Source organism: Clavelina lepadiformis, chromosome 2 (assembly GCF_947623445.1).
Source record: "Clavelina lepadiformis chromosome 2, kaClaLepa1.1, whole genome shotgun sequence".
Lineage (NCBI taxonomy): Eukaryota > Metazoa > Chordata > Ascidiacea > Aplousobranchia > Clavelinidae > Clavelina > Clavelina lepadiformis.
Genome location: NC_135241.1, coordinates 15,423,083 through 15,544,853, shown reverse-complemented (window position 1 = coordinate 15,544,853; position 121,771 = coordinate 15,423,083). Strand labels below are relative to the sequence as shown.

Genomic DNA, 121,771 nt, shown 5'->3' with positions numbered 1-121,771 from the left:
TCGCTTCCGAAAACGTACCATAAATGATAAACAGAGTACGATTTAGACGCGAATTAAACCTTTAAGTCTGTTTGACGTTTTGCTGAAAAGCATTGACCGTCCACGTAATTGAAATACCTTTTGGCCGAAATTTAACCATGATTCAACTAACGTTATTTACGTCGTAGCGTTTGTAGGCCGGCTGGCGGCTAACGTTTGACAAGTTGTGAACAATGATGGAAGTCATTACAACTACACTATTTTAACAACGTCTTTCACGAAAAAAATATATAATACTATGGGAATTAAACTGATAAGTGGAAAGAATACAAGAACGTTTTGCTTAAAATGCCATGGTTTACTTATGAGTAGGGCAACCAAAAGTCAATATGGTCAATTTTTTTTTACCTGCTCAGAATGCTATGAAACAAGCACAAAACAAGTTTCAGCTTTGTACGACGTGTGGTATAGAAGTTATTAGGTCAGATAAAGTCAAAATGTTACGTTAGGTCAAAATACGGTCAAATTGTTTCGTTAGGTCTTTTTTTTAGGTCAAAATCTATTAAACTTGTAATTTTGTAACCATTTTGTAATATTATTCTTCCGTTTTTCTCTTTTCTTGTACCGCAAACAATTCCAGTCCCGCAAATTTTACTTAGAACCAAAGCCACAAAGAGAGGGAAGGCTTTTCAGCGCGTTTGGTGACGTCACGATGTGACGTCATTGCATTTGAAACTGCAAGTTGTCAATCTTAATACGCAGAAACGAAAAAAAAGTCAACACTAGAAAAGCATTTTGTCATTTTTAAATGCAGCTTTAGATTAGAAAGTTGTTGTAGACAGTGTAGAGACTATCAGTATAGCGTTTTTCAAAATGAGGTCAAAATTTAAACGTTTTAGGTCAAAATAAGGTCAAAATTTAAACTTTTTAGGTCAAAATAAGATCAATATTTAAACTTTTTAGGTCAAAATGAGGTCAAAATTTACAAATTTTAAGGTCAAAATTTAAAATTTTTAGGTCAAAAAACTGGTTGCCCTACTTATGAGTTATGACTCTTTAAAATGTTTCACCTGGTTAATTTTGCAACCTTATCTATTTTTAACAGATCGTTTTAATCTACTGTAAATATCACCTCGTCGGGAATGCAGTCAAATTTTTATCAGTATAGAGCGTCGTTTCGATACGCAACTTTACCAAATTTTCACGTTATTATAGAAGCGAAGTTAATCAGACGAAACAAAACCGGGTGCGATACGAATGAGGAAAGATAATAAAGATGAGTTATTTAAAGCATTGTAATTATTTTGTCTGTTTTTCCACTGCAAGCAAACCGGCTATTAAATAGGTTATCGCGTCGCGAAGCACATGACATTACATGACCTAAAAATGGTTTATTTTTGAACGTTTTGGACACAAAAATATGCAGTTAAGCGAACGAAGGTAGCAAAAGTGGTAAAAAGCGCGAAGATCCGACGTGGCAGCGATTAACCAATGCTCTTTTTTATGGCTATCGCTATACTCTCCCCACAAAAAAAAACGCACAAAGGAAGTTATTTTTCGTAGTTTCTTGTTTATTTAAGATGAATGTTATAACGCTGTAACCTAAAGCTAACCAAAATCTATATTAGGCTATAATCTAAATCAACTTCTATTTAACCCAAAATCGCTAAAATCAGCTTTTTGCATTACATTGTCCTAACTGTAATTCTAACCTAATCGCCTGAAACTAGCTCCATCTTTAACAATGGGCTGCTTAATCTACTTACGATCTAATAGTCACTCGCCTTATTTACTGTCGGATAGGACATCCGATTTTTGTACGATCGAACTGTATCAATTTTGTCTGTAGGCTTGTCTTCCATAACACAACACCAAGCTAATGTCAAGTTATCATTGATGCAATAATTGTTGTAAGCAGTAATTCTTCACATTAGCCAGATTTTGCTTCAGTTGACTCACAGCTAACCGTTAGTGTGTCTGGCTGGTAAGTTGCGCTACCGTTGGATTATTACCCTTGAGCAAAGTATGATCGACGCTTGCTTCTGTTTCATTCTACTGCTAAAGGTATACCAACTTAAGTAGAACAGCGTTTAGAAACACCTTAACCATATTCTTGGCAATAAGGACATTCTATTGCCAGCCCGTACTGCAAATACTGCAACTATTCAATACAATTATATTAAAAATTCTATTTATAGTGTAATGTTAGATACGAGGCATTAAATTATTTAACAGTGCAAAGATATGCTGTGGCACAGTTCAAATCGCAAGGTGATTCATCTGTGATGCATATGCAGCGTTTTTAAAACCAACATCTTCATTCAAACGGTGATTTCTTCGGTTTGTGATAACCAAAGGGAACTGGAGTGTTGTTATTGACAACAGAATTTGATCCATTACTAGTTGGCTCTTTACTGTTAGTGAGTGCTTTATAGGAACTGCTATCATTTCCTTTTCCCGTTAAAGCCATGTTTCGAAGTCGTGGAATCTCAGCAAATGGAATATACGCTTCACCTACTCATGAAAAAAAAGATGATTTCAGGGTAGGGCATATGTTAAAATAAATTATGAGCTTTACACATTTGTTACAATTTTTCACACTAATGATATTGTACTGATGTTTCCTCATTGTATGACTGCGATTGGCAAACAAGTAGCCTTAAATAACACCTCATTAAAACATTTCTTTTTTTCTTCCAAAACACGAAATAATAGACCATGTAGTTAAGCACAATATCAAAAAAGCTCCATAATTAATTCATCTGAGGAAGTTACAAAAGAAACGTTACTTCTGATTAATATTAGAACAACAAAAAAAAACGTGATCAGCCAAAAATATTCAAACAGTTTGCTTGGTTCGTTAGGTTAAAGACCATAAGGTTCAATGTTTACTTTATAAAGCAATATGAATATACCGAGTACACCAAAAAACCTTCTACATGAAGTATATTAGCAGTATGCAAGTTTTGCAGTTCTAAGACGCATAATTATAACATATCATATAAACGTGTATTTGTAGTATTATAAAGTAAAATAAAAAATCAGGATAGAGGATGGCACTCTAGGGTTAACTATTATTTTTTTTCTTTACACAAGCTTTCGCAAGCATCAGCTTGCTTCATCAGGTGTACTAAGAGATGTCGTATGTAGAGAAACAAAAAAATAAAAGTTAACCCTAGAGTACCATCCTATATTCTGATTTTATCATCTTTTATCATTTTTATCATCCTATATTTACAGATTATACTGGGTTAATACGGTTCAGCCACCATCAACTTTGTAGTATTATAAACCTTTACACAGTATAGTGCACAGCTTCTTCATGTACAGTCAGTAACTATGCCTATAACCATACCAAAAGTACTTCATAAATTATTAAAGACGAACTGTATTTAAAATGTGAGTAGCAAGGGTGATGTTACTACACATTGTTTAAAAAGAAAGCAGTGATGATACACATATTATTACGGCTAAGGTTTAAGCTCAATTGTAATCTTTAGAACGATTTAAGCCGTTCTTTAATCTTTACAATATATAGTAATCCTTAAAAATAACAGTTTTAAGTCATTTGTTAAATAAACATACCATGAGGTAAACCTTTCTTTACTCTGCTCCTCTCAGTGTCAAAATAAGTTACATGTTGCTCCCAATGTCGATCGCATGCAGCACATAAAAAGCTTGATACAAACTGACCACATCTGTAAATTGGTAAAAAGAGCATGACTACAAATAAGCGAACAACATACTCTCAAAATAATTAGCAAAACTATGAAAAAGCCATTGTTGAATTGTTGTAGTTTTTGCAATTCAAATGTTGAAATTTCTTAACTTTAGCCAGTCATGTACCTGCAATTTCTGACATTACACTGATGGACTCCAGTTGGTGCATGCTCTATATGTGTGTGCTTACATCTGTTGAGAATATAAAGAATAAGGTTATATGTTAAAATGTATTTTTAAAGAAAGAGCAGTCAACCTTTCAAACTAAACAGCAAGGAGTGCTGACCAAGTAGTCAGTTGACGTGTAGTATGGGGAATGGATTTACCTGCACTTTGCCTTCCATGTGCTTCGGTCATATCCTCTTCTACGCTGTAACCAAAACTCCCCAACATCTTCTGGTCTGGAAGGAACAAATGCAAACACTCTGCATCTACATTCAGAAACTGCACAAGGAACTTGTGATTTGGGACCTAAAATAGAGAAATTGAAAGTTATATGCAGATGAATTAACCTAATTAATTTTTTCGTCATACCACTATACTGCTTATGCTCATTTAGCTTGTGGCCACAAAAACAGAGTGAAGTCTCTGCAACTCTAATACAATCCCATGTGTATTCTGGACATCTCCAGCCAACATATATTCCTAAATAGAAAAAAAACATAAATTTATCATATCGTTTTTCAAGTTGATAAATTTATTGGCATAGGAAATAACAACAACTATGCATTAAAACTTACTTATACAGTAAGCAAATAAATAAATCTAATACAATGCAATCTTATTACCTGATTCCATGGCCTTAATAGCAGCTGCTGTTTCCGGTTCAAACATCTTTTGCAGTCTCTTCCCAAACTTATCTCTATGCATTGATTCTGCCACGGAAATTAATTCTGGTTTTTCTGCAGGTACAATTGGCTGTGCTGTGTAGCCTGAAAATAGATAAATGATGGATGATGCGTTAAATAACTTACTAATATATTATAAAGTACAACGCTCACACTTTGCATACTTCGACGTTGAACTTGCAGTTTGGTTCCACTGAATCCAGCTCGCCCAGGATGGAACTTATCCTTCTCAAGTCCTCCATCACCATTTTCAGATAGTCCTTCGCCAACATTAATAGTCCCTGACGTTACTGGCCGTCTAGCTGGTTTCCCACTGCAAACACAAAAATAAACATATAACATGCAGATATTTTGCAGTTTGAATCATCAAAAATGGCATTTGCTAATAATTACTACTAACTACTTTTACAGAGCAGAGTGCAGAGAATGGGAGCTGATCAGTCGACTAAAGTGAGCATTTTTTAAGAGTTTGCCTCCTGCTTGGATATTATCAAAACATTTTCTGCTTGGTAAATTTAAATTGATTGGTGAAAATTGGGCAAACTTAAACAAAGGCAAGCAGAAAATGGTAAAAAAATTAACTGAGTCTCAACAATTGCCTGTTGGCTGCTACAATATTCACAAGTCATGCAAAAGCTTTTTCAGAGTGAAGATAAGGTTATAAGCAGAAGCATTGCCAGGTTTAAGAGGTGAAAAATTTTCCTCGGTCCAAGGACAAAGATTATTATCGTACAATACGATACCTTACTTGGTTTGAACTATACGGATATCGATTAACCAAGGAAATTTTAGCTATCTGATATCCGGATAAAATTCTGTTGGTTAACCGGATAACCTTTATGCATGATGTTATTAGTGCATTTTTACATTTTTATGCCTTTTAACAAATTTTTAACTCCTCTGTTTTTAGAAATGGGTAGTCTAGCAGAACAAAAGTGGTGTTTGACTCCATGTTGAACTTAATTAAAACCTTAATTCATAGCTCTTAGTCCTCTATTCCCTACAAGACGTTATATGTTGAAAATATTAGCTTTATTGTATTACAAACAATACACAAATCGATTGAAATGCACAAGTAGAATTGTAAGTTATCCTCCAGGCATTTAACAATTTAGTGTAGATGCATTGTAAGGTGAGGACTGAGCAGTTTTCTAAAGAAAGCTGTTTGAGATTGATTGTACGCTTCCGAATTTACTAAATTTAAAAATAAATTAAAAAAAACAAAAATACTAAATTAACATTGAAAATTTGTGAAATTTTGTACACATATGTGGTTTTTTCATGATAAAACTACGTCACACTTCAACATTTTTACAATCGACACATTATATTTTACTATAAATTAGAATAAAAAGGTTGCTTGGTGCTTACTGGTTAGCTAATAAAGAAATGACCGGATAGTGAATATAATTGATATACAAACTAACCCTATGCGATACCAATTACCAATATTACAGCTACAAAACTTTTAAATCACAATAACTTCTTTTAAATGTTGATTTTACGGGAAAATTTCCAATACTAGCACAACAGCACGTGATACTCTGCAACCAACCTTTTCTTTGATTTATCCTCATCAGATGAGCTCTGCATGTTTACAGGTATTTTGGTATAAAATCTAGTTACATTTAATAAGAATTTCTTAAACGTGTTGAAATAACAGTGGCATCAACACAAATCAACAGCAAGAGACAGGTACTTTGTAAAATTAATGCCAGTAGTCAAGTAAAGCCATAAGAACTAGGGATGTATCGAATATTCGGCAAAGGAAAATTGCCAAATTGAATATTGCAATACTTCTAAAAACCAGCCTAAAAATTCTTTCATTGCAAATAAACCATAACAACAACAGATATAATTTTTGTTGCACGTAACAAAAATTTTTAGGATATCATTTACATACCTTTCCATTGCAACTTAACAGTAAAGTAGCCTATACTTTAATTCAACTCTTGTACTTCTGTAATTATAAAAGCTGACATACATTGGCACTGCAATGCAAATACAGTACTTGCAAAGCTAGATTGCAGGATCCGGCCAAAATAATTCATTTACTTTTTCCAAAAATTCAGTTTCACACCGAATCCAAAAAACACAGTTCAGTACACCACTAATGAGAACATGTAGTAAACAATTTTCTTCCAAAGAAAATCCTGACGTTTGAAATGTACAGGAGAGACCTTCTTCTGAAGCCTCATACATAACCTTTTTAGGTGTACTTGATGTTCTGCCTAAGGATCAATGTAGGAACGGACCAAAAATAAGGTTAAAACATGTACTATTGGATGTATCATTTTTTAAAGAAAAGGCCTACGTTTCTAAAAACTTTTGCAATTTTTCAAGTTGCAAAGCAAATGAAACTGTCTAATTCTAAAATGATGTTGCATACGAGGTTGACCTGAAGTAACCCAAATCCGACACTGTAAACAGGTCAGGTCATTATCCTTAATGCAACCAAGTTCATACGCAAATTATTTGTTAAAGTCTGTTTGACACGTTACATGTTGGCCATCGACGTGATTGAAATGTTTTAGGCAGACATTCAACTTCGGTTATTCACATCAATCACATGGAAGGAGCACTTATAATCTATGCATGTTTAAATAGGTTTGTAAAGAGTTTATAAGCGCACTTCTAGAGCGCTATTACAGGCTTTCAGGTGCATGTTTTGAAGTTTTAGCAAGTTCCTGTACAGCCTGCGGATTGCTAGAATACCTTCAAGGAAATGTAAAAAAACAAAATGCTTAAAGCTGTGAGCACAATTGATCAAATGGACACAAAATATATCTAAATACATAATTGTGCGTATTAATAAACATGAAGTGAGCTACCATATTCAATAGAAGCTGCACTTGAGTGAGACCTTGCCAAACTCTGCAGACTGGCACAGGCAGACCAGCCGCAGAACCGCATCTATCTTTTTTAACAAGGGAATGCGTGATCCATGCACTTTCGGTTACGGTGAAATACTATAGGTCTTTCCTGAAATTCTTATATGTGGTGCTGCTAACCACATTCCGCGCAGTTGCTAACGCCTTGCAAAGCCCGGTGATAGTGCCTAATTGTAATGAATGCAGTACTACTGGTATTCGGTAGAAAATTTCAGTGGAAGGACTATTGGCGGAATGCAACTGTTTCGGGGGAATTACCTAATAACTTAACAAATCGGGTACATTGCGAAAACACAATATACTGTTGATGTTGTCTGAACCGTGTTAACCAAATTTTAAATTAAAATAAAAAAAACAGGATATAGTTTGGCACTCTGAAGGTTAACTTTATATTTTTCGACACGAGCTTTCGCAATCATAAGCTTGCTTCTTCAGGTGTACTGTGAAATGATTTTTGATTCTGCGAAAATGATTTCAGGTGTACTACGAAAATCATTTTCGCAGTACACCTGAAGGAGCAAGCTTATGCTTGCGAAAGCTCGTTTCAAAAAATATAAAGTTTACCTTCAGAGTGCCAAACTATATCCTGTTTTTTATTTCAAAATATATTGCATTATATCAATGGTTATATATATCCAGAGGTGGGCAGTTGGTAGGCTTGTAATGGAATGATTGGTTTTGGTTGTTGAACTTGACTGGTTCAGCCACTCCAATACAATGTTTGATTGTCTAATTGTTTATTGCGGTCGATTGTAAATGAGTCTCAAAAGGTCGTTGTATGCTTTTCTTAATCTTGAACTTAATTGTTCAGCTTAGCGCTAATTGTCTTGAGATGATTACAAATTTGTCTATCTTGAAACTGAAGTTCTTCAAGTTGTATGCAACAATTGGTTGCACAAGAATGACAACTGTATATTCTGATTATATTGAAGCTTCTTTGAACGAATACATTTCGTTAAAACATTGGCACAGTAACGGCATAAAGACTTACATGTTGCGACGTTGATCGTAAAAGCAAGAAGAATGATAGCTCATAATGCACGCACAATAACCAGGAAGTTATCGATTACGTCACGCAGTGTTATGCTTCGCTGATTCGATATTTAAAAACGAGAATTCTAAATCTTACTCAATCTGTATATTACTTTTGATTATTATTATAATATTATCACAGGCTCCTTAGAAAGTACATTTGGTAACGGTAACGGTACTTGGCAAAGAATGTATCGACGGTTCCGGTATTCAGTGCTGTTTTAAAAATGTAGTTCGGTACTTTGTCGGTATTCGATATCGGTACTTTTCGTGTAAAAGATGCTGTTGGAAATGCAATATTTGCCACTATTAGGCCCCGGTAAAGGTTACTCCAGGTCAAAAAATATGTGACATTACTCGTTCGCAATTTTACTTGGCATTTCCAGATTAAAGAAGATCAACAGATGCTAAAATTGGTATTAAGGATTAATTATAATTATTTAACATGTGTTTTTGACCACATACTGGTTAAAATTTTGAACTAGTCATGTGAAAAGTACTGAGTACCGCGACTGACTGAAATTTCTTGAAAGAGGTATTTCGGTGCAGAGATGCGATACTTTTTTCCAAAAGTACCGGGTACAGTAATTCGGTACTATAGAACCGCGGCACTGCCCACCTATGTATATATCAGGGGTGGGCAAACTGCGGCTCTCCGGCATGTTTTTTGTGGCTCTTCTAGTCGAATCGTAAAATTTCAAAAAAATTTTAAAGGCTACCAAGAGTACTGTTTATGAACGTTTCTCTCTTCTTCTTTTCCATCTTTAGGCCAGCATTGATGACAAGTTGTTAATTATCCCAATTTAATGATATTTTTCGATTGAGGAATGCAGATATGGAACAATTAAACGACCTAAACTATTTATGACGTCATAAGTTCTTATGACTTGGCTCGTCAGTAAAAATTTAACAACCAAAGCGGCTCTCGGGTTCAAAAAGGTTGCCCACCCCTGGTATATATCATACCGATATCATATCCTATAGCAATGTAATTAAAATAAATATCGTGTAAAGTAAAAACATACCTTACATTTTAGACTTATCCATAATATTTTGAAGTTACCGTATAGTTTAAGACAACTTAAAAAACAATAATTTAACAAGTTATATTTGACCTGGTTTGAAATAGCCAAATTTTTATCTGTTTGAAAGTCATTTGCACAAGATGGTTTAGTTTTGCTAGTGGGTATTCAGAATTTGAGCAATACGGTGATAACCGTATTAAAAAATAGGGCTCGTCCGGGATTTGAACCCGGGACCTCTCGCACCCAAAGCGAGAATCATACCCCTAGACCAACGAGCCGCGCTTTCAAGCTGGTGCTAAATTCTAGCCTTATTTAGATTTATTACTCTTCAACTGAAATCTCAGTGGGAAGCAAACGCATGAAGAAAACATTTGTACTTGTTGTAAAGATTGTAATAAAGCGGACTTTTCTTGATACCAGAATGTAACTACAATAATGTTGCAAATTTAGCTTATATTAAAATGTAGCTAATTTAACAAAAACTAACCCAGCTAATGTTAGCCTTTTCATGTAGTTACATCTATAGTCATCTTACTATGTGTATCGGCTAATTTTGAATGGCGTGTCTCTTACTGCTTTGTTGCGCAAAAAAACTGCAAATATCTTGTTGCAAAGAGTCCATAAAGTCATAATAAATCGTGTAAGTTAACGCCGTGGAGTAATTTTGATCAGAATATACTAATGAACGCGTATAACGGTTTTATAACGTTGTGCGAAGCTATAGGTTTTTTTAGTGTTTTATCACTGCCATAGTCTAGTAAGGAAAACAACGTCAACGTTTAGCTTGCCGAGGTGGGCAGTAGCCTTTTTCAAATTTTTTTTTCAAAAGTTGAGAGGGTATTTCGTTTATTGCATTTTCTTGTATTTGCATTTGTAAATAGTTTTATAAATATAAGAATACGTTTTATTTGAAGGCATTTTAAAAAGGTTTACGTGGCGTAAAAAACAACATTTTGTTTTTCGCGCATTTTGAAGGGAGTGGGCAAACACGGGAATGTTAGACCAAATATTTTAATAAACTTTTGGTTCCCTCTCAACGCAATCCTAAGTACACCTATGACTGATGTGAAGATAAAACCTTAGTTCTTCTACTGTATTTCTTTACGTGGAATTGGAAAGTCGCTAAACCACTTAACAAAACTTTTTCAAAATTTCGAAAATTTTTAGTTTTACCAAAACCGAGATCTGAATGGAAAAGGCTGCAACTATTTCACCGGAAAAAATCGTGTGTTCGAAGCTGTTTTTCATAGTTTTTTGTTAACCTAACTTAATTGTTTTGATATAGTAACCTAGACCTAACCTAAATCTACAGTAACGAACCTACAGTACACGCGGTGAAATAGTCACTTCGAATGAAAAATTATTGTTATTGCCAACGTAAAATCATGCCTTCGTATATAGCCTAATAGCTTAACCCAAGTCTTCTCTCCTTAATCTTGCTTATTACGTTACCAAGTTGGCGTTTGCTATAACTTATATTACACAGGAAAAGTGAATAAAAAACTGTATTAATTATGTAGAAAATTTGAAACCACTTCTAAATTTATTACTTTTTCGTTTTTCCGCCACAGATTTGGCAAATGAAATGGTAGTTGCAAAACAATTTATAACATTAAAATAAATATTTTTTACGAACAATCAGTTTATTAATATCTTAAAAACACAAAAGCTATAATTATTTGCTACAAAGCCTCCTTTCCTTCATTATTGTTGTGTTTGTATGTTCATCAACATTTGGCGGTTCTATGACAGTGCGAGTAGTCAGTTTTTCTTTGCTTTCCAGCGCTCTTCCGTCATACGTACGTTGAATATTAATTATTATCAATGGATGTGGAGCGTTTTGGTTACTTTAGCATTGTAGTGAAAGATTTAACAAATCAACTTACTTGTGAAGTTATTGAATAAGTTTAACAAGAATTAAAAACAAAAACAGTCTCTTGATCTGAGCGATATGGTGGCTCATATATTGTACAAACAAACTTTGTGATAACAATATGGTGTCATTACGTTTACATTTTGCAATAATTGCTTTTGGGCATCGTTTGCAATCGTGAAGTATACACTACCGCACTTTTTGATGGGTACTACGAAACGACCTTCTTACTTTTGACGTATGATTAATGCTATATGTTATTTAAATTGCTGTAATTGAAATTTCCTTTGTTTGTGATCCTAACGTCACATTTACAGTAAAACATTCTGTTCTGAAGGTTATTTCTTTGATTTTCATGAAAGTGTTTTCCCTTTTAGACTAAGTGACTGTAATAGTTGTTGTAACTCTGAAGATTATATAATAGCTTACCATTTGAGTGTGTGTTAACGCTAAACTTGTGCCCCTTTGTAAACTTCTTGTGCCCCCTCTTAAATTAAATGCTAGCTACGGGCCTCATTAAGTCGCGAGAAGTGAGGTCATATATGTTACTAACGGTAGGCTGCTTTCAATATAGACTATACTGAGTCTCCGGCTCTGACCTCCATTAGTTTGTTGATGTTATTATGTTTAAACTTTAAAGTTCATCTTTCGAATTAGTGATTTTGGTAAGTTAATTATTTCGAACTTGATATTTTGCTGAGATATAGGCAATAAGTTAAAAATTAAAACCGTCAGTAGTAAAATTTGTGTTAAAAAAGCATGTAATTGGTTGCGTTGGTTCGAGTTTAGAATAAAGTAACCTATTGACATGTGTTACAGAATTTCACAACTAGACCTATTAGGTCTACGTATTTCAGTTTAGGCTATATAGTGGATTTGGTTGAAATTTTGTAAATGTTGCTATTTTAAAAGTTAACCGAAATACATTAAGAGAGTGATTTACGTCAGATTTTTATCGGTTATATAGTAATAAAACATGAAAATCTTACGAATGAGATCGGCAAAGTCATCAGCACCACAACAGCTTGAGATCTCATATGCGATAACAATCGAATGACATACAAACAAATTAACGTATTATCATGTCATCTGAATATTGTATTTTCAAATAATTTATAGACTATAACTTATAGTTACGGTACTTAGTTTTTGAATACGACGTTGTAGATGTACGAGAGCCGTAGGAAGTTGAATTTCTTTTGGTCAAATTTTTTCTTGTCGGCTCATTCATTGAAAATTTCTTGTTTTTTAAGTCAATGTTATTTGTATTATCCATTGGATTCTGCAAACAAAAGTCTGAGTCACCATTGGTGCTATCAAAAGATTAAGTGAATGTAACCTACGGAATTTGTTTTTTCACTGGTCTGCACACGCTGATTATAATGAAAACTATACAATGACTGAACTGGAAACAAAATACACTTTACGTCAAACAATTTACTCTAGTCCACTATTGATTCATTTGTAAAGTTATTAACATAGCTTCACACCCACCACTTAAAATTTCAATGCTTGTACTTGTTGAGATAAAGCCTTGTTTTTGCGCTTTTATTTCCTTTTAGCTTTGATGATTAATTGCTGATTAAATAATGATCTCCAATCTGTGCTCAACTCCTTGCTAAACTGCTACAACATCTTTCGTCATTAAAGACAAAGATTACTCGGGCGGGATCAAATTACCTTTTGTGACGATAACGTTACACCTAGGCAAAAGAGGTAAACCATGTAAGGTCAAACAAACACACCTAGCATGAGAACATTAACATTTAATACTCCCAATAAACTTTTTAACCTGCAAATGCTTTGAACATGCTAACGAACTATGGTCTCAGGTTAAGCTTTAGGCTTTTAATGGATTCGGCATTTTTCTACACTCTACGTCTACAGTGTGATTAATTTGTCATTAAGGACGATCATGCAGCGAAATTTCGAAGCTTAAACCTACTTGCTCTATAATTCATCTTGTACCATCTAAGAAAGATTTGTGAGTTTAGTTTTTCGAAAAAAACTTTGGTATTGACATATTAACCACATATTTTTTTACGTATAGCAAAATTGTGTCATGTGTCATGTGTCATGTGTCATGTGAATAGGATTCTATAAGCTTACTGATATCATTACTAACTTTTTAGCTCAAAAAAGTGAACGCCCGTTAAAACGAACGTTCTACGCGACTTTTCGTAATGTGTCCACAACGAAGTCCATACCTTTGCCCGGCCGACGAGTAACCGATGACATCGTAACAATGACACAGGTTTACATTTTGCCGTATACTTAAACTAGGCACCGCTCAGTGTGGGCTGAACTTTTTCATTGTGCAATAATTTTTTATAGATGAAACCATTTTACGTAAAATTGGTATCAGTTTCTTCCGAATGTCGTGGAAACTGGAAATAAGTGATAAAAAAACCGTAATGCATGGGCATTTTATATATTCTCCTTGCTAGATTCTAAACGTTGTTGATGACGTCGCTTGACGGCGCTTTCAATTCAAAAATCATTTTGAGCCTGCAACAACTGTTGCAAAAACGTTTGCTTGAGCATTTTTGAGCAATAACATTTTGACAACCCATCAAGCAATATTAATAAAACAATGGAATCTTTCAAATTCGTAACTAGGAACTTCGTGATCAATATACCTTGGTTCGAATGAAAAGTTTCTGTAAATTTAAACAAACTTTGTCGTAATGTTGTGAAGTGTTTCGAAATCGTTATTAAAACATTTAACACTTCATAGCTTTGATTCGTTTTTAAAGGTATTAACTGTATTTTCGGACAAATACATACAGCTCAACAAAAACACAAACATGCTTAGAAAATGTAACACATAAAAGCTATAGCTATCATATTTCCCTGGTTATTTAACTGTGATAAAGTTAAACTTTTAGGACTTGGCAATTGTATCATGAAAATTTTGTCTTAGTGGATGTCCATTAATATTTCAGATTCATGGAGCAAATTATTTTTTATGACTTATAGTCGGGCGCTTATTTTTTTTGTTATCAATGAAATTAAGTCAAAACGAGAACAAATACAAACATTATGAAAAAATTAAAATCGTATATAGTTAATATGGAAAAGATATCAGAACTTGGTGCTTCGATGGAATTTCCCAAGTCACTTTCAACTTACTACGGTGACGTCGATGACGAAATTATTTCTTTCTTGACTTAAAAACGCGTTCCCATATTCCCCTACGCTTAATTTTATACAATGTATTGCAGGCATTACATGGAATATTAGAAAAGCTTACACCCCCTATAGAAGTGTAATGGCCTTTGAATCATAAAGACATAGTTTAGCATAACCATCTATTTTCATCAAATTTTAAAATCATCAAATTAGAAACACGTCGCGGCGCGCGGCCGCGCTTTAGCAGAAAAGAATCGGCAACTTTGACATTCTTGTGTCAAAACATCCTTACACATGCAGTTGTTCTCTGAAGGGTTTCTGTTGTTTCATAGTTTGAAGCTGCACATATAAATCTAGCGGAAAGATAGCCTTCCGCTACAGCACTTGGCAAGCAATTGGAAATGGCAACCAATACTTCTTGTACATTAAAGCATTAATTAATTAATACCACGCTATATGACTTAACTGTATGTTAGCTTAGCTGTGTCGTATATAGTTGTAAAACTGAACTGTATAACGACAGCTTACATCTATAAGCGTAGTTATTCACCGAAGAAAAGTGAACATGCTGAACCGTAACAACAAGGCAAAATTTTATTTGATACATTTACCAATGCTTTTGATGCTAAACGTCTATCAATAGATTAAATTATAGTTATTGAAACAAGAGAAACTAATATTTGTAATACAAGCAAGATAGGTTGTTGTCCAAGAGCTAATTGATATGCGGTTCAGTAATATTCATAACGTTACATTAAATTGTACAAGGTGTAATTTTCAGACTCCAACAGAAAAGCTCTTTTGTAATGCAATGAATGATGTCAGTTTTATTCTTAGTTGTCATTTATTGCTGTTTTCATTGTCTAAATATTAGGTTTGATTCCAGTCGTCTGATTGGTTTCCCGTCTTTACATAATTAAACGGGCAGCTCACAGGATGACAGTTTCCAACTCATAATTCGAAGACAATTCCTTTTGATATCACTTACGTCCACCAGGACCGGCTTTCATTGGAAACTGCGAGTGACGTGTATCCTATTTGTCGTTTACTTTTGGTTTATTTTCCTAATTTGACTACTGTACAACACCGCTGTCATGTCCACCGGGAAAAGAAACTATGGACACATTTGTATTTAATCGTCTGATATATCTTACTAAACGGAGAAATATAAGCATTTTTTTGATGAATCGCTTATTGTTGTCCTCAAACATTTTTAAAGCACTTTTTACCAGTTTATAATTCAAAATAACACAAGTTGTCCAGCAAACGCGAAATTGATCCCACTATTTCCCGTTACGTCCTTGTGACAGCACTGAAAGTTATAAGTTCTGGGAAAACACGCTGAAAAATATATACGGGTATAGTAAAACAAAGTTTCAAATGACACACGTGGCAGTCAAGTTGGAAAATACTCAGTGTCTTCATAAAATTATAGCTCGTTAGTAAAATGTCAGGCACTAACTTGATTACGTTTGGCAGAAAGTGGAAATAAATATACGATTCAATCTTTTAAATATAAGCTAACAAGTTTAAATCAAAGACAAAAGCAGCTTGAGAAAGTCAAGTGATCGCCGGGTTACACACTGCGGTAAAAATGGGTTGGATAGAAGTCGAATCAAGGTAAACAAATGGACTTAAAGTGCCAGCGCAGCTGCACATAGTTAGTCTGAAACATGAGGTGAATCGGATATTTTTTCTGTACTTAACAGACTTCTCCATCCGAGACGATTTGCTGGCTCAGTGAGGGTGGCAATTTGATACTTTTACGCATTGCTTAAGGTTAAGATGTGTTAAAGGTTACGATTATAAAGTTATGGGTTCTGTTATGATATTTTGTGGAAAAGGTTTCTAGGAAATTATAAGTCTGCAGCGATGCTATTTTAATTCTTTTGTTTCAATATGATTTTAAAGAAAAACTTACTTTTTCCTGTTCTTAAAATAACATGAAATGAAATAGAAATTCGACAACAGAACAAATATTTGTACAATTTTCGATGCAGACAAAATTCTTTTAGAAAAGATGCATTGAAAGCGTTCATTGTATCGACGCAAACTGCGTTCATCGATACAATAAATGCCTTGCAAGTATAAGAGATAACCTTTGGAAGTAACGCTTGGAACCTTCGTTTTAAGCAACCGTAGCAGAAACGCTGTCGCCTATCACCGTTTAACGACAAACATTTTGGGAACTACTTCTGCTCTCTTCACTTTATACTATTGTTATCTTCACGGTCGGGGTCTCGGAAGCGTGTGGGGATTGAGGAACGCTTAATTATTTTTTATCTTGATACCATGCACGTGTTCTTCCAGCTTGGGTTCGAGAATATCGGTCCCTCTTGCCCTAATATGGAAATTCCTGTATCACGTTTTACAGCACAGAGATTTACTGGTACTTTGGTTAGAACTTATCTATCTCTGATACCGTAGCTTTCATTATTAATTAGTAATGAACACATTGGTTTTGTCAAATTTAGGTTTAAGTTGAAGTTTTTATTTTCCTATGCTTAAGCTATTTCGGAGCTTTATGACCGATCAATCTTGAATACTTCTTTATCAACTCCTTTGTAGTTTTGCTGCTTGTCATCTATTTCAGCAATTAAGTAACAAAAGCGTTATTTAAAGAATTTAATCACCAGTTGAGCATCTTTTGTTGTTGAAATTACGCCTGGTGGCAAACATGGTATTTAAAAGCGTTTATTGTTTAAACAAAGTATATATAGATTATAGAGTAAGGAAGGATTTCAAGATTATGATGGTTAGTGATGCTTACTTCCAAAATTCCACCATCAACAGCGAAACAACTCACTAAAATCGCCTAGTTGCGGTTTATTGTACAGTATCCTTGTGCTAAGCTGTCATTTGTTGCTCGCATCAAAGGAACTACCTATCATTTTTATAGGTCTCTTTTCCGATTTAGGATTGACGCTCTCGTCATAGATGTTTCCATATAATGTATTTTCGGCTTTAAATTAATGAAGTTGCGGACGTTTTTTCTGTACCAAGTTTAAATATTGTAAGAATGACTACAGCAATCTCTTAGTATGTTTGTTGATAAAACACCCGATTAAGCCAACATACGGAAGACTAGACCTAAGGCTAAACAACCGGCCAAATGGTTCAAAATCTGACAATACATATAGCTTAATACTTCATCCGACATAGATTTAGGGTGCTGTTAAACGTCATTAAATTAATACCAAACTGTAAACCAAATTTTTCTGGAATATTTGAACTTATTCTATTGAGTTTAATTATATGTTGGCAAATTATGTAGCAGTAAATGGAATGATGAGATGTTTATTTTACATCGTTTAAAACATCCAACAAGACTGTCAGCTCGGTAGCCGAGTTGTTCAAGCGGTGGCTATAAATGCTGATCAGGTACCGTGTTCGATACCAAGTGACGCCATACGGATGTAATGCCCTTGGGCGAGGCATTAACGGCACTTGGACCTGATCGACAGTTCAGAATACTGTAAAAGAAATGAAAAACCAAAGTAAAAACAGTGTGAAAATTGGAACTGGCACAAAGGCTAGCTCGGTGTCCAGTGCTGGAGCAATGAGGAATCATCGCCAGGTGCCATACAGAGACTTCCATATCCTACCATTTAAGAAACACGTTAAATTCACGTTGATCGAAAATATTGTTAAGATTCTTTTCACTTTTCTATCGTTTTTCGCCGCCGTTTAATTTGAACTAACAGTTGTTTTAAGAGTCTTCAACCACGATCTTTTACACATTTCTTGATCCATATTCTGAAAGAGGAAAATTTGTTTGTCGACTTTTGATTGAATGGCACTTCCATGTGTGTGACCTTGACGTTGAAACCATGACACATGACACGAATTAGATTAGTGTCACGAAGTAGTTACGTATTGTACGTATTTATAGGCCTTAACTTGTAATTTTTATGAACTAGGGCGAAAAGTCTGAATAAAAAACCGCCGGTGATTTTATACAACAAACATTGCTAGTACGTGTATTTGTGTAAGTATGTGTGAGTGTGTGTGAGTGCGTTTTTTTTGTTTCACATTGAATATAGGAAACATGTGTTTACGGTTTGATTGGGTCAACACTTGGGGTGAAACTTAATCATGCTTCTTAGTTTTTGTACGGTTATATCGTATAGCATCATGAATCAGCTTGGCTACTTTTGTACCTTTATACAATATGTTGTAAACAAGGTCTACAACCTTTGCTTCAAACACAAATTTATTCTGCATAAAACCCTTCACACTTTAGCAGCAAGTGTTCTGCGGAAGGGGATGCTGATGTGTTTGTGTAAATTATCCCGTTTCTGTTGAGGCTGTAAGCAAGACGGTTTTTAATACCAACGACACAAACTGAATTGATACGAAAAATTTAAGGAAGGATATTTTTGGAAATGCTTCTTAGTTTGGAGTTCCATTTCGAAAAGGTATATCTATAGCAGATGATCAAGGTGCGGCTGTGATTGACCTTACTCTCAAGTGTCGTTTTCAGATCGAAGACAACTTTGAGTGTCGTTGTGACCTTTTAGTCGGGTATTGCGCCATCACAAACACAAAATTTGAAGAGAAAACTTTAACAAAATCTGTCTTTTCGTCCTGGAAAGATAAACATAAACACCAAACTTTGACATTATACAAGTTGAGTGATAAAAATAACCCTTGGCTTTAGCATATGTTAGAAAACACCGAAAAAGCAATGGGTTTACAGTCATATTGAAATCTTTATCAGGAACTTTATTTATAGACTGAAACTGAACTTTAAAATTTTGACGCAAGGAATGCTGGTATCACACAAGTCCTCTTGTTCTCATGAACAATCGTCAATAAATCTGCTTGAATATCTATAGATTTAACTTACTTGACCTCTATAATGACATCATTATTGATTTATAAGCTTATACATTATATGCAATGCTATATTAGCATTGTCATGTAGTGACAAGTAGGAATATATTGCGCTTAAGCTAAACGTAAATTGTCCTGTATTACTTTTCTGTTAATTAAAGTGTACAGCTTTATAATACGTTTCTAACACGTTTAGTTATATTTTGAAAACATGGCCAGTTTTGGAATACAAAACAGATCTAGAGTTTCTTGAGGAAAACAAAGCAAAAACTGTTGAAACCAACTACGTATATTATCGTAATGTACTATCGTAATCCATATAATCCATGTTTTTTATTAATAAACTGCACTCTTTTTAGCGATAATAATACACTTTATTAAACACGGATTGTAGAAAATATTCTAATACAAGGTCGGTTAGACATTTTTGTGCAAAAATATATTGTATATACTACTTCAGTTTGCCACAAGAATTTGTACAGATGTATTACATTTTCATTTGCTAGAATTAAAAGACTTACAACTTGGTGTCACATTTTACTGTAATTTAGAATTGTGTAATTAGATAAGGACATCCCGTTACAATGCCTTCGACAAGTTAAACAAAATAGAAATACGCATTTCTTCAAAAAAATGTTTTCGTATGGGTACGCTTCGTACTTTCATTTCTTTGATGCTCTTAGCTTTTGAATCACAACCTCACATACTGAAGTTATTTCAAAACGTTTCCATGTGTATTTTTTATTTATCTTTCATCATTAAGTATTTTAGTTGATATAAATTTGGGAATAGATGTGGTAATTATAATTGTCAGTGACCAATATTTAACACGAAGGCTTAATATACGAAAACGAACGTAAGGTCAAAATGCATTGAATTAGATTGTCATAGATTGTGATATTCGCTTACCCCGGGGGTATATAATTATTTTCACTCGTATACTTTGTGTTTTTACTGTCCATATAAATATAAAACAAAACGGAAGCCTAAATATTTCGGACAATGAAGATACTTTTAAGTACAATTAAATCGGTTGGTGTCAAGTTTTTTTCGAAATAATTTTGTTGAATCCCAGTTGAAAAACAGTAAATATACTTAAATGGTGGAGTATTTCTAATTTATCGAATCGTGTTTATGCAGGAATGTTCAAGCTGAAATATAAAAAGCCCTTTTAGTTAATCAGCTTTTAGAATGTGTGCTAAGTGGCTTGTCTTACACAATATTTCGATCCGATACAATTTTAGTTTTGTCCATGACGTAATTCGTCGTCGCCATCTTGTTATACCACTTTACTTAGCAGTGGTGCAATTCTCCTAAAAGCTCCTTGACGGTTTCGATTTGACGTAAAACTTGTAAAATCTCCTTATTTAGACATTAGTTCTTAGTTCATACCCACTCGCGTACAGTGCTTCTGGTCTGACGTTTGAGAATGTTCAACTTTTCTTCTAAAATGTGACAAATTTTTTAATTTATCAGGTGATGTAATCTGAAATGTTTTGTCATCTTTATTACGGCTTTTATTGTGCTATATCATCTTTCTAAGACCATTACTGAGAAGGGAACAACAGTCACAATTTTGTTGTTACTCCGAGCGTCGGGTTACAAAATTTCACTTAGTTAGTTGCATAATGTTGCAACAATCTCTAATGGGTTGGAAAGAAGAACAGACGTATTCATCGGCAAAAGACTCATATCGATTTACATCCATTGGTAAGGGGCACAGAGTGCTCTTAACTGGTGAATCATTCATGAGGTACAGGGCCTTTTTGCAATGTGTATTGAAGTCACACTTATAGTTTGGTTACCTTTCTACAACAGGCCACATACCGTATGCTCTGATAACGCTCACCTTTGCGACGCCGAGTCATTCAGGCGTGTCGGACGCTTTTTTGTTAAAGGAAAAAGGGAAACGAGAACTTACTGTGGTGTTCTTTTGTCTTTATTACGTTACGAAAGGTGGTGATAGTTGTAGGATTGAGAGGTAAATGCATTAGACGGGGCATTAGTTTGGACGTAGTGTGAGGTTAGCGTGGACTGCAAGTATGATAAATGGTGTCAAACCGTTTGTACTCATTAATGCTATAAATGGACTTCACATCAGTTGAGAATCGCTTAACTGTAATACTGTTTAATATTTCGACAGTCATTGAATTGTAGTTCGCATTCACTAGAGTAGGAGACTAATAGTTGTTAACCTAACGAAACTGCGTGAATCAGTGTTTGTTTGCAATAGGTGTCGTAATAATTCCCAATATATTCGTTCGCTTGTCGCTTTTACAGTACTGTGTTTAGAAGAGCTCTTATATGCAAGATAAAAACATTTCAGTGGCAGTAATACGTTGTGGAAATGGACGTTATATCAACACTGCCTTCTACAGTATAAGCTTTTAGTTTGTTGCATGTGGTCTTCAAAGATATCGCGTAACTTTGACACAAGCTTTAACGTGTTATAGCTTGCAAGAAAAGTTGTTTTACATTAGTGACTAAACCTGCTTCAATATGATTTGACTTATGAAATTCAATTTAGTGATATATTGTTGTACGTACAGCGAACCCTTTTTGTTGGCATTGTAAGCAAGTTCTTAAGCAGTACAATAACGTCGTGCATTAACGATTAGTTGAGCAAGGGAAGGCCTGCGGCAAATACCTGCTGTTGATAACAATCAACGTTTTGTCGCTGGTTGTCGGTTAAGGGACTCAGGCTTTGCCCATAACCGCAAACTTCCCAGTGATCGTTTTTTCTAAGGTTGGTTGATGATCATCCACAAACAGTGATTGTAGCACGTTTTCTTATCTTGATTGGTGAAGGTAAATCCTTTTCAGTCGCGTGCACGGTCTGTTCGTGGGTCAGTATTGATTAGTTTCTCTCGCCGCAAAACTAAGGATTAGTCACGGCGCTTATTTTGTCTTCGCCTTTCTATAAATCTTCTTCATGAACCAAACGCCTTACTTTTCTATTTTACGCCTCCAGGGACCCATAGCACGATTCAGCCATTTGCTCAAATTATATTCATTAAAAACAAATGGTCAATTTCGCTGCACATTCAATGCAGAACAATAAGCGATAAGTAGAAATTACTGCGTACTGTGTTTAAAAGATCGTAACGCACAATTACCGTAAAAACAGCGACATTCTCAAGTCAGTGCTATGATGTAATTCTTAAATCATTTTGTTGCGGCAATAAGTTTGAGTCCGCAGCTGAATTTTAAGTGCAAGCGGAAATTAAATAGACAGTTGTCTGGCCGTTAACGTCACAGGTTTATTACGTGCGTGTTTCCGTACGATCGCTGCATTGAAAATTGTTTCAAAATCCTCCATAGCAGGTGTTCTAACGATGAATGTTTATTATTTCCGTATTGCAGCGCGCCGGGAATAGTATTGGCTTGTTGAGATGTGTAGTGATTGCGATACTTGACACATGAAAGTTTTTCTTCGCAAAGCATGTTATTTATTTACACATAATTATTGTTGTTGATTTGCCATATTTTTTTAAAACGAATGCTTGTTTATTGTGCGTGGCGTGCTAAGATGTGAAAAGCGCCAAATCGCAATAGAAGTTGTAAACTTTATCACAGACCGTCAAACAAATCAAACAATCTTACTACAACTAGTGCTTCCTTCCTTTATAAGCGTGGGAATGTAACGACATTGGAGTCATTCTTGTTACTTTCTTCATCTGACACATGCGGCGGCATCAACCTGAACGGAAAGCACTTACGTTTTCAATCGCTCAAGAACTTACGTCACGCAACATATGTTATTTTGTAGGGGTGGTTCTACTGAAGTTATGAAATTGTTTGTGTCGTTGTGCTTGTCCGGTGATCGCAGTTTCAATCGAAAAACAAATTTTTGTCGCATTAATTTTAGTTTCGCCTTGTCCTGTGTCTGATTTGTCACACTTCGGCGCGAAATTTCACACGACGCGGAAGAAATCAACACTCTTTTTCGCTGTTTTTTGTTCATTTCATTCGGTAATCTGTTGACGATGCTAACATAATGGCAACGTATACATTGACTACGCCATGTTTTAAGCAATAAAAATTTGGTTGCTATAAGTTTATAAATGAAATGTCCGTTAAAAATAAACTCAGAAAACATGGTTTATTTAAGTTAAACCGAAAACATGTTGTTTTATGTTACATATTTTGTTTGGAAAATGATATATATACTCTCAGTTGCGATTGGTAATGCCCCGGTTATTAAAGGTGTCATGCATCACCATGCAAATACGCAAGGAATTCGCACCACTAAATTGACTTAACCCTATCCACGTCGAGTTTTCGCTGCCAGTTTTAACTTATTACTTTGACATATTTGTCATCTATTTAATTGTGACTGGAAGACCTTTGCAAATCAAAACGTTTTGGCCGGAAACCAGATTTCACACCATGCTCGTAAGTCGCTTGCTACACCTGGACAACGTTTGTTATTTACGCGCAAATCCGCAGTCCATTCGTGTCAGGAAGCTACGATGTTTAAGCCTGCGAACATTTGCCAAAGTTGAAGTCGCTTTTTACAAAACGTTTCGAAATCGGGGACTTTATACGAAACGTCGTATTTATGCGTTTGGTTACGGCCGAAAGCTGGACGCCGTGCTTACGAAAGAAATATTGTACTTGCACAAAAGAATCTTAAATTCGTGTATACCCGAATAGAATAGATATATAATAAGCAGAAGACAAATATAGGCAGCATTGACAAAGACTGTAAATTGAGTACTACGCGTTTCCTGATGGCCTCATTTTAGAAAATGTGTGTGATCAAATTAAAAGGAGCTATTGTAAATTACTATGCACGGCAGATATTGGAATTAATAACACAAAAAATTTAGGGAATGGTCATTAAGGCTGCAATTTTCTTTTGTGACATTATAGTTTCGTGACTGATAACTAATCGTGTTAAACCGCAAATAGCGACGGAATCTGTGCTTAGACACCGCACTTAACACTGTTGCCAAGGAATAACGCGCTGGTAATCTCGCTGCACGCAATGAAGTTTATTAACATATTCATTCTGCCGCTGAGTCCAATTATATGAAAATAACATTCGTCGAATTTTTTGTTAATTATTTAACAGCCATGATTTTATTTAGACCCATATTAAGTGTATGATTCTTTTCTCTTCACGGTGATTGTCGTTTATTGAATGAATCCCATTTCTTGGAGAATCAGGTGCACGTAATGCAATTAACCCAGTATTTGTTTAACCTTTAGCAATTGCCTTTACAATCATTTGAAAATTGATCTGAAAATAAATCTTGATTTGAAGCTATGATTGAACCGTTAATTGACATTTGGATTGCATTGCGTATGATATCTTTATCAGGACTAATATAAGAGTTTAATAACCAATGGCGATAGCCGGTGTCCACTCGCCACCTATTCTTGGTCAGGAGAAAATTCTTGAGCCATCCATCCCTAAAAAGTCGTTTAATTTATTCCCACGCGCACATGACCTGTATGTTATACGTCGTCAGATTCTGACGTAATCCTCCCGTTGGTATGTGTTTGTTACATCGGGCATCGGGGCGCATTACAAATCAGTTTTTGCTTTAAATGCTAGCTGCTTCCTCTGCGTGTATATGACTGATTGAGTCATTTCAGAACACTCAAAACTTTTTTCTGCGTTTTGAAGTCGTATATATAAACGCCACGTTTCATTTTCACTGCGTCATTTGGTTCGCCAAAGCTACGAGATTCGACTAGGCGGGCTTCTGACAAATATGCTGTTACAGGGCATCAGTGTTGGGCTTGCGCTTACGGTTTCGTTAACCTTTTTTCAACATCGCACCTGCGAAAGATAAAGTTTGCTATAAACGTGCAGGATCTAAAAAGGGACTAGAATCAAGTGGAATTTATAGCTTCAGTACAACAATGGATGGGTCAGCGGAGTGTTCAGTTGCGTGAGACGGCGCACAGATATAGATTGAAAGGCAAGAAACTTGAATGCGCGACGCAGTGGTTTCGGAAAAAAATCTCCAATTAAACGTTTAATCAAACAAAGTTCAAGTTTAGATCTGACCTATCTCAGATACGCTATCAATCGAGATCACAGGACCACCTTTGTGTTATCTCGTTCTATTTCAAAGGTGTCTAGTACAGTACTTTCTTTAATGAAACCGCTTATTCAAGGCAAAGAAGTTTGTCGGTATGTTTGTGTGAGTGTGTAAAACTATTTTGTTATCCAAATATTTCTTTTTGTAGGCGAGTTTTAAAGATTCTCGGAAATCGTACTATTTGCTGAAATAAATGTTACATCTTTCTTATTCGGAATAAGTTTCACGTTCTTTGCATTTTTGGGAAGCGTTATTCCTGCTGCACCTGAATTACCCAGTGGATTTATTTCTGGACTTTTATTGAAGCCTAGCACTCCCGAGCAGTGGTAATGGAAGCCACTTACAATTCAACGAGTCCGGTGGAAGAAATTGCCGGATTACGCCAGTACCGTGGACTTACGGTTCGTGCCCTTCAGCCTCATGGAAGAAGGTCCAAGTTCACACCTCGTGGTCGATCAAAGCAAATTTGCAGATCTCGAGTAAGCCATCACTCGAAAAATATGACAAGCGCACGACAGGCAAAACAATCAAGTTATCGCGGCGATTGGGTGACTGAAGACCAGCTGCCTTCGAAGCTCATCCAAACAAATTCTTGTGACGATGCGGTGACGAGAAGTGATGATTTACATTATTACAATTGCTTCAAAAAGCAATCGCTTCTAAGCCTTTTGAGCCTACCGAGATTATCGTCAGGTTCTTGTAAATCGAGACCATTGATGTTATCTACCAGTCGTCCTAGGATGACCACACTCACTATACTGATCGTCCTGCTCTTATCTCAGCTATCTTTTTGCCTTGCTGGAATCACATATGATGCTAAACACCCTCTTACAAGAACCGATGGTAAGTAATATTTCCTTTTGAAATAAGTGTTACTGTTAGTTTTTATATGCCTCGCAACAATATTGAACTAAAACTTGAATTTCTAATCTAGTAGCATATACATTCAGTTTGCATTAAATTGTTTTTAACTTTTTTTTCTCAGGGTCATCCAACGTGTATCGTACTTTCACTGGCGATGGCCCCGTGGGCTCGACCCACATTGCACGTTATGGAAATTCGGTTTCTCCTCGATCATTTTTACCTGACACCACTTCTTCAGACTCCGGCCCATTAGATTTTCAGACAATGAGAGTGATTCCAGGCTGGGGACCCCACAACACCGATGTACTGCTGGTCAGTGGAAGGTGGGAAACTTTCTATTTCTTGATTTTTGTGTTCCATGTTTGCCGTGTGAGAATGTTAAGTATTAACACTAATTTGCCAAAGTACTACGCATTTTTGCTCTTCAACCTTAAGAAGAAGGTGTAATAGAGGAAGTGCAGCGTGTGATTAGGCCCGAGAAAGTAAAACTGAAAGAACATATTAGCATACCTTTTATTCTTAATTGTAAGACCATGATATGTGTTATTGGAATTGGACTGTGAGACGTGCCCACACTTTCCAGGCGTTTCGACGTGCTGAAGCTTTTTATAAAATATATATTACAATACGAATAGTCATGCCCGACATTCTCTGCCAATCTGTGAAGAATCGCGTGCGGGCGGAGGTTGTTTTACCTATTCTTTTCATTGTCGTGGCCCTTAAAAGATAAGCCATTATCTGTTAACACGCAACAGTAGCTGTGACCCACACATATCAGTTTTCACGTCGTCTGAAACTTCCACTTTATGTCAGTGTATTAATTCAGCTAGAGCTGGTTCCGTACAAAAATTCGTCTAGGGTGTAATGACTGAATTCTTTTGTGGTTTGGAGTCCCCGCCTTTTGGTTTTCTGGGCTTTTTGATGCTAAATTACGCAGTCAATTGACAATAAGTCATTTTGGCCATACGTTGAGTATCGTTTACCTAGTTTTCTTTACGGTGACATGAATTCATTTACTATAGTATGCTTTTATTGCCATGTGGCATGTTAATGGGAAATTACAAAGACGGTATTCCGATTTGAAAAACTTGTTTTTGTCAAGAAAAACATTTTCCCATGGCCATTCTTTAATCATACAGAGAGTCGGCCCATTTCCCAGTTTTAGAATGACTAAGCGTGCCTGGGATTCTTTTCTGCTGCTATGCGTCTTATCATTGCATGCTTATTTATTGGAACAACAGAATCGTGCGATTCTGCTAAAGCAAACCGTTTTATTCCCGCTTTCCCGCAATGTTGTGACAGATATTTCAATTAGCGCAAATCGGTTAGCGAAATAGCGGCACACGGAATTTTCTTTGGCAGTTTTCTTTAGATCTCTTAAGGATCAAACAATTTCCGGTTAGGAATAGGCTCGTGCGACGATCGGGTTCAAATGAGATTTATTCTGACGCACATTTGAAAAACTTACTTTCATGACGTTAATGTGACATCATAATTCATAAACATATAAGCAGCAATATGGATTCCTTTAGGTGTGGGTTCTACCCGTTGTTTCTTGTGAAACTCAGAATTAAACCAGAATACTTTAGCTGATTATTATTTTGGATCATATTTTGTGTCCTTCTGCAGTTCTAGTGTATCAGCAGATATGTGTTTTTGTTTGTGCAATTTCGCTTAGTGGAACTTGGATTAAATATTAAACCACGCAGGTAACCATTTACACGGACTTTTGAAAGGTCAACTCGCTTGTAACTTTGGAATTTTAGTTTGGTATTCGAGTTGCAGCTTTACTTACTCGCGCGACATAAATAGCAATAGATATCGACTGAATAGGTCGTGTAGTTACGATGGAATTGCCAAGCGTACTGGACGTTTACCTTTCTTTTGTATCTTTTAATTTACGCGAAGGATGGCGCACGTTAGGTTATTTGAACGTGTCCCCTCTGGGATCAACGGTTGTGGCCCTATTTGGCCGACGTGCTTAGATGTGGATTTCTGTTATAACGTAATTTAATATGGTTCGTTAACTTCGGCCTTTAGCTTGATTACTTTGAAGGCGCCATGTTTTCGTTTATTAATTTAGTGTGGTCTGTAAAGGTTGTGCAAAACTTGGTGGGAGCAGCTGTTTATTTATATGGTTATCCTTAGTTTTTTTTAAAGGTGCGTTTTAACTGAAAGAATATACGCATAAAATTATATATCAAACAAATAAGCAAAACAGGGGCTAGCATGTTTGACGAGTGCGATATTTATTGGCTTAAGGTTTGCCTCATTTCCATAACATCCATCTTACTTAAGACAAAAAAACTAATTTTTCCATCAATGTCAGTCGTTATACAGGCTTCATATATCGTCGGCTTACTTAGCTCTCTCATGACCTTTGCTTTTCAACATTTATTTATTACGAAGTTCCCGCAAGCCAACCCGTGTGACGTCAGCAAAGAGTGACAGGTTACAGAAACGTAGGCTGTAGTCTCGTGGTAACTGCTCGGCATACTGCGCCAACACATGATCCTATGCATTGAACACGGCACGGAGGACGCCACCCGTAGCGGTGATCTCAACTGTTTTCTTTTTTCCAAGTCGTACTCATAATTAAAACTCAGCATACGTTGTGGCGTCTAATAATTAACTTCCAAACCTAAAACCTTCTCTAACCTACCACCCACTGAGGCGGTCATAAGGTATCCCTAAACAAAAGTATGATACTTGTTTGACTTACGATGTACTCCTTTAAAGTTCAGTAACTCAATCCGGTAAGCGCTGGAATCCAACGGGTTATGTCCCACTTATCTTCTGCCATCAGCCCGCGAAAAAAGCTGTGGTTTTTCGAATCAAACGGAGCTTGCGAGTAGAGCCAGTGATTGGTTTGTGGATGTGGTTGTATATTGTCCGAAATTCGGTTAGGAATAAAACATTAACGGTATATTTTCAAAAACAATTCACCTTTTAAAACTCTGTGTGTTATATCAGTAACATTTTTAGTAGATTACTTATATTCGCTGCACGTACGTCTTTATCTCTTATTTATGGGAAATCTAGCATCTTTTCGTCGTTGTTATGCAGTATTTGCGCAATCACACTACATTTGTGCGAAATGTTTTGCTTTTTTGTAGCTTTATCGAATTGCTGTGAAGTATCGTTGGTGTATAGTAGGAACAAATCCTGTTTTATTATCACACCATGTTTAAAACTAGAAATGGAGGCCGTTGTTGATGTCGCTATGCTTGGCATCATTGTCCGCCTATGACCTTCATATACCTGTATGCTTACATACCTATGTTAAGCAAATTACCGTGACCTAATAAAACTGGTTTGGGCTGGCGTCGTAAAATTTCAGCTTTTTATGTCTGTGTTACCTTTACCATAATTCTGTTTAACTTATCAAAGCAAATGCTCTTGGTTGACCCACAAGGCAATTGTGTTGCTAAAGTTCATGTTTTTGATGCCTTAGTTGCTGTTTGATTGCTCAAACCTGAAGGAGCCATTTTGTTGCAGTTACAGCTTTCTCCAAATCTTAAAGCGTGTTTCTTGTTTATCTCGCCAATTGTTAATTCTTCTAATTAGACTGCTCTGCTCTAATCGGATCAAGGAGATTATATTACAACAAAACATTCTTTCACAAGTTGTTGCTACGCCAAGTGAAACGCCTTTGATATTTTCTAATCCGCACAGCAAAACAACGTCTTATGGCCGAGCAATTGCTAAAAACAAATTTTTTGTGCCGAAATGTTAACTATAATATCAAAAATACGATGGTCTTGTATTTTGCTGTATAACACTTTACAGTGTGGGCTTTTAGAATTTAAAGCTATTAATAGAAAATAAAATCTTGTAAAATTCCGTTCATTTTAGGAAATTTATTTGTTTACAAATTTCGTGTATCTGATGGTGTTATGTAAACTTGCAGATGGACCAGATTCATTTGCAGGAATTTGTATGCTAATTCGAGTTGCGTAAATGTTGTGTATCATCAGCTCCAAGCACAAATTGGAGGGCAAAACTTTGCTTATCAGCCCCATTGACTACAGCAGTTTCGGGTAGCCCGTTTACTGATCGAGTGCATTAAAATTCCGTCTCCAAACTTGAAGTTGCCTCATACGGCCTCGTTTCGTGATCCGTAAAACATGCCCAGGGCAAAATTGCTAAGAAGAGATATTTTCCTGTTTTTCAGTCGTCGAATTTGTTGCCAAAACAATGCTTCTAATATCCGGTGAATTGCGTCCGCGCCGCACGCAAGCTTTTCAACTTGTGCTAAACATTGTAAAGCCCCCTGCTGTCTGCAATGCATGAAAGGTCGTGCGGGTACTATCGCCAAACAAGGCCTTTATTTCGTTTGCTTCATTTCTTCAAGCCTTTTTCTCATATGTGAACATGGCCGGCAGTGTTTGCAAAATATTACGGTGCGACGCCGGCTCACGATGAGTGAAAAATCGTTCATTTGTGCGTTACAGTGATATTTAAAGAACTCTGCTTACTTATTGACGTCATGGTCTTGAAATGATACAATGCTCGATGAAAAGCATTGTGATCTATTGTGACCTTGTAACAAGTGATGCTACATTCGGGCCCATTTGTGTAACTTATTTTTGAAAATGACGTTTCTAGTTTCCCGTGACGCCACAGTTCGTGAATATCGTCGGATATATTTTTAAATTCTGCGACCATATCTCGCCAAACATGTGTGCTCTTATCATCGCTCTTGAATAGGGATCATTGCGCCTTGTAGTATTCACCTACTATGTGCGTTATTCGTTCAAGCCGTATAGTTGATTCTTGGTTTGCTGATGTAATCGAATTTGGGGCCATCCGGACATGACTGGTCTACCGTGTCGCGATGGAGAACCTAGCAGTTCATCGATTGTAAATCGCAAGGTGCGCGCTCCGAACAGAGTGCACTGTTCAGGTCACCTTCATCTAATTTGCGTTGAAATAAATTTTTGACCCGTCTTATGCAGTGTGTTGATCCTTCATAACGTTCTTAATCCTTCCTGAACTCGCGCATTGCGACCAGCAACGACCGAACAGATTTAGAAGGAAAGGCCCAACGTCTACCTAAGATGGCAATTACTTTTCACCACCTGCACTCAAATCCGTTGTCTCTTCAAAATGAGCGGGTGGTTTATCTAAGCGAAGCCACGATTGCTGTGATAATGAATGCGTTTATTGTTTAAATTTAGGAAATGTTGCCTTGAGGTAGACGTGTAATTGTATCACCTTAGGGCATCAACAAAGCACAAAATGACCACTGCTGTAACAATCTTGCAACCTATTATCCTCATTTTTTGGTGTATTTTCAGTGGTAAAGATCAAAGTCGGTGATATTTCCAGCAATTGGTAATCGCGCCTTAAATTATATCGTCATTTAAGACCATTTCCTGTTTTGTTTATACGTGTTAGTTTTCATTTTGAATGATGCGGTTACATTTTGCATATTTATGGTTTGTGTATTACTTATTAAAAAAGTTTTTTTCTTCACTATACGTTATTCAATTGTTCCTTAATAAAATACTTTCTTTCTGGTTTCGAAAGCGAAATCAGAAAACGTTCTTATTCAAGCAAATTTTTAAAGTTAGCTTGTTTAGTTAGTGCGGCTTGCTACGTTTTAATGCACATATTCCGGCTTTAGCCGATCAATGCCGTTCTCAATGTTGGTTGGTGATAGTACCGCGCAAATGAATGGTGGAGCTAATCCCGTTACTTTACTCTCTTCATTTAGCTGATATATGGCAGTTAGTTGGAGCACATTGACTGCTGTGAGTTATCCCATGATAATTACATACTCTGAATCGGAATAATTAGACAATTGACCGAATATGTAATGTTTTGTGTATGTTTTACGTGGAATTCATGAAATTTTAATTTTAGTTTGTACTTTTACCGTTCCTTATCTACCAGCGGTCTACGATTTCCAATATCAATATGCACATAACTAGTTGACGTTAATACTTCAGACACGCTTTTGCTGAACGATAATTGTCTTTGTCGATTCTGCAGCTATCAAACGTAGGACATCATAAAGGGACACAACTATTATTGAAGTGAAAAGATGTCAGGTGTATTTATCGATGCGTGACTCGGGATCCAAATTGGTATGCTCTTTGGGGACTTTCCTGAAGAATTTAGGTTTCATAAATAACCATTCTGTAGTTAAGCTTTCTGTAAGAAAAGGTCAGAAATAATCCCATGCCTTAAGTGTAAAATTGTTAGTTGGCGAGTTCCGTTGTACCAGCAGCCCAGATATTGATTGTTTGTTTTTGTGAAGCTTTTTTAATAAGACATCAAATAACGAAATCATTATAACATTCACATCTCTAATTAAGCTCCATCGCTTAATAGATACTACGATACTTTTTCCACCGGTCGTTTATATTTTTTATTAATTGTTGATTTGATTTCTAGCCCAAATTGTTCACGATTTTATATCTAATGACACGTTCCGTGACAATTTACCACGTCAGTATACTTGTCTTATACGACCATAATCTCTGGTTAACTTGTCCCCAGCAAGCAAATGTCCAACAGATTTTTATTCAGGAAGTTTATCTTAAAACAATTCATATCTCTCAATTATCTCAATTATTACAATAAAGTGTAATTGCATAACATATTTTATTAAAAAAGCAACGATCCTCTTCTGTCATACGTGTTAGTGACCTAAGAGATGATATCGGCAAACGGAATACGGAACTTATCGCAACGAATTAATACGATGGTTTTTTTAATTTAAAGGTGTATTAGAACTTCGAAAACGTGATGAAGAATAATTTGTCTTACCACTAACGGTAAACCTAAGACGACCACTCCCGTTGTTGATAGATATCACAAGTTTAACCCAACCCCACTTATTCTTTATGTAAGGCACTAACGGAGCACTTGTACTTTATTTGCTCACAAGCTGCACTACCGATTTCAGAGAAAAAACGCACGAGACTCATTTAACTTAACTAATCCTGGTAATCTTTGAACAACGACGATTTTTGAACTTTCCCAGCAAGGACTTCAAAGCAGTCAGTGGAGCGTTCAGAATAAACCCTCATACGTTGCTTTGGTCTACTCCAAGCTTTTTATGGGCAAAGTCTGCTTTTGAAGTAAGTTTTGCATGGCCGCTCCGCTGAGCTTTCAAGCACGAAAGCACTATGCTAGTTTAATCTTTCGTCAATCACGTTGTTCGGTTGTCTATTAATTCCATCATATAGCTAACCTGTTTAACTTATAACACAGATCGAAGTACATTTGTCGATAACCAATATAGGTCAATATCTATGGCCGGTTGTAATGAGCTATAGACCGCGATTCAGGACGCCTGAATGGGTTTGAAGGGACTGATATGGCGCGTACAGGGTCGCACCACGATTAACTCACTGCGATTCGTTGTAAGCAAAATTGTTCCTGCACATCACCTAAAATAGCATACGAAGGTCTAACAGCCCCATTCGTTGATACAGGTATTTGTGGAAATCGCTCAATTGCACTTTTAAGTTTAGAGAAAATGGTTGTCAAAAAGTTCAACCATTGTTCGCTGGGAGACAAAACGTGCATTATGTTGGCCATTAACTAAATCATGTCTTAGACTTACAGTATGCCACGTACATTGTTCTACTCGTGTTGTCTACTATAATTGTAATGGGTTTTGACTTGTGACTATGCAAGATTAGACCGAAAAGAAGAAGACATGTAGTGTAGCTTTCATCTCTACCCAAAATTATCTCCTCTGATTCGCGTGGCATATTTTAGAGGATTGTCGCACCACGTCTTTTAGAGGATTTTCTCATCGCATCTCTTAGCTTACCTTAGATATCCTAAAATGCATCCCATAGTTTTGTCGTCGCAAGATGTGAAGATCAGATTTAACCCTTTTCACAAAAGCGGTTCTGACATATGAACTCAACCTTAATTTTCGTTTTTGCTTCGGCGATTTTATCGGCATAACTTTCACATTATTCTTGCCGTCTTACCCTGGACGAGTTGTAGAACAAAAGCTTTCTTAACAATATCATCGTTATTTTACGAATTAATCATTTCGGATTCATTTCCATGATTAGGTTCAGCAGTTTTTAAATTTTGATATAACGAAGCAATTGCTTGTCTTGTCTTTTGTTAGCGGATTGTTTATAACATCGAGTAATCGCAGAATTGGCGGTTATAAGCAGAAAATTTGTCATCAAAGAAATCATTAATTTATCTACACCGCACGTATAGGTTGCTAAACTAGACCTTTGTGTGTGTCTATGTTAGCAATCATTTCTATTGCCAAGTGTCTTTCATGGCTTATCCTACCCATCACAGTTATGATGTCCGGCTGCAGATTAACTCAAATGTTATATGATTTCATGTTAGGATTTGAAACATACGTCTGGGTTGTATTATGTCTGCTTGCGTATACGCTAATTCCCTGTGAGTTGTTTCTACCTCAAGCTCATGTATTACTCTACGCCGCTCCCTCAATGATTGGAGTTAAAACCTTATTTATTGCAGGCCTGTTTATCGCCAACTGTTATGATGTTTACGAACCAGCCTTAAAGCAAGTTTATTTTGGTCATCACCAATCGTTTTCCGTCAGTTTAATTCCGGGACGTCGTTGGGAGAAAGTTCCCTGCATTTTGCAATCACAACCCACAGCCGCCTTGTGCTTGGTCGATTGACGTCATACGGAACAACATGAATTTTTCAGTAGCACGCAATGCATGGTTTTCTTCATGTTGCTGCGTTATATTGTTAACCCTAAAAATGGCAATATGCTGTAATTGGTTGTTACACTTTTGCCGTAATGTACTCTTAATCTTATATACGCGTAACTTGTAGCAGTGAGTGTTAAAATCTCCTTGCTTGAACTTGTTAGAATGCAGTACTGCTTAATGTCACGAGCCAAAATAAAGTCGATAAGCCGAAGCAAACGGTTAGTGGCAATATTATCCCTCAACACGTGAAGCTATATGAATAGACGGAAAATTATTTCAGCTTTTTGGATGACGTAATGAGTTTATTTGTGGTACATAGCGCAGAAGATCAAACACGTTTTATTCTCGATTGAATGAAGCTTTCGTGAAGTCATGTCTATGTCTACACCTTTTGCTTTGAAAAGAAAGCTCTTAAAAGAGAATGTCAAAGGCGACCGGTGAAAAATGACAAAAGTAAACCCAACCAGGCCACACGGTATGTAACCTACATTTGTAGTCGTGTTGTGCGGTCATTTCGATCTTTCTGAAACTCCAAATGCGGGGTATGGCGGTTGACTCAGGATGTCTGAAAGTTGTTTTTCAACAAGCCATTTAACAGTACTTCTCCCATTTGCCAGTCGCTGGATGATCGATATCGACGTACTTGATTTAGCCCATTACATTACGAAATGCGAACTATTGGGTGTGGACGGTATGGGAGGCGCTGTTTGCCCATTCACAACCTCTTAAGTATTTACTACAGATTTACCTTGCTCATATAGGCCTGTTCTTGTTTTATTCGACCGTCGGAATCAGCTTGGGATCTCCATATTTGTAGTTTTATATTACATCATTGCTAAGGCGGTATGGAGTTCAACCCTTTCAAGGCATTGATGAGTCAGCGGATCAGAAGAACAGTGCTTGCTTTTGTCAAGCACTTACCAACTTTAGAAAAGCGCATTAATACAATTTTTCCGTCATTCTACATGTCTCGGTAAAGCACACGACAAAACTATTATGTCATGTATACATGTATGTATAATGTGCATGTAAGTATACACAGGCTTATATGCTGACGTCACGTAAACAAAAATCTCAGTCATTTAACAAGTGGATAGTTGTACGGTTGATTGAGAGCCTTCCGCACATCAACATAATCCGCAAATTAAAATACCGCAATTACACAGAGTTCAGGGATGTAGATTTAATTAGGCCAATCTATAAGTGGATCATAAAAACAAACATGGTCAAAAAAGATTTAGAGGTTATCGTTTTCTAATCCCTGTAGTTTGTCTTTCTTAGTCGCTGTATATAAAAAAGGGCAAATCACACTTCTTTTTGCATGATTTGTACCAAGGGGTAAAATTCCATTTCAAAATCCCATTTTCAAAGACAGCCGTTTTTGAATTGCTTTCTGGCAAGCTTTTTGCTGTATTGACTTGGTAGTATACATGCAATCTACACAAATGTTTTTGCTTTTAACGTGTTTCTCACACAATGTGCGCGTCACGCCATTTTGCTGGGTTTCGCAATGTTGCAGCCAACTCAGGTATTTTTTTATTTTCTACCACTCAGAATTTGGCAGGCGATATTAGAAACACGCGTCTGCATGTCTGTTAGGTTTTCATACGCATAGACATAGCGAGTCTCTGAACTGTCATCTGTAGGCCAAGAGGATATCTAATGGTACTTGATTTAATATGACTTCAAAATTAACTGGAAGTTGCTTGAAAATTGTTGACATGGCGTAATGCGTCCAGGTATACATTCGTGGAAAATATAACTTACAAGCATGGTGCTTGGATGTAATGTACGACTTCCAAAACGTATCAGTATAAATTATTTTGAAATCCTGGCTCTATTCGAGACCATCAATAACTACGCTAACCTGGTGTCCGTTACAAATGGCTGACTATAGAGGGAAATAGCGTGCGAGTGTAACAACATGTTTTTAGGATGCCAAGCAATTATCTTTTCTTTTGTTTCCCCGCCTTCTTGTTCTGCCGCATTAACACGGGTCTTCATAGTTACCGGTTAAACAGTTAATCATCAAACTCCTACCTTGATCGTGGGAGCGATAGTTAATACGTGCACGCTGAAAATCGCTCAATCGTTGCATTAGGATTAGTTAAACTTCACTTTGTGAGCTTCCGCCGTATTTCCTTTCATACTTGAAGTAGCTAATGTTCTGTTGCCTTAATGTATCCCGTACCATCCAGTTTATAACAAGTTGCATGTGAGTTGTGTTACCTAGTGATCGTTCTAAACAAGTTAAAGCCACGGAAAGGTTTGTGTTAACTTCATACGACCCGTTCAAATAGCTCTTTTGTGACGTATGTGATGTAATATTACCTTGCTCCTGCTTTAACCCACCGAGGCGCCGACCGACCGCCGCTATGCCACATTGCAAAGACAGCTCGTTGCATAAACACAAGGAACTTTATTGTTTTTTCTCAGTCACCTTTGTCGATATTTACGGAATAGATTTAAGGTTCACAGCTTCAGTTTTCAACATATCGCTCATTAAACCTGTCGTTGAAACCAGGATCAATTTTAACAATGCTTTTGAAATTTTATATGTTGAAAAACTTTCTTGTTACTGCAACAGATTTTTGTTCTGTATCTTTGCACGTTTTTGTATCAAACGTTTTCTCACGGTCTTGGATCAGGTGCCGTTGTTTTTAATGAGAGCTGCTAACGCATCTGTACTAGTATGGTTTCTTTATGTTATGGGGTAAAACCAACTATAAACTGACAATAAGGAATGCGTACAGGTGAAACATAGCTTGTCGAACGGTCGGTAGATATTGCCAGAGTTCGATTTGATATGAAAACAATTTCACAAACAAAACTGAAACAAACATTTATGAGTTTTGTGTATGGGATCGATTCGGACTTTTCTCAAATAGCAAGGAGGTCGTCTATTCGTACTTCAACCCTGCCTTCTTTTTGTATTAATTACGGTCGTTTCCTGGAAACTCAGGCTTAGCATTCTAATCCTAAAGCGTTACACAATAAGGCGACCTTTTCCTCGCCAAAATTGTTTGCAGAGTCTATGAGCGTAAAGGTCCATCCAAATTCCATAAAAAAGAGGATTTGTGCCAGGATGTTGACGCGATTATTGCCTACACCATCGATAATAACTGTTTTGTTAAGCATTTAGAAGGGCCTTATTGCCATTCATAACTTGGCGTATTCGGTCCAATTGAACCCCATTGATCGCAAAATGAGATCAATTTTAAATGCCAGTCGGAATTAACCGGAATAGACCTTTTGACGTCATCATTAAATTTGACAAAAGGCTAGTCGGGTACCTGTGTCGACTAGCGGATGTGAAATTGTCGTGAATGTTACACGCTATCTTGTTTTGTGCATTTGTTAGGGACAATGACGGCAAGTGTTTGACCCGATCGACTTTGTTGTGCAAGCTTTGTATGAGCAAAACTGTTCAATGGTTTTGAAGGTCTTTGTCACATGGGAAAATTTGTTTGGTCTGCTTTTGGTGTCGTGACTGAATGGTTTGCCATCGCAGCGTTTGTATTATTTGTGTAAAAAAGCTAAGTAGGTTTGGCCTAGACCTTTTTGCACTCTTGACAAAGACGCCTTTTGGCGCATGTTCTTGGTTTACGTTTACATTATAAACACCTTCCACGCGCGAAGGTTCTTTTACAACACGTTATTATGGAGGGAACAAATTTACTCCATGTTATTTTTAGCGCTGGAAATAACTCCCTTTTGTTCTGCCAATGTGTATAAAGAGTGCATCGGTTCTTCTTGCAAGTCATCCTTTGCAAATAACTTTGAGCTTAGAAAAGTATTTGTTTGTATAACAACTATATGGTATTACACGTTGAGCTAAGGTCAGAATTTTAACGGAATTCCTTTGATGCACCGACCCTCCAAACAATGTTTTAGTACTTGAATAAACTACTTTGCAATTTGTGGGCTACTATTTGAGGTACATTGAATTTTAAGAGCGCTCTGACCTCTGACGTCTATTTTAGCTTATACTTATTTTTTCTAAAGTTTAACGTGACGTCAAGTGTTGGATATTTGCTGAAATTTCAAATTGCGTCAATTTACTTCAGTTTTATGTTGTCTGTATTAAATAATGACATTTTGGTTGCCAAGACTAGATCGCAATTTCTACCTACAAAGCACAAGACTAACATACTTTTTCGCAATCACGTTATAGACATCACGATTGCGTGTTTTATTGAAATGACGTTGTTAGAACTGGTTATTTAATTATTTTATTTCTGCAGGGACTACATATATATGCTTAACGCTACTGGTTCGACTAAAGATGGTGAGATTCGTTACATCCAAAGATTGCAATGGAAGTCGCCAAACGCTACACAAAAAAGTTGTCAGCGCATGGGAAAAGACGAGGTGGGCCTAGTAAAATGGATATATCTAATTTCCTGAGTAACTTATAATTTATGCTGCTAATTAATCATTTGAGGCTATTTAAATGCCGCTTTGTTTCAGAGCGAATGCAACAATTTCATTCGCGTTGTTGAACGTTGGGATGACAACCGGTTGTACGTGTGTGGCACCAACTCCTACGAACCTACCTGTCGATTTTACAGTGTAAGTATTAAACATAATGAAAGCGTTATTTTTGTCTATAAATCGGCTAAAACAAATGTTTTTTTTAATTTTTAGCGTGACGATTTCAACGCGCCAGCCAACAAGAACTCATTAGTGTTCGAAGAAGCGTCCTGCAACCCGCGATGCGTAGTTCCTTATAACCCTAACACAGCGAGCGCCAGTCTATACACCAGAACTTGTAAGTAAGATTATGAAGTGGGACTTATAGGGAATATTGTTACTCATTTCTTTATTTGCTTGCCTATTTAAATGAGAAAAACGAGAGTAGGCTACTAAAACATGGCTGGGTTTATTACCCATTACAACTGCCCCTTCTCATATGTACATGTCTGATAGTTTCATTGTGTCATTTTCAATGGACAACAATGGTTATACAGTCAAAGTATTTTGCCTAACTGTTGATAGCGCGCCCACTATAACCACCACCCAACAATTGTAAAAGATATGCTGAAGATCCTCATGTAGTGTAGGCTACGTCGCTACGACATGGTTCAGTGTTAGGGTGTAAATGGCAGGTTCGGGTTTCACTTGACCCATTACTGTAATCAAGTTATTCGCATCGTCCAACGTTATGACTGAAAATTGCACTGTGTGGCTGTTAAGGCATCTAACCTGTTTTGTTGTTTTGGGTGCAGCAAACGAATTCCAGCTTTTCTCCGCTGTCATTAATGATTTCATGGGCAAGAAGCCAGTCCTTATGAGAAAAAGCGATCCTTATGTTTACAGCATGGACAAGTGGTTTAATGGTAGGTTGAGTTATAAATAAGCGCATAACACTTTGATGAACAAATGCCTTAAATTCGTAATCGCTAGGATTACCTTCAACAATATTGCTCTTGCTTTCTAGACCCGACCTTTATCAAGATGGTTGAGTACAAGGATGGAAAAGTTTATCTTTTCTTCCGAGAAACGGCGACCAGCGTCGAGACGGGGACCGACGAATCGGTAAAAACATGATTGTAATTGCTGTAACAATTGTTTTTTGATACTGTAGGATGTCGAAATTATACATTTTTCCCAGCGTTAATTGAGGGATTTAGAGCAGATCGTTTGAGAAACTGCTTAAGTAATTTTTACCTATAGCATTGTTGCGACCAGACCCACAAAAGATAATTTCATGTTTTAGTTTCTAATTTTGATTTGTTACACCCCAGGTAACATATGCAAGAGTAGCTCAGGTTTGCAAGAATGACATCGGGGGTTTGTCAATATTGCCTGGCCAATGGACAACATTTCTTAAAGCTCGTTTGAAGTGTTCGTCGAACGCAAACAAGGGGTTTGTGTTTAACAACCTAACATCCGTTTCTAACATCACAACGATTACCAACCAATATGGATCGATGGATGTGATATTCGCCACCTTCACAACACCATGGTTAGGCGCTTGTTTTTCTCACTATGCTTGAAACGCGGACTGCAGAGTAGGATATAGGCTTGAACAGTAGTATTCCAATTCCAGTTGTCATTACCACTTTTCCTTTTAGGGAATGGAACACGGTTTCTACGTCAGCTGTTTGCGTGTTCTCTATGGACACAATCCGCACGACATTTGAAGGAAACTTTCTTAAGGACCAAGAATATAGACCGATAAGGTAGGAGCCTGTAAGGTGTAAGCTATCTCGTACATGCCACACCGCACTTCTTATGGCGTAGTGACGCGATCTCGACAAAATGCAACATGAGCCCGTGGACATGTAATCCAATAACTGAGTTTGTTTTGTTTTGTATAGTAACATGGAAGACCATCACCCTTCAGAAAATATCATCAAAGCTGTCCCGATACCAGATATGGAGGTACCCAGACCTCGTCCAGGAAGGTAAGCTTGTTCATTACGTTTGTAAACTAGGGTTATACGACAAATACCTCTTTGCTGATAACTGATTGACATTTAAGAGTAAGGCTGCCTATGTGGCAAAGCAGCGTCGCGTGAGCAACAGACAAGCTGTTATTTCTTCTCCCAGGTGTCTAAACGATAGCTCGTTGATGACGGATGACAGCCTGTCTTTCGCCAAGACCTACTTTCTTATGTATGAACCGGTCAACCCCTTGTATGAAAAGGCGATGTTCGTCAGTGAAACAGAGTAAGATAGACACGAAAATTGGCTAGCTTAATTACCTTGTAACTTTTCAAACAAAATTATTATTGGACCTCTTTCGAGTCCCTGGGTATATATAAGTCATAACGATATCGGTTTGAAGTTATTAGACCTATCTTTTTGCAGCGTGAGAGCTACGCAAATAGCGATTGATACAAATGCGGGCGATAACAACGAACTTTTGGTGTACGTTGGAACGGAAGAGGGGAAAGTACTGCGGCTTCGCCCAAGGCTAAACGAAACAGTAAGTTCTGGGACACTAGGCTACAGGCTAATCTTTGAACAATTTAGCGGATTTTGCTTAAATAGTTTTTATTTGGAGATTAACTAAAAAAATACCGTAAGCTGCTCAATAACCAATAATCTTCTCATATCCTACTTTCAGTTTTTTTTATTAACTTGTTTTTGTAGACTGGTCCCAAGTCAATTCTCCTAGAAGAGATGCAAATTGCTAACAAGAGCAAATGCGACAACGGCGAGATTTCATGCGGAATATTGGCCTTGCATATTTCACGACCAGAACTGGACCAGCGTGTCGAGAACAATTTGTTGCACCCGGACGAAGAACAAATTGTTCCCGCTGTTTTTGTTGCTTTCACTGATCGAATGACGCAAGTGCCTTTGACTTCGTGCAAGCAATATGCAAACGAAAGGTTGGATGAACTGCTTTTTCTTGTTTTGCTTTCGTGTATGTCCGTAAAAACGGTTGCGTTGGCTAATACCATTTCTGTTTTCTTCAGATGCTGTAATGCTGATCCTGAATGTGGCTGGTATCGAGAACAAAGGTGCGTGGTTCGCACACCGTTTGTAAGGTAAGCACACGACTTACTGGAGCCAGTACTACCCCCCGGTACTACTGGAGGTAACCAATACGACACACCATATATTATATGTTAAGAAATTGGTCAAGCATAATGCAAAATTGTTTATTGCAGTCTTTCTGCTGTTTCAAGCTTGTCTGAAATTCCGACCGACTGCCAGCTACCATCTAGCGGTAAGTGTGATCTTGTTATCTAACTACTTTGGAGCTGCTGACATAAATGAAACCCTGTAGCTAAACGATATGATTTTTTGTTAACAAGAATTGCACTTTTGGAGGATTTTAACGGCTTGGTGACTAATGTAGTAGCTGTAGCTAAAAGTACTGTATTTCAACTACAAATACTACCATGTTTTCGGCATGTACCATATGTTTAAAAGTCATAAAAACTATGTTCTGCTAACTGTTACCAAATACTAAGTGAATTTAATTAACGTTATAACGTGTACTTCTGCATGCATTTCTTTGTGTCATTTATGCATGCCGTGACATTATTCACTAATTCATTGAGCAAGTGGTAAGAAACTGACTGCAGTTTGACGTTGGTGTTATAAATGCCAGGACTGCTTAGCTATGTCATTTAGACAAGGAAAGAAAGTTATGCATTTGGGCGTACTAAGCTTTTGCATGCCAGTTTATAAGCTCTGATACTGTGTAATAGTTTGGTATTTAACTCCTTTGTCATTTGCATGTCGCTTGGTACAAGTTGGGTGTTGGGCCGTGACTCAGCTTATGTTCTGCTACTCAAAATTTAAAGCAGACAAGGAAAAAATATTTGCTTGTTTGATGGCCTGTTGAAGTATCTTAAACAGTATTATGCTGCCTTATGTCCCTTTAGCCCTTATTGAAGTGTGTTGTTGATCGTATTTAAGTATGAACATTTCTGTCATCACGTTTGTGTAGATGTTGAAATGACTGAAGAGGTGTTATCTCTGTTGTAACAAAAATATATTGTGTGTTATGTAGATTAACAATTCATAAAAATGTTCCATAGGACGATCACTGTAAAAATCAAATCGTGCAGTTATCGTATTAAGGCAGGATAAAAATCAATTGTATACCGGTACCCTATTCGGAGCGGAATGTAGAACAATCAGGTTTATCGAGCGCTGTGACCCACGTTTTTCTGATTTGAACTGAACATTATAGTTGGGTCTTCACTGCCTGTTCTGCCACAAACCGGTGCCATCTTCTTATAACCAAGCACCAGGTATGCGCTAACAAACTGACTAACTCAACAGTAGGCCTATCATCGTGATGGAGATGAGCAAATTGTACTCTTGCATCGCATGAAATAAAATGTGAAATAATTAGATCGTACATTTGGAAGCATAGCACCTTCAAAAGCATGTGAAATTGAAATCAAGGCACTATTTGCTCATTTTGACGTCTTTCATTGTAAAGTTGGTTATTTGTAAGAAAAAGAAGGGGTGACACATACAGGAATAGTCAGCATGATGCTATTTTTTTATTTATCAGTACATCCCAGGCCAAATTAGAATGGTTTTAGTTTGAAGTGTACAATGTGCAGGGATCATGAAATTTTTAATGCATGTTATTTTTAATACTATATAGATCACTGACATTGTGATACAGATTGGTGCAAAGTGGTGTTATTTAAGCATGTTTCAAGTAATGAGGTGATATGTAAGATGAAAGCATGTGAGAAGTATTGTTTGACAGTGCCAAGGAGTTTGAGTTAATAGAAATTTGAAGTATAAGTGGTGCTGTATAGTGAAAAGCTCTAAATTTTTCAGAAAAATTGAACCATCACATTGTTGAGCTGAGACTGTGACTTCAAACAAAAGATGTTCATTTTTTAGTTTTTTCATGTTTAATATGCATGTTTGAAATGTAGATTAGCTTTCATCTTTTAATACTGATGACATGCATCTAATCTGAACTAATATCCAGTTTTTTGTTGTTAATTTTTTTATATGTAACACTTGACCCATTTTAATCTAGACTCATTAACATTATTTCAATTTTTTTTTTTTTTTTTTAGAAACAACTTGCACGTGTGACTGTGCTGATGAAAGGAATGGTGCAAGGCAACCTACTGGTTGTGGTGGGAGGCCTTTAGGCAAACAGGCACCTCATCAAGAGTCATCAATTACAAATTTAATCGATGAACCACAATATGCAAATCATAACCAAGATTCCTTGCCAAACAAAAAACAACCGGGCAGTTCAGCTAATGGAAAAATAACAGATTTATTTGTGGAAAGAGTGCTTCCATCTATATCTGAAGAATTTCAAAGTTTTGTCAACTCACTTGAAAGTAATGAAGAACAGCAAAGAGCATTTCTGGAACAACTTCAAAAAACACTTCGAGACACTGCAGAGACGGTCATGAAAAATTTTAAAGAAGAATCTTGTCTTCCTGCTAAATCTATCAACAGCATAGTCCATGCTTATCCCTTGTTGCTACGTGAGGTTGAAATTTGGCATGAAACTGCCCTGAAGAAAATGGATCCTGAAATTTTACCTAATGATTGCTGGCGGTCAAATAGGGCTGATCCATGTGTACATAAAATCGCGTTTGGCGTTCCACTTGCTCCTACGTTATGGAAACCGCTCACTCGTTTGCTACAAAGTTTTGGAGCCACATGTGATAACAGTAATGATGATGAATTGGTAGAAACTACTTTATGTGAACCGGCCATTCAACAACCAGAAACATGTGACTTCACTGAGTATCCTGTTGATGTAAAAGCCTTTTTCAGAAGTGCCAATGACACTAGGAAATTTATGCCTGCAAGTAGAGGACCGGAGCCACTTTGGAAGCCATTTAACAAGACTCTATCTGATACTGAAGCTATTCGAGGTCACGTTGGAGTTATGGTAAAGGGCGGTAAGCCTTTCCGCATACAGTATTCAGCAGGAGCAGAAAAAGTCAAAATCAATTTTCACTACGCTGCTGAGTTTGATTGTAGTTTGAATGAACCCAATTGTGCTGGTCACATGCATGGTTGCATTCCTAGTATAGAGAGGACTGTAAAAAGGTGGTTCAGTTCTGCTACAAAGCAACTGACAGCCACAGGAAAAAGATGTCAACAGCAACTGACAAGATTTCACAAAGACATTCGTCCCAGAAGAAATCAGCAGCAAATGCGTCATAGGAGATCTTACAACAATAATCTTCTACGCATGCCACAACGTTGCCGGTATATAAAAAAGAGAGTTGCAAAGATTTCAGAACAGCAATGGAACCATGTAATTAGTCGAGCTGAACAGCGTGGTGGAAGATACTTTGAGAGCCATGACAGAGTTGAATTTTATTCCCGAGGCCACGTGCGAAATTTTTTCAACAATGAATGCTCCATAAGTCAGAGAGATTTAGTATTTCAAAATCTAGGCAGAGTGTTACAAAAACGAAGTCGTCCAACTAAAGTAGCAATTCTTTCAACACCGGAACTGCCCTTTGCTATCGAAAGAAAGCCTCTAAGTGGCAAGGTGTTCCTGAGATACTTCTCACAGATCGTATCTTCCTTTGACACCATGTCGTAATTGTTCTCATCTGTACATACTTCCTAAACTTAGAAATTGGTCTCAGTGTACTACATGGAAAAGCTACATTATGCTATGATAGCTATGAATTTGGCATGTAACGCGCCTGAAAAAAGTAGTGGAGGATAATATAACCATACTCCGACCAGTGCATAAAAATCAAAGAGATGCTGGAATGATACTGAAACGTTTTATGTAAATTGGGTCTCCATTTGCCTGCTCATCTTTACACTTCATTTCTTCTTTGCTTTACCAACTTTGCTCTGTTTGAAGATAATGTTGTATTGAACATGATTTTATATTATTTATTGTACTGTTGTTTATTGAAGTTTCACTTCTGTTAATGAAATAATTGACAAATTTTATTGCTTAAGCATTATGTAACTTGTCGTTTCCTTTTAGTATGTTACTATATCTAGTGTCATTTTCAGTTTTTTGTATCATGGCACTGTGATTGTGTGTATAACATTGGTGCATACATGGCTTGCAGAAGCCTAATCCTGAAATATAAATATTGTCATATAAAGCTCACTGAACTGTCTAATTAATCTGCTTAAAGTAAATGTTATGATCCTTCCCTGTTCATCATCTTATTTATTCTTTAATATTTTGTTTATTCCAGTTGGTCAACCAATAGCATGGTGTTGCACACAATAAAACGCTACAATGAAAATGTTGTGCGCTACCGCCTGATAATGTTCTTATGTATAATTCTACCTCAATATTAACTAAATTAGCTAACTGATTCAATGCTTTCGCATTATTGCATGTGGATCTACTGCAGTCACCAGCTATATTGTTACACCACTGAACTAAATTTTTTCTAAGTAAATACATTATTTCAAATTATCATTTAATGTTAAATAGCAGGAACTTCCTTGGTAAAGGGTTAAATATTGCGTCCTTGTTATGTTGATGTATTGCATTTTAGTGTTTTTAAAGTCCAAGGTTATTTGTGTAAAGCTTGTACTGGTATTGCCGTGTTTCTAGTATTTTGATACTTGCTTGCCAAATAACATATTGTGAATTACCTCTTCTTTTTTTGTTGTTTGTAGATTTTACATTTATTTACGTTGCTTTCCGTCAGTATGGTATTGTCTGCCTCCAGCAATGGTGGTATGAAGCCTTAGCATTATCTTGACGATAGTGTAAAAATGTGTATTGCAACAGCAAGTAAAACGCTTTCAAAGAAAACTCATCCTGCATTATGTCTTCACCACATGTACTTTATTGCCTACAACAATTTATTCTTTGATTCATTTAAATTTAAATGCAGAAATATTTGTTGTCATAACATCATTATTTTAATTGTATCTCAGTACTGTATATTGTACATGTTCGTCCATATTTCTTGCAGTATGATATATGAACCTTCATTTAAATATACAAAGAAATCAAATGCAAGTTATGATGTCACAATACGATAGGTATTTATGTATAATAGGCAGTGAACGAAAAAGTGAAAAGTTTTTAAACTTATTATGGTTTAAGTTGAGAATAATAAGATCTGCATTTAGAATCAACATAGGTATGAAGGTAATAATATTTATACAACTTTTCTATGAAACAAATTAGTACTGGTATGTAGGTTATTATTTTAAATTCCCATGTCGTGTACGTCACATTAGCGTACTTATTAACACATTTTTTGGAATTCTGGAATTGTGCCATATGGATTTGGTTGTTAAGTGCAATGTCTTAAAATAAATTGCATATTGTGTAGTTAAAATATTTCCACATGTTTTACATTAAAACCCATGTAGCAGGCAGAAAAACAAGAAACTTTCCAAACCAATCATACACCATTGTCAACTAGGTATAAAACTTTCACTAGGAATAAAGAATAGCCAATCACGCTTGTGAGTTATGACATCCAAAAAAATTTGGAGTGATTGAAAATGTTTTTGTTCATCGGTTATATGTGTGAATTTTAAGATAAAATATGCATTAATATATTAGGTACATATCAGTATCACATATCTTATTGTGAGATTAACTGGTTTTATTATTGCACTAATACAGGGGTCGGCAACCTTTTGCTAGTCACGGGCCAAATGTCGAGTGTACAACTCTTTGGCGGGCCGGCATTTCCAATAATACTATAATTCACACTCACTTCAGTATATTACGCTACATTGCTGCAATCTCAATCATACCAATCACAAAAAGAGCAAAATATATGTATTCACACTTGAAAAAAGGTCCATTTGAAATTTTTCGGGAATGGTATTGGCGTCCACATCAAAAGGAGTACTGAATAGCCTGAATTTATTTTGTAGAGAACGAATGTCGGAAAAGCGTGAGGAAAATTCAGTAATTCAAGCTCGTGTGCATCTCTCTTTGTATCTATAACGACTAGTCTAGTCTACTAGTTTAGTTTACAGACAATCTCGTACTTAGTACGAGATACTAGTCTACCGCCTTTGCACCAATTTTATGTCTCGGGCCGGACGATTTCGCAGGCCGGATCCGGCCCGCGGGCCGTAGGTTGCCGACCCTTGCACTAATACCGTAATATGAATGTCTGTGGATACCGTTGTAACGCATACCACTGTAAATCTTTAATGTACCAAACTTCTGATTAATGTTATTTAAAAATTTATACAAAATATTAATAAATATTGTCATTTTGATGTGACATGATGCCTACAACAAAACAATAAGTGATTTATTGGCTTCACTAAGGCATATAACTTAAAATACATTTTATGCAGCTACTGATGTTCTTGTTGTTGGAGTAACTGATTCAGTTCCTCGAAGTAAGTTTTAAAATACCATTTGAATGCCTGATGCATGATTGTCTTACGCTTTGTTTCTAAAAGGTATTTTTGTAATTTTTCATGTAAGAGATTTGTGTAAATTTAAGTCAAAATAACAAGGCATCAGGTACCACAAATTAACTGTCACACAGCATAATTTTATCTGGTTTTATAGTTAATTTTGAGAACAACAAATATACATCCGTTTACCCAGCCAATCCAGTTTATGCACTTCCTGGTGAGATATTTTGAAAAGGAATGATCATGTTTGGGTTTTTAGTTTTCTCTTTGATCATTTTCTGTGTGATTTGCTATTTGCTAATACTTGATGACTTCCACTAAGTTATATAGAAATGCTTTATTATCGTTGTATTTAAAAATTGAATTAAAGTGTGAGTCAATTATCATTCAATGTTTAATTAACAACAATCTCATGTTAACCTTTTAACTGAAATTCAAGAGCAATTTTAAATTGCATGTTATTACTGGAATTTAAACCTAATGTTGTTTAAACATGAACACAACAATTTACAGTACACCTTATAATTATTGCTGACTAAGAAATATATATTTTTTAGTTATTAGTTACCCACTCAACTAAACTGGTAGCAAGTATATTTTGACATCTGTTACTAGAGCTTCACAATATATTTAGGATTACTTATGAACAGAAATTTTTAAATTTCAGTAAAATAACATTAAATGCTTAATATAGTTTAGATTATTATTTAATACTGATTTCAGAACAACATATTCCAATGCTAAGTTTATTTGCGCATTAAAATGTTACAAGTTTGTACTTGACAAATTATTTTTGTATCACAGGGCAAGTTGTGTGTACTTGATTTTAATTGGGGTCTAGCTTGTGTAGACGAGTATGTTTTTAAACTTGCGGATAATGTCAGGATCAGTTGTATCACATAATGTTCTAGCTGCTTTTTTTCCTACTTTACTAATTGCCCTTGCAGCATGTTGTTACTAATTAAAAAAGAATTCACTTATGTGCATGTACAGTGTCTTTCTGGAAAAGACGTTTCATTTTTTGGCACTGACATTTTGTTTTAAAGCTGCTACTTGGATTTTGTCAATTGACTTTCATAATTTTATATTAGGTGTTTGCCTAAAAAACCCTTCTAAAGCTTGTTTAGTGAATCTCGTTTATTGCAGATGCTACAGAAGAGCTTGCAACAGCTGGAATAACAGATTATGTGGCTGCTGCATTGGTTGGGTTTGTGGTAGGTGTATTACTGGTTATGTTCGTCATGCTTTTGGTACTACGGCATCGAAGACATCATGCTAAACAGAAGTTAGTACATGTGTAATACCTGCCATAAATTCTTTCTATTATTGTGGTTATGAACGTCTAATCCAATATCTATTTTATTAAAATTGTTTCTTTTTGCGTTCTGCGTAACACATGAAGTGAAAGAACAGGATTAATCAAGATGGTCTAAATGCATGAAGACGTATAAGCTGTGGCAGTTGCTGTTTTTTATATTTCTCTTGCAACATTGAGAAGACATAAAAATAAACCCTGATCAGTTTATCATTTTTGTTGAAAACCGTTATACTTTTAAGGAAAATAATTTGACAGAAGTTTTTTTCCCAAAAGAATTTGTTGTTTAGAAATTGAAAATGTATTTACAGTACTTAAATTCTATAACTTTTATCATGTCGTATAATTTCGTGTTGGTCTTGCTTGCGTTGATTCTTATTTGTATAACTTTTGCTGTATACAGTATTGATATTGCTTCATTGAATGGTGGTCATAGAAAAGTCGTTTATACATTTGCATGAATGATGTTAGGCATGGCAATCGTAATATTTGTCTGATTACAAGAATAATAATTTTGAAATGTGGCAAGTTAAAATGCATATGTTTCTAATGTATGTTTTACTTTATATCTTTATGGATATGCCCTATTTTAAAAGTTTGACTTTGAGGCAAGACACCAGAAATTCTATCTGAACTAGTTACATTAAATACATGTAAATCAGGATAGTCATTTATGTAATCTGCTACATTGTAATGCTAATAGGTTTTTTAAAGCTAACACTAAACATCCAGATATCTTGCATTGAGTTTTTTCGTTACAGCATTACTATCGACAAAGGCCGGTATGCTTCTGAAAGTTACTTAGACAAAGCTCCTGAGGCAGTCGCAGCAAATCAGAAACAAGAAGTCGACTACTTTGACATAAGCAGAGCTTCAGTATGCTTTTATGTAATATTTCCAGCGATGCATTTCCTTGAATTATATTTAAGATTGATGAAAGAGCTGGCATTAAGTGACTTTAAACCATAGTAATTGTTTCTCTTGCAGGCCACTTCCACTGAACGCCCGACAAGCCTCATTCACGAAATCCAAACTGATAGAAACAGGCCCTATTCACCTCTCACGCCCTTGAGCATAGACGGTACTTATGTATACATAACTATACAAGATGCAGAAATATAGGCAGTTACTGGTGGTTTTAAGTTGCCATTAAGTTGACAAAGCATGATACCTTTGTGACGCATGACATAAGTTGAATGCAAAAGGCTGAGTGTTTTGACACTAAATGAACTCCTTATGAAAACTTCTTGTCCTTATCAGCAAACGTATGCAATAAGGAAGCCAAAAATATTGTAATGTCAAACGTTTGGTAAACGTAAAAATATGAAACAAATGTGAACTTTCGTCTGCTTTGACTTATTTAAGCCTTACTTTTGACCTTTGACCTCTATGTTACTTTGATCTTTCAAACTCTTGCTTCATTTTCAGAAGAAGTTTTTCCAACAATGGAGGAAGCGTTACCTGATATATCTCTTCCAGAAAGGTAAGTGTTTAAATCAAGTAAAAAAGTTGTTAATGAGCTTATGGTTGTCTGTTGAATTTTCACTTGTTAGTATTGGTACTTAGTAAGGATTTGTTAACACTTTCTCTTTGTAAATCATAGAAAACTTTTGGAAGTCGAAATGTCCATACCGCTGCTTGACCAAACTCATGAAGCTGTGCTTGATGGTAAGACTTTCAAATTTCGAGAACATTAGTTAATTAAAAAATTTTGATTGGTTTTATGAAATGCTTAATTACTGTAAGTTGTTGTTAATTACATGAATTGTTATTTTTTCTTTATGGTAATTTTGCATGTGTAATAAAAATTTTTTGCAGACGATACGAGTCCGTTGCATCCCTCTTTTCTACAAACTAATTTAGTAGAAAAGAAACACGAATCTGGTATGCTTTGTAACATCTAAACTATCATTTTGTCCATATTCATGATATACCCTGTTTGTTAGTCTTGGTTTGGTCAGTCAGTTTCACATTAACTGACTCTTCTATAACTTCTTATTTCATTTTACTACCAGTTTGATGATTGTATTTGCAAAACTTATTAGTAATTTAGAAACATTGTTTTGGTTTATGTATAAAGTAGCTGATTCCTTGCAGTTCACACTGAGAATGAAGCTCCACCAGAACTTCCTCCAAAACAATCCAGTCTGAGAAAGTTTTCTGCCGAGCTTCCGACAACACTTCCTCTTTCACGCAATTCCAGCAACAATAACAATACACTTAGTGATGCACGAAAACCTGCTCGTCCTCCTCCACCATCCTCACCTCCTCCTCCTTCAACTCCAGATGATGATCTAAATGGGGCGACAGTGATTTCGGAGAAACCAGTTATTTCACGTTCACTACCACCCAGAAAACCTCCTCCTCCAAGGCCAAAAATGGGACTTCGAAAACACGAAACATTTTCAGGGTCTCACGGTCAAAAAGTTAAGCCCCCAGTTCCACCAAAATCAAATCTTGTGATGCGATCTGCCTCGATGAGAGCCCCATCCAATATTTGTATCACATCGGATCTTCATTCTCTTGCCAGAGATGATCTTTCACCCACATGTAGCACGCTTCCCAGGGATGGCCCTCTATTTTCAAGCAGAGTTGCAAGATCCCCTTCGTACAAGCATAACACCGCAGCCACACGGTCAAAATCAAAGGGACTTGTAGCAGTCGCGCCACCCGTCATTCCAGCAAGTGAATGAAACTTTGTCTCAAGTTGAATATGCTAAGTACAGAAATAATATAATTTTGAAGGACTCTCTAAACATTATTTCATAAAGACAGAAACTTGCACCTGTGTATGTTTCTGAATTGCACTTGTATGAGCTTTTCTTTTATTTTTGCATGTTCATACTGCCCATACTGCTTTTTGCGTATTTCTGTTTATAGTAGTTTCATTCGTCATCAATCCCAACCTAAATTTAAAGTTAGACGTAATCAATATTGAACGCAGGTTTCTGCTTTAAAACGCTTCTAACATTCTTGCATGATATGGTAGTATTAGCAGTGGTATATTATTCTGTTAGGTATAACTTATTTTATTGGGAAAGCTTTTGGCCCAGAAACTAAATAATATGCTTTCATTTTTGTTTGCCGCATGCAATAAGTACCGTAGATAGCCCGGGATAATAGATAATAATCTGTACAAATTTCTGTTCTTTGTTTTTATAATGCAGCTACGCTAACGTATATTTTATGCAATGTGCACTAGTTGATGTCTGGTCATAGCATTATACTAATAACTATGCTGTTTTCATATAACCCGGTTGAAAACTTTGACATTCCGGATTCTCAATTTCATTTACGTTTTGGAAGTTCATAACCATTACGGCAAAATTCTATACACTAAACTCTAAGCAATGTAAGAAGCAGAATTGTTCATGTAAATTGTAAATATACATGCTTGATGCGCAGTTGTAGTGGACAATCGCAAGCACTGGACAGGTTTTCAAAAGAGACTTTGACTTGGTGTTGCGGTGTGCTATTTTTCATCAGTTTGTATTATAATTATGCCTTGCCAAAGCTATGTACATTGTACACGCAGTGTAACCTGTTGTATGCTTGCGCTTGCAATGGTGCAAGTTTTCGGCTGGTGTTTGCATTTTTCATTTGTGAGCGGGAATTTGTACTTGTAGCTGGGTAATACCAAATTAATTTTTGTGGATTTTATTAAGATATACTTGCGGATTAATCGCCTTCGCGTGCATTTCTTTTTGCAACGATGTTCTTGTTTTATGATGATATTTCTTATTTCAACATCGTCTATTTCACTAGCCGTTTGTTTGCCAAAACAACCAAGATAGAACTTTTTTTAACTTGATGATGTAGCCCGCCAATCATCCTTCAATGATGTTAAGTGTAACTATTAACACAATTTAAAAAATAAAAAATAACAATCTCAGCTATTTTCGGATATACAATCTCAGAGTAGTAGTAGTAGAGAGAGTACTCAGATAGTTCTGAGAAAACAGGCAGGCCCTGTCCGATTGGAAAGTGTTTGATTGATTATACTGTAATTATTGAAGGTGTTCCAGAGAAATTACCTAACTGCATGAGAGCCCTAACGTTCCATGTCTCGAAGCTTAAAATCAAGTGTGGCCGTGTGGGACCCGCCATGTCGTTGCACCCTATCCACAGTATATAGAGTTGAAAAAACTTGGTTTTCTGTTTTCACCCATATGTAGGGAAAGATGCCAATAGCTGAGCGAGCCTTTTTTCATTAGCCTTTCCTCACATTTGTCTTAATGCTTCATGGTATTCACTCTTGAATTTTATTGAATTATATTATTGCTGAACACTAAAAGCGAGTCCTTTCAAGACGTTTAAAAAAGCACTCGAATGGTTCAACTGTGAAGATTAACTTAATCAAGTTTTAGGAAGACTAACCATATAGTTGACCATAAGGCTCAACTAAAGATCGATGAAGCGAGTCAACTACAGTATCACCAACTTTTGCATGAAAACCAAAATTATCCCTGTCCTTCTAATGTAGCCCATTGCAAACTCTGGCTTTATAAAATCACCGATTCTTAAGCAAAAGAAAGCTGGATAACAAATTTTTGGTTTTGTTTACCGTGATTTTTTGATGTTGCTTTATGGTTTTTGCTGCGTTGAGCCTGAAAATGACTTTAGTTTTTTTGTAATGTCAGACGCTTTCACGTAATTACAGATTGTTTGAAATAACGAAAGTTTTCCTGCAATGCAATATGCATTAGATTAAATGCAATGGTTACAGGTGAAAAAACAAGTTGGCACGTCAGTTTGCTTTAAACTAACTCTAAGAAATTGGCACAGCAACACATGCAGCACACGTTCAATAATACGGAAAACAGAAAACTATGCTAAAAGTGGAGATTTAAACGGCATTTTCTCTTGTTCGGTTATCATCCCTAATCAAGGTCCGCTCTTTTTGATTTGATGAAATGACATATCTGTTACAAATGGCAGTTATGCTGGACTTAAGATGATACATAAAAACGTAAGAAAACACAACTCGTACACAGTAATTACCGAATAAAATGAACGTTTAGCACACGCGATCAAAAATGCGTATGTGATAAGACTCTTTCGTTTATATGTGGTGCTGTCCTCTCGAACCAAATTCCAGATGTAATCTCCCCTCATGGCTTCATCCCACTTCCCTTGGTATTGCTTTTCCATTACTTGAATATCTTGATGGAAACGTTTTCCATGCTCCTCGCTCACATCTCTCAAGTTATCACGAAAATATTCCTAGTCGGAATGCGAAAAATGCAATTTTAGGGACATACGACAACCAAGTTTTTTTAAGTTTCTATCAAATTTGACACAACTTGTGCATAATCTTCCATTCTATGGTTGCCAAGAAAGCTTTCTAGTATCATTCGAAATGCTTACCAAGTGCGTTTTTCTAAATCAAACATCGATTCCTCCATGCAGTTGTTTTGATGCTAATATTTTTCTTATTTGGGGCCCAACAAATATCCCACCCTTAACCATGGTTTCAGAGAGATTTGGAAACATAGAACGAACGTATTGAAATGCACTATTTTCAGCTGCCAATGCTTTCACATACTGCTTTGCAAACCCTGCTTTAATGTGTAGGCCTAAGGGCGGCAGCAAAATTTTACTTCTTTGAGCGAGAGGTGCGTTTTCAACATTGTGTGAGTCCAGGGTAAGTTCTTCACGTGCTGGCCAGTCTTTTCTAAAATAATGTTGTTTATCAGTCCTGCTGTTCCACAAGCATAGGAAGCAAGAATGCTTAGTATAGCCTCCTTGCAAATCCAAAAAGAACGCTATCATTTTCAGATCTCCACATACATCCCAATTGTGATTGTACTAAATGATGCCGTTATACTTAGCTTTATTAAACGTAAAATCGTTCATCTGAAATAATAGAATAAGGATAAGCAAAGCAGCTCAACCTCACAGCTCAAAAGATGTTCGTTTGTCACAATTCAAACCGTGAAGTAGTCGTAGTCTATAACGAAGAAAAACACACTTTCCCGAAGCAGAAACAAAACACAAGAAATAATTAAAATAAAACGAGGCGAATTAACAAAGGAATTTTAATTACATTTTCACCTGGCCTATAATAAATTTGATCTAATGACCGTGGTTTTTATAATGGACTTGGTATTATACATTAACTTGGGCTTGCAATAAGCAACGTACTCAAGATAACACATACTGAACACGTATCGTACGCGTACTGGCAACTTTTGCTTACATGCAGCAGCTACATACAGGAGGCCCACGCAGAAGATTTACCAGCTCGTTAAAGTTCTGTTAATATTGCCACTGTTCGATAATTTTAAACCTAACGCAAGAAATTGGCAATGGATGAATTAAATTATTAATTATGTTATTGATCCCATTATGGTTATTACTTTGCCATTTACCAATGATTTGGCCCCTTAGCCTTATGGGATCTTCGCGTTTTCTTCTGCCATACTACTTCCCTATCCATTTGCGTCGCCACGGCCGGCCCACTTAGAAAACGGCTTATCCGCGAAAGTTGCTTTTGGGGCATCGTTGACTCCACGGGATCTGCTGTTTCCTTAGGAGGCAGTTTATCTTTCTCGATTGCGTTATCCTGAGCTAAATCATCCGACAAATGACGAAGTAAAACTTTATTAAGCGGATAACAAAAGAAATGTAGAAATGAGCCATCGAATGAATGTCAAAGTAATGGTGAATGCAGTTATTAAGCAAAGTAAAAAAACTTATTTATCAAAAAGGAATTCAGCAAAGTAAGGAGATTTAAGGTTAGTTATAATGTCGTGGTTTCCGAAAGTCGTAATGAAATGGTGCAAATCACCACACCAGTAGACATTAATGCATGAAAATAGTTTGAGTTATATAAAAAATATAAGTAATTAATTTATGTACAAAAAAAGTATTTCCTTTTGCCCACCTTTGATATATAATTTAGTGCTCACCTTTTGACTTATTAACTTAATTTCTGGTAAAGTAGAAATTTTTTAAGTCAAATTAAAAATTCAAAGTTTATCTGATTTTGGGTCAGAGTTTTAAGGTAAAAAAATCGGTTGCATTGATGGTGACGGTTTATACAATAGACATACAACCTAGAAGAGATTAATCGTTTACAGGTCTTACGTAACGATAGTGGAAAAATCACAACTGCTGAATGACGCGAAAGTTTAATAAGCACAACAATAATGTAACAAAAGGTATAAACTTAAACTCTTTGTCTTTTATACTTGTTTTTCGATTTAATTTTATTACAATTTACAAAAACGTTTTTCAAATCACATTCAGATAGCTCTCGTATTAAACTTTGCATTGTGGTTTGTCACGTACATCTTCACCGCATATTTTTGTGTTTTCATTCTCTTCAGTGTTACGTACGTTTTTATGAACATCATTGTAAACAGCTTTTTGTAAACAAAGAGCCAGTTGTTTATCACATTCGCATTTTGCCTTTGCCATCTTGTCCCTTTCTTCATCTGCAAGCAATAATTTTTGAAAATTGTATTTTACCTATAACGTGCAGTCGCAGATCTCAATTTTGAAACATACCACAAGCTATTTCCTTGGATATGAATTTGCCTATCAAATGGTATTTGTAGTGCTTGAAATATATTCCTGAGGTGATGGGAAAATGTTCGTCGTAGCATTCATCATGTGCCATACAACAACTGAAATCAAACAAGTGTAAATTACGGATTTAGTCTTTACTGTAACTATCAAATGTTTAGCGATGTTTCCGAGCTCTCAAGTCACAACTTCCAGCATCTAAGAAGTAATCCAAATAATCGTAGTCTGTTATTACGATGTCGTTTGAAATTTTATAAATGGTATATCGTTATATAAACATTGTATAGGTTAACCTGACTTGGCTAATGATGTATATTGAAAGGTATTGGAACTTACTGAGGTTCTATATAATCTATAACAAGGTCATTACTAACTATCATGGTATGTTAATGCGATTTCGTATGATTATCTCACCAGTCAGATTCATCCACGGGATGACCACTTCCACCTAATCCACAAAAACAGCCATAATTCATGTATTTCTCGAGAACTTCATTAGTAGTTAACGATAACTTAAAAGCGAGTACTCCATCAAGGTTAGAATCGTACTCCTGCAAAAAGTAGCCTTCATTGCTTACAAAATCTTGGTAAGAATCTAAATGTAATATGCTATGGTATTAGTGTTTAATCGTTTGCTTTAAACCACCTCATTAGGTTTATCATCGGGTTTCGGTAAAGTAGTTGTCCAACAGGAGTTTGCAATCTGAAAAAGTGTGGTGGATAGGATCACGAGTGTGAATACGTGCTTCATTGCCTTTTTATAAATTTTTCAGTCAATTTTCTCCTAAAGCAAATCGTCTGCAAAGTTTGACTAAGTGCTACACATTTCTGCCAAACAAGTTATTTAAAAAATGGGTTCAGTCAACATGTAGATATGAATACGCAAATGTAACTCCTGCCAATGAGCAACCTCAGCTATAGCAGTGCGTTGTCAGTATTTCATGCCATTTCCTATTAATGTCGTCACAAACATTGAACCGGAAATTTTGAATATGATAACTTCAATAATAACAGTATGGGTGTAGGCTACATTGTACACTGTACGTACAACAAAATAAGGATGTAATATAATTCTAAAACCAGGTGAAACAAAGTAGCTCAAAATTCCAATTCACATTCTGCAGCGATTAAAACAAACAAATGTAGGCTACACAGGATATAGGCCTATGGTGGAATTCTGATAAGTCCCCGAAACAAAACCGGTATAGGTTATGCTACCTTATTATTTTCAGCCGCACAAGGATTCTGTCTTAACTACGAAAGTACGAAACATTAATCAGATTTCGGAATCACATATCAAATTTCAATCCGATTTCGCTTTATTCATTAAACTCATGGATATAGGCTTACAGCTTGCTCCAAAATTTCGTTTCAATTAATCTTCGTCTTGTGATTCTTAACGGCATAGTAGCCTAATTGATTTATCCAGCTGCTGTAGGCCTATTCGGTCTACACCACAGTAAGTCAGATGGAATTTTATTCCCACTGATGGGCAATGACATACATCGGCTAACTAAAATTGCAGTTTTGTATACAAATTACTGTTTAGGGTACATCACTGCCTATTTTCAGTCGCGCTTTGAATAGACAAAACCTAGCCTGGAATTTACTTTTGGTGAAAACTTTATTTTAATCTTGCGATATCAGTCAGTGAGGAGGAACAGTGAGTTACTCAACTACACACCAACTGCTGTTGTTTCTAATATACTCAACTTATGTATGCCTTGGGTATCAAACTAAATATAACAACAGGACCTCTATATTCTAATAAATATATTCTTCTTTCCCAGCATTATTAGAACGTTCAACGTAAAACCATTTATGCTTCAGTGAGTTTCAAAGGTATTTTATAGGCGAAGAACCACAATAGCGGAACGTGCGCAGTGACAAAAGCTCGTTAAGGTGTGTGAGTCCCGTGACCGTAAGCAAAGTTAAGCAAGAATAGTTATCGCCATTTCTAAACAAACCTCATACTCATTGCAGTGGCAACGTTAGATCGAAATACTAATCTCAAGCTTCAACTTTGCTAGCTTGAATTCGAATAATAATCCAGAAAAAGTATTTAAACCCTGCATCAAAGCACATGATGTCAAGCTTCGAATATAAAAATATATTTGGAATTACTACATGACAAAGCCTACAATAAAACTCGTACGTTGCACAAGGATAAAAACAAAAGCCAAATACAAAGGTTAAAAATACCTTACGCAAGTTCAAAACCATTTCCATAAAAAAATTAATACCAAAAAAAACCTACGAAACAGAAGCAAAAACTGTAAGTCAAGTTGTTAAAAAATACAGCGAACTCTTTCGGCGAGTATGAAGTGTCTCCAGAAATAGTTTGAAGCGAGGCAATACTGATAGATTATGCGGGAGCAAGATCGATGCTTGACTTGACATTTGTTCATCCGTTTTGACAAGATATTTAAAACCATTTTCATTATCAAAGCAAATTTCACCATGGCGTAAATTTTACCAGTATTACACACGATAAGTTGTAATTTGTTCGATTGATTCTTGTATAACTGAGGAATGAACGAAGAAAACCCTTTGAATTGTAAAAATTACTTTGAGGTCAGAGTTTAAGTATATGACAGTAAGTTGATTTCGTAGCATCCATCCACATCAAATCTGCCCAAGTCAACATTTGGAACACTCTCATTGGTATTCTGTGTGATCATCCAAAGCTGTTGCATCTTTACAGAGAGGTCATCAAGGTCAGGTAACCCTTCTGACTGAACTTGGTCACGAGGTTTTGTGTCATTTGTTGTCGCCATTTCCTCAAAATCTCTCAGCAACCACCTGCATGAAAAAGTAATAGAATAATAAGAAAAACTTCTTTTCTGCTTCTGAGGCGATTATACTGCTAACTTTGTAATTTCTGTAACTTTATAAGCAGTTTCTATTAAATGTTACATTAAGCAGTTAATTCAGTGATTCCCAACCTGGGGTTCGAGAGTTATACTTTAATTTCTCATAAATAGCATTTTAAATGACAAATTTGAAGTTGGGGTCAACGTGAATGGAATAAGGGTCGGCAAGTAAGAAAAGCTTGGGAACCACTTAGTAAAATGCTTGACATATTACACCTGGGAATTGAAGGAGCCTGGCTATCCTTTGCCACTGCAGGGTAGACATAAATTTCTTCCAAAGAGAATGTCTTCCAACTTGGAGAGGGCTGATACAGTACAAACCGTAAGGAACTAACCAACAGCGGTGGGCGAAAAAAGTCTTTAGGGTAGAGTGTGAAATAACCCTTAAACAGGAAATAGACAACCCATCATGCAGACATAGCTTTGAATAATGAAGTTAATTGGAATGCAATAACATAAGCATTACAATGTAGAATTTGGTGCAATAACAGTAACACCATCGCTATAAAAATGCTTTTTGATTACCGTACACAACAACAGCAACAAAGCCCACAATGTATTTTATGGACAAATGCTAGCATTACAGGAATTTTTAAAATTAAAGTGGAATATAAAAGAGCACTAACCTGACTTCCCTCTTCACAGTGGGCATTCGGCATAAGAACTAACTTGTGAATTCCAGTCTTCCATGAAAGATGGGATTTCCCTACTTTTGTTGTTTCGTGCACCTTAAAATACAAACAAAACAACTTAAGAAATTCTAAGCACAGAGATTTGCTTTCAAATTTTAAAAAGGATCCACTGCATTTGAGTTTAATTAAAAATATTAAGATTCTCTAACAAACTTTACCTTCATTTTTATTGACAGATGGGCTGTGTAGTTGTTGACGAATGTAATTTTACCAATATCAACAGATCCCATGTTGGGCAATGAAAGTTCAATCACTGCACAACCACTGTGAAACTGAGTGTCCCCAATACCTAAAAACTGGGGCGGTTTGATAGAACAAGATAGGGGCTTTTCGGACACAGTTACCACTGATGACATTTTCTTTGGAGAAATTGACTTCAGTTTAAACACCAATATTTTCAATGTCCCACTGATGTAGCAGTTTGCCAGTTAACAATTTAAATTTATGTTAATGCAGCAACAGATTATCTCGTCACACGTTGGCTTTTCACAGTGGATTTCGGGGCACTGGCAAGTGGGACAAGACAAATCCGGACAAGCTATTTCAGGGCAAGGAAGCTACAATAAAACAAAAACATATAAATACCAAAATTACTTTAGAAGCTAGGAAAAAACTTTTAAATTATTGGTAATACACTTACTATAATAAATGGATTATGGTTTACCAAATAGAAATCTTATATTAACTAATGACCATTAAGGTGTTAAGACAAAATTATATTTCAAAATTTTACAATACTCAAAGCTGATACACTAGAACTAAGCAATCTACATGTGTTTGTTGCGCACTAATTTCTAATACACAAGATACATACAACCGTGAAAAAAATGAAATAACAAAGTCACTTGTACTACTTAATTAGAACTATATTGGTACTTTGAAATATTAAACATATGATTTCTGATAGTCAAGCAAACAAAAATGATGATAACCAAGAATATAAAATTCTGGGCTAAATCAATTCTACTTAATCTCAGTAGGGTTGATTTTGGGCTTGTTGATTTCAAAAGATTTTTTTTTCAAAATACAATCAAATGCTGGTTATCATGCACATGTTCTATTAAAGTCTATGAACACCCACAAGTTTTTTAAACATGCATTGTAAGCTCATACAATGAGAAAATTAAAATAAGCTGTTTGTTCATGCTACGACGTTAGTACATGCTACAAGCAAACATCCACTCAGTACAGGACTTCAAATTGTGGCAAGCTGTATATCGAAGTTCTACACACAAACATGTTACAATACTTTTGTTAAGTCTTGATTTCGAAGCAAAGACAATTGATCTGGTCACAGTCAGGTGGCTGACAGGCACATGCACACTGCAATGCGCTACAACCCTGCATAGATAGTTTGCATATATTGACGTTTTAATATTTAGCAGTATTTATGATATATGCAAAATATTTAGTACGTCAATCTGTTAGACGGCATCTTCATTCATTCTGAATAGTAAAGCCAACTGGAATTCAGACTCTTAAAAATCTTATTCACGTTAAGAAAAGTTATGTCAATATTCAAAAAGCAGACAAAATTACGATAAAAGGGCAAGTTTTTTCATTATTATTATATAAACCAAGCACAATTTTACAAAATATGAATACAAAGAAAATGCAAAGCCCCTTTAAAACTGGTTTGTTTATAATATTGGGGTACTAAGATTATATGAATTGATATGGATAAATACTGGATTATAACTTACCTCACAAGAGCCGTCACCGCAATCGCAAGTGGCACAGTCGCCAAAATCACAACGCTGAAAAGTAAGTAAAAGTTTTAAAGTAGCTATTTATATTTAAATTCATTACATAGTAACAACTTGATAGGTAACAATTCCTTTTCTTGTAAAAATGGTAGTAGTCTCTGCTGCAAACAATGATTCAAAGGTCAGCAAGAAAATTTAAATGAAAATGTTGTGATGTGTCTCTAGATGAGGTTTTTCATGCTGATTTTAAAAATGTCTTATTTTTTCCCCTAGTACGTGAGGTTTTTCAGTTATCTTTCCCAAAGTTCCCAGAATCAATATTAACTAAATTTATTTCTGAGTATGATGACACAAAAGTGTTATTGTATTTTAAGTATGATGTAAAATAATAATATTCATTCCAATATGCTGCTTAAAGGTGCATAAACAAAACTGAAATAGTAGATTGGTAATAATACATTGGTGGTAGATACACATTGGTATTTGTAATGATAAGTCTTCCATCCTCATTGCACACTCTATTCACTTAAATAAATCTCTTGACAGTATTCGAACTCTGTTAAATGTAATTCATCACAAAGACTACCAGTGGAGCATTCGTGAAGACCTTGAAGTAATGGGAATATTGATGGGAATGCAGGTAAGATTTACTAAGCTGTTTCTCATATTTATGGAACAATCTTGCCACCGCTGAGTACTATGATGAACAAGTACGGTTTGCACGAGATTCATACGTTCCTGGAGTAAAATATGTTCAACGTACCCCACTGGTAATTCCAGAAAAAGTACTCATGCCACCTTTACATATCAAGCTAGGGTTAATAAAGAATTTGGGGAAAACTATGGTTAAACGCATTTCAAATGGTTTTCCATTTTTCTACGAGAAATTTCCAACTCTAGATAAAACCAAAATAAAAGAAAGAGTGTGTGTTGGTCCACAGGTTCTATAGAAGCTGTGAAGACACGATGACTCTGCTGGAATCAGCTGGGAAAGCATTTAAATAGTTAATACTTTAAATTTTTGAAGCATAATTTTTTCATTTTTGAATTTTTAAATTAAAATCTTAAAGTGAGGCAATGATGAGTGATTACTGTTGGATGCTATACCAGAATTATCTGGCTCATACTTACAGCTAAGGAAATCATAATCCTAGCATTTTAAAGCTATTTCTTCAATACCGGCAGTAGCAGTCTAGTATCAATGCAATGCCTGGTCTGTAATCTACGCAGCAGTATAGGTGTTTGTTTGTTAGTTTACTGATTATTTCTTTTTATTGAATTTGCTGATACTGCTATGATTTGTAAAGTATAAAATAAATTTTAGAGCTGAGATATTTATACTTTAAGGCATGAAGGTGTTTAACGGTTTATGTTTCTCCAAAAATTGACTTCAACCGCCACTCCAAAACTCAATGTGATAAAAAAAATAAAACCAGATCTAGAATCAATATGAAAAACTCGTCTAAAAATTGTAAGCTATATCCGTCGCATTTGTTATCAATGTGATTACCACATATTGCTAACCAAGGCACTAACCATACACATTTGACATTTTCCAAACAAATTACTAATTACTTTTGTGTAAAACAGACACCAAATATCCTGCAAGCAACCAGGAACAAGTCTTCTACTTTATATAGTTGTTAACAGTTCAAAAAAATAATTGCAAAATGTAAAAGCAATATAGCAATATGTTAAGGTTCACTATGAGTTGAAAAATTTGTAAATAATAGCATTAGGGTGAAATTTAAAAAAACTAAAATTACATAAGATCAAACTATTCTGCTTACTCTTCTAGGGCCACAAATAGAATCACAACAAGATCTCAAATCGGGTGTATCGCAATTGCAAAATTGAGCACAAGCAAGAAAGCAGTCAAAGCAGCTGTCCTCCTCGTCAGATTTTCCAAAGCAGTTGCAATCGGCGCAAATACCTCTTGCCTATATACAGAATGCATTGTTTAATACAAATAAAATAAAGGTTATGTTTTGAAATAAAGATTGTTCCCTGCGAGGGTTTTGCAAACAAGAGCTTTCTTTGTGATTTCAGGAGGCATACGATGGGTAAAAAATTAAGATTTTTGTAATTCTGTTAGAGCAGTGTTTCTAAAAAATTTTCTGATCTCACGTATCATCAACGCTCTGTACCACCAGGCCCCACAAAAACTTACTTTTGTTTAATTGTACTTATTATTACAAAATCACAAATTAAGCAAGAAGAAAACACAATTTAATGCAAGCAATGCAACAGTTTATTATCCACAATCTGTTTTATGTGGGGTATAACCTCAATTATTCTGTCACATTGTGGTTTACAAATTTAGAAGGGGGGCTAAGTTTAACACAACACCGGCTTTCACGAAGCATAGAAAATTGCATTTTCCTTATTTATCATGCCTGACGCGATACCAGTCATTTGAATAGAGTGCGGTCTGATCGCAAAGTGCAGCAACAAGCCTATTCTCGCCCAAAGTAACCTAGTTTCAATATATGTTAAAAATTTATTGTCAAATAAATTTATTATTATTTATTATTATTATTATTATTTATTATTTATTTATTATTTATTTGACAATAAATTTTTAGCATACAACTGGTAAGCTGCTAGACTAGAGTACCACTGGAAAAGTTCTTGCATACCACAGTTTGGGAACCACCGTGTTGGATTCTTACGTAGGTAATTAAAAAATTCTGTTTAGACCAATCAGAGGGCAGCACAGTTTGCATTTTTTTAACCTAGAAATTATCCTAGTAGTTGGTGAGTTGAAAAGTTCCAGGTTACCTACGTAGACAATGTAAAGCTTTTTTAAATTTTTGACCAAAAATTGCTCATTTCGCACATTTTCGTGCTTGTGTTAAGCTTTGCTCCTCACTTTATGATATAAGGTAGTATTTTGCATACATTGTTTCAGAGTTCGGCCAATATAAAAACGTCTGACAGGAATAAGCAAATTAAAATTTCATTTTTGATTTGATATTAGAAATATTTGAAACCACAAAGCTCAAACTAGAAGATTAAAAAAATTGTTATTCCAACGCTTTTTTGTGGTTTCTTGCTCTCCACTATACAATCAAAGATAAATTTCACCTTTCCACAAATAAAAGCTAGTATTAACTAGCTAATTTTATTAGTCTTGAAAGTAAACTATTTATGTGTCCGAAACCTAATACTTTATAGGTCTTAACAATGTATATGCAAACTCTAAAATGTACTGCACCTGAGAGTCTGACTTTGAACAGAACTTCCTGACAGGCTCCACTAAATTCTACAAAATAAGATACCTTGAACTATGCATGCAGTCAGTTAGGTGAAAAGCTAACTTGTAGCATGATGCCTACTGCAGACCTTCCAATTAATAAAAAGTTTCACCTTTCAATTAATAAAAATAAGAGATCAATTTAATTTTTGGCAAAAAATACTACTATCAAGTAACTTTGGACAACATGCATACATGATCATTCGTATTCAGTTATCACTATGCTCATTTTGAATCTTCAACTGTTTCTAGGTATTACGTTTTACTGAATAATAAACTATCAAACCTCTTCCAGGCATATAGCAGACGCATTTAAAGCTGGAATACACCAGCAACAGCATGAACTAGCTGATGAGAGAATTTCTTTGTAGTCTTCGGAATAACTTTGCTGCAAATCAGTGAAAAAGTTTGCTGTCATATTTACGCTGCAAATAAGCTGTTCTATATCTAATAAAGCTTGCTTTATCAGGTGTAGTTAGAAGTTTTTAATTTGGGCAACGCTTATGTGTAACACTGGCTTAACATATGCTTAACACTGGCACTGGTGTTTAGATGAAATATGAATGGAATGTTTTGTGTGGGTGGAAAGAAATGTAGGTATTGATTATATAATACATAAAGATATGCATAACAGAAGTATCTTACTCTAATTAAACTTAGCCTAACTTATAGCTGGTACATTGGTAAAAATAAACATTAGGTTACTGCTCCCTGATCTCAGTCTAGGCTGTTGGTGCTAGCCTAATCCGATACCAGTAATTGCCATAAAAATACAAATACTTCAATGGTATATGTATGTTCATCTGTGACACTTCTATGCTGAAAATAAACACCAACTGCAACTAGTCACTAACACAACACGTGGTTGAATTCTTTTTAAAAGCTGTAAGCTAGCCACCACTACTACCATACTTGATAAAAAATTTATGCCCACCATCAAACATGATGATTGTGGCGTTACAATTGTCGCTGCTTCCCTAAGAATTAGTGAAAGATTTGCCATCTACTGTACTATTAGCAAAAATTGCTTAAACATTACATACGATTAAATAAAACTTTCTCTCGTGTACTTACTGACAAGTATTTTTTGATTTAACATCAACTTGTTTTTGCACTTGCCCTCATGTTAAAGGCTAAATGTTAAACTTTAAGCTTCTATTTTTAACTCTTACAGGCCCAACTGTTCTGCTATACACTGTTACCTAATTGAGCCACTAGTGACCCAGTTTATAAAAATATTGATTAAATGCTCTAAAAGCGTTATTCTTCATATTATTTCACATGTATTCAGAAGTGCTTACATACTTCAATACAATGCTGTTTAAGTAAGACACAAATATCCAAATTGACTTGAAGTTATTGGGTTAACCATTGAATCAACACTGAACGAAAACACTAAATTTATGCCTAATAAATTAAGACTAATCCACACAAGAAAAAAACTGACAAAGGGCTGTTTATATAACTGTTATTTTTAAGTTGGAGGTGCTTATTAAAAGAATTAAAGTAACAGAAAAAAAAATAATCGAACTTCATTAGGTTACTAGAGACAAATTTCGTGTCAAAATTAGAAAATTTTGCATGAACAGAACTTTTGTTTGAGAAAGCACAATTTGAAAGAAAAATAAATAACATCATAGGAAAATACTACAAGTTTTAAAAGTAAATTTCCCTCAATATTAATGACATATGAGGGAGCGATAATTAATGGTTCCGAATCAACAGAGGCCCAGTTAGATGTTTAAAGGTTTGAGCTAGCCAGTTGGAGAAAGAAAAAGGTATTATATTATAAGCAAGATCGAGTAACTAATTTTTATCATTAGTATAACCATGAAATCTTTTGAAATAATGTGTGATATGTTTCATAAATTTCGAAATAGCAAACACTGTTTATGAACTAGAACAGAAAAAACGCTCTGAATTGGTTAAAATTTCAGGTTAATAGGATTTTATCATTAGGGTTAACAGCTAAACAGCATTACATTTATGGACACAAATTAGATCTTAGGCCTAGCCTGGGTCCATACTATCATTATTTTTTCACAAATTGTTTGTCCAGATTGCATGTTTATATGGTAATAATGACATTGTATAAAACCATAAAAACAATTGGCCAAATTCACTCTTTTGCCTATATGACATTGGACTTTGGGGAACGTTACAGATTGTTTGTAATAAAAATTAATGTTTAAGTAGTATGATGTAACATCAAGTCGTTGACATCAACAAACTTACAGACACAGTAGTACCTAAAATAAATGATATATACATCATAGGAGAGCCGCTAAAAACACATAATACTACTGTATTCTACTTATTTCTATGGCAAATGCAAAATTGAATAGATAAGTAGTTAAAGAAATAATTTGTTGGGTTAGAAATGTTTATTTGTTGCAACTGACTAAACCTGCATCAAGTAACCAGAAAATGTGAGAGAATTTGTGCTGTGCAACAACTAAGTGTAAAGTTTAAAACATTATTCACAAAACAAAAATTTTTCATTTTATTTATCATTCTATTTCAACAATAACAGTGATGATATGTTAAAACTAATCAGCTTATTGATTTAAACGTACTACCCATTCAGCATACTGCTTAATAACTATTGCTATAGACCACCATTTGACCATTCAATTGTAACAAATAAATTGTGATGAAACAATGCCCATTGCCCAATGTCATATGAGGAGGAAATGAGCTTCCTTAGGTCCTTTTATTTTGTGCTTGCACAGCTTCATATTAAATTTTAAGTTAGCACTGAACTAGTTTAAACAAATTAACATATCAAAATACTAATCTATTAGTATATATCTATAGATGAAAATCTATAGTAATCTATATCTATAGATATAAACTGTATATAAATTAAATAAAATATAAAATAAAAGTTAATAAATAACATTATATATAACAAATTAGCTTTAATTAAAATGAAAACTAGTGAGCGCATTTATCTGTACAAAGCTGCACACGCATCAAATAGAAGAATAGACTATTGCAAAATGTAAAGTTTTGTGCTAAATGTAAATTAGTTTTAAAATATAATTATAACATAAATAACATATATTTAATTATATCTAATAAATTAATTATTTATTATAAGGTTATTAATTAATATTTTAAATAATATAATTTATTTGTTTTAATTATATTTTTACATTGTTACAACTTTTACATACCTTATATAAATATATTCACTACCGGCAAATTAAAATTAACAAATTAATAAAAATTTAAATCAGCACATATCTGCACAGGCATAAAATAGAGGGACCCATCTTCCTTGAGTAATTGTTTTCCTAACTTGATATGTGTACATTACATCAAAAGTAGATCACAGAGTGCCTTGATACAGATAATTAGTTAATTTGGTTAAGCGAAAGAATATTGAAAGCATAAATGGGTTATAAGCATGTTTTGTTCATAAGCAGCTAAAGTTATTATACCATAGTTAGCTAAACAGTAAACTAGGACTTTTTGACTTGCAGTCATAGTGTTAACTGTTTTACATTAACAAACTGTTCAACATTTGGTTGAGAAATGCTGGGATAGAGATAGGCAGATAACATAAGGTAGTGATCTTCATGTTTCAATTAATAAATGCTTTTAATATGCAATCAGTATGTTGTTATAGGAGTGAATGAATTTTTCCAGTCCTCAACAAAAGTTTCCTGAACAAAACAGGTCCATGGTGTACAAAAGGTGGAGAAAAGCTGAGTAATTTTCAAGTCTTTTCTAATTTTGAGTTGATGATAGTTAAGTTTACAATCTTTCACTATATAAGCATACAGAAAACTTACCACAAGGCACTGTCTAATTGATAAAATAAGAATTATAAGCACAATATAAGCTCCAACAGCTATCAAAATCCAGATTGGCACCAAAACATGCGTTGTGTCGGGGCTGCTTGTTGTTGGAAAAACAATAGGCTGGAAAATAGTAATTTATAAAGGTAAGCTTAGATAGCTTAATTTTTACTTGTACGTGATTACTGGTAGTTTTATTTACAACTAAAATAGCACTCAAAGAGTGCAAATCTATGTTAAGACAGTTCGTTACTTTCAGAAGTGCAACATTGTTTTATCTAATTAATACCTTCTAGTTTTGCACAATTATGATATGTGCTAGCAAATAAACCCACCTGGCATATAAGCTCACTGCCTATTTTTTACCCGAAAACGGCAGTTATAATGTATACTCAGTGCATAAACCTACTTATGTTTTACTCCTTCTTCAAAGGATGAGCATCATATATTTAGTGACTGGAGCAACAAACTTTTGCATTGAATCGTTTTGAAAGCAATAGTTTATGTGACATTTTTATGATAGAAACTAATTTTTGCAAGAGATGTAAAAAATTCTTAGCTTTGTTGCAGAGACATAGCCTCGTCACGTTGATCATGCATTCAACACAATATTGCAGAGGCATGATTGATCTGGCATAACCTTGAGTAGGTTTTCGACTGGTTCACTGATCATGTTTCAAATGTATTGGTACTCTCATTCCCAGAGGGGGCCACGAGTGCATTCCTTTTTTTAAGAGTGACCTCAAGAATGACGTTTTTTTTTTCAACGTAGGAACGGAACCACGACTGCGTTCCTTTTTAAAGGTTATTTGCTCGTTGCTCTTTTTTTCACCAACAACAATGTGAACTCAGAAAATGGATACAAACGGTTGGTTTAAAAAACATTTTAGGTTTTTGGGCTGCCATAAGACTATAGTTTTATGTGATTAATAAAGAAATGACTGCTTTAAGACAAATTTCATGCATAACTTTTGTTCTTCAAAGTTAATTGTGATAGATAAACAATACAATACGCAACACGAAGCAAATCAGAAATGTGTTATGGCGGTCCAATATAAACGTTTTTTTAAGCTGACAACAATTAGCCAAGTTGTCAGCATATTGTCGTAATTTGCTTAAGTTTCCATTGTTTTTATAAGTTAACTGATACAAAGTATAAGAATATCAAAATGTTGAACGTCAGCATCTACAATTTTAGAAGGTTCTTAATACTCTACTCGTTTATTAATCTTTTGAGGCAGATGCGACCAAAACAAAACTTTTCAGCATGGGATTCCATGAAATTTCCTATATCATTCATAAAAAATAATAATGATAGGCAATTACAATTGCAGTTAGACACACATTTTAAAGTGCAATTTTGCAACATACGAATGGGATTGGTGGTCCAAAATGCACCAAGTTAAAATAATTTTTATTTGCTAAAAAGAGCGAGAGTGGCATAATGAGCGTGCTTTTTTCATTATAGAAGAGCAAAAGCACGAGCAATGCTCTGTTTTTCATTTTCAAAAATTTCACTGCACTAACATGTAAATAGCTACCGCTAGCAGCTACTTACAAATTTCATTAACACTGAGTTATTGAGATTTTATACCAAACATAATTTTATTTATCATACTTACAGCCATAGGCAGTCAATCCAACAAAGACTTTCCAATTTAATTCCAATCACACATATTTAATTTCAATTAAATTTGTACAATTTCAGCAGAAATCTAAATATAAAAATACTTCAATTATCATGAGTTTCTTTCACTTTGCAATAAGCTATTTAACTTAGCAGGTAATTTCAAGTTTGCCAATGCCAGGAATAAAAAAAGCAATATAATAGCAATATGGATGCTAAATGTTGATTTTATAGTAATTTAAAGTTCAATTGTAGTTAGATATGAATTGGAAGATTGATTTGGGTTAGGTTCATGTTACTATGTTACAACTTGTAAATTTTAACGTTTAAGTTGAGTTTACATGCAACCTGTCAAAAAACATTTTCTTGAAGTTACGTAAGATTATTATCTCCATTGGAATAACGACAGCCAAAATAGTATTCTTAAAAATTTAACAATCCAAAGAGTCCACTGCTCTTGCAAATGATACCAGATACATCAAGTTATTTCAAACTCTCCCATATCCAATAAAATCTACATCATTTTTCGCATAATATAGCATAAACCATAAAGTAAACTAGAATTTTTAAATTTGTGTTGTAAAAAAGTTTTGTGCTTATTTTCCATGTTCATTAATATAGTAATTTTTAATTATTTTATTGAAAATCTTAATTTTTAAGTTGTAAATTTTGGGAATTTTACTTTGCTATTTGGCCTTAAAGGCAATGTGAGGGTGAAATTGCCTTATTTGGCACTATAAAACAACTCCATATACCTTATAATTTTAGAAAAAAATAGTGATGGCATTTGTATATAAACACCTTTGTCAAAAACAGAACATAGACTCAAAATAGTTCACATTACCTTGTAAATTTGAGAATGTCTGGGGTAATGTGAACTAAGCAGAGAAAACTATAGGTATGACCCTAATGAGTGGTCTTATCTATATAGTTTTTCTTCGCTTAGTTAAAACTATAGTTATACATCCAGTTTTTATTGGATGTTATTTAATTTTTATGTTCTTCTAATGCTTGTTTAGGCTATTTTAGAAATTTTTTTATATTTTAATTTTTATTTTAGATAAAGGTCAATTAGTAATGCCACAAAAGTATGAGAGAAAAACAACCTAAGAATATCATTTGGTTTGGTATAATAATTAATCGTTATCCTTAGACTGACCAAAGTCTTTGCACGACTTAAACCCGGCGATGATTCGTCATCGCTCGAGCCCTGGTTACTGAGCTAGCCTTTGTGCTAGTTCTGATTGTCACACAGTTTTTATTTATTTTTTATTTTTTGATTATTTCAATCATATTGCCCCAAATTAGAACTGTTCACCAGGTCCAGTGGTTCACTGAGAAGGAGCAAGTGTCGTTAATGCCTTGCTCAAGAGCATTACAACAGCAGTCCCACTGTGCCGGACTGCAGAGTATGGCAGTTTTCGCAGAGATCTTGGGTGCGCAGAAGAAAAATTGCACTGATGTGTACGAAAGCAGCTATTGTGCACTGTAACTAGTGGCCCATGGTTGCCCAGCGTTTGTGCAGACATAGGTGCAATCCTATACGATAGAAATCGGGGAAAAACCAGTGTTTACCACTTTATGTTTTTTTTGGAGACAACGGTTTACCCTGGTGTGCAATGCCGTTTCATAAAAAAATCTCGTTTGTGCTCTTGCCATACTCTGAGGCACTGTGTATTAAACAAAGAACATGTTTCACATTCTGGCCAGTTCAGCATTATTATCACTCGGCTACTAAGTCGACAAAGGCCGTTAAAATGAATGCTTCCTTTTAAAAAAGCAGAAAACAGTTCACTTCAGTGTACTTCATACATTGACTGTACAGCGGGTGAAGTGAAGATTAATCCGATCCGATATAGTTCACTTTACTCTGCTCTAAAGTTAAAGTGAAATATATTGGTCAAGAAGTACCCAGGGTGTTTAAAAAAGGGCTATATTTTGCTAAAACATATAGAGTTCCCACTAAATCAAAGTTGGTTTTAATAGTTGCGGTAGATCTCAAATGCTTGTTTAATAGTGGTGATATTTTTAAAACAACTCCTCTGGAGTGGAAAGATGGTATGATATGACGTCTGGATACGTGGTCAGCGAAGCGCTCAATGTAAAATGTGTAAGAGTTTGTGTGGTACCTGCGGCGTATGTAAATGTAGTATTTCAGTTTATATAAATACTTCTACTAAATACAAATATAAACACTTATATGATTTAAATATACAATATATATGCAATAATAATAACAATATAATATAAAATATAAACACTTCTTTACTTTTAGTTGATTAGTTTAAACTTTGCTTGACATGCTAAAGAAAACTAGCCTGTGTAACACGCTGCACATTACATGCTAATTCTTATGCATTTTACATCACATGCTTCGCTGACCACGAATCCATACGTCATATCGAACAAGTTCAATGCGTAGAATTCAAACCGCTGTAAAATATGAACTAAGCAATATACTTCTCAATATTTTTCTGTATTGTGTAAGAGAATTCATATGCTTCTCATCTGAGCGAAATCGTTACAATCCGATGCCTGAAACGTTTGCAAATTTTAAAAAAGAAACAAAGTGGGTCAACAATTTCCATTGTTATATTATATTATAGGCAATCGGATATATCTTTTCACTCAGATAGCAACTAGGAAAGAGTCTATAAAAAAGTTTGCTTTCAATGTGCCCGACAAATGCGCCAATAAATGTAACGCTAAAATTTGTGTCACGCCAAGGTAATACTTACAATACAAAATATAGGCTACGGCAAAACGGCTTCTCAGGAGAATCATACAAACTTTCCAATAGGCCTAGCCGTTGCCAGTCAGGCACCGTAGCACAGCTTTGTGGCTTTTCTAGCTGAATAGTAATATCCATTTTTGTTCATTATCAATGCATTGTTTACAGCATTTGCATTTACATTTCTGATTTGCGGCTTGCTGGTGTTTGTAGTTTTCTGCAAGTGACTCTTTCATTGAACAAGTTTGCCCACCCCTGGACCATACTTTCCATTTTAGGCCACTCATTGTTAATTGGGAAGGGTTACATATACATTCCGTCTGTCTGTGGTTTCGCGAGCAATCGAAACATGTAAAAATTGGCGATTGTAAGGTTTTCCGCTTGCAGGCCTACTGAGTAAAAACACTTTGATGACTCCAAAAGTTTACATTTGAGTTGATATCATCATATCAAAATGATTGAAGCGGTTACCTATAGACATCAAAGGTTGTTAATTAATTAATTAATTGGTCAAAACACTTTGTTTTCCTATAGGTATTATTCAAGTCGACTTCATTCAATCCTCACACATTCCAGGTTTCTAATTTTAAACAGTCGCTGATTGACGATGAAGACCTGCTTGTTTGACCACAGGTTGGTATAGTACTCCATCGAGTCGAACTATTGTGAGCTGTCACTGCACCTATTTTGTTCAAACTATAACTGAAACACTTCTGAACAAAACCTTTTCAACATCATCACAAAGTGTCACAGGGTGCTTTTAAAAGCAACGGCAAAATACACAAAGTATAGGCTAAAAGTCCCAAACGAGAAAGGTTTTTGACATTTGATGGGTCGAATGTTTCTAGCATAGTTATTTTAAAACGCCATCAAACTTCCATAGGCCTATACCTTTTTCTTTAAAGCAGCGTTTGTGATGGTGTAACCGATTGCTTCAAAATCTGCAACAAATTAGACTACCCCGTTTTCGGGGCTAGATGTTACCTCCGAAAACATTTTTTGATGTCGAGTGACACATAAACCTACAAAGTATGATGACATATTTTGTCTTTAGTTAAAGATTGATAAATTCTATTTCCAAAAAGCTACAATAATGTCCGCTCTCACATGACATAAAAGCACGATATAGGAAAATGTAGAAATTGTAACATCTTGCCACGGTCTCCCCTACATTTTGTATTAGGCCTATTACGTTTATTCGGTCTTTAATATAGTTTTTACATTTGGTTTTTCGGTTGGCCGTTCTCCTATTGACGTAAGCCTACTAGAATATGATGCGAGAAACCTTTATTTTTCCTCATGATCATAAACAGTGTTTTTAGGTACAGGAACGGACTCTTAAATCACTAAATCAGAGTGATTATTTCACCGTAAGTAGGTCACGCAGCCCATAGTTAAAGATAGGCGCTTACGTCAGGCGACTGGGTATGCAAAAAGTCGATATAAAGCTATTTAAGGGCTTAATTGAAGATATTTAGATTATATTTAAATAGTTCCGAATGTTCGATTTTTTTCCTGTGAAATAGCGGCAGTCCTCTTAAATTTCTCCAACGGTCTCTCGAAAAATCTAAATTTATAGGCTACTTCTGCAACTACGGCAGAAAATTAGCAGTTAGTCTTTAAAAGTTGCACTTCCTAATGTAGAACCCTAAAAAGCTATATATAGGCCTAATCATAAATATAGGCTAATAAAAATTTGAAACGCAAGAACTTATTAATGAAGGTAATCAAAAAAGAATGTAATTAGGCGAGAAAACGAAAACTTGAAGTAAAAATGTAGCCTACAGTAAAAGCTAGTCTGAACACTTTATATCGTTGGTCTGAATTTACTGCTTACTCATTTGTTTTCGTTAGGTTTGTTTCAAATTGTTAAACCCAGCTCCGGATGCTGAAGAGAACCTTTTTGTTACCATGACAATGATACAAGTTTGCATTAAAAAAAACTGGCACCCCGTTAAGGGCAAACACTTATCCCAGAACTCCACTTATTACCACTTACCCAAATATAAGCTACTCTTTTTAGCGTAATCAGGAACATAATACGCTATAAATCGAATTCCGGTTCCATACCATGTAGGCATGTAGGCTACAGCAAGCAAGATTTTTTTGGAGGTCTGCACTTTACTGTAGGCTCTTATCTATAGTCATTGTTGAAATTATTGGAATTTAAAATCAGGTATCAAGTGACTTAACTCGAGTACAACTGCTTGGTACATGGAAACAAAACAGTTGTCTTCGGACTGAGAATAACAACATAAAGCCACCAAAGTTGCATAATTGTCAGTCCGACGCTCCGAATGCTCAACTAACAAGCCGACAAACCAAGTAATTGCTATTTATTAGTCTATCTACAAAAAATACTTCACATTCATTTAGAGCGTTCATACTTCCCATACTGTATGTGAGTCTTCATTTTGCGTTGAGCGATTCCATTTCAGTCATAAATTGATATGCTCTAAAACTATGTCAGCAAGATTAAAGATTGTCACAAAAGCCCTATTCGGACTTGAAAGATCCATTCACCGTGCCGTTGAGCTTAAATGACTTTTCGTCTTGTGCTTGCAGAGAGATATTCTTTTCTCTGGATCTTGCTTTGTCACTTTGTGCTTCCATAGATATTTCCTCAATGCTTTGCCTCAAATTTCCATTTTTTTTGACTTGTGTTATGTTTTCTTTGTTGGAATCCATGTGATTTCTATTGTTATCTGCAGTACGAGTTTCTTTGGGTCCCATCGGAAAAAGAACTTTTAATACTCTCATGAAGGGCCACTCGATAGCAACGGAAGCAACAAAAGACCAACCAAATGTTAAAATTAGAGTACCTGGAACAAATAAACAGCTGGCCTGCATTTATTACTTAAATATCACGTTACTTTAGTAATACCCAATATTTGTTGGAAGCAAACTAGCGATTTGATTTGAAATAACTTGGACCTGGGAATTTTGAAAATTGTCGTAAAGAGTCAAATGATATTTAACCAAAAACTAAAAAAGTTAAATTTAGGATAATAACGAAGAAAATGAAATGACAACAGTTATACTACATAACTATACACAAAAGGCTACAGCCTTCAGATTTTTTACCCAAATAGAGGTAAACGTTGTTTTGCAAAGAAAAGTGAAATGGTTCTTCCTTAGTTGCCACGAACCATTGCATTACCAGCAGGTGGATCAGGTAAACACTGTAAGTGAGCCGACTAAGTGGAATAAAGACTTTCCAGTTCAAAAACGTGGTAATTGGACCTGTAAAGAGGAAAAAATTTCTAACGAATATTTTTTGCGTCTAGTTCGTGAGAACGCTAGCAGCTGTTGCTTTCAAAGGCATTTAACTAAACATAAAAACGCTATTTTTCTTTCCGACCTGGTTGTTTTTTTGGTTTATCGATACAACATAATAGGAAATGAAAAAATGTTTACCGACACCATATAGCTTACAGAATAAGAAATAAAAAATTCTCATAATGCTAAATCGTGGGTCGATCTCGGGACCAACCGCATGTTTGGATCTATTTGCTAAAGATATTATGCAATATCTCACCACCATAACCAGACACACAAGCGATAATAAGCCATGCTACACTGAAACCAAAAGCTGGTCTGCTGACTGCATTATAAAACGCAGCTAAATTTTCATCCATGAGATCAAAATCCTTCAGTGGTTCGTATAACCCATATATGACCGACAAGGCGATTACAGAAGCTGTAATCCATCCCACAATAACCACTGCCTACAATGCAAAATAGGTTATATAAAAGTCATTTAGGACTTTTTAAGCAAAAGCACCTATCAGCAGAGAACAAGCTGGGTATAAAAAGTATAACTATGTCTATGTTAAACTATTCTCGACGTAAACATTATGTAGCTTCGCAGCGTATAGACCTACTATTACCTTATGCATTTTAATTTTTTGATTGGTAACGAAAAGTGTGTAACCGGTTATCATCCCAATTATATAAACAGATATTCGAGACCATGGAGTTGTGTAGATATCGAAGAGGTATTTTTCTTCTATAGTTGTAGTATCGTTTGGATTAAAAATGAAGCGATAACCACTGAAAGTTAAGAACGACACATGTATAAGTCAATTTGCATCAAAGAAAGGTGAAAAATGAAATTATAGATTACCTAATTATATTATCTGAGACATACTGTAAATATCTTGGATACAAAATCTCACATTGACGTAATGATTGCTTGGGTGACGGCGAATGGTTGCAACGACGAGTGAATTGACAGCACGCCTGTAGTTATTACACTCCCAAGAAGAATCGTCACCAGTGAACTCATACCTATTTTGGGCCATCTGCAATTTAATATTAAATTCATTAAAGATAAAATTTGAAAAAAAGCTGTTGTTACAGAAATATGCACAAAACTGAATAGTTAAAAAGTAATTGTATTTAGATTAAATTATACAGCATAGCTAAATCGATTTCAAATGTTGTTTCAAAACAATCGACGTGTCTTGACACCAAAGCAACATTAGTATAGCTTACCTGTATAGCAGTATTAACAAAAATGGAGAAAGCAGGTAAAACTGCATGTCATTTGCCAGGTACCAACTCCATGAATAGCACTAAAAATATCATGAATGTTAAAAACTTTATTTGAAGTAATATAGCCTATAAGCTATAGGCTATATTAAATTATTTATTTTAAGGGATACAATTTTAAAAATATACAGCATAGCCACAACCGCATTTTAGAAAATGAGGTATAGGCTACATTGTACAATATTGGGATGAAGACAAATTTTCGAGTAATAGTTTTCGTTTACAAAATTGTAACGCCAAGAAAAGGGTAATTAATTTCACACATTTAATACTCCATCAAATACCATATTGATCTCCGGATAAAGATTATTGAAATACAGAAGGTTGCTGTACCACAGATCGTCACATTGATCGTACACCCTATTAGCAAACTTCACCCAATACGGCCCATCTCCACAATATTTGTACAAGCTCAAGGAAAATAAAATCAGGTAGGCGTAAAGGGGAGTTAATCTAAAGCAGAGATTCAACAGTTAGGCCTATATTACTTACACACTTTCAGTAGAATAATTGCACAAAAGAGTGAACTTAATCAAAAGATATTTGCTGTCTTTGAAAAACGAAAACAGCGAACATGCTTATACACATTTGTGAAAGTATGAAACAAAATATACCTTAAATAACGTTGCAGATACATTAAAAGTATGTTAATCTTTCCTTTAGCTTTCACCAAATGCTTCATGCCAAGATAAGCAACAAGTAGCCCACTCAAAAGAAAGAACGTGTCAACGCTGAACGTGCCATTCATGATCGGCATAAAGGAAGGATTGTTTTTCACAAACTGATTTACGACTGCCGGGTTGTCTGTGGAATAATTGGAGTTCCTAAATTAAGTTTCGGAATCGCATACTGTATTTATCACCTTATATATGTATTTCGCTACACTTTAGGTTTGTTACAACATTTTACAACTATAGGCTCATAGGCACATTAGTCCACTGGGAGTTCGGAAAACATCCTGGTGGGGCGCTTGACTGAGGTATTGTCACATCCGCTCAGATCACGAAGAACGAAGTTTTTTGGAAAACTGCGTACATAGCATATGTATTGACGAAATTTCATAAATATATATAAATGAAATTTTACATTTTACCCCGCTAAAGGAATGTTTAATCAACAGGGAAAAAGTGCTCCGCACAGTTAATGACGAAAAATAAATTACACAACAGAAAGTGTTTGGTGCATTAAGGTTTCGCGAACATTATCCAGCTGTAGTTTTTTTATCAATTTTATTGTAACACTTCGAGTCAGAAGTAGAAATAAAAAAATACATGTTTTTGTGATTTAAACATACGGTACTGTTAAAGCCCTAATGCCCTGCTGACCGTATAGGCTTATGCAGTAGCCTATAATTGTGATTATGCACCCAATTGCGTTCTGTATTCTAAAGTTTACTACAAAGATTGCATTTATTCTGCGTATTTCCTCTCTCGACGTCTGACCGATGGTTCAACAGTTTTATTTTGGTAATTACAACAAAGTCTACTTCAATATAGTCGGTGTAAGTTACGATGAAAACGAAAGAAAGTAAGTCTAAATATACTAATATGCTGAAAGGAACGCGAGACAAAGACGATTTTGTCTATTGCAAAAAATGAGCTTTTTTTTGCACACATACGTTTTTTACTTTAACATTTTGTTTTAATTTTTTAATGCAAAATTCGGTTTAGATCAGGGCCGCTCTGTATTTATAAAAGCCCAGGCTGATTCAGTTCGCCTATTTGCCTCTAACTAAGTATACGCAAAAATGTATATAATTAGACCAACCTAAAGCGTACATCGGAAGAAAAAACGCATGACCAAGTACAACCCACGTTGTACTTAGAAACCGAACACCATCAAGAACGGGAAGCACACCAGGTGACCTGGAAGTATCCAAAAGTTTTTCTGTATTAGACACCACAGAAAAACAGAGTGCAAGTTGACCTAAAAAGATAACCTTTTTGAATTAAGACAAAAGCTCTGAAATTGAGAAAATACAGGACATAGTTATTGAACTGTGTAGGAATTACATAATTTGCTGGTTGGTTGAGAACATTCCTTTGTTTTAAAATGAGTTCCTGTTCTTGATGAGGTATTGACAGAGTATCTTTTATAAATCTCATACGATGAACCAACTAAAATGAGTGTACTCAGAACAACAGTGATGACTCTGAAAAGAAATTGGACAAAACGTAAAATCGATCATTCAACCAATGAAATCACTACAAAATGCTCCATTTACAAATTGAACTTAAATCAAATAGAAATTATAGTATACAAGGGAATAGAATAAAACCTAAGTAATAGATAGGCTATAAGCTGTAACAACACTTACATAGCTATAATATCTGTTGTTGTAAGGTCGCTGAATGGGACAGGACAGGACACTTGTTGGAGAAGAGTTTCAAGTCTATTTCCAGCAAGCAACTTGGATATAATCGCATACACATCTTCTTCCGAACAAGATTTTGGAAAGCAAGTTCCCCAAGATATGCTAAGCGGGAAGCCTTGATTGTATGGCTTAATTGTATAAAAACAAAGTGTGAATAGGATAATACTATTCTATAGAAAATCTGTTTGTTTGAATTTACTCTATAATTAAAAGCAGTTTGCAATAAATTACCAGTCGGAAATTCCAAAACATAGTGTATTATGAAAATGCTTACCACTTGCAACTTTCCTAAATAAGCTTGACACCATTTCCCGCTAACCTTTGGCCCATTAGCTTGCCAACATTCGTAATAGCTTCCAGGCCAGCGAACATTTCCTTCTAATATACCACTTTCGGGTCTTCCCCAGGCATCCAACACTACAAGAAGCATAATTTAAACATGCTAGCCCTGTGATCAATTATTATAACTTATACTGCATGAATGAAACATTTCAGACTGTTGATTTGCTGTGATACAAGTTTTCGGTTATCATTCCAATAATTAAGCACTCATCCGACACTAAATCCATCATTTGGTTTGTGTCAGAGCAAAGTGTAAAACTCACTGTGAGCAGAATAAGTAAGATTATTAAACAGCTTTAAGTCATCGAGAACGATCAACCAATTCTTGATACACTGCTGTAACGAGGCGTTGCTTTCCGGTGTCTTCTCTAAGAGTCTGTTATCATTGTGATCAGTAAAAAAGCTCAGGTCAAAAAGAGGGAAAAAGCACTTTATTTTACTTTGTTAACTTTTTAACTCTTTGTAACACTCACTGTTTAAAAAGTGGCTGCAAATTTCGTCCAGCACTTTGACTTCCTCGAAACTGATTAATAAACTTCTCCAGCTTTTCTAGCCTAAAATCATCTCTATTTTGTTTAAAGTTGGTTTTTATATCTTTAATTTTTTCTATAAAGTTTCGTCTTGAATATTTGGAAATCCGCACATCTAATCCGGATTCAACCATAACTCCATCCAAACAATTGTCTTCTGCACATAAATCTGCATTGCATGTGTACACTGACCAAAGGCAGAATACCGCCACAAATTCCAAACAGGTAACCATGCTTATTATCTATAATAAACATTCAAAACTCTCTTCAAAAACATTATATTTGAGGCTAGAGAGAAATACGGTAAATGAATTTAATCTGAACAAATCAAACCAAAGTATCATACTATATCTCTTGACTGACAAACATCGATCCGTACTTATAAGGTTTTCAAATACTGAAATACAGCCTCATTCAATCGAAGTGTTTTGTTGCGCAAACTTTTGCGTTTTTTGTAAGTATATGTGGAAGTTGACCTTTAACCACTTACGCTCGTATCCATTTTTGACACTTTAGTAAGTGTTAGATGTAATAACGAAAAAGTAAGATATAAGCATAGTTTCAAGCTTAAAGCAAACCGTCCCTGGATTTTCATGAGCATCAAGCCCCATTCTCATAATCTCAAACTGCTACTAATTTGTTTTTGTTTAATGTCTGTTGCCGTTAAAGATTCTATAAAAACCAAGTTTTGAAAATTTTTAATTTGTACTGATAGTTATGAAGTCTTGTTTTTCACAAAATGGTTCTGCTTGGGGAAAAAATTAGTAGTGTTTGGCATTATATAATAATAATGTCTGGAAAAACCTTAAAGCTCCCAGAGAATTGGTAGTTCTCTGAGACTGGGCCGAAAAAGAAGCCGACAAAAATAAGAAATAGAAAGCTCGTGAAGAACTCTTTCCATAATAATAATGAGAATAATTCATAGCATTTATGTAACATAAATGTAAATACAGACAAAACTTTAACGTAGATAGACAAAGCGAAAAAAATGTGATTTCAAAAACATCTTTCAAGAAATTCAAGATTTCCATATCCCGCACATTTTGCGGTATAGATCTAAGCCCTGGCAGGAACAACTACCGCAAATATTCTGTCGCCATTTGATACGGTTTTTCGATAGTGACACAAAAATGTACTGAGTTGAGAGTTTTAAAAGCAATTGTTAACATTTTACCGTTTTTATTCGCTCTTCTTTTAATAACTTATACTTTTTAATGGACGCTTCTTCAAAGCAAGCATGCTGCAGTATTTTTCTGCAGTATTTTGGAAATTGCAGTTCTGTGTGTTAATAAACGGCAAACTTATAACATATTGTTAATTTTGATTCCATTTAACTTATGTTAATGGGAAACTAAATATTGCACCAGCCAAGAAGGACCGTTTTGTTGACAAAAGATAAACGCGTTCTATAGTTCTCATATCTCAAGGGCCACATAATTGCTTAACAAATTTACAAAATAAGAGTTTGTGATAAGGTTTAAGAATAATTTAATTAATCAATCATGCATCGAATAGATCTTGTCATACAAACCTGGAGCTAACATAGTCGACCACTTGAAAGAAATTTTAACCAAAATAAAGCAATATCGAAAAAATTAAATCAAAAAGACTTATTAAATCATCAACAAATATCAAAGTTGAGAGAATTTTCCGTCAACGATTGTAATGAGGATGGTGTTATGCGCTTATGTAGGATAACTTTACGAATTTAATATTTGAATACAAAGTTGAAAGTAATCACAGAAACAACCTTGTGCTTACACCAGGAATATCAAAGAGCTGGGAAGCTTAGCTTCTTTCAGCTCCGGCCCTTCGGTGAAAATGGAGCGCCTTTTGATTCAACTTTCATTGAAAAAACATTCTGATTTCCAACTGCCCATACTTATCGTGATTGCTTATTAAAGTTAAAAGATTTCACATTAATATTGATGAAATTCGGTATGGCCAAGCCTACCACACTCATTTGGGTTATCCACCTAAACTAGATGCTCACATCTACAGATTTAATATTCTTCAAATTTGAAATATATTACGTACAGTAAAAGTTAACTAAAATTCAAAATGTGTAGTCGTATCGTGTAACAGTGTTTTAGCACTAGTTAAATTGTCTCTGTCAACGAACGTTGCATTGTCAGTAAGTCTTGCCCCGTTCGTTTTCGATCTGTTAATTAGTTTTCGTTGCAATAGATGGGAAAAATATGTTAACTAACAACTAATCACCAACCTTATATCCACGCCTCCTTAACTCTTACTTTTTTAAAATAAGTTCTTCTTCGCCGCGTTATTACCAGTTAAAATAAAGGGTTTAACTTTTCTTTTTGACCACCATCACATTTTGTATGAAATTAACCTCAACGCATTCAGAAATTGAGGATTTCTTTTTTCTTTAGTGATTGCAGTATGTGTTCAGTATTTATTGTGCCAAGAAAAAGTGCGACGAGCGGATAACATAAATATATGAGTCATATGATGATGGTTTAATACCTGGTGGTGTTTCCTGTTTTTTTTTTGGTATTGTTTTACTTCGGTCAACTTTTCCTACAAATGTGCGATTAGTTCTGGGTTTGTTTGATTAATTATCCCAAAACCTTATCATATACACACCCTTTGTAAATTTGTTAAGCAATTAAATAGCCCTTGAGTTATGAGAAATATGGAATGCGTATATCTTATATCAACAAAACGGTCCTTATTGGCATGTGCAATGTTTAGTTTCCAATTCGTGAAAGCTGAATATTTAGACAATGGATAAACAGCACTTCAACTGCATCATTTATTAACTTACAAAACAAACTAATCTCTTTTGACAGGGTTCCGATACCTAAATTATTATTCAGTTTGTATAGTTGGATATTGTGTGCATTTTCCGTTGGGTAGTCTCTATGTAGTCTACGTTGTTACCGGCATAAGCTCACCCAGTAAGAATTTAAAACCTTCTGTGTAAACGTGCCCTTGTAGCTTTCTTATTTCGAACTTTGACAAATTTACGTAATGGACCTGAATTTATTGTTTGATGATGGCCAACTAGAAGTTATCATAGAGTTTACTAACTTTGTGCTTATACAGTAAGCTGGAGCATCCTCAATCCTTCTTAATCTAACATACACAGAATGTAAAATTCTATCCGCCCCGTTCTCCGTGTGCAATATTTACGCCAACAATACATATAAATGTGTTATGTGCATTGTGACTTGTTTTTGGTCACATCCCTCCAAACGTGCCGCGCGTGCTCCACCTCCGCTATTTAAAGACGTTAATGTAATTGCTCAGTTTTGTGCGCAGTGGTCCTGAGTTCAGTTGCATTGACGTTACGGCGGGAGAAGCCATTATTTCAAAACCGTTCTTGGTTTGTCAGTGTTTCTTTTGATTGTGGAAAATACATCATCTTTTTTTCAATCGGCTTGTTACAGCAAAGAAAACAGTCAAATTAAGGAGCGTGTAAGCGATTTTGCTGGAAAAATAATAATTAGTTTCTGTAAGATTCGTCTAGCGCACTAGCTGTCGCTAACATCAAGCGAATTTGACACTGTATAGCAATCATCTATACTTAGACAATCAGCTTCATCTGAAAAAGAAACAAACGCGTAATTTTCAAGTAATTTTGGTGTATATTTTATCTCCTTGAGTCCTTACCTATAATAAGTACTTTTCACTGGTGTGAAATTGATTGGCGGCTTCCTGTTTACTAAAATAACTGCAAAACTAAACTTTAAACTTAAAGCTACAGTATCGATCAGCTTACCTGCAAGCAGAGGAACATGATGCAGAGATATAAATTCCTAAGCTCAATTTATAGCCTACTGTGCTAATAACTTCACAATTAACAGCTACTTAACAGCTAAATTTAATACGACAGAATGAAAAGTGCGGGAATGAACTTAGCAAAGCGCAAATATTCTTGACTAGCGATAGTCCCGACATAAAGTCAATAGAATTTAATTTAATGCAGGCTACAGTATAAATTTAAGGTTAACTTTTTCGCGAAATTCCAGAAACCTGAAATTATATACTTCACGGACCCCACTTCGAGAATCAAACATTTACATATGTTACAAATTGGATAATGGATTTAGGAATTTGCCTGGCCTAAAAATGACGTTGCAACTTGGTCTAAAAGATTAAAGTTGCATGAGTGGCTGAAATTCTGCAAATTACAAACCGCTTTTCGGCAATGCTTACTATATAACAGGCTGGACACCAACCAATCCAATTATTCACCCACTTCTTTCTATGATATCACCCTTAGCTAAAAAATTGTGTGCTAAACTTTTGAAAAAACTACTAGACACGGATAAATAACTTTCTTATCAATTTCTTCTCCGACATGAGCTCATTCGCTTTGCAACTGTTGGCAATCATTTACTTGAAAGACAGTCAGCAAAAAAGGAGACAATAATAATAACAATGTCATACACTGCCTGATTCATGACATAACTTACTCACTCTGCTGATTGCGCAGGCCAAGTGCATTGAAAACGCATCTATCAGTGTAAATACTCGCGATGGATGGCAGAAACATGAACATTTAGAGCAAGCATTGAACGTGCAAACTGATGAAGCAAGCTTGTATCAGAGTCCTGAACACATCACTCGAGTGGTAATTCACGTTTAGTTTTTGGAAGAAGTGACTTCAGTCAAGTCAAGCCATCTTGGTAAAAAAGATTCAAATCAAATCATATCGTACATGAAGCCAAGACAACACAGAGTAGGTAAAAATACCGTTTTTGTCAATAAAAAACGTTTAGATTACAAGTGTTAAAAAAATGAACCGTTATGCGTTTCTAAACAAACGGACTTCATTTTAAATTACCCTCAATGTCTTTGGACAAAAGAATTTTTTTTACCTGAACGCCTAAACCTAATAAACAAAAACTGGCTCTGATTGAAAATTTGTAGCAATTTCTCAGAAAGGAACTTGAGTCAAGTCAATTTTTTTCAAAAAGCGACATTATAGTCAATATTACAGAATTACTTTTGCTTGAATTACTTTTCAAAAGAAAATGTGTCATTTCATGTCATGTCATAGGTCTTGAAAAAGCTTTAAAAAATATATCACAAACATCTTTAACTTACACTGTAACATTTGTAAGATGTGATAACTGGTTTTAAATGAATATCTGAAGATATGATTACGCTTTTGCAAAAAAATACGTCAAACATGTTACAAGAACACAGAAAATGAGATCGAAATGTCCTTGCGTTATAATCTATAAGTGGGCGTTAACATTAAATCTTACCAGGGATTTCGAGATAAAAGATAAAATGTAATAACGAACGTTGATGCCATCACGTATAAGTAAAATTTTGTAAATTATTTTACTCGCTTTTCAAGAAAAGGTCAGAAATAGGAAAAGCCCTGCTTCACGATTATTGAAATAGTTTCACAGACAGACGGAAGTGACGCGACGGTTTTGCAAAATCATGTTGTTGCTAATCTTTTGGGAACGACTAATGTTTTGGTGGATCATACTCTGAAGGCGCACCATGCCGTGTGAAGGAGAAGTTCTAAAAGTTTGAGATTATTTTTGAGAACTTAATTGAATTCTCTGTTTACGTCATTCGATTTGCAATTTATACTCAGATGTACTTCAGTTTACGTCAGGTATGTGAAAAATAAAAGACAAACTGGAAAAAATCAAAACAATTAAAAGAATTGCTAAACTAGATCACGTTTCACTTAGCTTAGCAATGATATTTTGAAGCATATATTGTTTGTAGAAACAAACTTGCACTTCGGAATGCAGCCTTGTATTAACACGTCCTATTTCGATAACAGCTATGGATGGAAAATGCAGCTCCATGAATGCGTTTCAGGATGACCGTTATTGCGTCGAAGTTTACGGGGACCAAAAATCCTTCATATCAGCTACATTTGAGTCGAGACCGTGCGGGTTTCCTCCTTTTTGCAAAGCATCAGCATATGACAGTTGTGCAAATATAACCTTGTTTCACTGTAAAAGTTGCAATATGGGAAAAGCAGCAGCATTTTTGTCTTTCGTTGTCTGTTTGGGAATAGTGATTCTTTTTGGCAATATACTCATTGTAGCAGTTGGATATCGACGATACAAAAACAGATCCTTACAGAAGTTTGACATTTTTAGAACCTCGCTTGCGGCAGCTGACGCACTGACAGGTTTGTACACTTGTATATATGTGATATTGTAACTTTTTTTTGACAACCTAAAAGGGATCTCGCGAAACTTTTATTCCCCAAAAAGCATAAACTCTATACTCAAAACGTCAAAGACTATAGCTCGTTGAAGGTTGTTTGGGATGGATGGGCTGAGTCTGTGCAAAAGTAAATAAACGAGTTGTCTCCAAGGAAAAGGCTTTCTCTATAAATTGATTTGGCATCTCTAAAAAAGTAATACAAACAGTTAAGGCACGTCATCATCATGCATAGGTCTATCTGGCTATAGTATTAGTAAATTGGAATCAGTTTTTACACCAGTAATCAGTTGAAGTAAGTTCACGTATAAATGTCGCTGTTTTGCAAAGCCATGTACTAATTTGCTAATGTTAATAAAGAAGGCTCCCATTTATTGCTCATTAACAAAATAATCTATAACGGCAAACACATTTGTTACGCGAAGGAACCGATGTATGATGTCGGCTCTAGACTTGCGACGCTTATAAATAAGAGAGTGACTATTTCACTGAGAGTAGGTCACGCACCCTATTGTTAAAGATATACCATTAGGTTAGAAGGAAGGTAATGCAAAGATTTGATTGTAGCTATTATCTATGTTTTTGTTGGACTTAACGTTAGATTAGGAGAAATATTTAGGTCACTGTGTCATAACATTTAAGTTAGGTTAACAAGAAACTGTGAAAAATAGCTTTGAACGCACGTTTTTTTCCGGTGAAATAGTGGCAGCCTATAAAATAAATGAATAGGATACATTCTTAGAGCAAAAAAATATAAAGGCAGGTGTTTTGCCACAATTAGAAATATTGATGACGTAGCCTATACCATATGTTTGTAATGATTGATACATGTGAGTATAGTCGCAAAAATACGTTATAATAGTTGGCTCTGTATATGTTGAATTGCTGTGTGTGTTAGTGTACATTTTTCGGAAACTCTTTTTACCTCACTATGTAATTTAAAAATACAGCCTGTAATCTTATTTTCACTTTTCAGGGTATATCTCAAAAGATTCTTTTATCTTCATTCTTTGACATATTGCAGGTGTTTTGATTCTTGTAATCACGACGCACAATTTTGATTGGACGATTCGATCAACAGCAACTGAACTTAATATTAAACAGATAAAGTTGCAGGGAACTGCGGTCGCCTCTTTCGGGGGATGGTTTTATCTATTTATGTTCACATCTTCACTATACCATTTGTTGTTTATTGGTTTACAACGCTTGTACGCCATAGCTCGTCCCATCCTTTATAAACTCCAAGGCAAGAGAACGGTTCTTTATGGACTTGGAATAGTTTGGGTGTTTGCAGCTTTAACTGCTTCGATACCAGGTGACAACAGCGTTCTGGTGAATCATTATGATTTGCGTAAATACACTTTAAAATTTCAAAAACTTTTTACAAGATATAATCAAGTGCTCGGTTAAAACTTTCTGTTCACTGTTTTCCAGCATGCTCCACATCAGCTGGGTTTGACCAGATGTTTTTAAAACATATTTTAGTATAACTTTTGTTTCATTCTATACAGCCTGGTTTCCCCAGCGGTTTACTTTTTCCTACTACGTGACAACCTTGTTGTTTTGGCCTAGCGTTACTATGACAAAGAACAAAGAATATCTCAGTTCATCACTTGCGCTCATGGCAATCTTTGTCGTCCTCCCTTTTATTTTAATGGTATAGTATAATATACATAGTTTATATTTCGTCATTTTCTGTGGAAAAACGATAAATAAAATGCTAACCATTATAGCGCAACAAAATGTTTGTCGGTACAAAGGTACCGTATATGTCTTTAGGATATTGCCTAACATAAATCTTAAATTTGTAATTTCAAAATTCCATGATAAACAAAATAGAGTTTTAATGCTTTCACATAATTTTTACGGAAAACTAAGTTTATCTGTTGATTTTGTAATATATTACATCACCAAAAGAAAGTCAAACGGTTTTCGTGTTGGTGCATGTGCTGTACAAATAGTACCATTACTTTAAAAATGAAAATCCTTCTCATATTTTTACAGACAAGTGTGTCTATCGCGCTTGGTGTTATGTTGCGCGCTCAGACGAATAAATCTCGAAAGTTAAGTAGTCATGGACAGCCAAACAGCCCAAACTGCGTTGGGCAAGAAAGACTAGTTTTCAAAAACGTGGCCATCATGCAGATAGGCTTTACTCTAACACTGGGTAAGCATGCGTGAATTTGCTGTCGTCAAAATTGATGTTATATTTACTTAAACATAGTTATAAATTATAACTTCTAAAAATGAGCGTAATATCTCCAAATTAACTGTTTTTAAGTATTGGTTTTTATTAGTGCCCGTTATGGCGGTTGTTCTTTGTTTTTACACTGGACGTCTAAATTGTTCGAATGTAACTATACCTTACGTGGTGGGATTTTATCTTACAATGTGCAACAGGTAAAACTATTTAACAGTGAAAAATAAAACACAGCAAAGTAATTTCAGGCATGCAAAAACCAGCAAGTTTATACTCGACATTTGCTTATACTACAGTAAATAAAACTATATTGAGCTAGCGTCTAGCTGCTAAACGGTCTAAAATTTAACGATAACAACCCAATAAGAATGAATCTGTATACTTGTAACAAAAGTGCTTAACAATTTAACTTCTAAACCCATTGTAATTTTTTAATTTTTTTGATGAAAACACAAATAAAACTCTGTATTTTTAGTTTGGTGAACGTGATAGTGTACAGCGCTCGCGATTCATCGTTTCGTTCTTGTTTGGGCGAGATGATTTCTTCTTGGAACCCAGCTTCATCCTGCCGCAAAAAGTATATCATCACTTAAAATGCAGAATTACATTGTAGCGCCCGACTAAATGTAAATAAGCTTTAAACTAAAGCCTTTTAAACTAAAAGTGAATGCTCTTATTCTTATGCTGTAGTCTACTTTTTATCCTAATAAAAATAAGTTCTTGCAGTTTGGTATTAGTATTAAGTTATGTTAGATTAATAATATAGTTCTGTGAAGTTAATTTTAGATAAATGGAAAGTAAAGTAACTAAATTATTAAAACTTTCCAATTTTACCAGTTAATTTTACAATTTCAACATATCGATGTTTACAAGATGCTTTGAGAAACTACCTAAGCTATAATCGCTTCTTATTGCAAATAAATCGATGAAACATGTTTAAAGTGTGTTGGTTGCTATACATGTTTAAGTCAAGCTGACTTTAAACCCATTCATACATGTTTGTTAAATTGCATACATGCAATATCAGTTTTAAAACGTTAGCTGCTTTACATTTCAATTAATTTGAAAACATGATTCTATATTATACAAAAAAGCCTTCAATTATGCAAAAATCAAGAATCATACAATTAATTATTTATCGACGCTTACAAGGTCAGTAAATTTAGATCGGTTTGTTTCGGAGTCGGTTGATTTACGCCATTAAAGGTATACACAAACGCTGTGAAGCTTTGATGTGTCACTTACGTGATGATATATTATTAACCTATACTACATTTTGACGTACACGATGTCGTATGTAATTACAATTGTGCTTATCATCATCTTCGTTCAGCTGGTATATTTTAGTGTTTGAAACTGTCAATAGACTCTTTTGTAGTCTAATACGTTGGTTTTTATTGTTATAACTATAAGGTATAACAATAACGTATGCATAATTTATGGACAGATATTTAACCACATAAACATTTTTTAATAAAAAACTTTAAACTAGCCTACTTCTTTCACATGTGACAGTTATGTGGCCTTATATCAAGCGTTTTTCCATTTGAAAAGTAGCTTGGATATAATTAATCTAACACCCGACGTCGACCTTGCGTTTCTGGTAGATTGTGTGGCAAACTTTAAAATGTTGTATAAAGCGTGAATGTAAAGAAATTAGCCAATGAATGCTCATCACATGAGAGATGTATTCAAAATAATATACTTATGCAAATAGTTTCACGTTTCCAAATATTTTTGTTTAACCGAGTTTTTAAAATGTGAGGTATAAATTTTCAGGTTTTGTTTATAATTTTGTTCAATTTGATAACGGTTTTGCAAAAGGAGTACTTTAGACAAAATTTTAGTTATCAAACAGTTATCTATACTTATAGTGCATGGCTTGGTCTTTTAACTTTTTAAGAATATTTTACGAGAATCGGCAAAGGTAATTACTAATTACTGCCATTCCCAGGTGATGCAAAACTCAGCACAGAACAAAGGTTTTACATTGGAAAGAAGCTATATTTGTGTATTATCATTTACTAATTATATAGGTGGTCATAAGTAAGTTTATTATCTTTTACATAATATTTAATATTGTTGTTCACGACAAAACATCGTCAGCAAATGTGAATGGAAGTGAGAATCTGATCAAAACCAACTTCAGCGAGCCGATTTCTTAGAGAGAATCGACGTTAAATGAATCTTAAGAAAAATCAGATTAAGAAAATCAGAAAAATCAGAAAATTCAGAAAATTATGATTTTGATTCATGATTCTGGAAATAAAAATCAGGAGTACACAAGTTTCTCTCGTTTTTGTGCTTGCTGTGCAATTATGGGTGCCGGGACTATTGAAAGTAAAAAGTGCAAAGTGTACTGTGCAAAGTAAAAACTGTTTTGCATTCAATAATCTACATTCTTTATTGATAAACAGGGGACCACGGATTTTGAGAGTCCGTGTAAGGGGCGACAAACCATGGAAGGTTGAGGACCACTGGTCTAAATCGTATAAAACCCGTTGTCCGCCACGTAAATATTTATGTACGAAACTCTTGTTTAAAATCTGTTTGAATTTGACAATAGTATGACCAAGCCGTAAATATAAACCAATGCTTTTCTTAACTTTTTCAGTCGGTTTTGTGTATGTGACTTTTTTAGCAATTTCCTTGAGAGAAAACTGTCATGGATGCTATATAGCAATTTGCTGGTATAATTTCTGCTGTATGTTGTACACTATAGCAGTTTATGTAATTTTTATTTACATCGTATCCATTTCAAGAATAAATTTGAGTTTTAGAATTTCAGTTAAGTTATGTTAAAAGTATTTTTTTACCCGTTTTTTTTATTTTTTATTATGCAAAAAGTGAAATTGGTTAGCTGTTTTGCTTATGGAGTTTAACAGCCATGACTTATTTGCAAAAGATTGGTAATTTACTAATTTGCAGTCATAAGATTCTAAGAACTATGTAAGCACGTGGGCATGGGTGCATGCATTTGTGAATTATCGCACACGAACATGCACAGGAACACGCATGTAGGTTTGTAGGTATAGGTAAAGTCGTTCATAGGCTATTTATGAACGCATACAAGCATGGATTTACCAACGTAAGCATGAACGCACGCACGTAAGAACGCAAATATGCTCTTATGCGTGCATACATGTCTGTATGCAACTATGCATGAATGCATGAATGCATGTCTGTATGCAAGACGTGCGTGTAGGTATGCATGCTTGCATACATGCATTCAGCATTAACTAACACATGTGTCCGAGGGTAACAGGCAACCAATTTCATTTTCCGAATAACTGAAGTAAGCCAAACGAAAATGTGTAAAAGGAACATGTAAACAACTTTACACTTTACTTTACGTTTTCTATGAAGCAGATTTTCAAACGTTATCGTTTACAACGTTTGCGATAAATCGTTTCGCGCCAGTGTTAAAGAAATATTCGGACCTAAACTACTGGTGAAGATGAGTAAAATATCAGCTGATGGCACAAGCGGAATTAAAACAAAATTAGGAAACATAACATCGTACAATGAGAAGGATACAGCTGCGTCGGGTTCAGTGACTTCTGCTAAAATGCGAAGCTGCAAACCGTCATTCGAAAAGCTCATAGCTTCCGCTTCAATTGAGTTGTGCAAATGCTCGGTTACAAACTTGCCTGACCTTGAAAGAATAGTGTAAAATTTAACTGTAATGTAGGCTACATTATACTACCAGGATGTAGTCTGTTATATATTTTGAAGTGATTTTACAAACAAGTGTAAATGTGAATAAAATAAAATGTAAAAGCCCTTTATTTGAAAAAATTGCTAAAACCTTTTTGCATAAGCTACTAAATCATATTATTAAACTGTTTAACTGAATCATCAGTATACCGCATGTTGTGAGATCATCTGTTCACACATGCAAAATGTGTCCTGCTTTTAATCTTTATAAAATGCGATTGTCATCAACCAAATAAGCGAACGGCAGAATTCAATACGCTACTATACAGTTCTTACAGTTCATACAGGGAAGGAGTATTGAAATACAGGGAAACCGGAAATAGGACTCTTACCATTTTTCAGCCCAGTGAGAACATAAATAAAGAGATACATCTTGCAGAAGCTATCGCTGATTGATAAGAGATAGTACCGTACTAAATCTCTGTAATTCAGAGTATCAGACTTCACTTGTTAACATAAATGCCAGACGGCAGAGACAGGAAGCTCAAAGACTGCACGTACGAAAAAACATGAAAAGTTTTGCTATTTATAATTTAGTAATATTTTCGAAGAGGCGTTGGAATATTTGTGATATAACGATAAACTAGTTGGATTGCAGAGCTGGTAAAAAGAAAACTGGAAACCGATATATCGCGTGTGTTTGTTAAATGTCGATAATTTTGAAACATGATTCATTAACGTAAGTGGCATGTGCTAACACAATTTAACTTTTAACCAATGAACAGTTGTCAGTAACCATACCAAACAAAGATTAGAATACTGTTTAGTATGTTTAATCAATTATCGTCTGAAATTTGCTACTAGTTATAACGTTGGTGTCGGCAATAGTGACGTGACGATGTGAAATTCATGTATACGTGGCCCGGGGTTATCCTTTGCATGTAGCATGCTGCGTGAGTATTGATCAGGGCCGAACGTCTATAGGCGTAGGCTCGTAACAGCTTAAGTCATGAATAAGCGAAGAGATTTCTGGTGGGAGCTAAACAAATATCTTTTATATGTTAAATACATTTTCCCAATGAGAGAGCGAGATATTTTTCAAGGATATTTCGATCTTCCCTTGAATTCTTGGTGAAGTTTTTGTGTTAAATGTTGACAAAATCTGGCAAATCTTAAAATTTTATTTATAAGCATCCTGGTAAGGTAATTTCCGAGTAATAAAATATATTGGTGCTTTAGGAAATGCTATACCGACGTATATTTCAACTTAAAACGTAGTTTTTAAGTAACTTACATGTGTGACGTATTGTTTCTTATCATATTGAACTGCCAGATTCGTTCTTCAATTAACGGCCAGACTGCTTGGTCGAATCTTATTATTCAATTTGCGAAATGCAGAAAAAATATCAAAACGATTCTTCACATGGGATAGGCCATCTTAATTAAAAGCTAAGACATAAACACCAAGGGTGAACTCAACAGAGCGTTTTTTCAATACACAGCCCAAATGCGGAATGCCGTTGTTACTGTAAAGCAGTAGACTAGTAGAGTAAACATAGCTGAGTAACGCGTCATAAATAAAAAACAGGGAGGGTACTGTAGCTTCGAGAATTTGAACAGCACAACAGCTTGGGAGAGTATAATGTCACCGAAAAAATTGTTCGACTGGCGCGACACAAGCTACGGCATTAGCTAACACATTACTTCCGAAAACATGCTACACGCACACCATATATAAACAAACGAGTTTAATCACGTAAATATAAGACACAAACGTTGAACAACCCTATGCTCAAGATAGTGCAAATAAAAAAATACGCAGTGATTCCTAAATAACAAAAAGAATTGTTTTTTTTAACCTGAATTAAAGCATTAAATGAAATTAAATGTGAACGTCAAAGTTGAATATTTTGCCTCACTTGCAGTCTAATGAAGATTTAATTTGTTCTTCAATATTTCTTCGATTACTTTATACAGCTTTTTTTCCCCAAAGTTATGATCGTTTCTATTTGTTTAGACCCTACGCACTTCAATATATGAGATATGAATGTTATTAAAACTGGGGATGCTACAGATGAATGGAGTATTCTTCAAATATAAAGAATTTTTGGGAGAAGTGGCGGTTTTCATAACATAATTGAAAGTATAACCCTGATTTTTTCGAGTTTGCAAACATAAATTTTGATGAGAGGACTTTATACAACAGCCATTATAGAGTGCAATAGAAAGCACTTAGAACGACACTTCATCATACTTTATTTGTGAAGAGATTTTTCCGAAATACGATGAGAGATTTTGAAAACCACTTTCATAATTGTAATCATAAGCAAAATGGCCCAGGACACCACCAGCGTTAATGCCAACAAGGTATCTTGGATAGCATCAATGGGGAGGTCTGTGGACAGCAGAACATTCATGTTACCAATTAATTACGATATATTCGGTCAGCAACGTGAGCAAAGCCACAGAGAACTGTTGTAAAAACTTCCGCGTAATTAGGTTACTAATTATAGCTTTTCGTACCCTCTTAGTATTTCAAAAATCGTCACTACAAACCGTTGATTGATTTCCCCTATCACGTACACTGAGACTGTATCCACGTCATACAAAAAAAAAATTTTGCGCTAAGAATGCTTTTTTCATCACCCAAGATATAAATTGAGCAACATTATAGCCTTTATAACTTATACCAAAAATAGCAGGATAGCAGGAGAGTGTAAATTTCATATAGCTTAGGAAAAAATCATGTTTCGATGTAAGGAAATGTAGTCAAAGCATATATAATGGAATAACGGAATGGGATATATATTTATATCGTTATTCTTTCTCAGTATACAGTACAATGTTATATTTCAGATTAATTTTACAAAGGTTTCTCTTATATAGACAGCAACTTTGTGATAGAATATTCTTTCGATATTGTGTTAATTGGAAGGAGCTAAATGAGTTTAACAACTAAAAATTCCACGACCAACCGCTTTCCTATGTTAATCTTGCCGGAGTTCTCTTTCAAACCGCAAGGTATTCTGCCTGACCGCATATCTATACTGGAACCGGAGACTTTTCTGCCCGACCGTATATCTATACAGGAACCGGAAGCTATTCTACCCGATCGCATACCTATACTGGAACCGGAAGCTATTCTACCCGACCGCATACCTATACTGGAGCCGGAAACTATTCCGCCCGAACTGGAACCGGAAAGTATTCTGCCCGACCGCTTCCAATTTTCTACACCCAGTTCTATCGAGGTTGTACAAACTTCCACTGCTCTTATCTCCCAAATTGCAAATTTACCTCCTGAAATTGAAACAATTTTCATCCCCGAAAGAGAACCAGTCACGGATTTGCCTGAGCCTTTTGAAACTTTGTCACCATTTCCTCAGATCAATGCAAGCGTTTTCGATTCTACAAGCAGTTTACTTGATAATGGCAAGCAGTTTTCTGCTGAAAATTCAATATTTTGCGGATTCCCGGGTGTCTGTCAAGGATCGTTGATAGACATTTACAACCAATGTGCAGACATTCCACTTCTCTCATGTGACAAATGTGATTTGACTCGGGGAGCAGTTTTCCTTTCTTTCGTGATTTTACTTGGCTTGGCTATTTTGATCGGAAATATTTTGATTATTTGCGTTGGAATTCAAAGACACAGAAAAAACAAACATACAAAGATGGATCTTTGCAGAAGTTCTCTTGCGCTTGCAGATCTTACAACTGGTAACTTTTTTTGTTTGAGCCCTGCGTTATTATATTTTATAAATTTATACTATTTTAATATAGCTGGGTAAAAAATTTAATTTTACAAACATTTTGTCTGACAGTTAAATGCTGTTAATAATTTATAATTAGTATAAAAAAGCGAAAACTTGTCAAATCGGTTTCGGTGGTTCTTCTTTCTCACCATGACCGCAAGCGGTCGTGAGTCATCACTCATTATTATGCCATCTGGGCAGTTGGCTTCGCTTATAAATTCGAAATTTCGGATAATTTGAAGAAACAATGTTTTATGATTACCTTAAGCTGTATATAGTATTAGCTAGATGTGGCAAGGTTGAATGCATTACAAGCCCAAACAGCTAGTACAGCAGTTTGCAATTACACGCGCTATTTTAATGCCATCACTGCTCTTAGATGAAACAAACTTTAATCTTTTTTACAAAAATATTTTCAGAAAAAACACGCGGTATAACCTCTATAAATTACAATGCATATATAAATCATATATATGTACAGTATGCTTGCCGAAATGTATCTAATATGGTCCATAGTCTCAGTTTTACGGTTTTATCTCGCTAAATTTACCAAATTTTGATGACTTGAAACTTCGGAAAATATAATTTTAATCGGTTCCTTTAACTTCAAGTTTATGAGCATCTACTGTACATGGTGATTGTTGAGGTATACTCCCAAGTTTGAAACGACTTTTGTTTTTCATCCAGGGATACAAATTTTGGTTGTGATCGTATACAACTTTAGTTGGTCGATGAAGTTAACTGCAAAAGAGCTTAATATGGAACAACTCGCTTTACGAGGGACTGTTAGAGCATATGCTGGCGGAATTCTTTATTTTTTTGGCTTTACTGCTTCATTATACCATCTGATATTTATTGGATTACAACGTTTGTATGCCATTGCAAAACCGATCAATTACAAATGGCAAACTGATAAACCCGTTTTTATCGGCTTAGCTATTGTTTGGTGCTTGTCTTTAATGACATCAACTATACCTGGTAAGCACATATATTTGCTGGAACAAGTAAGGATTTTGTAATGTTTTGCGTTTTGCATTGATTTTATATAATCTCCATGAAATATTGTTTTTGACAGCTTGGCAGCCTTCAGAAATAACTTTCACATATATTCCTTCAATATTTCTTTATTTTCCAACAACGTTGAAAGCTTCGGAAGATCAGAACTACAGTGCACTCATTGCGTTGACAATTGTATTTTTTGTCTTTCCCTTTGTGCTTATGGTATGGCTCAGACTCAATTTTGAATTATTTTAAAACAGAAGATTATGCTTTTTTTAAAAAAATATTAGTTTTCAGTTGTCATTTAGCTTAAAAGGTTCGTATCATACATTATAGTTTTCGTATTTCAGAACCTACCATATTTTTTAGACATGTACCACTGTAGCAACCGCAGTTTTAATCTATAAACACAACGCACATTCAGAAAAGATAAGAAGTAAACACAGCCAAATTCCAAAAAAAATTTCAAAGAAAAAAGTTTCAGTATTTGTGACTATTGCTGTTATGCAAATTGGATTTACGGTAACCCTAAGTAAGTTGCTCAAAATATTTATCTTTAATAAGGTTTACGTTGACATGTTTCAGAAATTTTCAGTAAATATATTAAAATACTTATACAACAGCATAATATACGACTTACTACAATTTTTTTATTATTGTACAGTCCCTGTTGTGATCGTTGTATCCCTTTTCTATTCCGGTCATTTGACTTGTTACAACGTTTCCATTCCGTATGTTGTTTGTTTCTATTTCAGCATGTCAAACAGGTAAGAACAGACAAAGAATACCGAAGTAGATATGGTGTCAGATAACTTACATATCCATTAATTTGTACATTTCGAAGAAAACAACACCGTATATAATTATTGAATACACAATATGGTTGCGCTTGTATGTGTCATATAGAAGTAATATTTTTGATATTGTTTCCGATTGTTTAGTCTCACATCTCTTTTGAAATACTGTATAACATTTTTCATGTTTTTTCATGTTCATGTTGGTCATGCAGGCAAAATTCATTTCCAGCGTTTGATGTTTTTTATTTAAATTTGTATTTTTTAAGTGTAGTAATACGAAAATAAAAGGTCATATAAGAAAATAAAACCTTTTACTAAAGTTGTACATATATTACATATGTATATTTAGCTCTTGATACTGTATAGCCGTAGTTTTTTTTACTGCTGCGTTATATCCAACGTCTATGAGATTACACTAAACACGTTAGTTTGCTAAAATTATCCCCCTACTTTTAGTCCGTATTCTTATTCGGCATTATTCTAAACTGCGAGTGTGTTATTCACCTAATTTTATACTAAGATTGCTAGTAGACGCGCAAAATCATGCAGAAAACAAGGAAGCGTAAAATTTTCCACGAACACACATTGACGTCATTATGTATCCGCAAAAACCTTATTTGTTTACGCTCTGCATATTTCAATAATCCTCTGGGTCATTTCACACATACGTCATTGGTGCAACATTCTACATGTTTTTGGTTGAATCTCTAGCAAGATCTTCTCTTAGACTTTATTTAACTGTCTTGGCAGTCATATATTCTGTCTACTGTTATTTTTTTTGTATTGTAAGTAAATCATGGTAACAAAATCACAAGAGAAACCGACGTTTTGTCAGTAACTATTATACAATGTTCGTAAATTCTTCTTATTTTTCTAAAACAGAAATTCAATAGTTCAAAACAAATTGTGTAAAAACCCATATGAAATGTTATAGTATAAAATCAGCTTAATCTTCATTTGGGGTTTGTTTTCAGCAAATTTTCGTCTGTAAAACTGATGTCTATATGATTAAATTTAAAGTGTTCTACGGTGTTATGTCTATTTTTATCTAACATTAATGCTAACCTTTTCTTTCTTTCTTTCTTGCAGTTTTGTCAACATTCTGATATACAATATCAGGGACAAGGCATTTCGTTCAACACTTGGAAATCTTTTCACGGGCAGCTTCTTTCAGCGCGGAGGGAGAAATATTTCCAACAGTCATGTAAACAGCAATTTGCAGCAAGAAAGTCGATTTTCTTCAAATGAACATGCAATTTCAGCGACAGTTCAGACAAAAATCTGATATAATTCATTGGTGTCCTTGTGCAGTGTTAGATTTATGCAAAATGGATCAACACTTCTGCAGAAAGTATTGTGGAACGCAACGAACTACTGTAGTAGGCTATTTTAATTCGTGTTTAAAATTGCAATGATTGATCAAAAACCATTGTATAACCACTTGCTAAAGTATATGCGTTGAAAAAATGAAAAATATTGCTACTGCATGTAAAATTTACGATATTTAAATTATTGCTTGGTCTAATCGGTCGTCTGTTTTGCGCATTACAATTATTTGCATTGTCTTTTTTGAAACAGAATTGTTACCAATTGTTAAAATTTTTATCTAAGTTATCTATCGTAATAATTGCGCATCTACAGCCGAAATAAGAATCTGTATAAAGCTGTGATTTTATGTTGATGTTCTAAGCACTGTATTTAGAAGCATGGTATAGCTTAATTGCTCCTAACCACGTTCTGTCATGTTTGTACAAAATTGTTAAAGCATTTTATTTCTGGTCTATTTGCATAAAATAAGACACAGCACACTGATATACTTGTTTGATTTCCGACACACCTCACAATATTCCATTGCAAATGTGGCAATGCAGTATGAAAAAGCAAGACCATTTGTATCTGTAAATGAAAAGCTTATAGGCCTATATATTTTATTTTCTTTATGTTCACTACATTGGTGACCTATTAAATGACAACAAGTTAATCTTTCCAAACGACATGTCTGTACATTTATACTCGAAGAAATTTTTGCGTGGGAGAATTGCTCAATTAACGAAAACGAAGTGTTGTATTCTTAGCCATCATTATCTCCAGATACCGTCATACCAAGATCAAAAAAAAACAAGTATGCTTCGACGGAAAACAGTTAAAAGTAAGCCGTCCAACAAGCAAAGTCGATGCGTACAATTTGCAAGATATTTTCAACCTTTAGTCAAGTGAAACCAGCAGGATGTAATGGTAAAACTAAATGAGGTATTTTACCATAGGAAATGCGCGAAATATAGCGTTATGCATGGAAAAAATCCATAGTTCTTGATCATCACCAGTCCTTTTACTAAAGGTCCTGAAGCTATGGGATACCGAGCGCAGAGTCATTAAGATTCATTTTTTCCCCCCTCACTGAACGGTCCAACACCAGCAGTTGCTTTTTTTCAACTGAGATGTTTATTCTGCGAAGGTCGTTGATAATTGTAAAGCTTCCACAGATTCAAGGTGAGGCTTTATCTGGGGCTGGTTGAAACATTGCTCCATTCATCGTACCGTGTTAATAGTTGATTCGTAAATAAAAACGGAACAAAATACAAGTTTGCACTCCTAGTTTTGATCTTCTGTTAACGCATGCAAACTTCTTTTAAATTAGAATATTCTTATTTGTCGATATCAATGTCGAACTCCTGCCTAAATTGCAGTAGGTAGCCTAATGTTTTTAGAAATCAAACGCATTTTCATTGAGGGGGAGGGGAATTAGTCAGGATTGAACGTAATTAGCGCTTGGAAATCCAAAAGTAACTTGTTAAATATTTACCATGTGAAAAGAAGATTTACCATAAAAAAGCGCTATAAGGGAGCAAAAAGAGATACATAGAAACACCTGTGCTTACTGTGAGAACACTCAAGAGAAAAGAAGGGTGAAACAAAAGAATTAATAAGATCGAACAAAGATACCATTCCAAAGCTTGGTGATCTGAGCCAACAGCAGTGTTAACGTTACCAAAAATGACAAGCTTGTCCGAACAGTCTATGCAATACAATACATAATGACATATGCTCCAAAATTCACTTCTTGAATGCAATTTCTCGACACTTGAAACTGTTTGGTATAAACCAAAATGACGTTAAATTTTATTTCATTAATGTTTTTTATTGTTTGTGGTCATTACAAATATACTGCTTTTTGATAGCGCTTAATACCAAACCATATTAGTTAACGGAAATATTTTCATCTGCGCCATTGCTTCATGAGCTGGTTTCCATGCAGCTCTAGCTTTAAGTACCTATGAAAGTAGGTTAGGTCTACTTATTTTACGTTGTTTTCTGCTTGGTTTGTGGTGCCTTTGTATTTTCTGCCTTCGGCCAGAAGCACTAATAAATGTGATTACGCCTTGCCCGTTGTCGAACGAGTGAACATTCTACCGATGCCTGTACTGCTGTGTAGACGTGCCTTGTTTTTACCGTTTGCAATACAATCCCGTATAATTAACTGCAGGTCTCTTCGAACTAGCAATAGAAAAGGCCGGTATCAATTATACTGACGACGTCGCTCAGCAGCATGTGCTGTACATGCTGTTTTATATAACGCTTACACCTCTAAGTCTTTTATGTTGTTGTATATACTGTAGTAACCAAACCGAAAAAGATCGTAGGCTATAGCTAAAACCTTTTCGTGTGTAACCTGAATATTCTGCTAACTAATATGCGGTTGCTGTAAAAGGCATGAATACAATTATTTAGTTTTATTCAAACACTTTAATGCGATTTGGAATAACGGTATGTTGAGATAACTTATGATACAGTTTTCTTAAGAATATTTCTAGATTTGACACAATATATCAGTGTCCTGTAAAGCTCAAGTTTTGACAAATTTAAATAACCAACAGACGAAATGAATACAATTACAACGCGCCTAAATCACTGCCCCAGATATGGAAGAAAAGGATTTAGCTTGTTTGATTAAAGCAAAAGTTGAATAATCCAATTGTATCTATCTAATTGTATAATTGTAAACCAGCAAATTATAGTTTGCTTTGATTATTTTCTGCTGATAGTGAAGAAATGCTTTCATCAATGTAACCAAGGTTTTGACAAACAGCCTCCACGTTAGAATTCCCATTTGCACAACCTTCAGTTATGTTTTTCTCCTGCGCAACATCATGTGGTTCTGGGATTTTCCCGGGTACAACGCTCAACGCAAGATCGCCCTTTCTCCGATTTTCTTCGATCACATTATTGGGTTTGGTGGAAAGATTACCTCGCTTTGATGGCAAGAGAACTTTTGCAAGTTCTATAAATGGCCACTCAATGGTTACAGATAGGATAAATGCCAAAGACAGGCTGATGCAAAGTGTACCTATAACAATAAAAAATAAAACTAATTAAATTCCAAATGCTTGGTGACCTTTGTGCATACTCGTAAATGAAACATTTTTTAGTGTACGCAATAAATAAATAACGATGTTGTTCTTTCACCAAGAAAGCAAACGATGTTGTATACCTATGTACGCATATACCAGGTTGACAGTCTGAAAATGAATCATTTCATCTTGGTAATATTTGTACCAATCTAATACCAAAAAGTGAACAACGTAGGTAGAGTAAGTCAGACGACTGAGAGGGACAAACACTTTCCAATTTAAAAACTTTGTTACAGGACCTTGAGAAGGGAAAAAGCAATTTTAAGTTATGAATGCGTACATTACTTTTATATAGTGTTTAATGGATAATAACTAAACAGTATAATAATTATCACATAGTACCTCCGTAGCCTGAAATACAAGCTACTATCACCCAGCTCACGCATACACCAAACGCAGGTCTGGCAAATGTATTATAAGTTACTGCCCAACCGGTTGCCAAGTTAGCTCCAACACTGGTTTGTGGATATAGGGCGTACATGATCGCCAAACTGCTACCAGTTGATATCAGCCATCCCGATACAACCACTAACTGCGAATTAAGCTTGCTTTCAAAATACTTTGCAGTTTACGCGAATTTTAATAGGCCTAAAGATCTTTAGTTTATCCAAAAACTGTTGTAACTTGTGTCACATTAGGTTTTAAACTCACTTTTGGCATCTTCAGTTTACCTTTGGTTACAAATAATATATATCCTGTTATCATTCCAATCATGTAAACGTGCAATCGAACCCAGGGCATATAATATATATCGTATTTAAACTTGTACTCGTAAGTCACTTCTGATTTGGTTGAGAAATAGAATCGATAATATCTGTTGGAAAACAATTTATGAATAACTTTATTTTTCGCTAAAGGCTTTTTTTCAAACGTCGTAGTTCTTGTTGCACTGTCTCAACTTACATGCTGAATTGTTGAGCATGATATATCACTGTTGGCTGGATAGCACCTTCACTTGATAGTGCTGAACAAACTGACATACTTGCAAGGGTCAGCAAGAACATCAACGTTATTCCAACTCTACGCCACCTTTATTAAGACAATTACTATACGGTCAAATTGTAAAATACACTGTTTTTCAATTTGTAGTGAAGCAATATAGATCATTAGCACTTCTTGTCAACAACATTGCTTGAATGATCTCACAAAGGGCTTCAAACTAAATTGAAAATGTTAAACAAGATAATGTATAACTGAATTGTAGTTCGTCCAATTGAACCAAAGATTAGGCTACTCCATGAAATCTAATTGCAGTGGGAATCAACGCTTATACCCTTGAACAAATTGGTGCTTTTTTCCAGTTGTAGTTTGATGTTTTTAAGTGTGAAATTTACTAGAGTGTAATTACTTTATGATTTTTTTGCATTTTATCATCGTCATTTTGTTCTAAATAATGGCTTACAGGGAATGAAATTAGGTCTAAATTTAGTTTCATTACAGTTAGTAGTCTAATAAATTAATCGAGAGATAATTTCTGTTCAAATCTCAATTTTGATGCCGGGATTACATGCATAGCTATAGCGTGCATATGCATTGTATGTATAGCACAGCAGCCGATAAGCGAAGAAGTTACTGCCGAGTCGCTTGTTGTGAAGTTGTGTGTGTCGAGTTCAACAGAGTAAAACTTTACTTGGAGAACGTAGAAACTTGACACGGAAAGTCATGCAAAAATTTTGATTTTTCCAAATATGTTATTATAGTTCTTCCCTTACAGGCTTGATGGTTGCAAATTGCAATATTATAGTTAAGTCAATCCTTTATCTTAATAGCGAAATGTTTGCAATCCAAACAAAACGTAATTCATTTTAGATTTAATGAGTCATTTAGTACACTATTATACACGACTAGAAAACCTTATTTCGATATTTAAAAGTAAGTCAATTTTTTGTGGCATATACCCTTTGACGTATAAGGTAACGTTTGTAAAAAATGCGTTGTATTGATGAGGAATGTTTCAAAACTACTTGATTTTTGTGTTTTGAAATGCCGCTTCAGCAAAATTTTGGTTCAAAAGTTTGTGTTACTTATTCAAAATGTATAACAAATCTATCACATGTACGATAGATTTGACCAAGTAATAGCAAGTGGTTTTTCCAAAAGCTGCGGTTTTAAAATGCAATGAGTTCATGTTCAATAATAATTTAAAAATTTTGAATGAGTGAAAATTTCCATTGATTGATGTTTAAGAAAATATTAGAAATTTTCTAAAAAGTTTTTTTTTACATATATAGTAACAAAATCAGTATTAGGAATATCTGTGAACGTATTTTTATTAAAACTATACCGATATAATCGGATCTAGTTTTAAAAAGTAAAATTGCATATAGTATTAATAACCTAAACTACAAATGTTTTCTAAATAGGTTATAGAAAAGAAGCTTTAATACGAATAAAGACGTCTGCGCACGAAAAGTGACTTAAAATAAGATAAGAAATAATATTAATAAGGCCCGTAAATGGTGAAATCACACGTTATGCTATATACAATAACTGTTCCGAAGTTGAAAACGACAAAAAAGTCGGACAGCAATTTCAAATTTCAATAGATTATTGTTATTAATTAAACTGAATATTGTTCTAAACTTACCAAAATAATAATAGGAGAATAAAAGGGCTCAACAAATAAAACTGCATATCCACCGCTAAATACCAACACCAGCCGAAGCACTGCAAAGTTAATACGTCATATTTGAATCCAACTTTTGGAAATTAGGCAAAAATCAATATAACTTAGAAATATATGTTTAAATATTGTTTAATATTGGTTAAAGCATGAAATTGACATTAGAAAAACAACATACTGGATTAGAAGCGGGATACAACTCGTTGATGTAGATAAGATTAGTCCACCAATAAGTCTTGCAGTTGTTATAATAGCTCATTGCATTTCCATACCATTGTGGGCCACTTGCCATCCATTTATACAACCCAACGGAGAAAAGTATCAAATAGGCATAGACAGGAGTGAGTCTGAATGAAATTTGTTGAGATACGACTTACATGAATTGGTGTAAAAAGGTGTTTACTTTATACCAAGTTCACCTGATGTATCGATGAAGGTACATCAAAGGAATGTTCATACGACCCTTGCTTTTAACGAGCTGCTTCATACCAAGGTAACAAACTAACAATCCTCCCAACAAGAAAAAAGTGTCGACAGAAAAAGTGAAATTAAAAATAGGCATAAAATCGGCTTTCGATTTCAAATATCTCCCAGTGGAAACTGGGTTGTCTGCAAAAATGCAAACCCTTGTAAAAAGTTGTTATATGAGTATTTTATGAGCTCTGAACATGACTTTAAATTTATATTGATTGCAATAAATTTATTCTTTCTCAATTTTTCATTAACTTTTATCAATGCTTATTAATGGAAAGGCAAGAGGCAGGAATTTTGTTTTAAACAAGTTCAAAACTTTTGCCACTTTCGTCACTTACCTATCTGATACATCGCGAACATAAAGACATGTCCAAGTATTATCCATGTTGTACTTAAAAATCGAATCCCATCAAGATTTTTCAAGGCTCCACGTGGCGGTTTCATGCTCAGTATTTTTTCGCCATTAGAAATAATTGAAAAACACAAGGCTATTCTTTCTATAAGAATTTAAATTTAATGCTTTTATTTCATTTGTAGGGTTTTTTCATAATTTAGCTCTAAGTGATTCACCAAGAATCTGTTGCATTAATTTTTTATTATAACCGTTTCTATAACAAATTCCTTATTTTCCAACACAACAAAAAGCTCCCAAAACATTTTATCTAACAAAACCTGTCAAATCATAATTCTATAAATTTTCAAACGCATTTTTGTCACTTACCAAGCAGACGAGGATGTTTGCTTGTGCATGAATTTTGATTGTCGTTGTTCACGCTTTCAGGAACGTTTCCGACATTTGGTTTCATGTATCGTTTCACGAGATCAACACAAGTCCCAATAAAATTCAAGGCCAACAAAATTGCGCTGATTACACTATTGACGTTGAAATGAATAGAATTTAAAGTTTTTTGCGTGTTCTATGTTTAAAGTCTGTTTTTTTCATAAATTAATTAATTATTTACAATGTTTTACTGATAATGGAGATTGCAATTAGGCTATATTCTCTATTACACTCCAACAGTATCTGCAGATGTCCAGGCTTGTTTCTCAGTGGATACTGGACAATTGACTTTGAGCAAGGGAGGAATGTAGGTTTCATTCCTGCGTCTATCTATTAATATTTCCCTAAGGATTCTTGTGATAGAGCTTTCAGAACATCCTGATGGAAAGCAAACGCCCACAGAAGCGTCTATCGGTATTCCAATAACATCCGGCTAAAGATAGCAATAACTTTAACTGTAAAATTATTCCTCATTATATTAGATATTTTACATCCAATTGTAATAGGTTATTATTGTTAGTAATTGCTTTTGATACACTAAGCTAATAACCTTTTGATTCCCTGTAAGGGAAAGTGGCTCAAGTTGGGTTACTTTTTTCAAGTTTTGTTTTTTTCTGCATTGATTAATTTTTGAACGGTATCCTTCTGTATGGAACTATAGGTATATCACCATCTATTGGTAGTCCGTTATCTTACGTTACCGTACCTTTACAGTATAAGTTAATTTGAAGCCTATAAAATAGGCCGATTTTAATTTAAACTTTAAATATATCTAAATCTAACTAGGGCCAAGGGTATATCATTGTTTAGCAAATTTTGACTTCGTAACATATGTAGCAAATAATCACATGGTTTTATTGTTTGTTGTATAGACTTATAGGCTCCTGCACTATAGGCTATAGCCTGACTTTTAAATGGTTTACCACTAAGGACTTTTTTTCGTGCTTGCGCACAACGGATTATGCAAAAGGTTTATTGACGATTTGACCCCACGGCGGGGAATAAGAGAGGACCCGCACCTTCAACATTGAAATAGTTTTCGCAATACCCATTTTAAATATCCATATCGCACTGTCATATTTTCTACGACGTCCTATTTTATGCCACTTTCCCTATTTCTACAAAGACCGCGGCTGTTTTGAAATGTTATTCACAACAAATATTAAGAACGGTATGTTATTATTTGGTAAACAAGATGTACTTTTGGCATATCTAAAAAGTGTTCATCTGATAAGTATACACGTATGTAAACAAAAGAGAAAAGTAACGACAAGAAAACACCTCGTATCGGTAACCCAAGAATGCCTGACACCATTTTCCGTCAAAAGTGGATCCTTTAGCTTGAATGCATTCGTAATAATTTCCGTACAACCGTACGTTTCCATCCAAGATACCACTTTCTTTGCGTCCCCAGGAGTCGGCCACTACATATGTTGTCAAAAAATAAATTTTCCAACATAATCAATCTTGAGGCATTTTAGCAGCAACAATAGACTATTTGCAGTCATCTGGATTTTAACATGTTAACTGTATCAAAAACTATTACTTTGCCAAGCATAAGGTTGATGCTGAAGATCCCTCAAGAATTTGGACCATTGCAGGCGACAGGTTTTTAGGTTGGATACATCATCCGTTCTTTCGAATTCATCATTGTTAGAAGATTCAATACTCCTAATAGAAAATGGCGCATGTGTTTGTAAACCGTTTGTCAAAGTCAGCATTTTGCAAATGAGCCCTATGACCAAACTTTTCGTAACAAATATGTTTTCTTTATAATTTGTTAATTTTTTCATTTTATAAAGCGTGTTTTTGTCATTATCATTAGGGTATAAATTAAATGCTTATAATGCCTGCATGTAACGTTGTAAAAATTGGTGAAAGTGAAATCGTATTTCACAATGAAATGCATGGTGTGCATTTTTATATCCTAATACTTCCAATCCAATCCGTATTAAATTAATTTTAGCGGAGTGCTGAAAAATGTTAAATAAATTGCTGATAAATATCGAAATATCACCTTTTTGCCGTTCGATACCTTAACGGCAATAGTGATGGCCGGAATAATGTGGCAGAATATGGCTGCAGGTGTGTGTGTGTGTGTGCAGTGGGGAGGGAGTGTTATATTGTCTTTCAGCCCAAAAGGAAGCCAGGCTGGTCGCAAGGTCGCAATTTTCACTTTCCGTTGTGCATTTGTCAGATTCTACTGTACAGTCTGACGTAAAGGGGTGCTATGACTGTTCAAACCTGTTTAAAGGGGTGCTAGGATGGAAAAAATTTGAGAAACGCTGTTCTAGTCATTTCATGTATTGATTCGTATTCCTTCAGGAATTTAAAACATATTATTTATGCTTAGATACCGGTAAGCCGTATACTGCCCAGTGCCTAGACGAATAATTAATAAATTCTATTGTTTTTAACTTAAATATGTATGAATAGATAAATAAATATGCATGGTTAGTCAAGCTCCTTTCATTAATACTTTTAATAAACCAACACTTTTGTAATGATCCTGGTGAGTCGGTTCGCTGTAGAAAAGTGGAAGTACCACTACCGGGCGTGAAAGGATCCACGAATTACGCAACATTTGCATCGGCATTGGAAAATACGTCAATTTTGCAAGTGAAACTATACGAAATGAAAATCTTTTTGACAAACACTGTTTTAAATAATTTCAGCTAATGGTCTTTCGTTTTGTGTTGTTAACAATTATTAGCGTTGTACATGGCCTTTAAAACGTAATGCTAATAAGCATTAATTAACAGTAAATCCCAAACATCACCATATAAACATCTTATAATTATTTATCATGCCAAACTGATGCTGCGTTGGAGGAGTCAACAAACAAACCTTAAAGTCTTTTTCAAGAACTGTATACGTCTAAATTTTAATAAATCATTGGTCTATCTTTCAAAGTTAATTACAAAATCTTGATTAAGGACATCATGTATAGGATATATAACAGCATATTACTCATAGGGGGAAGGTGGTGTAAAGCGGACCAACGGGGTAAGGTGGCACACCCTTCTTATTTTCTTAATAAAGTTTTTTAACCGCGCGGATACCACTAAGTTTAGTGAAGCATGACATAACGTGGTTGCACACGCCATTATTCGAGGTTACGTGGAAAAGAAGGCAAGAAAAGGCACGGAATTCGTTTTTTGTACTCTCTGATCTATTGAAAGGTATGTCTTGTAATTTAGATTTTATTTTACATGCATAAGGTAGAAGTTTGGTTGAATGGTAGAGAGGACTTTTACTGTATCACGTACGCATTACATAGGTTCATTCCGCTTACTGACTAGCCAAAATTTGGCCAACAGTCAAAATAATAGTAACCAAGGGGTGGGGGTAAAGTGGACCTATGATCCTGATCCTGATCCTGATCCTGATCCATATTGATCCTGTTCCAACCAACACCGAATCTTACTCCGTTAATGTTAGTTCAACTAGCATTGACTTGTGTGATGGCAGAAATATTGGCTTAGATGCGACTGGTCTTCCCGAGATGCCTGAATCGTTACCTGCACAGCCAATAGATGTAGCCCAACCGTCCTCTCCTGAAGATGCAAATTCCAGTTTCACAATTATAAGTCCTGTTGAAGTGCTTCCTATGCCGAAAGCAGCTCACACTCGCCAAAAGAGGAAGTTTAAGAGAGGTGCAACTGCTATTTTAACCAGTTCACCATACAAGAAGCAGTTGGCTGCAACGAATCGTAGCCAATCCGCGGTATCTGGCAACAGCAGTAAAACAAGTTCATCGAAAAAGCGTTCTATGAAGAAAGCTAAGGTTTCCAGGTCTTCAATGCAGCAGAAGGACACAGTCGATGAAAGTGATAACAACGTAGATGCAGAATGCTTTTACTGCAACGAAATGTATTCCAAATCATCCGAGAATGATGGGTGGATCCAGTGCTCCAAATGCATGCGATGGGCGCATGAAGCCTGCTCTGGGTGTAATGAAGAGGATGACAACTTTATTTGTGAATTATGTTTTTAAAAATTGATGGTGAACTGCGATTACTTTCATAACTACTTCGCTTATGATGACAATTCGTAAATAAATTGATTGTGATGTGGAACAAATTGCCTTGTTTACTCAAAACTTACGGTGGTCCACTTTACCCCACACATAAAAAAAGGTAAAGTGGACTATTGGAGGTGCTTTTAAATCAAAAAAATTTTATGTAAGAAAGCAAGCAATCAATAAAAGGGCACTTCAAAAATTAGCGAAATACCTTAGAGTTAACTCTCAAAACAAACAAGTCAAATGTTTTGGTGAAATCAGTGACTTGTAACGATTAAGCCTTAGGTGGTCCGCTTTACCCCACCCTCCTCTACATTACGAAGTGGCAAGAAATAATTTTGGAGTAATTAATACATCAGTTTGGTTCTTAAACTGACCCATTTTGTACTTTTTATTGGGTTGCGTATTACATAAATACTTTATACAAAGTCATATAATCTCTAAGTTTTTACAACGAAGCATTTATACGAATTTATCTGGTTACAGGCAGGCTTTGCATTATCATTATAACATAACTAGATACACCAGCACGTAGTCATAAAAGGTATATTGGGTACTGCTAAGAATATCAGTGTACTTGCTTGGATAACGCTTCCAGAATGTCAGGAAAATCTTCATTTCTTCTATTTAACCTTTGCAAGAAATTAGTAAGACGATCATAGTTTTCGATATGATTGTATCGAAATGTTTCACCGTTGTACATTGCCTTTCCATTATAAGAATAGTCAACTGGCTGGTAGCTACTAGTCTCATAGCAGAAAAAAAACAGCAGACCTATTATACAACCAAGCCTCATTTTCATACGCAGTTTTCTAAAAAATGCAATCTGTTTTGGAAAATATAACTTCGTAATGAATTTCTTCTGAATTAGTATCTGAAACAATAATTATTTTTAGTAATCAATCACAAAGGTTGCGCTGCCAGGTCCTACAAAATAAAACTAATTCAAGTCATATATCATAATACTATGCATATAATGGGTAATATGAATTATCGAAAAGATATAGGGTTATGGTTTGTTTAAATGCAGTCATTTTTATATAAAAATACACTATTCAAACATGCGCAGGCCTTTTTCTAGTTTAGAACTTTAAAGACTCTCTAGTATCGGGCTAATTAAACATTAAAATATCTCTTTCGTTTATGATTCTCGTATTGTGTTGCTTTTTATTGTTCTAATGTAATATGACATTGATGTGATAAGACAAGACACTGACTGAACACCAATTTCATATTATCTACCATGAATCTAAACGATGTTACAAACATGACATTTTGGCGATCTCATTTTATAAGTGTGAAACCTGCCACAGGTGTGAAATCTATTCCCGGTTTGCTGGTTACTCTACTAATTCAATTATTTACTCAAAACCTGAAGAAGTTACTTATAGCGGTTACATGGTTACTTATCTTCAGTTCCTTGCAGTTTAAGTTGGTTACCAGTTATCTGGTTATTTTATTTATTCATGGTTTCTTATTCGCTGCTGAAGTTGGTTAGCGGTTTTCTAGTTGCTTATCTAGTTACATATTCGCAATCCAGGTGGTTTACCTGTCAAATCACTTGCTACCTTTTGAAAAAGACATGATATTAAATACTAAAATAGCTTGCCGAAGTTTCTCCAAGTACAGTACGTAAACTTTGTTCAATGCAATAATCGCGCAACTTTTTGCTAATAAACTAATATTAGCTTTGTCATTGTTGGGTAATGCTTTACCGTTATCTATAACGTTTGCCATGGGCATAACGTTTTTGTCACGCTAGCAGTCACAAGATCTCGTAATCCATGTTTGTTTGTCAGCTAGTTGCTTAACAATAAAACAACAATCCAATGACGTCAAACTTTTACAACTCCTGCATACAGAAGAACGTTGACCCAAGGGAATCACCAGTGATTTTGTTACATTAAACCCGGGTTCGAATACCATTATAACGACAAGTCGTAATGCTACATACAGATAAAAAACAATGATAAAAACTGTATCACTTTAACAACTTGTTTTTGGACATCCAGCGACAGAGGTTTTAGTAATTGTGCCATTTACTTTATTACTATAGACTTGTAACAATGTTTTCTCGTATGCTTCGCTTTCTTCTTTGTTAACTACATTGAAAATCGAAAAAAAAAACATGATTAAAAGTAGTAAAACCAATATATAAGCCAATAAAACGAATATGAGAGTATGGAATGCCGTTACCGCAAAAAATCACTTGTTTGGAGAAATTTTTAAAAAATCGCTGAAGGGTTTTGAAGGGTTCTTTTTGAACTAATCAACATATTTTTTATCAAGACTGTTCAACTAATAATTTGTTTTGTGGTAAAATATGCAAGTTAAGCCTACGACAAAATTACGTGAAATATTTTTGATTTTCCGCTCACTTATTAGAATAAATGTGTTAACAGAATATAGATTACACTCTTTTATTTTGCCTAACCGATAAATAATTGGTTTAACTGAAACTGCGGTTTGCTAAATGTGATCAGAAAAAAGTTCTAATTTGTAAAACGTAATGTTTAAAATGTTATAAATTGAAATAAGTTAACATGTTCAAAAATTTTCGATTTACGAAAAATTTAGTTTTATGAAGTATGATAATTCGAAAATTGTCTTCCCTGAAAACTGATGATTTGCAAAAAAGCAATCTATGAAAGTTGTGATTTGAAATAGGGCAATTTGTTGAAAACAAGGATGATTTGCAACATGTCGCTTTTCAGAAGTCATTACTGAGAAAATGAGATCACTTATACGAAAATACTCGACTTCATTTGAGTATTAAAAGGTAAACGACTTAACTTGAAAACATTACTGACAATTGTTATAAATCAAAAGCGCTTTCATTTCAAATTTGTCTCCAAACAACAAAGAGTTGTGAAAATTTACTTAGGGCTATTTACTTAGCTGTTCATTGTACTAATACGATTCGTATTTTACTATATGCCGCTTTGCGTATGAAATTTTGTTATTGCCGTTTTAAAATCTCTTGAAGTGGTTGAAACGATGGGTTGCGATATAAAATTCTTTCAATAAGCATAAATATAAGACTATATGGTAACAGATATCAAATAACGTAATGGAGTTGTACTGTGATAATAACAAATTTCATTGACTACTATTGTGGCGGCTTGGCTCGCTTTTGTAAAATCATTACGACATTCTTAGAAATGTGTTTTCCAGAACAATTGGAGTTTTTAAACTTTCAGTTCCGCCACATCATTCTTAGGAAGGAGTTTTCCAGCTAGTAATTGGAGTTTATAATCTTGCTTTTCAAAACACTGCAAACTACCGTTGGTATATTTGTAAACTTGCTACGAATAATTTCGTGTGAAAGCTCCTTATTTGTACGTTACCAAGTCGCTTCCAAGAAACTGTTTCCAACTAAACCGAATGTAATTTGCATTGCAAACGCACCGTTTTTCACGTCCACACGCCTTGAAATGTTCATGCCTTTTTTGTCATATATTTCCGCCACATCGCAGCACGTATTATAAGCTTGAACTTCTGTGCGAGACTCCGGAGAGCCTCAGACACAAACGGTGACGCAGACGTGAATCAGTAGACATCGTGCAAACAGTCGCATGACTTGTGTTCTTGGTTATTTGTAATGTTGAGAAAGTGTACAGCACCTACAATAAAAGCCTTTTCTGGCAAACGGTATTTGTTATAATATAATACGAACGTTCGGCTGTCAGAAAGGTTAGAGAATTCTAACCGCACGCAACAATAGAGTCAGATACTAATGTAGTAGGTTAACTAAGTCAATAACGTAACGTAAGCTAAGACCGATAAACTCTGTATCTGCATCTGTCGGCATCAACCTCTACATCCTAAAACGACCCCAACCTCTACATTTCTGGTGACAACCCGACGTTCCGACATTTCTAGTGACGACCGACGTTCTGGTGACAACCCGACGTTCAAGTGACCACCGACGATCTTGTGTCAAAAACGACGCGTTTCAATTCTCACAGCCGTTCTTCACTGGTAAGTGGATTTTTCACTTTTTATACAACTAGTTGCAACCATAGCTTGTAATGCATGCTCATCGGCCTGTACGTTATTAACTTAGCTTAAGCTATTCTTATTGTGCTGCATTGTGCTGCATTGTGCTGCAGTTTGAAATAAAAGTTCTTGTTGTAAAATATATTTTGGTTCAATTGTGAACAATTTTTGCGGTGCGCCGCCTAAAACATTTTTTATCGGTTTTGATAAATGTCACAACCCACGCCGACACAACGAAAAGTTACTTCGGTGACTGGCAAAGCTAAGACAGAATACCACATGAGCACACGATCAACCGACCGTTCCAACGAGTCAAGCAATAATACAACTATGTCGAACGAAAACGGGGAGGGATCTGCAAATACTCCCGATAATGGCATTGCTGGACCGTCTGGTCTGGGTGCTAATAACCAATTACGGACAAATACGCAACCACAGAACAATACTTTGCGAAACGATTTGTTTTCACACGTTAAACTTCCTACCTTTTGGAAATTCAATCCCGAAGCGTGGATTTCTCACCTTGAACATAAATTTTCTCTCTATCAAATCACTTCTCAAACTAATCGTTACTTGTTAGCGGTAGAGGCAATTCCTGCGAAAGACCTCGCGCTCCTTCGGTTACCTTCGGCGTCAGCACAGAACTGCTACGACATATTGATCAATGAAATCTTGAGAAACTTTGATAAACGTGAGGACCATTTAGATTTTTTGTTGGCGGACCTGACGCTGCACGATCAGTCCCCCAAACATTTAATGCGCGAATTAATGAGTGCAGTAGGTCAAGAGAATCTTACTCCGCCAGTCGTCAAACTAATTCGTGCAAAGTTTCTTAAAGCGTTACCACCAGACGTCGCAATTGCGTTAGCCAGCGTGGAAAACCACGATCTCCAGAACCTTGCAAGCAAGGCCCACGAAATCTTGCTGCTTAAACAACCAAAAACTTCTTCGCACAACCTTTCTCTTGCTATCACTGATACGGATGACATTGATTACCCAATGCAACCACAAATACAGCAAATTCAATTGTCTAAACCACCGCGCTATACACAATCTAACGCTAACAATGAATCTAAGAGTTCCGGGCAAAGAAATACGAATTTCACAAATCAAAATTCACCAAACCAACGCAATTCATTTAACTCAACATGGCAACAACGATCACCACGCACAAACAATGGACAGTTTCACAAATCATACAGCAACAACGGTTTTAATCGAGATAATCGCCGACAAAATGGTTCCTTTTTTCCTAATAAACGCAAATATAATTTTTCACATTCATCCCCCACATTTCAGAAACCAGACTACCAACGTAGCAGTTACCCTTGCGCGTCTGATGCTTCTAATGGCTTATGTTATTACCACGCCCGCTTCGGTAGGGATGCGCGCCGCTGTCACCCAACTTGTAGCATGTGGGAAAACCAATCCCGCCCAACAAAAAACATGTGGCGATCGACGCAACATTAACCCCGTCAGTCCCGTCGATCGCATCAACAATAAAAAGAGGCTGCCCCTTGCTAACTGTATATGATCACGCCAATAGTATTCACTTTTATGTAGATAGCGCGGCAGCAACTTCTCTTTTGTCCGCTAGTTTAGCTGACGTATCAAACCGCAAACCGCAAACTCCGCTTTTCGCTGCTAACAGCACGCCAATTACTACGTATGGCACTACACAACTTAATGTTTCTCTTCACCCTCGTTTTTCTTATCCCTTTGAATTTGTGCTTGCGGACACACCTTTTTGCATATTGGGGTTGGACTTTCTCACTGAATACAACTTTGTTTTGGATCTTAAAGCTAAACTTCTGATAGACGTACCAAACCAACAGCAATATACGTTAGAGCCTGTTGAAAGTGATCCTGTTCGCATATCCATTCTCAGCCAAATAGATCCTGTTGCAGACCTTTTACATCAATTTCCAGACTTGCAAAAACCCATGTCAGCTGTTAAACCGGTGAAGCATTCCATCGTTCACCACATCCATACCACAGGTTCGCCAGTACGTGCGCGTCCACGTCGATATAGCCCAGAAACAATGCAGATCTTAAAGAAAGAAATTGACAGCTTGCTGGAACGAGAAATTATCCGCTACAGTGATTCTCCCTATGGAAGTCCGGCCTTGCTCGTTCCTAAAGGCTCTTCTGGCAATAAATATCGTCTTGTCGTTGATTATAAATTAGTCAACAAACAAACAATCGACAGCTGTTATCCCCTTCCGTTCTTACATAGTTTTTCCGATGTTTTGTATGGTAAAACTGTCTTCTCCAAGTTAGATCTCCAACACGCATTTCATCAAATAAAAGTGGCTCCAGAAGATGTCCATAAAACGGCGTTTGTTTGCCCTCTTGGACAATTTGAATATACAAGACTTCCGTTCGGTTTGTCCGGCGCCCCACGGACGTTTTCCAGACTCATAGGAGAAGTGGTACGGCCGCTTCAGCACCTTGGAATCTTTGCTTACCTCGATGATATCATCATTGGAAGTAGTAACCTGTCAGAACATCTTGAACATCTTAAGCTGCTTTTTCAACGTCTTGAGGAATTTGGCTTAACGCTGAATTTAGACAAAAGTGAATTCAACCGCAAGTCTCTTGACTACCTTGGCCATCACATAAATTCTGAAGGTATACGACCTACTCAAGAAAAAGTGCAGGCCATTCTTGATTACCCACAGCCACAAACCTGCAAACAGCTGAAACGTTACTTGGGAATTTATTGCTATTATTTTCGTTTTCTGAAGCATTGTTCTACCACCTTGCAACCACTTTACAAGCTCGTTCCGAACAGTCGCAGCAAACGCGCGGCTCCTTTAACATGGAATGTCGAAGCCGAACGCAATTGCAATTGCAAGGAATTGCAAGGAAATCAACTTGTTCCTTTGGCCTTCTTTTCAAGACAGCTGAGCGCTAGTCAACGTAAATACAGTTGCTTTGACAGAGAACTGTTGGCCGCTTACAAGTCAATACGTCATTTCCGCTACTTCTTGACAGGCCGACAATTCACTTTGCGTACAGACCACCTCCCTCTGGTTTCAAGTCTCGGTAAGCTCTCCGAACATTACTCTCCAAGACAGTTCCGACAATTGTTGTTCGTTTCAGAATACACAACAACCATTGAGCACATCAAAGGCTCTGCCAACGTTGTGGCGGACCTCTTGTCAAGGTCTCAACCTTCGGCACCCAACATTAATACTCTCTCCGATCTTCCGCCTCCGTTAGAGTATGAGAAAATAGCACAAGCACAAGCCAATGATCCTGCTATTCAAAGACTACGCACCGCAACAACATCACTCAAACTTCAAGACTGCAAGCTGCCCAATAATAACTTTACCATTCTTTGTGACGTGTCCACTGACACAGAGCGTGTTCTGGTTTCTTCCTCCTTCCAACGTCAAGTCTTTCTGCACTTACATAATTTATCGCATCCTGGAAAAAAAGCCACAATTAAGCTCATCAAGGAAAGATTTATATGGATAGGGATGTGTAAACAAATCGCTACCTGGGTTCAACAATGCCCAAACTGCCAGGAAGGAAAAATTTTCCGTCACACAAAAACCGCACCGGGGACATTTAAAATTCCCTACGGACGATTTTCTGATGTTGCAATTGACTTGATTGGACCACTTCCAACCTCACGCGGTTACAAATACATCCTTACGTGTATAGACCGATATACGCGTTTCGTTCAAGCCATACCACTTCCTGATGCCACCACGGAAACCGTTGCTGCTTACTTTGTTAATCATTGGTGTTCCTTGGTCGGTGTTCCAATCATCCTCACAAGTGATCGTGGACCATGTTTCATAAGTTCCGCTTGGGCGGAAATTATGCGCTTGCTTGGTATTCAACATAAACTGACAACCGCTTACCACCCCATGTCCAATGGAATTACGGAACGTGCAAATGCAGAGATCAAGCGCGCCATCAAGTGTTCAGACGAACCTGAGCGTTGGTTTCACAAATTAGGTTTTATTGTCTTGGCTCTGCGTAATCGCTATCTTCAGGATTTGAAATGTACACCTGCTGAGTTAGCTTTTGGACACACCTTACGGCTCCCAGGTGGTTTCTTTTCTGATTCCAAGCTTGCCTCTGCAGTTCCTACATCCAGCTACCTCGGTGCCTACCGAGACTTCATCAACGACCTTCAGTTTACTCCAACGACCGCTCATACAAAATTCATGCAGTCCTACGTGCATCCGGATTTGAAACATTGTGACCGCGTTTATGTTAGATGCGATCATGTCAAACGTGCGTTAGAACGCCCTTATGTTGGTCCTTTTCCAGTATTGGAAAGATACGAAAAATATTTTGTAATATCCCGTCATGGCAAACCGGATCGCGTCTCACTCGACCGTCTCAAACCTAGCTATACAATTGATATTGATGCTCCCTCACCATCATCCTCCTCGCATCAACAAAATTTTTCTTTGCAGACTCGACATCCTGCTCCTCAGTCAGTTTCCGCTACTTCAGCGAAACAGCAAACGACACCACCTACTGTCACTGATCCTGATTCTATAAAACCGCCTGAAGTTGTAAAGACTTCTCGGACTGGTCGCAAAATCATTCCACCGAAACGTTTCTCTGACTGAAAACACAACATGTTCGTTTGTCTGCTGCTTACGTGTTTCTTTTTGTTCACATCCGCCGCTCAGACGAATCTTCATCCGGACACACAGAAATTTCTGTTATGTCAGCGTTCGCATTCTCTCGGGTTATATACCTTTGATGACGACATACATTGTCAAACGCAGACACCCTTCTCCATACACAACTGCTCTGCTACCGTGTTTGCTCCAGATCTGCATCTCCAGAAGATTCCGGCAACAGTTTGCACTTCACAGATTACTTCCTGGAGCACAACTTACTTCTTTTTTGGGAGTTATCAAAAATCGGCCAACACCTTTGACGCACACCCACCGTACAACCCAGAATGTTCGTCGTGGAATGAAACCAAAGTTTCATCACATGGCCCACTGATCCTGTCTAACCCTGCGGCGTACTCAACACGCAATGCAGTCCATTATAAGTTTGTCTGGCCGACTTCAGCTTCTGGAACGGTAACAAACGACTTCTTGTTTCACACTACAATTTACTACGATTACGTCACGGACACAATGACGTCGTCTCTTGGATCTCTTGCATCGTGCTCAATCGAGCGTGGATACTGCTTAACGGGCAATCGTATGTTTATATGGCGAGTACCTTCGCATATAAACTGCCCACCAACCAAGCCTCTTGGGACTCACAAGATGCTCCTCCATTACAACTCTACGTCCTTATATAGAGTTTCCTTACCTGATCTCGGGATCTCGGTACATCACTGGAGGAAATGCTCCTCTCGTGCGAAAAACTGCTATGGCAAACATATTCACTGCGACAACAACAACTTTATCTTTCGCTACCAACAATGTACAGAGCTGGACAGACTCGCTCTTTTTCGTCCTAACCGGCTAAGGCGTGCCCCTTTTCGAACGCCATACTCTCAATTCGAGCGACTTTTTGCAACCTTCGACACGCAGCAGGACGACCTTATTTCAGAAGTTCTTACTACCTTCAACGAAGAGAACAAGTTCCTACATTGCCAACTCACGAAGCTAATTGGCACACTCTACAAAGCAATTGGGAAGATCTTCCCTACTGAGATACTCACTACTACTCTTGGACATCAAACCATGGGTTCCAGCCTTGGAGATTTTATGTCCAGAGCAGCATGTCACTCTATCAACGGTACCGTCTTACCGTCACTTGCGTACCGAAACGCATTCAGCCAACGTCCTCTCATCAAATATCGCGATCAAAACGG

At 35.5% G+C, this 121,771-nt stretch overlaps 9 protein-coding genes and 1 non-coding gene across 19 annotated transcripts; 3 read left to right on the top strand and 7 right to left on the bottom strand.

Moving 5' to 3' along the window:
* Nucleotides 1-2,127: 2,127 nt before the first annotated feature.
* LOC143446710 (protein FAM221B-like) lies at nucleotides 2,128-12,980 on the bottom strand. 3 transcript variants are annotated; one of them, XM_076946468.1, is made up of 9 exons: nucleotides 12,863-12,980; nucleotides 12,511-12,650; nucleotides 4,712-4,860; nucleotides 4,488-4,631; nucleotides 4,234-4,344; nucleotides 4,026-4,170; nucleotides 3,826-3,891; nucleotides 3,565-3,677; nucleotides 2,128-2,493 (listed from the first exon to the last, which is right to left on the bottom strand). In XM_076946468.1, the coding sequence occupies exons 2-9, from the start codon at nucleotides 12,642-12,644 to the stop codon at nucleotides 2,297-2,299; spliced, it is 1,059 nt and encodes a 352-aa protein (XP_076802583.1). In that variant the 5' UTR covers nucleotides 12,645-12,650; nucleotides 12,863-12,980; the 3' UTR covers nucleotides 2,128-2,296. The 3 variants fall into 3 exon arrangements, with proteins under 3 accessions (XP_076802583.1, XP_076802584.1, XP_076802585.1); XM_076946469.1 differs by lacking the exons at nucleotides 12,511-12,650; nucleotides 12,863-12,980 and adding exons at nucleotides 6,103-6,165; nucleotides 6,451-7,644; XM_076946470.1 differs by lacking the exons at nucleotides 12,511-12,650; nucleotides 12,863-12,980 and adding an exon at nucleotides 6,451-7,642.
* Trnap-ugg (transfer RNA proline (anticodon UGG)) lies at nucleotides 9,702-9,773 on the bottom strand. Its single transcript has one exon. It is a non-coding gene; the product is annotated as a tRNA-Pro (tRNA).
* A 12,559-nt stretch (nucleotides 12,981-25,539) lies between the features above and the next one.
* Nucleotides 25,540-53,948, top strand: LOC143445033 (uncharacterized). 5 transcript variants are annotated; one of them, XM_076943832.1, is made up of 24 exons: nucleotides 25,540-26,235; nucleotides 26,378-26,579; nucleotides 39,182-39,308; nucleotides 39,408-39,509; nucleotides 39,585-39,708; nucleotides 40,166-40,276; nucleotides 40,378-40,475; nucleotides 40,685-40,905; nucleotides 41,015-41,122; nucleotides 41,261-41,347; nucleotides 41,493-41,612; nucleotides 41,754-41,871; nucleotides 42,039-42,280; nucleotides 42,368-42,439; nucleotides 42,563-42,621; nucleotides 48,672-48,716; nucleotides 48,892-48,954; nucleotides 49,884-50,022; nucleotides 50,814-50,928; nucleotides 51,040-51,133; nucleotides 51,481-51,535; nucleotides 51,656-51,720; nucleotides 51,871-51,936; nucleotides 52,150-53,948. In XM_076943832.1, exons 1-24 carry the CDS (start codon nucleotides 25,722-25,724, stop codon nucleotides 52,743-52,745), a joined length of 3,543 nt encoding a protein of 1,180 aa, XP_076799947.1. In that variant the 5' UTR covers nucleotides 25,540-25,721; the 3' UTR covers nucleotides 52,746-53,948. The 5 variants fall into 5 exon arrangements, with proteins under 5 accessions (XP_076799947.1, XP_076799946.1, XP_076799948.1 ...); XM_076943831.1 differs by having other exon boundaries at nucleotides 50,814-50,940; XM_076943833.1 differs by lacking the exon at nucleotides 48,892-48,954 and having other exon boundaries at nucleotides 50,814-50,940.
* A 2,691-nt stretch (nucleotides 53,949-56,639) lies between these two features.
* LOC143445847 (phospholipase A2-like) lies at nucleotides 56,640-58,436 on the bottom strand. Its single transcript, XM_076945190.1, has 4 exons — nucleotides 58,229-58,436; nucleotides 57,997-58,133; nucleotides 57,565-57,683; nucleotides 56,640-57,491 (listed from the first exon to the last, which is right to left on the bottom strand). Exons 1-4 carry the CDS (start codon nucleotides 58,331-58,333, stop codon nucleotides 57,316-57,318), a joined length of 537 nt encoding a protein of 178 aa, XP_076801305.1. The 5' UTR covers nucleotides 58,334-58,436; the 3' UTR covers nucleotides 56,640-57,315.
* Nucleotides 58,437-59,671: 1,235 nt separating this feature from the next.
* LOC143445845 (nicolin-1-like) lies at nucleotides 59,672-62,400 on the bottom strand. The gene is made up of 4 exons (XM_076945186.1): nucleotides 61,306-62,400; nucleotides 61,082-61,183; nucleotides 60,672-60,838; nucleotides 59,672-60,384 (listed from the first exon to the last, which is right to left on the bottom strand). Exons 1-4 carry the CDS (start codon nucleotides 61,501-61,503, stop codon nucleotides 60,165-60,167), a joined length of 687 nt encoding a protein of 228 aa, XP_076801301.1. The 5' UTR covers nucleotides 61,504-62,400; the 3' UTR covers nucleotides 59,672-60,164.
* Nucleotides 61,564-71,643, bottom strand: LOC143445846 (uncharacterized). Of its 2 annotated transcripts, XM_076945189.1 has the most exons (8): nucleotides 71,538-71,643; nucleotides 69,910-70,038; nucleotides 66,396-66,497; nucleotides 66,071-66,118; nucleotides 64,644-64,793; nucleotides 62,851-62,904; nucleotides 62,397-62,488; nucleotides 61,564-61,704 (listed from the first exon to the last, which is right to left on the bottom strand). In XM_076945189.1, the coding sequence occupies exons 1-7, from the start codon at nucleotides 71,541-71,543 to the stop codon at nucleotides 62,402-62,404; spliced, it is 576 nt and encodes a 191-aa protein (XP_076801304.1). In that variant the 5' UTR covers nucleotides 71,544-71,643; the 3' UTR covers nucleotides 61,564-61,704; nucleotides 62,397-62,401. The 2 variants fall into 2 exon arrangements, with proteins under 2 accessions (XP_076801304.1, XP_076801303.1); XM_076945188.1 differs by lacking the exon at nucleotides 62,397-62,488.
* Nucleotides 71,644-76,594: 4,951 nt separating this feature from the next.
* On the bottom strand, nucleotides 76,595-82,404 carry LOC143446003 (O-acyltransferase like protein-like). Its single transcript, XM_076945439.1, has 14 exons — nucleotides 82,017-82,404; nucleotides 81,807-81,919; nucleotides 81,476-81,618; nucleotides 81,145-81,329; nucleotides 80,840-80,979; nucleotides 80,595-80,753; nucleotides 79,442-79,631; nucleotides 79,112-79,280; nucleotides 78,771-78,850; nucleotides 78,452-78,577; nucleotides 78,164-78,326; nucleotides 77,812-78,001; nucleotides 77,358-77,516; nucleotides 76,595-77,095 (listed from the first exon to the last, which is right to left on the bottom strand). The coding sequence occupies exons 1-14, from the start codon at nucleotides 82,304-82,306 to the stop codon at nucleotides 76,770-76,772; spliced, it is 2,433 nt and encodes an 810-aa protein (XP_076801554.1). The 5' UTR covers nucleotides 82,307-82,404; the 3' UTR covers nucleotides 76,595-76,769.
* A 4,162-nt stretch (nucleotides 82,405-86,566) lies between these two features.
* LOC143447235 (uncharacterized) lies at nucleotides 86,567-91,398 on the top strand. Of its 2 annotated transcripts, XM_076947233.1 has the most exons (8): nucleotides 86,567-86,782; nucleotides 87,453-87,675; nucleotides 87,850-88,206; nucleotides 89,266-89,556; nucleotides 89,753-89,898; nucleotides 90,246-90,408; nucleotides 90,539-90,641; nucleotides 90,917-91,398. In XM_076947233.1, exons 3-8 carry the CDS (start codon nucleotides 87,852-87,854, stop codon nucleotides 91,032-91,034), a joined length of 1,176 nt encoding a protein of 391 aa, XP_076803348.1. In that variant the 5' UTR covers nucleotides 86,567-86,782; nucleotides 87,453-87,675; nucleotides 87,850-87,851; the 3' UTR covers nucleotides 91,035-91,398. The 2 variants fall into 2 exon arrangements, with proteins under 2 accessions (XP_076803348.1, XP_076803347.1); XM_076947232.1 differs by lacking the exon at nucleotides 86,567-86,782 and having other exon boundaries at nucleotides 87,396-87,675.
* Nucleotides 91,399-96,940: 5,542 nt separating this feature from the next.
* Nucleotides 96,941-101,319, top strand: LOC143447091 (uncharacterized). Its single transcript, XM_076947026.1, has 6 exons — nucleotides 96,941-97,818; nucleotides 98,541-98,831; nucleotides 98,929-99,074; nucleotides 99,222-99,384; nucleotides 99,517-99,619; nucleotides 100,739-101,319. Exons 1-6 carry the CDS (start codon nucleotides 97,041-97,043, stop codon nucleotides 100,932-100,934), a joined length of 1,677 nt encoding a protein of 558 aa, XP_076803141.1. The 5' UTR covers nucleotides 96,941-97,040; the 3' UTR covers nucleotides 100,935-101,319.
* A 2,046-nt stretch (nucleotides 101,320-103,365) lies between these two features.
* LOC143447147 (nose resistant to fluoxetine protein 6-like) lies at nucleotides 103,366-112,808 on the bottom strand. Of its 2 annotated transcripts, none has more exons than XM_076947094.1 (14): nucleotides 112,538-112,808; nucleotides 109,483-109,607; nucleotides 109,218-109,360; nucleotides 108,167-108,369; nucleotides 107,877-108,028; nucleotides 107,494-107,652; nucleotides 107,101-107,290; nucleotides 106,860-107,028; nucleotides 106,646-106,725; nucleotides 104,962-105,087; nucleotides 104,710-104,872; nucleotides 104,401-104,590; nucleotides 104,139-104,297; nucleotides 103,366-103,994 (listed from the first exon to the last, which is right to left on the bottom strand). In XM_076947094.1, the coding sequence occupies exons 1-14, from the start codon at nucleotides 112,576-112,578 to the stop codon at nucleotides 103,660-103,662; spliced, it is 2,235 nt and encodes a 744-aa protein (XP_076803209.1). In that variant the 5' UTR covers nucleotides 112,579-112,808; the 3' UTR covers nucleotides 103,366-103,659. The 2 variants fall into 2 exon arrangements, with proteins under 2 accessions (XP_076803209.1, XP_076803208.1); XM_076947093.1 differs by having other exon boundaries at nucleotides 112,542-112,808.
* Nucleotides 112,809-121,771: the final 8,963 nt, after the last annotated feature.

Bases quoted from the DNA above. Each gene is read 5' to 3' on its own strand.
- LOC143447235 (XM_076947233.1), top strand. From the start codon at position 87,852: ATGGATGGAAAATGCAGCTCCATGAATGCGTTTCAGGATGACCGTTAT. The intron at 88,207-89,265 runs GTTTGTACACTT...GACATATTGCAG, and splicing joins GGCAGCTGACGCACTGACAG to GTGTTTTGATTCTTGTAATC. The intron at 90,642-90,916 runs GTAAAACTATTT...CTGTATTTTTAG, and splicing joins TATCTTACAATGTGCAACAG to TTTGGTGAACGTGATAGTGT.
- LOC143445033 (XM_076943830.1), top strand. From the start codon at position 25,722: ATGGAAGCCACTTACAATTCAACGAGTCCGGTGGAAGAAATTGCCGGA. The intron at 26,580-39,181 runs GTGGGAAACTTT...TTATTTCTGCAG, and splicing joins GTACTGCTGGTCAGTGGAAG to GGACTACATATATATGCTTA. The intron at 41,123-41,260 runs GTAGGAGCCTGT...TGTTTTGTATAG, and splicing joins CAAGAATATAGACCGATAAG to TAACATGGAAGACCATCACC.
- LOC143447091 (XM_076947026.1), top strand. From the start codon at position 97,041: ATGAGTTTAACAACTAAAAATTCCACGACCAACCGCTTTCCTATGTTA. The intron at 97,819-98,540 runs GTAACTTTTTTT...TTTTTCATCCAG, and splicing joins GCTTGCAGATCTTACAACTG to GGATACAAATTTTGGTTGTG. The intron at 99,620-100,738 runs GTAAGAACAGAC...TCTTTCTTGCAG, and splicing joins TATTTCAGCATGTCAAACAG to TTTTGTCAACATTCTGATAT.
- LOC143446710 (XM_076946468.1), bottom strand. From the start codon at position 12,644: ATGGATAATACAAATAACATTGACTTAAAAAACAAGAAATTTTCAATG. The intron at 4,632-4,711 runs GTATGCAAAGTG...ATCTATTTTCAG, and splicing joins ACTGCAAGTTCAACGTCGAA to GCTACACAGCACAGCCAATT. The intron at 4,345-4,487 runs GTAATAAGATTG...TTTTCTATTTAG, and splicing joins TATTAAGGCCATGGAATCAG to GAATATATGTTGGCTGGAGA.
- LOC143445847 (XM_076945190.1), bottom strand. From the start codon at position 58,333: ATGAAGCACGTATTCACACTCGTGATCCTATCCACCACACTTTTTCAG. The intron at 58,134-58,228 runs GTGGTTTAAAGC...TACTTTTTGCAG, and splicing joins CCGATGATAAACCTAATGAG to GAGTACGATTCTAACCTTGA. The intron at 57,684-57,996 runs GTGAGATAATCA...GTTTGATTTCAG, and splicing joins CCCGTGGATGAATCTGACTG to TTGTTGTATGGCACATGATG.
- LOC143445846 (XM_076945188.1), bottom strand. The intron at 66,119-66,395 runs GTTTGATAGTTT...CTTATTTTGTAG, and splicing joins CTGCTATATGCCTGGAAGAG to AATTTAGTGGAGCCTGTCAG. The intron at 61,705-62,850 runs GTAAGTTATAAT...GTTTTATTGTAG, and splicing joins GCGGTGACGGCTCTTGTGAG to CTTCCTTGCCCTGAAATAGC.
- LOC143445845 (XM_076945186.1), bottom strand. From the start codon at position 61,503: ATGTCATCAGTGGTAACTGTGTCCGAAAAGCCCCTATCTTGTTCTATC. The intron at 61,184-61,305 runs GTAAAGTTTGTT...TTGTATTTTAAG, and splicing joins ATCTGTCAATAAAAATGAAG to GTGCACGAAACAACAAAAGT. The intron at 60,839-61,081 runs GTTAGTGCTCTT...TTCCTGTTTAAG, and splicing joins ACTGTGAAGAGGGAAGTCAG to GGTTATTTCACACTCTACCC.
- LOC143447147 (XM_076947093.1), bottom strand. From the start codon at position 112,762: ATGAAAATGAGGCTTGGTTGTATAATAGGTCTGCTGTTTTTTTTCTGC. The intron at 109,608-112,541 runs GCAAGTACACTG...ATTTTCTATTAG, and splicing joins ATTCTGGAAGCGTTATCCAA to GAGTATTGAATCTTCTAACA. The intron at 105,088-106,645 runs GTAAGTTTAGAA...GTCTTAATAAAG, and splicing joins ATTCTCCTATTATTATTTTG to GTGGCGTAGAGTTGGAATAA.
- LOC143446003 (XM_076945439.1), bottom strand. From the start codon at position 82,306: ATGGTTACCTGTTTGGAATTTGTGGCGGTATTCTGCCTTTGGTCAGTG. The intron at 79,632-80,594 runs GTTGGTCTAATT...ATTATTCCACAG, and splicing joins TCTTCCGATGTACGCTTTAG to ACAACCCGGCAGTCGTAAAT. The intron at 77,096-77,357 runs GTAAAAAATCTG...TATTTGTTCCAG, and splicing joins CAACGTTTACCTCTATTTGG to GTACTCTAATTTTAACATTT.